Source organism: Macrotis lagotis, chromosome 6 (assembly GCF_037893015.1).
Source record: "Macrotis lagotis isolate mMagLag1 chromosome 6, bilby.v1.9.chrom.fasta, whole genome shotgun sequence".
In the NCBI taxonomy this organism is placed as follows: Eukaryota; Metazoa; Chordata; class Mammalia; order Peramelemorphia; family Peramelidae; genus Macrotis; species Macrotis lagotis.
The window spans coordinates 197,213,509-197,338,950 of NC_133663.1; the positions used below are offsets into that span (position 1 = coordinate 197,213,509).

The 125,442-nt window shown below is 35.6% G+C and overlaps 1 protein-coding gene across 11 annotated transcripts; it reads right to left on the reverse strand.

The window, feature by feature from the left end:
• Positions 1-20,618: 20,618 nt before the first annotated feature.
• On the reverse strand, positions 20,619-89,263 carry LOC141491357 (interleukin-1 receptor type 1-like). Of its 11 annotated transcripts, XM_074192220.1 has the most exons (16): positions 57,555-57,795; positions 56,988-57,060; positions 56,708-56,843; positions 54,863-54,922; positions 53,166-53,203; positions 45,469-45,545; positions 43,965-44,031; positions 41,397-41,640; positions 39,462-39,651; positions 38,304-38,469; positions 36,876-36,941; positions 36,613-36,727; positions 34,565-34,722; positions 33,010-33,153; positions 31,785-31,952; positions 20,619-24,929 (listed from the first exon to the last, which is right to left on the reverse strand). In XM_074192220.1, the coding sequence occupies exons 7-16, from the start codon at positions 44,023-44,025 to the stop codon at positions 24,490-24,492; spliced, it is 1,752 nt and encodes a 583-aa protein (XP_074048321.1). In that variant the 5' UTR covers positions 44,026-44,031; positions 45,469-45,545; positions 53,166-53,203; positions 54,863-54,922; positions 56,708-56,843; positions 56,988-57,060; positions 57,555-57,795; the 3' UTR covers positions 20,619-24,489. The 11 variants fall into 11 exon arrangements, with proteins under 11 accessions (XP_074048321.1, XP_074048327.1, XP_074048323.1 ...); XM_074192226.1 differs by lacking the exons at positions 54,863-54,922; positions 56,708-56,843; positions 56,988-57,060; positions 57,555-57,795 and adding exons at positions 58,745-58,895; positions 80,544-80,629; positions 88,949-89,263; XM_074192222.1 differs by lacking the exon at positions 56,708-56,843.
• Positions 89,264-125,442: the final 36,179 nt, after the last annotated feature.

Below are 125,442 nucleotides of genomic sequence, written 5' to 3' on the forward strand. Positions count from 1 at the left end.
AAAGGAAAATCTGGAATGTGGGATAGATGACAAAGGACTTGTCTCTCTGGAGATATGGCTCCTTGAGCTGCCATTATGATGCCATCTGGATACTAATAGGTGTCCAGCAAGGAGGTGTATCAGATATTGGGGTTTAGAGCACCACATTTTGCCCTCTTACTAGATTTCAAAAGACTACAAGTCCTTTATTGAACTGTTCTAACATGCCTTAATTTGAATCTGATCTTTTTGCCTAATGTTTTGGCTCACCTGGTTTCATTTGAATTAGCAGTAAGAAGGAATATAAAGAAGATCTTGAACAGTGAGAGCAAAATGGAATCTTAAAGATGATATAGGTGTGTGTCCTTCATAGTGTTCCTTGGAACCATAGAGTTCCAGGGAAGATATCTGAGATGCTCTACAAATAAAACAGTGACAAAGACAGTAATAAGAGGCAACTGTGAAGTATTAGTTTGTTGGGTTGTGTTCTGTAATTTTTATGGAGGGAGGGTATGTACATGGGAGAGTATGCATGGGAGAATCTGGAAGACCTGGCTTCACGTCCTGACTCTGAGACATAATAAGTGTGTGACCATGGCCAAGTCACTTAACTTCTCAATATCCTAGGCAGATTTCAAGGACTAAGTTGCCAATATGACTCAATAGGGGGAAGAGGAGAAAGGAGCAGAAGGAGAAGGGGATCTAAACTGGGAGTTCCCTACCCCAATCAACTCACAGTTTTATACTTTCCCCATCCTCTCTACCTCTTTCAAGACAGATAAATACACATAGGGAAGACACCCACTTTTTCATGGTGAATGAACTCAGGTAAGATGGAGACCCATCAAATGCTGGTCAAAATTTTAGATTCTTGGGCAGCTAAGTGATGCAGTGGGTAGAGCACCAGTCCTGGAATCAAGAGAACCTGAGTCCGGCCTCAGACACTTAATAATTACTTTGCTGTGTGATCTTGGGCAAGTCACATAACTCCATTGCCTTGCAAAACAACAACAACAACAACAAAAAAGTTAGATTCTTTTTTGTTAAGAATTTTTTTTTTAAAACCACCTAATGATGAATAACATAGTAAGGCCACTGAGGATGTCTCAGAAGAATGAAAGTAAAATAAAATGTCCACTTTTTTTATTTCTTTTTTTATAATAATTCTTTTCATTGATAACAAGATAACATTAGAAAATCTGGCAATGGAACAGATGTCCCTGAATCTAGTTCAAATAATAGAATTCTAAACAGAGAAGAAAAGCAAAGAATAGGAAAATGGCTATTTCAGATTTAAGTTTACTTCTGGCACTCCTGTAAATACACATGTATTTAGCTGTTAAATTTTCAAAAGTTACTGATTCTGGAAGTTTCAAAGACATAAATCTCAATGAATTTAAAAACAAAACTCTTCACTTTTTCATGTAAAAATGTGAGAAACTGAAACTTCCTCTATGTTTTTTGAAAATAAAAATCTTGGCTAATGTAAAAAAAGGGGGGGGGGATTGTTTTGATATGATATCCAGTGCTGTTTCTGATTTTAAAATAGTTATTGAACACAAACAGTTCTTTCCTATCTAAATCAAGAGTTTGCAAAGTCAGAGTTTGTTGGATTGCAAATAAAAGTGCTTTTTTGATTCCCTACTTTCCAAGATACTACATCCTTCCAGATCACAAATCTTTTGTAGAAAAGAAAAATAGTGATGCAAAAACAACTTACACAGTGACCTCAGCTATCAATGTATACAGCATTCTGTCTGCCTTCTAAGAGTCCTCTGCTTGCCTGGAGAAGGCAGTTTGTTCTCTGATCCAAATATTTATTATAATCAATTAAAGTTCAGCTTCCTATTAGTATTCTTTTCACTTATATTATAGTAGTTATTTTCTATTTTCTTCTTCTGGCTGTTTATTTTACTCTTTATCAGTTCATACAAATCTTCCAAGAGGTTCATTAAGTTCTTTGTACTTGTAATTATATTTCATTATAGGCATTATTCCACAATTTGCTTAGCAATATTCCCTGAAATATCAATGTCTATCACTCTCATTTTTCAATGAGTATAACAGTGATGGGAAAAAAGTCAAAATTACAGTTTATTGTTCTCTCCCATCTTTCCCCTAGTTCTGGCTTGAGTGTTTGCCAAAGTATACTTCTTAGGGTTTTTGAATTAATCCTATAACCTTCTGGTTGTTCCCATGTATTATTCTAAGGTTACCTGGATGGAGTTATTCAGTTTATACAGGGCTGCTTCCCCTGACATTGGAATATCAAAAGAGTGGAAGGGACTTTAAGGGTCATTAAAGCTTAATTTTTCAAATAATAGGTAAAAACATTGAGCTCCATTGAACTGCCCAGTTACAAAGTTAATAAATTTTTAAATTGGAATTCAAATTTAAGTCTTCTTAAATTTAGGGTCAATACTTGATTCAGTAAGGCTCCACTCTCTCCCATGGTAGAGCAAGAATACTAACAAAAAGCATGATGGATATTGTAGGACACTGAGAAGAGGAAAATTTTGTCTCTGCTATATTTTCCTCTCAGTCAAAAAGTTTACTTCTATAGCAACATGGTCATAGCACAATTTTAAAAAATAGAGGATGACATATAACTGTCCACTGTGTCTCATCAGTACTCTTCATTAGTAGCTCTAGACAGTGTCTTATGTACCCAGCTAGGCTGGGTGTGCTAATGGTTAATATAACCTGTACTTTTACTTCCCTATCCATCCAGGATAATATGTAAGTCTGTGGTACTATGATGAATTGGCCCTATGACATTCCATTTCTAGACCAGATCACACTTTTAAAGAAGTAGAAAAAGCCAACCTTAATTTAATTCAATGAACATTAAGCTCCTATTCTGTCTTAGTCTTTATGCTAAATCCTGTGTAAATTAAAAAGAAAAAAAAGTACTTATTCTCAATGAATTAACATTCTAGGGAGGAAAAAGGATACAAGGATAAGCAGTTATGATATATATATATATATATATATATATATGAAATGTTGTATTCAGAGAAGAGTAAATAAGCTAGCTGAGAATGAAGAATGTGTAAGAGGAAATAATATGAAATCAATCTGAAAGAATAGTTAGGAGAAATATAATTAAGGGCTTTTAAGTTACCCTTAACTTTCCCCAGAAGCTCTAGGCAGTACAGGCAGTGCTGGACCTGAAGTCAGGAAGACCCACATTTGAATCCAGTCTCAGGAATTTACTCATAGTATGACCATAATAAAGACACTTAACTTCTATCTTCCTCAGTTCTTCAATTCTGCAATGGGAATCATAACTGTACCTAACTCCTGGGGTTTTTATGGGCCTCAAATAAGATATTTATAAAGTACTTAGCTACCTGACTGTGTTTCTTTCCTCCTTCTCTCCCTCCTCCCTTTGTTCCTGCTCCTCTGACCAAGGGACACCTGCCCTCTCCCTCTAGGGATTCCCATTGCTCTAGATCCACACAGATGGATTGGGAGTTTGACCCTAAAAGAGAGAGAAGCTTTGGCTCTTTTCTCTATCAAAGTGGTCCTTTGAAAATCTCTATCCAGATAGATCAGGTGCAAAAGTCAGCAGTAATCTGCTATTTGATAAACCCAGAATCCAGTTTCTTTGATAAAAATTGTTGGGAAAATTGGAAGTTAGTATGGCAGAAACTTAGATTAGACCAACATCTCACACCCTATACCATGATAAGATGAAAATGGGTACAGGATTTAGACATAAAAGACACTATTATAAGCAAACTAGGAGATCAAGGAATAGTTCACCTATCAGATCTATGAAAAAGGAAGCAGTTTATGACCAAGGACGAGATAGAGAATATCATTAAAAACAAATTAGATAATTTTGATTATGTTAAGTTAAAAAGCTTTTGCACAAATAAAACCACTGTAACCAAGATCAAAAGAAATGTAAGTTAGGAAACAATTTTTACAACTAGTATTTCTGAAAAATGACTCATTTCTAAAATATAGAGAACTGAGTCAAATTTATAAAAAAAAAGTCATTCCTCAATTAGCAAATGGTCAAAGACTATGTGGAGGCAATTTACAGATGAGGAAATCAAAGCTATCCAGTCATTTGAAAATTTGCTCTAAATCATTACTGATTAGAGAAATGCAAATTAAAGCAACTCTGAGATATTATCTCACATCTATCACATTGATAAATATATCAGATTGAACAATATGACCAGAAAGGAAGGGATACGGGAAATCTGGGACACTAATACATTGTTGGTGGAACTATGAACTCATCCAGCCTTTCTGGAGAGCAATCTAGAATTATGTCCAAAAAGCAATAAAAATGAGCATACCCTTTGATCCAGGAGGACCATTACTGGGGCTATACCTGAAGAGATCATGCAAAAGGGTAACTACATCACTTGTACAAAAATATTCATAGCAGCCCTACTTATGATAACAAAGAATTGGAAATTGAGTGAATGTCTATCAATTGGAGAATGGCTGAACAAACTGTGGTTTATGTATGTTATGGAACACTATTGTTCTATTCGAAACCAAGAGGGATTAAATTTCAGAGAAACCTAGAAGGATTTGCATGAACTGATGTTGAACAAAATGAGCAGAACCAGAACATTGTACATACTAAGAGCAACGTAGGGGTGATCCACCTTAATGGACTTGGTCATTCCATCAATGCAATAATCAGGGACAATTTTAGAGTACCTGTGATGGAGAATACCATGTGTATCCAGAGAAAACTGGAGTTTAAACAAAATCCAAAGTCTATTACCTTAAATTTTTTTTAAAAGATATCTTATGTACTACATAATTTATATATCTCTAATATTTTATTTTCTCCTCAAGGATATGATTTCTCTTTTTTTCTTTTTTCTTTTTTTTTTTTTGGTTTTTGCAAGGCAATGGGGTTAAGTGACTTGCCCAAGGCCACACTGCTAGGTAATGATTAGGTGGCTGGGACTGGGTTTGAATTCAGGTCTTCCTGACTCCAGGGCCAGTGCTCTATCCACTGCACACCTAGCCACTCCTGATTTCTCTCTCAACCATATAATTTTGATCAATGTATAGCATGAAAATAATGTAAAGATTATCAGATTGCCTTCTGTGGAGGGATGGGGGAGGGATGGGAGAGTGGGAGAAAAACTGTAAAATTCAAAACCTTACCAAAAAAACTACCATTGTATATAATTGGAAAACAAATAAAATATTAATTTAAAAAATCCCTATCCAGGGGTAGGCTAGTAAATATTTGGTTTTCTTAAACAAAAAAATATATGCAACATACATTGTAAAATTTAATCTACATTAATGGTGTATTCTCCATCACTTTCTTAAGGCTAGAAATAAAACCAATTTCTGATTTGTAGACTGATGATTTGGGAGGTGTAAATGTTTACATTGAATATGATTAACAATTTGCTCTTTCTAATTGGTTCAAGCCAGCTACAGCCTACACTGCTCCATCAAAGCCCAGAGAAAGTTAGGTAAAGTTTAGATTTGTCCCATATCTAGGGTCTTCACAAAAGATTTGAATAGAAATACATTCAGTGTGCAAAGTAATTCAGTAATGGAACAGCTATTATTTTCTATACACAAGGGAAATGTTTAAATCACAGAAGTTTGCATTGATTAAAAACAAAAAACATAAACAAAAAGGTAACTACTATTATACTCTTCAAGAAGAATGATATTTAAAATATCAAATCATAAACTATTTTAGGAGTTGAGGAGGCAGGCTGGAATGTTGCCATTTTAATTACAGTTCTACATTGTGCAACACCTTGCTTAAGATCCATATCTTCAGATATTCCAGGAAATGACTTAGGCTCTTCTTCCTGTAGGTGGTCACTTTCTATTTCAAGAAAATAACTGTAGGGACCACCTCCTGTAGTGTAGTTGCCACAAACTGAAAAAAAACCCCAGTAACTCTTGAACTATCAAACTTACTGAGGTTGCCTCCAAGGCTGAAAAATTCCATTCCAGGATCAATGGTCACCTATATATTGGTCAAACAAAAAATCCAGGCTTATATAAATTTATAGTGTAACACCCATTTGCTAATAGTTTGCCATTTTTGCCTAGGTGGGAAAAGGGCTTCAGTCCTCCCAGCAACCCTTTTCCCAATCCCACAAGAAATTCAAAGGTAGAGACAATTACTACAAATTTCAGAGATGGAAAATAAGAGGGTGAGTCACTCCCTTTTTTAAAAGTCTACTGAGTGACTTTTCCCAGTTTTGTGATCTATCCTCTTTGATACAGCTTTTATGCATTTTCCAACTCTATACCAAGAGTTTCATTTATGAGCCACATGAATCCCTGAAAGTTAATAAGTAGATTAGAATAATTCTATACAGAAAAAATACAAAATAAATAAAATAGTTAAGTATAATGTAGTTAGGGAGGGAAGGCATTGGCAATTGGGGAAAATGGAAGAAAGAAAATCTATAGAGCAAAGAAAGGTAAGGAGGAAATTCATTCCAGGCATAGGAGATAGACAATGCGAAGACATAGAGACAGTTCTGTGGGTAAGGAACAAACAGGTAACTGGTTCGACAACATTGTAGCGTGGGAAGAGAAGTAATGTATATTGAAAATGTAAAGATAAGCTGGGGCAGGTTATGCAGAGCTTAAATAGCTAAGCAGAAAAGTTTTTTATTTTATCCTAGAGAGGCACTGAAATTTATTGAGCAGGGAGGCAATGTAATCAGATTTGTAGTTAAGAAAAATCACTTTGACCCATATATGTGTAAGACTGGACACAGGAGAGACTTAAGAAAGGGAGATCTATTAAGAGGTCACTTTAAAAGCCTAGATGAAAATTAGTTGATGCACAGAAGCTGTATAAATAGAGTAGTTGGATGCAAGAGATGTTTTGGAGGGGAAAAATGGCAAGCTTTGAAAACTTATTACATATCACTGAAGAATCAAGGCTCATGTTAAGGATATAGATCTGGAAGCCTAGAAAAATGGTAGTGCTTTCAGTAAAGATAGGGAAGTTTAGAAAAGGGTAGGATTTAGGAGGAAAGACATGGAGTTCTGATTTAAACATGGAGTTTGAGATATCACTAAATCTACTGAGTGTCATTAAAGTGAGTGAATGGCTTTTCCAGGATTAGGGACCTCTCACATGCAACTTTTCCCCACTTATTACAAAACAAAACATCTAGTTTGTAATATTCAATAGGCCATTGGTGATAGAAGATTAAAGCTCAAGGGAGAGATTGGAATTGGATAAAACTCTGGAAGTTAATTATATAGAGCTAATAATTAAACTCTTGCTGGAGTTAATGTCATATTATGTCATATTGATAATGGAAAAAGAAGATTCCAAAGAATCCTAGGAAGTGTGAATTGATACAGAGGAAAGTGGACAGAACCAGGAAAACAGTTTTTACCATGATTCTTAAACCCAAGCAGTTATCCACAATAGCTCTGTGAAGTAGGCCATGGTTGGATTAGAGGAAGTGGAGGAAAAGAAAGGAAAGAAAGATATAGAGGTTATATCAAACTTCTTCTGTCACTAGAAGAGAGAACTGCAGGAATTACATGGCAGAAATGTATCCCACTATTTCCCATGCCCTTCTTATGAATATAGTCATTAACTAGACTGCATTTTTAGAGGGTGTTGTCATATGTAATATTTTCTGTTTGACTTACATAAACATATATTACGATATCAATATTAATAATAATATGCAATCATTCATTTGTTGTTGTTTTTCACTTGCATGTACTCTTTAGTGCCTGAGAATCTTGAAGGACACAATATTCCAAATTTATTGGTATTGGAATCTTCCTGTCACTTTTTTCCATCATCTTTCTCTTCACAATTCCATTTAAGAATAATTATTATTTATTATTGTCTACTTAGATTACATCAATGTTTAAATATTTTTATTGATTTTTTTAACTGCCTACATTTTCTAATTTTCCCCTCTCTGAGAGTCATTCCTTACAACAAAGAATTTTAAAAAGAGAAGAAAACAAAGTCAGGCAAAACTAATCAAAATATTGAAATAGTCTGTAGTTATAGGCAGTCTTCCCCACTCATAGTCCTCAATTTATGCAAAAGAGTGGAGTTGGAGAAAAGAAGAGAATTGGTCAATTAACTTTCCTGAGCTTTGATGTCCTCAATTGTAATTGGAAATATCTGAATGAAGCGTGGTAGATTAATGCAATGGAATATTTTATCACCTTACAAATGTCAAAGCAAGTAAGCATGGGAAAACTTTAGGAAGTCATGTAAAGAAAAATTAACAGAATCAAAACAGATATTCATTGATTACAATAGTATCAATGTTTCAAAAAAGTACATAGTCCTCAGGCACCCTTGAAAGAGGACACAGCAATCTCTGAATAGTTTTTAGAAATGCTCATTACACCACTAAGACAAGGGAAAGAAATTTAAGGTCTTAAGGTCAGGCAAAGAAGAGATTTAAAAATTAACCTTATTTTCTGATGTCAGATTTGCTTAGAGAACTCCAGGAATCAGGAAAACTGGTAATTAATATAATTAACAGCTTCAGTAAAGCTACTTTCTATAAAACAAATCCCCAAACATCAAAAGATTTTAAAATAAAAACAATTAAATAAATTAACCAAAAGTCTCGCCCCCCCAATGACAAATTAAAAAAAAACTGAACCCCATGCTACAGCACATATAGAAAAACTCTCCAAAAGTTTTGAAACATAGACAATAATTTTTTTTTTTAATTTTGCAAGGCAATGGTGTTAAATGACCTGCCCCAGGTCCCATAGGTAAGTATGTATTACATGTCTGAGGGTGTATTTGAACTCAGGGCTTCCTAACACCAAGACTGGTACTGCCTCCAGAAAATGAATTTTAATCCACATATTGTCCCCATTTTTAAGGTGCTTAATACTCCTAGGTATGTAGTGATCGAATTTCTTTTTTTTAGTTTTATTTATTTAAGACATTGGGGGTTAAGTGATTTGCCCAAGGTCACACAGCTAGGCAACCATTAAGTGTCTGAGGTCAGACTTGAACTCAGGTCCTCGTGATTCCAAGGCCAGTACTCTTTCCAATGTGCCACCTAGTTGCCCCAAATGGTTGAATTTCAATAACAAGAAATTTGATAAGTCAGAAGAAAAACCAATTATATGATAGAATATCAATTTGAATAACCCAAGTTTACTCTTGATTCATCAGAAATTGGAAGAAGAAATTAAGTAGGATATATCAAAAAGCAATGAAATATAATTTGCAACCACAAATCCTATAAAACTAATGATAATTATCAATGAAAAAGAATAGACCTTCAACAGTAATCTAATTGGAGAAGATTCTAATTCATCCATAATTTATTTTGCCATGAAATTCTTGTTTATATCCTTTGCTAAATCTCCCTAGGAGATCTGATAATTATTGACATTGTTAAGATAACACTGAAGAATACCAACACTATTCATAAGCTATCTCTTGCTCTTTATGTGACCAGCCAACCTCTTTTTATAGTCATATATCTCTCTAATCATGTTTTTATGCTCTTGCTGTAATTCTGTATTAGTAATAAAGAATAACACAATAAAGGACAAAACTAAATAGAAAACAGGTAATGGTTAAACAATAATATATAGAGAATTATTCATTGGTGAGGTTGCATTCAGGTGGAATTAGTTATGGACATCATAGATCAACCAATATTTAAGTGATGTTTTGAATCATTTGGCAATTCGTGACAATCTTAAGATTCCCACTTTATGTACTATAGAATGATGAAAAAAGTAACAGGGTGGAGCCAAGATGGCGACATGAAGGGATCGAGTCTTAGAAGCTCTCTGATAAAAACTCATAAACTAAGGACTCTAACTAAACTTTCGAGAGACAGAACCCACAGAGGGACCTAGTGAAGCAGTTCTCCTACTCAAGGTAACCTGGAAAAGAGCAGAAAGGCTCTGCTCCCCGGGGTCGGAGGGGCGGCCCGCCAGAGGGGTGGCCCACCAGAGCCAAAGAACTTCAGCCTCCCAGAGGCAGCCCCAGGGTGCTGGGAGCTAAGGCTCACAGCAGTAAGGGAGTCTCCTGAGCTGCACCCCGGGGAGCACCAGCACAAAGTGGGGGAACAGCAGGGGACCTCTGCCAGAGAGAGCAAGTGGAGCCCAGCCCTCAGGGCACACAGCCAGCAGCTTGGTCTTTCAGCAGCCTGAATCCAGGAAACAGAAGCAGGCAGAGCTGGTAAGCAGGAGCCGCCAGGGCATGAGCCCATTTAGCTGAGGGAGGGGAGTGAAGAGAGAGAGAGACTGCTGAGCTCTGTCCTCTGCCCCTGGAACAGGACTCTGGGGCTCTGACCACATTCAGATCCTGATCCCAGTCTAGGCCCCCCCATAGAACAACAGGGCCCCCCCACCTCGGCCCCGTGGCAGAGCAGGGTGCTTATGTTCATTCACAGACCAGGAGGGAGGACAGAACCTCACACACTGAGACCCTTGTGGGAGTGTCCCAAAAGCTCAGGAAGCACCCCAAAAAACAGGCTTAGGCTGGGAAAATAAACAAGCAAAGAAACAAGAGGAAGACCATTGAGAAATATTTTGCAAATGAGCCCAAGAAGGATCAAAATACTCAGTCTGAAGATGAGGAAGCATAAGCTCCTGCATCTAAAGACTCCAAGAAAAACAGAAATTGGGCTCAGGCTATGATAGAGCTCAAAAAAGACTTTGAAAATCAAATGAGGGAGTTGGAAGAAAAACTGGGAAAAGAAAGGAGAGAGACGCAGGAAAAACATGAAAATGAAGTCAGCAGCTTAGTTAAGGAAATCCAAAAATATGATGAAGAAAATAGCATGCTAAAAAACAGCTTAGGTCAAATGGATAAAACAGTTCAAAAAGTTATTGAGGAGAAGAATGCTTTAAAAAGCAAAATTGGCCAGATGGAAAAAGAGATAAGAAAACTCTCTGAGGAGAATAAATCCTTCAGACAAAGAACAGAATTCAGGGAGATTCATGAATTTACCAGAAATCAGGAATCAATACTTCAAAACCAAAAAAAATGAAAAAGCAGAAGAAAATGTGAAATATCTCATTGAAAAAACAACTGATATGGAAAACAGACTTAGGAAAGATAATTTAAAAATTATTGGAATACCTAAAAGTCATGATCAGGAAAAGAGCCTTGACATCATTTTCAAATATTTTCTCTTTGACTTGGGAGTTCTGGAACTTGGCTATAATATTCCTGGGGGTTGGTGTTTTGGGATCTCTTTCTCGAGGGGATCAGTGGATTCTCTCCATTTCTATTTTGCCCTCTGCTTCTAGAATATCAGGGCAATTTTCCTGTAGTAATTCTTTGAAAATGATGTCAAGGCTCTTTTCCTGATCGTGACTTTCAGTCAGTTTTCATGAAATAAATAAATCAACAAGCTGACTACTTAAATATCAACTGACTTCTATAATGCTACATGAGTTTAGCAGATTTAATAACTAGCTTAACAATTGCTCATTTTAGCACTATTTGTGTTGAGTTATTAGATGTTCAGACACAAGTAGAAAAAGTCTGACTTGTTTAATTTAATGGGACTTTTCCATTGTCAGTGGAAACAGTCTATATATTATAAAGAAAATAAATTTGTTAAAAAAATTCTCATTTAAACTGACATTCTAGGACTGAAGAATTTTATCTCATAAGGAATAAAATCTTAGAGAAAGAAGGTACCTTGAAAGGATTCCTCCCTCTAGATGGTAGAGGGGAAGGAAGACTAGCTGGATTTAATATTCAAATATTAAATATTCAATTATTCATTCATTGATCAAATAGTCAAAGAAAAACTGATTCTATTATTACTTAAATTCTTTGAAAAAATTAGGAAAAGGAGTGATCAAGTTTTTTCCAGTCATGAAGAAAAAAAAAAAAATGAAGGATTCACTCATTCAAATTGTTCCATATGACTGTAACCTTTAATTGCCTGAGACTTACAATGCCAATATATCTTAGGTTTTTTATTTATTTATTTATTTAGAAAGATTTTATTTATTTTGAGTTTTACAATTTTTCCCCTAATCTTGCTTCCCTTGCCCCACCCCCACAGAATGCAATTTGCCAGTCTTTACATTGTTTCTATGGTACCATTGATCTAATTTGAATGTGATGAGAGAGAAATCGTATCCTTTAGGAAGAAACATGAAGTATAAGAGATAGCAAGATCAGACAATAAGGTCAGTTTTTTCCCTAAATTAAAGTTAATAGTCCTTGGTCTTTGTTCAAACTCCACAGTTCTTTCTCTGGAAACAGATGGTATTCTCCATTGCAGACAGCCCCATATTGCTCCTCATTGTTGCACTGATGGAATGAATGAGTCCATCAAGGTTGATCATCACTCCCATGTTGCTGTTAGGATGTACAGTGTTTTTCTGGTTCTGCTTATCTCACTCAGCATCAGTTCATGCAAATCCCTCCAGGCTTCCCTGAATTCCCGTCCCTCCTGGTTTCTAACAGAACAATAGTGGTCCATGACATACATATACCACAGTTTGCTAAGCCATTCCCCAGTTGAAGGACATTTACTTGATTTCAAATTCTTTGCCACCACAAATAGGGCTGCTATGAATATTTTTGTACAAGTGATGTTTTTACCCTTTTTCATTATCTCTTCAGAGTATAGAACCAGTAGTGGTATTGCTGGATCAAAAGGCATGCACATTTTTGTTGCCCTTTCAACATAGTTCAAAACTGCTTTCCAGAAATGTTGGACAAGTTCACAGCTTCACCAACAATATATTAGTGTCCCAGATTTCCCACAATCCTTCCAACATTGATCATTGTCCTTTCTGGTCATATTGGCCAGTCTGAGAGGTGAGAGGTGGTACCTCAGAGATGCTTTAATTTGCATTTCTCTAGTAAGTATTGATTTAGAGCAATTTTTCATATGACTATGGATCACTTTGATTCTTCATCTGTAAATTACCTTTGCATATCCTTTGATCATTTGTCAACTGAGGAGTGGTTGGTTTTTTTTTTTTTGAAAATTTGACTCAGTTCTCTGTATGTTTTAGAAAGAGTCCTTTGTCAGAAATACTAGCTGTAAAAATTATTTTCCAATTTACTACATTTCTTTTGATCTTGGTTACAGTGATTTTTTCTGTGCAAAAACTTTAAATTTAATGTAATCAGAATTATGTCATTTGTTTTTAATATATATCTCAACTTTAAGGGATAATTCTTCCCTCAAGATTTTTAATTATGTTCTCAAAATATCATTGTTATTGTTGCTTTTGATGTTGTGATATGAGCATGGTTTTTCCTGATAATTTTCTTGAAATACATCTAGGTACTTTTTGTTTTTTTTTAAAGAGGCATCCAGTGCTAGCACAGAGGTCCCCTTTAATCGACCAGTGGCCAGGTCCCCTTACCATCTCTAGCTTGAGAGTTCCCAAAGATGTTGTTGTTTCAGTAGGTTTTCAGGTAGTCCAGTAATTCTTAAATTATCTCTCCTCCATGTTTTATCCAGATCAGTCTTTTTTCCAAAGAGATAGTTCACATTTCTTCTACTTTTTTCTTTCTTTTTTTAAACTTTGATTATTTCTTGATGTCTTATGGAGTCATTAGTTTTTGCTTACCCAATTTTAATTTTTAAGAAATTATTTTCTTTAGTGAGCTTCTTTTTTGAACTTGCAAGGATTTCATTCTTTTCTTTTTAAAAAGAAAATTATTCATTAAATTTTTTCCAACTACATATAAAGATAGTTTTCAACAATCTTTTTGGGTAAGGTTTTGAGTTTCACATTTTTCTCCCTCCCTTCTTCTTCTCTTTCCTAGTCAGAGAATAATTTAATAAAGTTTATATATTTATAACTATGTTAAACATATTTCCATATTAATCATATTGTAAAAAATAATCAAAACAAAAAGAATAAACTGTGAAAGAAAAAGCCATAAAATATAAATCAAATCTTAAAAATGGAAAATAGTATGCTTTGGTCTACATTCAGACTCCATAGTCCCTTCTCTGAATGATAGTATTTTTCATCACAAATCCTTAAGAATTGTCTTTGATTATTATACAGTCCATCATAGGTGATCACCATACAATGTTGCTATTAATGTGTACAATGTTCTACTCACTTCACTCAGCATCAATTCATGCAAGTTTTTACAGACTTTTCTGAAGTACAGCTGCCCATGGTTTCTTACAGAACAATAGTACTTCATCACACTCATATGCTAAAATTTGTTCAGTCATTTCCCCAATTCTTTGATACTACCAAAAAGGTAGTGTGAATATTTTGAATATTTGAATATTTTTATTTTTTATTTTTATTTTTATTTCTATGAATATCTTTGTACCTGTGGGCTTTTTATTACTAGATCTAATAATGGTATTGCAGGATCAAAGCATATGCATAGTTTTATTGTCCTTTGGACATAGCTCCAAATTGTTGTACAGAAAGTTATTTAAGTTCGCACACCATCAACAATGCATTAGTAACCCAGTTTTCCCATATACCTTACAACATTGATTATTTTCATTTTTGTCATGTTGTCCAATCTGATAGATGTGAGAAGGTTCCATAGAGTTGTTTTAATTTGTATTTCTTTAATCAATAATGATTTAGAGCATTTTTCATATGATGATAGTCTTAATTTCTTTATCTGAGAACAGTCAGTTCATATCCTTTGACATTTATCAACTGGGGAATGACATATACTATACATTTGTCTCAGTTATCTATATATTTTAGAAATATATTTTAGTTCTCTATATATTTTATCAGACATACTAGATATAAAAATTGGTTCCTAATGCACTGCATTGATTTTTATTGATCTTTTTAAATTTAATGTAATCAAAATTATCCATTTTGTATTTTATAAAGTTTTTTGTCACTTGTTTGGTTATAAACTCCTCCCATTTTCAAAGATCAGACAGATAACCTATTCCTAGCTTTTAATTCCTCTAACTGGAAAATACCTTTTATTCTGCCCCCATTTCTACCTTTTCTTGGAGTAGAGTCTGAGATGTTGGACTATGCCTAGATTTTGCCATACTATTTTTCAATTTTCCCAGTAGTTTTTGTTAAAGAATGAGTTTTTATCCCAGAAACTGGAGTCTTTGGGTTTATCAAACAGTAGATTACTATAGCTATTTACTATTGTTTCTTATGTACCTGATCTATTTCTTAGTCAATAACAAATTGTTTTATTATATAATTTTAGATTTGGGACACTTAGGACACCTTCCTTTGCATTTTTTTTTCATTAATTCCCTTGATATTCTTGACTTTTTGTTTCTCCAAATGAATTTAGTTACTATTTTTCCTAGTTCAATATAATGGTTTTTTGGTAGTTTCATTGGTTTGGCACCAAATAAGTGATTTAATTTAGTAGAATTATCATTTTCATTATATTAGCTCAGTCTAACCATGAGCAATTGACAATTGTCCAAATATGTAGGTCTGATTTTATTTGTGTGAAAAGTGTTTTGTAATTATTTTCATATAGTTCCTGAGTTTTTCTTGACAAGTTTCTCTTGCCTGAGATAAGATTTGCTAACCCATGCTTTTTTAAACTTCAGCTGAAGCATAATATAGTCTTTAACTTTTACCTTTATTTTGTATGTATCACTGTGTTTCTTGTAAACAACATATTGTAGGATTATGGTTTTAAATTCAGTCTGTTATCTGCTTCCATTTTATGGGAGAACTCATTCCATTCACATTCAAAATTATAATCACTACCTCCCTACCATTTGTACTGTTCTTTCTCCTTTCATCCTATCCCTCCACACTGGTGTTTAATTTCTGAACACTGCCTTTCTCCATCTTTCCTCTCCCTTTCATTTTCTCTTTTCCCTTTTATTTTTCCCCTTCTTTCTTCCCTCCCTCCTATTAGTCCTTCCTTTCCCCCCCCCCTTTCTCCTCCTCATTCTCTGTAGGGTAAGATAAATTTCTAAATCCAACTGAGTCTATATGTTATTCTCTCATTGAATTAAATCTGATGAAAGTAGGATTCAAGTAATTCTCTCCTAACTTCTCTCCCTCTACTGTAATAGTTGCCTTGCATCTCTTTATGTGTTGTAATTTACCCCATTCTGTCTTCTCCTTATTCCTGTCCCAGTTCAATTCCTTATTTTTTAAATCATCCCATCAAAATCGACTTATTCCTATAACTTCTGTCTAAATATACTTCCTCCAATAGAGATACAATTCTCAAAAGTTATAAGAATCATCCTCCCATGTAAGGATGTAACCAATTTAATCTTTCTCTTTCTTTTCCCTTATTTACCTTTTTTGTGTATCTCTTGAGACTTATGGTTGAAGATCATATTTTCTGTTCAGCTCTAGTTTTTTCATCAGGAATATATGAACATTATTTATTTCATTAAATCTCCATCCTTTCCCCTGAAAGAGTATGCTCACTTTTGCTGGGTAGTTGATTCTCAGTTGTAATTCAAGTTCTTTTGCCCTTTGAAATATCATATTCCAGGTCCTTTGATCCTTTAATGTTATTGCTATAAAGTCCTGCATAATCTTGATTGTGGTGCCTTGGTTTGGAATTACTTTTTTCTGACTGTTTGTAGGATTTTCTCCTTGCTCTGATAATTCTGGAATTTGGCTACAATATTCCTTAACATTTTTTTGACTTTGTTTGACTGATTCTTGATGACACATAGAGTCATTAGCCTCCACTTGTCTAAGTTCATTCTTCAAGGAATTGTTTTCTTCAGTTAGCTTTTTCATCTCCTTTTCCATTTGGCCAATAAAGGAGCTTTTATCTTTTTTCCATTTGCCCAATTCTATTTTTGAAGGAATTATTTAAAGCATTTGCCCACTTTTATTTTTAAATGATTTACTTTCTTCAGTCAATTTTTGTGCTTCCTTTTTCAAGATGTTGAATTTCTCTTGCATTTCTTTTCCCAATTTTACTACTTGATTTTTTAACATCCTTTTTGACTTCTTCTAAAAAGCCTTTTGACTTGGAGATCAATTTATATTCTCCTCTGTGGCTTCACATGTAGTACTTTTTCTACCATCCTCTTCTGAGATGGTCTTGTACTATTCCTTATCTTCAAGGTAACTTTCTATAGTCTTAGCTTTTAGATGTGCTGGCTGAACAGGGGGTCCGAGTACCAGTGTTGGAGCCCTCCCAGTTGGTCAGTTGAGCTCTGTTGATCCCTGACCCCAGGGCCTCCAATATGACTGAAAACTTCAGACTGACCCCCTCTGTACCCATCCTGGGCTGGGTTCAGTCCCCTGCCCTGAGCTCCTCCCTGCTCCTGCTCAGCTCACCCTCCACCTGAGGTAGTCTTTGCTGTAAAATGTTCCACTTTGCTCTTTTGTAGGTTCTGTTGCTTCAGGAATCATTTTAGAGGTTTGATAACTTTGTTTTTGAGGGAAGCTTGGAAGATCTTTAGTAAGTTCCTGACTTCTTTCAGGCATCTTCCAATGAACTTTTTATGCCTCCTTTTCCATTTGGCCAATTCTGTTTTTTAATAAATTATTTAATAAATTATTTTCTTCAGCTGACAGTTGTCATTTCATAATTTTATTAGTTTGCTCTGATTTCTTTACCCAGTTTTTCTTCTATCACCCTTCTTGATTTTGAAAGTAATTGTTTAGTTCTTCCAAAATTTTTGTTGGATTTCTAACCAATTCACTTTTTTTTTCCCTTTCAGACTTTCCTTGTAGCTGTTTTGACTTCATTGTTTTCTTCTCAGCTTGTCTCAATCTTACCTGTCACAATAGTAGTTTTTAATTGATCAGGTTCTTTATTTGTTGCTAGCTCATCTTTCCACTCAATTTCCTGATTTTGAACGTTTTGTTAATGATGGGTTCTGTTCCCATCATGGAGAAGTGGGGGGAAAGCACATTTTCAAACTCTGGGTTTTTTTGTGCTGCTGTTTTCAGAGCTAGTTCTAGTTGCTAGTTTTTGGTGCCCCCAAGGTGGTGTCATTTGGGCAAAAGTTTTCCTGGCCTGCATTCTGACCTTTGATTCCTCAGGATTGCATTCAATACTGCTCCTCAGGGTCTCTGCTTCCTTTTATTAAAAGCAATCCTCTCTACCCTTGAACTATGACCCAAAAGTCAATATAGGAAATAGAACTGATAAATAGCACCTGGTCCTGCATCCAGAGCTAGCAAAGAGGTTCCCTATAATCTCTTTCTGACCAGTTGCCAGGTTCCCTTATCATCTCTAATTGAGTTCCCCAAAGAAGCTACTGCTTCATCCCTGGGAACAGAAGGTCTCCTTCACCCTCCATATCACAGAGCTTTTTTCCTGACTTCCTAAGTCCATTTGGGCTGGAAGAATCTCTCACTCTGAACTTTGATTGACTCTGGCGCTCCAGAATCGAATTTGAAGCAATATTTTAAAGTTGTTAGGTGGGGAATGTTGGGAGAGTTAAGTGAGTGCTTTGCCCCTGGAAGTTACCTTGTGGCTTAATTCTTTTTTTTTCTTTTTTTTTTTTGTGGAGGCAATCAAGATTTGCCACATATTAAGTATCAAAGGTCAGATTTGAATTCAGGTGCTCCTGACTCTTGGATTGAGTGACCTATCCATTGTACCACCTAGTTACTCCATTGTCCCTTAAGTCTTTTTAATAATATATTATTTTTCCCCAGTTACATTTTATGAAATGTTTTGCATTCATTTTTACAAGATTCTGAGTTCCAAATTTTTCTCCCTCTTTCCCTCCCCTCTTTTTCTCTTCTGAAAATATAGGCAATTTGATATAGTTCATTCCTGTGCTATCATCTATATAATATATTAGTCTCAGTTGTGGAAGAAGAAATGGATCAAAAGGAAAAAATAACCATGAGAAAGAATAAAGTAATTGGAGAAAATATGCATTGATCTCCATTCAGAGTCCTTCAGTTCTTTATCTGAAAATGGACAATATTTTCCTTTGTGAGTCCTTTGGACTTTTCTTGGATCATTGTGCTGCTGAGAAGAGTTGGATCATTTAAAATAGATCATCACACAGTGTCACTGATGCTGTGTACATTGTTTTGTGGGTTCTGCTCATTTCACTTTGCATCAGTTTATATAAGTCTTTCAAAGTTTTTTCTGAAATCTGCCTATTTATCATTTCTTATTGCACAATTCCATTATGTTCATATACCACAACTTTTTCAGTCATTCCTCAACTGATGGTCTATCTATCAATTTCCAATATTTTGTTCCCACAAAAAGAGTTGCTATAAATATTTTTGCATATGTGGTCCTATTTTCTTTTTTTTTATTATTGATTTCTTTAGGATACAAAACTAGATATACATAGTTTGGTTGACCTTGGGCATAGTTCCAAATTGTTTTACAGAATAAATGGATCAGCTCACAACTCCACCAACATTGCATCTGTGTCCCAATTTTCCCACATCCTCTCCAACATTTATGATTTTCCATTTTTGTCATATTGGTCAACCTGATGGGTATGAGGTGGTATCTCAGAGTAGTTTTAATTTGCATTTCTCTAATCAAAAGTGATTTGGAGCATTCTTCATATGACTATAAAAAGTTTTGATTTCTTCATCTAAAAACTGCTGTCCCTTAATTCTTTTTTTTTTTTTTTTTTTTTTTTTAGTTTTTGCAAGGGTTAAGTGACTTACCTGGGGTTACACAGTTAGGTAATTATTAAGTGTCTGAGGCTGAATTTGAACTCAGGGTCTCCTGACTCTAGGGCTGGTGCTCTATCTACTATGCCACCTAACTGCCCCACTTAATTCTTAAAGAATATATTACACATGGAATGGAAAGGGGGAAGGTGAGGAATGACTGAACCTTCATTCTCATTGGAAATGACTCAGAGATTAAATAACATATAGGCTCAACAGGGTATAGAAATCCACCTAGAGGAAAAAGGAGAGGAAAGGGATGGGAGAAAGGGGACAGGAGGGGATGTATAGGTGATAGAAGAGAGGGAAGATCACATGAGAGGGTAGTCAGAAACAACACATTTTTAAGGACAGTGAAAGAAGAGAACTGGTTCTGTTATCTTGTTTTGTTGTTTTTCAGTCTCCCTATTGTTTGGATGTCACAGATGTCAATATGCCTTCCTTTAATAGCTCTTTGTCTTTCTGTTTCCCATTTGCTATTTGTCATCTTTTCAGGTTTTGAATGTGTGATCAAAGTTTGGGATTTTTTATTGTGTTGTGTTTATACATATATAGATAGATAGACAGACAGACAGACAGATAGATATGTAATTGCCAATCATAACAGCCAGGTTATATAAGGCATATTACTATAGAAAGTGTATTTTATTTTGAGTCAGATTTTGGGGGGGGGGTCAAACCCCAAATCATCAACTTTCAAGTTGTGTGAATTAGAATAAGATCCCTAAGTGTCTCTGGCTTCAGTTTTTCTCATCTTTATAATAGGGAAACTTTGATCACTTAGAAAAAGCTAGGTGACCTGTGGGGTCATCATTTAGAGCTTCCAGCTCTAAATCTATGGTCTTGTGTTTACTTTGACTCCAGAAAGAGTTAAAGTTTTTTGTTTTGTTAAGTTGGTGAGTGAATTTGAGTTCATGTGATTACAGATTTATAATTAAAAGATACTTTCAAGCTTATCAAGTCCAACCTATTTGACAGATGAGAAAACTGAGCCAGAGTCACTCAGTCAATAAACACTGAAGTGCCTACTATGTGCCAGTCACTGTTCTAAATGCTGGGGATACAAAAAAAAAGTAAAAAAAAGTCAATGTTTTCAAAGAGTTCATTCTAATAGAGGATTCAGCAATGATGTACAAACAAGTCAAGAGGCATCTAAGCAGGCTTCCTGCAGAAAATGGGATTTTAGCAGGGCTATGAAGGATGCCAGGGGAAACAATGGTGAGATTCAGCTGGTTCATACCCATTTGACAGAACTGATACCTAATTTTAAATTGAATCCGGGAAACTGGTTGTTAAAATATTTGTAATCAGGGTTCCCTCTAATCTGGGTGCCTGGGTAGGCACCCAAAGTAGAAATCACAAATTTACATTCCTTACTCTTTTTTAAAGATTACTTTATTATCGTCACATTTTATTTTATTTTGTTATTTTATTTTATTTTTTGTTTTTGCAAGGCAATGAGATTGTGACTTGCCCAAGGTCATTCAGCTAGGTAATTATTAAGTGTCTAAGGCTGGATTTTGAACTCAAGTCCTCTCGACTCCTGGGTCGGTGCTGTATCCAATGTGATACTTAGCCCTGCCTCCCCTACTCTTTTTTAATGTTCATCTGCACATTGGCATTTTCTAATTCTATTCATTCCATTCCTAGGTAAACAAAATTTGACAGAACTATGCTTGTAATATTTATTTATTCATTTCTTAAAATTCATTGTATCTTTAATAAAATACTACATTTTAGTTCCTTCATTTTTGTTACTTCATTAAACAAATGTATAATGCAAAGAGAAAAAGTGACAAACAACTGGGGGTGATAAGCTGTCATTTGTTTCCACTTTGTGTTATACCCAAAATTCCCCCGAGATATTATGAGTGCCCTAGTGTTCCCTGAACAATGAAATCAATAGGAAGCCATAGAAATAAAAGAAAAAAAGAGTTAAAATAGGTAGAATGAGTTTTGGTTCCACATATGTTCTAAAATTGACCCCTGTGGCCATGTGGCTGCTTTCATTCCATTAAGGATACCTTTGCTTACTGTGAGTAATATAACATAATCTAGTTTTATGTACCTCTTTTATTGTTCTTATGTGAGTATTAAATGCATGAAAGATTAAGCTACCTTTCTATACATCTTTTTGTATTCTTAAACTGATCATTAAGGCAGAGGACCAATTGTTAACTTATTTGAATCCCACCACTGCAGGGAAGCCAGGAGGTGGACATGAGGAGGGAGAGACTGGCAGGTCTGAGAGATAGCCAGGGAAAACTTCCAGGCAGGATTTGGAGTCTTATTAATTATAAGATCCTGGACATGTTGCTTAACCTCTGTCTGCCTCAGTTTCCCCAACTGTAAAGATTGTATTTGCACTTATCTCCTAAGGTAGGTGGGGATCAAATGAGATAAAAATTGTAAAGCCATTAGCACAAATCCTGGAACATAGTGAGATTGTATGAATGTCATTTGTTTTTTGTTTGTTTAAGAAATAGCAAAGAAGGCTAGTGTCATTAAATTTCAAAAAGGGGGTTGGAAGGAGTTCTAAGACAGAAGAGGAAGGATTGAAAAGGTAAGGAGATACTAAGTGAGGAAGGGCTTACTTTGCCAAAGAATTTTATTTTTGATCCAGAAGTTGTCCTGGATTCTGGGGTCTTTGGAGTCTATTGAACAGGGTAGTAACATAGTCATATCTTTTCTTTACAAATATCATTTTGACATCTGAGTGGAGTATGGACAGAGAGGAAAGACTTGTGGCATGCAGACCAACCAGCAGGCTATACAATAGTTCAGACACAAGGTAATGAGGGGTTGCATCAAGGAGGCTGTCCTATAGGAGAGAAGGGGGTGTATGCAAGAGAGGAAAATATAGAGAGGAAAAATCAACAAGCTTCATTTGTCCATAGACACAAAGGGGCTAGGTGATTGAAATAGAATACAAAAGTAGAGTAATTTGTCTCCAAAGTCAGCCATCTTTCTATGGGTCCAGTCTGAGTTGGTTGGGATATCACTGTATTAAAGTTCGCATTTGACTTTATTTCATAGCAAAGATAAAAAGAGGCTAGAAATATCCTTCACAAAAACCAAAAACACTTCATAGTTGCACAGTAAATTGAACAACCTAACATTAAAGGGCAATTTATTCATAATCCATAGATTTGCACACAATTCTTCTGACTCCCATTTTCATCATTTTTCTAGTATCTTCTTCATTAGGCTAAACTTTTTGTATTTGGATTTTATAGTTCAGGTCTGCATGCATGAACTTAAAGCAAAGATATGGGTCCTCATCCATGAAAAAGACTTTTAGACAGTAGGAATCATCAGATTTCAGATTTCTTAATAAAGCTACAAGTTTAGGACAACTTTATTGGACAACAATACACTGAGTGAGAACCAGTCAAAAAAATTGCTGCAATGAACTTGGTGTTTTAATATATAAAAATATTTAGCATTTGTGGAAGTTAAACAAACAAGTGAACAAACATACCTTTATCATGAAACATAAACAACATGGTTTAAAGAAAAGAGACATCAAAAAAAAAAATATGGCTCAATGCTATTCCTTCTGTAAAATGAAAGAGAAGACATATATTATCCTAAAACAAATTTCTGACATCTCTTAAAGATGTTATCTTGTTTCATGTCAACATAACTAAAAGTTCAATAAAAACAATTTCATTCATTTGAAATGAAATGGAGGAGAGAATGCCTTCTGAGGCAACCATAAAAAAAGTTAATGTGTTTATTAAAAAGTAATAAGGCAAAAAAGAGCTCAACCAGAATGAAAAACAATTTTTTTCCTCCCTGAGAAGACCATGTAATTAAATCTTCCTATGTTAGGTCCTTCTCCACTTGCAGTATTCATTTCTTCTGGAAATCTTAGTGTTCATTTTTTCCTAATTATTTTCTTTCCTTTTCTTTTACAGACTATACTACTATTTTTAAGTTTCAATCAGAATATTTTAGAATTAACTTTCCTTATACTCTCAAGAGTCCTCCCAACTTATTTAGCAGAACATTATAAGTAAAATTTATTATAAGTCATTAAATAGGAAGAGCTTTCCATGTCTGGCACTATCATAGTATTGTACCACTCTACTGTAATAAATTCTTGTCAGACTGAGATTATCTGAGACTTCCTTCTAAAATTGCTATGTATATAATTTTATAAGAAGAAATAGCTTTCTCTAAAATGTGTTTGTATTTTTATTTCTTTTGAGACTAGCCGTTAAAAAACTATTATGTGCTCCACTGAAATCCTGACCCAGTTATAAAAGACAATTTTAGAGAATTGTTTCAATCACTAATGTAATTAAAAGCATCAATTCCCACCAATTCTTTGGAAACTGATAGCTGACAGTAAATGTGGATGGATATAGCAAGTGTAAAGTGGTTAGAAAGAGATCTATTAAATTCTTCCTTGATGAAATGTTATTTTTTCAAGGATAAAAACTAAAGCACACCCAAGTTTTGGGAGGAATTTTCTAGCTGTATTGATCTCTTGAGGCAAAAATAAGAATCAAATCTACCAGCTACCTTTTCTGGACAGTTACTAATTTTTAAAACCATATTCACTTACTGCATAACCCCTTTCTTAGTCTTGTTTTATATGTTGATGTGTTTCAAAGTACTGACTTTAAAAGAAGAATAAAAAGGTTTTCTGACCTTTTCTCCTCTCCCCCTTTTAATATTCCTTTACCCCATTGTGCCCCTCATCCATCCTTGACTTAAGGTTCTTCACTGTACTGATTTGATCATCTATGAACTACTCTTAACACTGAAACAAAATTCCAGGTGAACACAGTGGCAAGTGACCATGTATGAACACACACACACACACACACACACACACACACACACACACACACACACACACAAACATCATGCCTGGAAAAGTTACCACACCAATCCATCCAATCTGGAAATCCTTTAAGGAAAACAGACAGCTTCTACTTATGGAGGAGACTGAATTTATGTGCAATCTTTCAGAGAGTTTCCCTGAATGTTCAAATTGCCACATACTATTTTTTCCTTAGAGCTCATCACAGAGTCTAGGACCAGGGGTTTTCTTGTGGAAGAAGACCAATGCTGCTGTGCTGGCATATGGTACCTGATGCATCTCCAAAACTTTGTCTTAGCAGATGGGGCTTCTTCCATGAAGTCCCCTTTCCATCGTATGACACCATATTTCTGTTTGAGGTATTTAATAGATTCTGGCATATTTCCATAACTCTTAATTTTTTTTAGTTCAACCAGGATGATTTTAATTCCATCTTGGACAAGCGCATTATACATAGCTATTTGCTGTTCTGATGTGTTTCCCAGCCAATTGTAATTTGATTGCTCTCCAGATAAGACAATAATCAGTCTTCTACTTTTCATAATGTTATCGTTGGTAACCATGATAGCATCTGAAAAATACAAAGTATAATATTGATACAGGGAATCATGGGCATAGGGAACATTTTAATTAGAAACAAATTGTGTAATCTTTTGCATTGTTAAAATCTTGTAAATCATACTGATCCTCATAACCCTCTGGATTGTTAAAATACTTCACTTTGACTTCCAGTCTGAACTCGGCCATGTCTCACTGGTAAAGTTAAGCTAAATGTCAATCATCTTTTTTAAATTTTTTGCAAGGCAGTGGGGTTAAGTGACTTGTCTAAGGTCACACAAGCTAGGTAATTATTAAGTCTCTGAGGTCAAATTTGAACTCAAATCCTTCTGACTCCAGGACAGGTGCTCTATCCACTGAGCCACTTAGCTGCTCCTAGATGACAATCTTAAGACCAACCTGACCAGAAACAAACTCTCCAATAACAAGACCTTCAACCACTCCTCAAAGGCAAACTCTCCAAAGTAGGACTAGAACAACTACTCAAACACTGCCTTTTCACATGGATCCTGAGGCGGTGGAATTTAAGGAGACTCTGGCAGGTACTAAGCCTCTTCTATCCTTCTGATAGCTGGCCTGCCTGATTAATCTGCATTATTAAAATTAAAAAAAAACCCAAGTTGGCCTTTAACTTCTCTGTTGTGAAACTTGTACCTCAATTTTAGTGTCCCCAGAATTCACTGTGGAATCAATCATTAAACTCTGCTTTAGCTCTTGGGGTCAATCAATTCCTTTATGACCCCTTTCCCTAGTCAGGTATATCACTTCGGGAAACAGCTAAAAGAGACATGGTCTTTAACTTCTCTTAACTTTCTCTATCATTTTCTTTGTGTTGTAATAGTTTCCTTTCGTTTTGTTTTGTTCTGTTCTGTTTTGTTTTGTTTTGTTTTGTTTTGTTCTGTTCTGTTCTGTTTTGTTTTGTTTTGTTTTGTTTTTAGGTTTTTGCAAGGCAAATGGGGTTAAGTGGCTTGCCCAAGGCCACACAGCTAGGTAATTAAGTGTGTGAGGTCTGATTTGAACTCAGGTACTCCTGACTCCAGAGCAGATGCTCCATCCACTGTGCCACCTAGCTGCCCCATTGTAATAGTTTCTTAATAAATCTCTTTTTTTTCTTGGGTTGATTCAGTGATTCCTCACAGGGAAAAAATCCAAAATCCTGCAACAATATGTTAATCAAAGCTTCAAGTCATCATTTTTAACCTCTTTTCCTACTTATGTGATCTCTCCCCTTTGCAATTCCCAGACATTCCCCTATTCAAAAAGCTTTAGTGGCTAAAAGACAACTAATCAATCACTAAATAATTATTAAGTGCTTAGTAGGAGCCAGGCACTTTGCTAAGTATAGGGGATACAAGAGACAAAAGACAGTCCCTGCCCTCAAGTTATTTATAATCTAAGGAGACATCCAACTGCTTAAAGGATGAAATACAAATTCAATGTTCCCTTATTATCTATTCCCCTAGAATGCAAACTCCTTGAGAACAAGGATTTTTTTTTCATTTCTATCTTTGTATATTTGTAACACAGTCCCTAAAAAAACTGCTTGTTGACTAACCAATGATCTGGCTCTATCCTATAGAAGTAGAGGAAATGTTGATCAGAAAAAAGTTTTATAATTTTCTCTCTCTGCACTGATCAAGTTTTATTTTTAGCATTACTTAGAGTAATATAAACTCTGCCCCCCCATCCCATCATTCAGCTTACAGATAAGATTAACAAATTTTTAGTAAAGCACTTTGTTCCCCACCCCAACTCCTAGCAAATCCCTGTACCCTAGGCATAAAATAAACCCCTATCGACAAAACAATTTTCTCTACCTTAACCTGAAAGGATTAAGTCTTTGTGCTACCACCCCTCATCTGCATATCCCTAATTACCTAATTTTTGCTGAGTTATTGCTCCAATAGCAAATTGCTTCATTTTCCTACCCCCTTTTAAAACATTTAAGGCAATGAAGTTTGAGTGACTTGCCCAAGGTCCACAGCTAGGTAATTATTAAAGGTCTGAGGCTGAATTTGAACTCAGGTCCTCCTGACTCCAGGGTTCACCTAGCTATCCCATCTTCCTGTCCCTTTAAAAGCTCATTCATTCCTCAGTTGAGTTGCTTGTCTTCTGGATGAAGCTAATCTTGGGAAATGTGATTCCTGGGGGATCTCCCAGGTTTCTCATACTACTATACCTTTCCTTACTGCTCATCCTCACATGGTGGCTTATGTCACTCTTGTTACTGATGCAACTGTTGCTGCTGCTAGTCCCTTTAGAGTATCAGTTTCCTACCTTTGCTCTTTCTTTCCCTTGGCTTTTGCTGATCACAGGGGTACTTAAACCTTTTAGGCTCTGAGATTTCTTTTGAGTCAGAGTTGCTCTTTTACATGAATTCTTTCATATACTACCCAGACTTTAGACAGTTACATTTTCCCCCAGCATCATTACCTTTCCTATCTTATTGAACATTACAGTCTCAGTCAAAATTGAGTTTAAATAGTCATATCATCCATCCATTCCAGGAATATACTCTCACCAGAAAAAATTCTTCTCATCTGTCAGGACTCAGTTTAGGTGCCATTTCTTTCACAAAACCTTCTTCCTCTCAGCCTAAAGAAATAATCTCTCCTTCTCAAAGTTTCCTATAGCACTATTTCTGAATACCTTAAAAAAAAATCATAGTTCCAAGAATCCTCCTATGAGGTCATCTTGTCGAACCCATAGTGGAAAAGAGAGCATGGAGTACATATCCACTAAGACAGACCACCGATCCACTTAGGCTAGTTTCAATTATTGGTTTGTTTTTTTCACTTTTTTCCTTCCAGCCTAAATCTGCCTTTTGGTAACATTCACCTATTGCTCTTAATTCTTTCCTCAGAGACCAAACAGAATTCTTCTTTCTCTTTGTATTCCTGGCATGGTTCCTAGCACATAGAGCACACTTAAAATGCTTTTTAAATTTAATTGAATAGCATCCCTCAGACTACTTGAAGAGCAATTACATCTTCCCCAGTCTAAACAATTTGAGAGAAATAATAATTTCCTCTCGTATTAATATCTATTTAAAAAATTGGAAAGAACTTAGGTTTTTTCCTATTTTCTTGTTTCCTTGTCCAATCTCTGATGAAAGATGGGATTAGCATTCTGATTATTGATTCTCCAGCCAATTAGCTCAGATTTGCATGGAAGATATAGTTTCTATGTCTAAATTGCTCAAGGATGGGAATATTCTGGGTACAGGCATAGTTTGTCCAAAAGTGACATGTCACTCTCAACCCCTCATTAGAATGAACTCAAGTCTCTTTGTAAAGTTCACCTCTCATTCTAATTGCTAACCAATTGGAATTGATTCTTACCCTCAGGAGCACTCCTCTTCCAAGGCTATGAGTTCACTACCATAATGGTCTTTGGCATTCCAGAGAATCCTTTTATTAATAAACATGCTTACATTATTAAAAAATGATTAAATTATGTCTCTCGAATTTTTAAATGTCACCATTGCCAGTCTAATTCTCATCTAGCATGAGATTAAGGTCTTTTGTCATCTGGGTAATGCTCTTCTGTAGGCTATACAATTTAGCTATGTCCTTCCTAGAATATGGCACTCATAATTGAGCACAATCCTCTAGCTGTGATCTGATGATGGTAGCAGAACACTGTAAGACTAGCATTTCCTGTTCAGGATACTATCTATACCTCTCTTAGTAGAACCTCAGGTAATACATTTTAGGTTACCACAAAACTTAATATGTCAAATCATTTTGAGCTTGTAGTCCTCCAAAAATTTTAGATCTTTTTTCAGTGTCTCATTTATCAATGTCTCATCTTTTACTTGTCCTATTGATCCGTATTACAAGAGAAGAAATTTAAAAGATTATTTTTAAAAATTTTTTTTAAAAAGTTCCAAATTTTAACTGTGTAGGTTATGAAAGATTGCAGAGATTCATTTCTTTCTCTAACTTACTGGTCATCCTTGAGAAAGAATGCTCCACTTCCATATCCATGTTCATGAACTCTGAAATTCCTTTATATAATCATAACCTTCTGTCATTCCATCTTTCTCTGTGCTTTATTTCACCTAATCCTGTTCTTCCTTTTCCTTGTAACTTCTAATCCCTTTGTTTTTCCAGTCTATCACACTCCTCCCTTCTCTCCCTTGACCTCTTGGTGAACCAGTTCAACTCTATACTATTCTCTGCACTAAAGCCCCTTCCCCTTGTTCCTATATTTAATTGAGTCTTGCCAAAACCCAAATTTGAATTATTCTTATCATTCACAGCCTTCACTACTATTCACATACTGCTGCAAAAGGTTAGGAAAAAGTCACAGAATCCATGCTGGCTGAACCCACTACAAATTTGTTGCCTAAATTCAACTGGACCCTCATTGCAGCAAGTTACTTCCTTAATTGATTTGCTTTCCCATAAAATAAAGAGGCTATTGCAAACCTTCTAATTTCTTCTCAAGGCTATCATCCCACCACTTCACCCCTTTCTCCCAGCTGCATTGAACCCAGACCATTCACTTTACCTTTCTCCCCTCTGCATTGAACATCAGTCAGACAACTTTCCCCACTATCTCCTTAATTTCAGAAGAAGTGGCCCTCTTCATTGCCAAGGTCAGTCTTTTTTACATGTTTTCTTGATCCTATTCCTTCCTGTCTTCTCCAGCAGATTTTCACCTGTCATCTCCATTTCTTACTAATCTTCAGTCTTGCCCCATCTACTGGCTGATTCCTTGCTGCTTCCAAACATAACCATGTTTCTTTTATTCAAAAAGAAAAAAAAGAAAAATTTTTTACTTAACCCTACCATCCCTATTAGGTATTATTCAATATCTCTTCATTTCTTGGCTAAAGTCTTTGAGAAAACTATCTACATTGACTCACTTGTTTTCTCTATCTATTCTATTAATCTTCTGAAATCTGATTTCTGATCTCAATATTTGATTGAACCAACTTTTCCAAAGTCACCAGTTATCTTTTAGTTGATAAATTTAAAGTCTTTTTCTTAATCCTCTCCACAGCTTTTTTTTAACTCAAGCACCAACTTCTCTGGGATATTCATCCTCTTTAGATTTTCATGCCATATCTCCCTCCTATTTCTCTTCTTAATTCTCCTTGACTGGTCCTTTTTAGTTTTCTTTGTTGTCACTGTTTTTGTTCAGTCATTTTTAGTCAAATTTGGCTCTGTATAATCCAATTTATGATTTTCTTGGCAAAGATACTACAGTGGTTTGCCGTTTCTTTCTCAGATCATTTTTAAAGATAAGAATCTAAGGCAATCAGGATTGAGTGACCTGTCCAGCATTCACACAGTTACTAAGTATCTGAGGCCAGATTTGAATTTAGGAAGATGAGTCTTCCTGACTCCAGGTCAGCATGCTATCTACTGAGTCACCAATTAATTCTTTTTCTTTTTTAGTGGGGTTTTTTTTTTGCAAGGCAACAGAGTTAAGTGGCTTGCCCAAGGCCACACAGCTAGGTAATTATTAAGTGTCTGTGGTCACATTTGACTCCAGGGCCAGTGCTCTATCCATTGTACCACCTGGCCACCCTTACCAATTAATTCTTAATCTGGGTCATGCCAACTGAGAATTCCCTAGGACCCCTTCAACTTTTCCCTGCACATTATCTCCATTGGTTATTTCATCAGCTCCCATAAGTTAAATTATCTTCTCCATGCAGATAATTCCCAAATCTGTATATTGAGCTCTATCTTCTCTCCATAAAGTGTCTTAGCTATATAAAACTTAAGGCCTTGTATACATGTCAAACACAACATGTCCAAACTAGAACTCATTATTTTTTCCCCCAAATCTTCTACTCTTCCTTTGTTATTATTGAGATAACCAATCTCATCTCAGTCACTCAGGTTCACAATCTCTTTGTCAATCTTGACTCCTCTCTCACACTCACTCCACAAATCCCACCTTTTGCCAATTATTTCATTCCTTCCTTTAAAACAAGGGCAGAAACTTTTGGCAATAAAACCGGGAAAGCATTTGGTCTGGAGGGACAACTGCAGGTGGGACTCAAAATTCAATAAATTTAGGGGATTTTTAATTAATTAAATCTTTGACCAAAAAAATAGCAGGCTAATTTTTAAGTTGATAATTTTGTATGACCTGTGAGTGATATAAATATCAAAGGCCCTTGATGGAAAAAAGGTTCTCCATCCCTGCTATACAACATCTTACCTCTTTTCCTTCTCTCTCTACTCATACAGCCCCCACCCTTGTAAAGACTCTCATCATCTGCTGCAGGGATAATTGTTGTAATAACCTATTCCAATCATTCTCTATTCAGTTATCAAAGTGACTTTCTTAAAGTGCATGTGTGGCTATGTCACATCCTATGGTTCCCTATTACATTGAAGATCAAATATAAAATATTCAGTTTGGAGTTTTCAACAACTAGGTCTTTTACAACTAGGTGATTTCTTATCTTGTTACACTTTACTACCTTCCACCCTTCCACATATTTTATGATCCAATAATAACTGCCTTTTTATTGATGCAACGCGTAGATTTGGAGTCAGCAAGTCTTAAATTTAAATCCTCTCTCAGATATTTACTAGCTATGTGATTCTTGGCAAGTCACTTAACCTCTCTAATCCTCAGTTTTCTCATCTACAAAATAGGGAAAATAATAGCACCTACCTTGATAGGATTATTATGAGGATCAAATGAGATAGCATATGTAAAATGTTTTGCAAATTTTAAAGTACTTTATAAATTCTAGCTAGCTAGGCACTGGTGGTGGTGCTGGAGCTGATAGTAGTGGTGACAGTAGCAGAAGAAATAGTAATAGTAGTAGTAATGGTATGACCCTATGAAATTTAAAATATTATATAAGTTCTTCATTCCCCAGTTTTAAACATACCTTCTCCAACAAGGTCATCCCTTCCATAGATAAATAGATTATATCCACATTGATTTTCTAAGACTTCAGGCAAAATTTTAAACACAAAGATGTCTGAGATGTAGGTGGATCCTTCTCCAAAATTTTTTGGATATAATACATATGCATCATATTCTTTTCCATCTGAAGCTAAAGGAAAAAATATATTTAGAATTCAAAAAGCTGACCCTAACAAATAGAGATAATAAAAAACTTCCACTTCCAAATTAGTATTGATTGTTTTTGGAATATGAATAAAATAATAGCCACTACAAAAAGTCTCTTTATTCAAATGTCATTAAGTTTTCTTAAGTATTCTTATTTCTTTCGAAATGATTGAGTCATCAATTTGGAAGCATCATTTTACCCCTTCTTTCTAAAAAATATCAAAAGGGAAAAAATCAAAAAACTTTATATTTTAAGTGACATCATTATTTTTGTCCCACTACATTTAACATTATGCATATAAATGTTATGATTATCTCAGCCAAAATTAGTGACCTAGAGTTTTAAAAATAAGTAAATAAGATAATTCAGAAGATTTCATGAATAAATTATAACATACATTTTTATTTTAAAAGTGTCAATGGCAGAAAATATACAGGCATCAACTCTTTTCTACTTCAAGTGTAAAGGCTGTGATGCAAATAATTGAGATCTAAAAGAAATTCAGTTTTGGGACCCCTTAGCAGAATTTCTATAAGAAGTTTGTGACTTTCCAATCACTCTCTGTCCCAAATGTCTCACCCATAAATTTCACCTTCTTGTCCTTTAAGTAGACTGATGAGTGATTATTTCATGGTTTTTTTGTTTTTTTTCCCCTATGAAGATTAATAACTAGAATTCATCTGGGATGCTCCCAAATAAGTTAATTTCTTTCTCTGGCAGTTAGATAGCGGTATCAATCCTTGACTGCTACACTCCTATCCCAACAAAGAAGTTTTAAAATGAAGAAAATTTCAGTTACTGGGCTAAAGAGATTTTTACCAGTATGATTTACATTCTATGGATAAAATTCTATAACTTCAAAGTGATATAATATAATCTTTATTAAAATATTCTTATCTGTAAATCTATTAAATATGATCCATGATAAACTTTACCAACTTAAAAAACAAAACAAGCAACAACAAAAATCTGGCAGTCACTTCCTTGTCTAATTTACTAGTATTCAAAGATATTGAACAGGAAAAAATGTAAAATTTACCTTTCTTCAGGAAATATGGATGGCAAGAATACCTATACAAAAGCACAATTTCAACCTTGAAAAATTTGTAGAGAAATATGGAGAATGTAATTATTAACACCAAAGAGATGAATCCTCCAATCAGATGCATTCTGGAATCTGGGACTACCTCAGAAAAGAAAGAAAATGCAAGTATTAAACCTGAAGTCATGGGACTTTAAGCACAGAATCACCAACAATATCTGAATGAAACGATAATTAGGTTTAATTTCTCTGGATTCTTATCACGTCAAGTCTGTTGTTTCCATTATATAATCAAAGCTTCTATCCACAATTTTCCACCAAAAATCATGTTATTCATAGACAGGTTGTAGTCTGCATCAATAATGGAGTTTGCATAGCAAAGAAATAATATTTTAAAGTATTGAACTAAAACACAAATTCATCTTGCTAGTAGGAAATGATCTTCATGAATTACTGTTCAAAAAAAATCTCACCAAGTAGTCAACCTTCTGGTGGTGAGTCTATATACACTTAGCCAATCTAGTCCTCAGATTCTGGGTTCAAACTGGTACCTTCCAGAGCTTGTACTCTGATGACAGTCTTTGAGAACCCAGGGTCACTTTCAGGCCATGACAAAAGACTTTTTATGTAATAACATAAATTTATAAAAAAAATGTAAATTTATAAATTTACATTTTAAAAATATATAAGTTGGGGGACAGCCAGGTGGCCCAATGGATAAAGCACCAGCCCTGGAGTCAGGAGGATCTGAGTTCAAATCTGACATCAGACACTTAATAATTGCCTAACTGTGTGACTTTGGGCAACTCAAGGTTTTAAGTCCATTGCCTTAAATAAATATAAATTTAAAAAAAAAGAAAATATAAGTTGGAAGGCGGACTGACAAGTTGAAACCTAGCTTAACTGAGATACCAGCTTGACCAGCTGTTATTAATGTCGATAACAAGACTTCTTATTCTAGTAGTCAAATATGGTCTTTAACATGATTCTTTTGACTAAATCACTTCCCTCTTTCACCTAGGAAGAAGGGTAGGTTAGAAATGTGAGGAGTTGTTCTTATAAAAGCCTTCTTTCTCTTGATATTTTCATTGTATATGTCAGGGTTGTCCAACTTTACTTTTAAAAGTTTTTATTGAAACAATAGACAATATATTTTGATTTGCCATTTTAGTGAGAGCACTGTGGTAGCTTGGCTTCATTTACTAAAGCATTTGGTAAACCTACAACGGCTGCATAAAATTGCACTGCAGGCTGCATGGCTCTACCAGCATAACCCTAATATGTTATAAAAACAATTTTTTTCCTGCTCTTTCAGTTCCTACAACTACTACGCCTAACCTCCTAAGAAAATTAATGAAACATTTATTTTCATAAGATCATTTGGAGTTCAATTTCATAAACACAAATGCTTCACTAAAATCACAAATAAATCATAATCACTACAGGGACATTGAAAGGACCAACCAAAAGCTCTTTTTGTTGAGTTATTTCAAAGTCTCCAATAGCCTGTCAGTTGACACATATGACCTTAATTATTAACCAAATTGCTTACCTGGTGGTATCAAGGCAATATATGTTGTAGCTATACCATCCTCGTTGATGACCCAGCATGAAAATGGGTATAAATAATGCCTACTTTCCACTTTTAAAATGACAAGCCTGGAAACCCTTAAAACAATGTCAGTGTTCATATCATTTAAATTTGGAAGTCTATTGAAGAAAGAGAAAAAAATAAGTCTAGTTAAGAAAACTTCAATGCAAATAATCTTAATTTATTTGGTTTCTCTTTTTTCACTAAAATAAATTTCTGCATAAGTAATAACATTACACTCACAAAGTCTTCAGACTGTTACCTATGTTATGAAATAGTGATTTCTCATCCCTAGCATTGTTGAACAGAAGCATGGTAATTATTTTCAGAGAAGTGATAGAGGGTATTTCTGTATGGAGTAGGAAGATGAGACTAAGTTCTAAGGTCCTTTCCAGCTTTGAAATATTATGACAAATATTATGACTAACTAGATCAACTATATGGTAATGTATCCTGAATGGTGAGACCATTGAAAAGGAATTATTATAGAAGGAACTATAGAAAGCTAGTAGATATTAGGAGATAGAAAATATGAGGAAGCTAAAGAAGCTATGAAAAAAACAGAAAAAACTAGGAATGCTATAAAAGATTTGAAATTTAGAGAGCAGATGAGGATCAGGGATCAAGGAAGGGATGATATGAAAGTATCTTTTGAAAATCTGTTTGGGTGGGATGCCAAGAAAAAGAAAAGATGAATTTAAAGAGAGTTCTATGAGAAACAGACTCCAAGGAAGCTACAAAGTTCAGATAACTATAAGCAGTGAGTTAAGTCTGCTATAAATTGATGAGACCACCAAATGCCTTGTTTACTCTGTGAGGAAGAGAATGAAATTTAATAATCCTGACTCAAAAGAGAGGAGAAAAAGTCCAATGAAATGACCAGGGAGTTAAATTAGAAATGAACAGTTAAATTCCAATTTATGGTGTCAATAATATATCAAGATTGCAATTAGAATTTTCTACACACAAATACATTCAAGCACTTGGATCTCCACATAATCAGTTAGCAATATATACTCTGTGGGCACTAAAGCAAACTTATTCCACAAGGATAAGCAAGGGAACAGGAAAAGCTGTGGATTTTTTAAAAAGTAAGAATAATATCTCTCAATTACTGATTACTGTTTAGATAGAATTTTATATAACCCTATATATATATATAAACCATATATAACCTAATTTTATAATACCTATATAACCCTATGTAATCCTATATAAGAAATATGTCATTGCTCAGTTGTATCTAACATTTCATGACTCTGTTTCAGATTTCTTGGCAAAGAAGATAGAATGCATCATTTCCTTTTCCAGCTCATTTTAGAGATGAGGAAAGAAAGGCAAACAGGATTGGCGTGCCCACTGTCTGAGACCAGTGTCTGAGACCAGATTTGAACTCAGGTTGATGAGTCTTCCTGACAACAGGTCCAACATTTGATCTACTATGCCAAGTTGCCTGCTTCCAGGATACCCCTGCATAAAAATCCTCTAAATTTTTAACCACAATGGTATCTTGAAGACCATCAGAAATTCAGAAATCCCAACTTTGGTGTTACAGAATATTCTCAAGTCTGATGAGGATGATCTTACCTGGTGAGACCACTTTGTACCAAAGTCAGTTTTTAGTCTTAGAGATTCCCCTATACCCCACCAAGAATTAGAGCACATTAAAAAGCAACATAATATGGCAGAAAGAGCACTCATGTTAGAATAAGGAGATGGGAGCTCCACTTCCCAACTTTATGACTGTGAGTAAGTAGCTTTATTTCTCAGTTCTCAGTTTTTTAATCTATAAAATGAGAAGATTGAACTAGAATATAAATAAAAACCTTTTTTTGAATTTTATAAATTCTATAGATTATATATACATATATATATATATATATAAATTCTATAAATTAAGATGCCTGGTGAAAATGATATTACTGAAAATTATGTGAACAAAATAGCATCCAGGTTTACACAAAATGAAAATTGTGTCTTCTATATTTGTGTAATGATCATGCACTTACGAAAATTCAAACCATGTAATATTGGGTTCATTGTTAGCAAGTGATTCATTCCAAGTCCAATACTGAAGGTCAGTCCTTTGAGTTGTGAAGTTGCAATCCAAAACCAATTGGGATCCTGTAAAAACAGCATTCAAAAACTTAATTAAGCCTTTCCATAAATTTTCTGTAATACATTGATGAGAGAGGAAAACAAGTGCACTTTATAAACTGAGAGTTTTTAACTCATTACAAAGGGCAGAAAACCAAATATTAATGACACTCACCAAGTTCCACTTCCATTGTCTTGTTTTCTGGAGTCAGAATCACTGGAATATTTTTCTTTGCTGTCCCTAAAAAAAAAATAAAATAAAGGATAGTTTTACAGTGATTTCTAAATCTACAATGTATAATAAAAGGAACTCCAAAGGATTATGATCATCCAAATCTCCAGGCTATATAAGGTAGCTGACATGGGGTTAGGTATATGGAGGAGGTAGTAAATGTGCCTGTTCATGTCTAAACCCAAGATCACACCCTAAACCCTTATGCTATTACTCAGCCAAAACCACAGGTATTATTAGGGCTTGGCCTTCCTTATGCTACTGAATTCATGGACAAGACAACTCTAATAAATACAGTTAATGTGTCAGGTAGTTACAGACTAAGACCTTGTGTTTAAGACCCCCTAGCTCTACAGTTTCTCTTAAGGTGATTGTAATTGCATGCAAAGTCAAGGGTGAAGACCAGAGGGAAAAGATAAGTAAAGTATGCCCTTGGATAGATAAGACAAATAAAGGTTTCTTAGGGAAAAGTTGAGTTTAGAACCTGTGAAAGATTTTTACTTGAATCCCAAGCAGGGGAGGGGAGTGAGATAAACCAACTGGAAACTGGGAAAATAGAGGATCAATATCTGACATAAGACACAAAGACAACAGGATACTTCAAACTAGTCACTTCTTTCAAAATTTGACCCCACCTGGAATATCATTGTTGTTCTGATTATACTATCCAAAGGAAAATAAAAATTGACATTGAAGATGATAAGAGAAAGGCAAATAAAATTACCAAGTTAATTTTGAGAGGTAACTAAATAAAGACAAGTGAAAATAATTAAGAATTATCAACATAGAAAGGTGAAGGCCATGACAGGGAAGATATAATCAAATTTTTTAAAATCTGAAAAAAAGCTTGATTAGGGTAGCAATTCTACCAAATTCCATGGCCATCAATATTCTTTTCATACCTATTGTCCTCCCATATGATGAAATGGAACCACTGGATACCGAAGCTGGTGATCTTGTGGTTGATAGCTCCCTTTATATAGGACCTTGTCTAAGACCTTTAGAAAATTTACAAGTCTTTGCTGCTGGAATGACATCTAAACTGAAAGACTTTGTTTCTCTAAGACATGAGATTAGCCTTTATTTTCCTTGAACCTCAGGATAGCAGAACCTTTCAGTGCTTTGGGGGATGTTGTCCTCTTGAAAAGAGGACCCAGACATCAAAGTTTCTCTCTTTCCTTGGAGCACAGTTAGCAATAGATCTTTGGGTGTTTAAACATCATGCAATGGAAATAAAGAATGGCTGTTGTGTATCTGCTGACAGGCCATATCACCCTTCTTAAATATATCTAAGATCATCTGAGGCATGGAACAACAGACTTGTTTATATCTAAATTACTTTTCAAAGCTCTAAGATTCTTTGACACTTACCTACAACATTAAGATGTATTGCCCGAGTAACGTTATAATGTTTCCCCATATAACTATAGGATATAAGGCAAGTGTAGTGCCCCTCATCTTCTTTTTGTACATCACTCAGGTAGAGATTTTCATTTTGCACAATAAATTTTTCATTGCCAGCAAGTGGTTTGCAATCCTAGATACAGAAAATAAGTCCCTTTACATATTGAGTAAAATATATACAAAACACATACATATATGTACACATATACATGTATACACACTGCAATGCCTGATATCCCCTCCCCCACACTGTCTCCTTTTAGTATTTATTGATTTTTCAGGCCATTACATTTGCATGCCTTTGGAACTTATTGGTAGAGTAGGAAAGACTTTCTTTAAAATTTTTTTTATTTAATTCTTAACCAGCTTAGTGCCTTAACTATGTTAATAGCTCCTTTCTTAAAGCTACTTCCTCCTTTTGTTGTTTTCCTTAAATTGAATTTTTTAATCTTCTAGTAGATGATTTCTTCTAATAATCTTGTCAATAATTTTCAAAGGAACTCTTGTATCTAGTCTTTTGTTGTCTTAGTCTCTGCTATTAAACTACATGTAGAGAGAAGCAAGTAAAAACAAGGACACTATTTCATGCAAAGTTATATTGTGTATTTCATATCTCCTTATATCAATTTCTAATCTCTTTTCCCCCATAATTTTTCTTTTTTCCAATTTAAAAAAATATAAGCACCCCCCCACACACAAAAAAAACACCAAAAAAACAAAACTAGGGGCCAATGAACAAAAGTTAAAACATTTTTGTAGAGTCCCCAAGCTGGGTTTATGGAGTTTTAAGCCCCCATTTAATTTTGAGATTTCCTCAGAATTTTCATCTCACAGCATAATAATATGATAAATATCTTACAAAGTTACTACTTTGTCTATCTTCAATGAATCACCTTTCTTTTACCAAATTGCTCTACTCATTTCTAGGGGAGTGGGGAGGGTAAGGGAGTTAATAATATTGCTTTAAGGAAACTTAGGTGGTATGGTGGATAGAACACTGGCCCTCGAGTCAGGAGGAGCTGAGTTCAAATTCGACCTCAGATACTTAACAATTGCCTAGCTGTGTGACCTTGGACAAGTCACTTAACCCATTGCCATAATTTTTTTTAAAAAAAGAAAATTTACCTTATACCAATGAACATTAGGTAGATTGTGCTTTTCATCTTTAAAAGTATCTAAAAGGGGACACACAAGGAAGCCACCAGGTCCTGGAAGCAATCTTTGTTTATATTCAGATAGCGCATCATAGCACTTTCCAGGATGTTTCTTCAAAATTTCTATGTTGACTTTCTCTTTGCGGCAGTGGGTAGAATTTCTATAACAAAAATAAAATGATTGGATTGAAATCTTTTTCCAGGGTTCTTTTTTCCTCAATTTACTATGGGTATATGTACCATCAGGTCTAATTTGGGTTAACAGAGTCCTTGACCCAAGTGTGAAAATGAGGGAATCCTGGGCTTTAGAGAATCCTTCTCACCAGACTTGAGGACAAAATACTTGTGAGGCATCATGTTTTCCTAAATATCTGAAAAATAGTCTTGTGAAGATCTAGTGGGGGTTGGGGTTCAATCTTTAATGACTGGTGAATTAGAATAATCACAAAACTGTGATGCTAGAAATCCCATGGGTTATCATAATCCATACATATTTGAGCAGGCATCAATGCATAGCTGGCATATACTGGCTGATTTTTTTGTGTGTGTATAAAGGAAGGATTTCCAGTAAAGGTACCATGAAGCTTATAAACTTTCTTGACAGCAATAACATAAAGAAATTTGGGTACAAGAGTTTTTGTTTAGACCACTTTAAGGGATTTTTTAATCAACATGCATAATTGACAAAAATAATTTGGTATCAAAGCTATGTTCACTGCTCATTATCATTCTACATTGGACAATTAATTAAAATGTGATTCTGAGTTTTGCACCTTGTTATTTTAAGATCACCAAAACTATCAACATCATTATCAGCAAAAGCCAAAGCCCTAGATTTATTCAAAATAAAGGGATGGGGGTAAATGCCTTCAAGAGGACATTTTCATGAAAATTCATAGGAAAATACTATCAAAACCCTAATCATTATTTCCATAGACCTTATAAAATTGCCTTGTGATTTTTTCTTGTCCATCCTTTTGGCACAATTTTAATTTTAATAAGACAATAAAATACCAAGTATGAATACATATATGATGTGTTTTAGATGTGCTTCTGGTCTAGATGGTATTTGCTTGGTTTGTTGCTGGAGATAATCAAAAGTATTGATATTAACCAATTATGTGTGTGTATATATATATATACACACACACACATATACACATACACACACACACATACACACACACACACACACACACACACACATATACAGGTTTTCAAAATGATCCTGGACCTCTTTTAGTGAGATGTTTCAAAGAAGTGAGTGAGAATTCAAAATAACTTTGAAGAAAGTATCCTTTTAATTATAACAACATATAATGTACATTATACATGTTATATTATAATACAAAATAATTATTATAATATAATTTAACTTGACTTAATTTAAATTTACTTCTAAAAAACATACTTTTAACTAATTTTAAGTTACACCAGAGCACAATGTTATACAGCAAGAAGATGACACAATGGAAACAGTTTTGGGCTTGGAGTCAAGAAGACTCCTAAATTCCTAAGTTCAAATATAGCCTTAGACACTCACTAAAGGTATGACCTTGGGCAAGTCATTTAACCCTGTTTATCTCTCTTCCTCATATGTAAAATGAATTGGAAAAGTAAAAAAAAAAAGACAAACCACTCATTGTCTTTTCTTAGAAAACCTCAAAGAGGGTTACAAAGAGTTATACATGATCAAAACAATTGAACAACAACATAATGATTTATCAGTGTACCTCTCAAGAATTTTATGATAGTTATTTTATCAAATTGTTTCTTTAAATATTTGTTTGGGGTTCCAAACACACTGTATGGGACCGTATAATTAATTTTATTTAGTTTTGGGGGAGAAAAATAAAAACAAAACAAAAACTGTTTCTGAAGAAAACAAAACTATAAAACTTATTACCTTTCAACATGATAATAATATCCTGAGTCCTTTGTGGCAGCTGGAACAAACCAAAGCATTTCTCTGTGCTGGTGAACCCTAGAGTTCTGATCCATAGAGATGACTGTCTTACCATCACTTTCATACCAACTTATGTTACTGTGAGGGCCAAATACTCTCAAATTACGTTGATGAACGGCGAGTTCATCTTCCAAAATCACCAGTACAAAAATATCTTCAACCTCCATACAATCTTTTAAATCATCTTTTAAAAAATAAAAAAAAAATCCAATTTTAGGTTATGCCCTTCAAAGCTTGCTACATAAAAGAAAGAGAGCATGTAATCAAGGACAAGAGAGTGGAATCAAGGATAATTGGGTTAAAATCTCAGCCAGGCCACTAGTTTTTTGACACTGGTTGAGTCACTCACCCTCTCTAGTTCTCAGTTTACTCATCTGCAAAATTAAGGAATTAGATTCTATGAATTCTAAAGTAACTTCCAGGTCTAAATATACTTTCCTATTATCCTATAAGTTTTACATTCATCTGGAATCAGGAGGAACTGAATTCAAATTCAGCCTCAGACACTGTGGTCCCAGGCAAGTCACATAACACCAATTGCCTCTCAAACAAACAAAAACAAAACAACAATAAAACAAACATTACTGTCTGAGAACTCTCTGTAATAATTAGTAAATAAGTTCCTTAGGACATGGAAGAGTACTAAGTAATCATTTAATCCAACCTCTTTATTTTATAGATGAGGAAATTGAGGTTCAGAATGGAAAAGAAGTCCTATGCATTTATATTATTCATTCTTCAGTTAAGGTCTGGATAAAGTCTTTTCCTTCACCTAAGGATGAATGATTTCCCTAATGAAGACACAGCTCATCTATATTGTAAACTCATATTTTACACAAGGGTTAGGTTTAAAGAAGAATCAAAATTACCCTTAAAAAAAAATCTTTAGGGGCAGATAGGTATAGTGGATAGAGCTGTGTCATCAGAAGATTCAAATCTGACCTCAAATACATACCATATCCAAAACAAAACACATACCAAACACATATCAGGCCACTCTGACTCTAAAACTAGCTCTCTATCCACTATATAGCACTGCTGCTCAAAATTTGGAATTGTATTTTTAAACAGCTCTAGGTAAAAATCAAGGTTATCACTGCAGTATCTTTGCCAAGAAAGCCCAAATGAGGTTCTGAAAAGTTGGACATGACTGAAATAAGTGAATGATAGCAACAAAAGTAAAAAGGGATTAGGATTTCTAAAAAAGAAAGTAGTCTGTGTTAGAGAACAGGTGGATTTATGATGGTTACTATAGGGTGGAAGGGAAAGAATGAATGTAAAAATTTTTTTTCCACTATACCCAGTTAAGCTTTTGACCAGGATATATAGACAGGAGCTAGAACATCTGCTCTCAAACAGAAAATAACAAAAAGAGGTAAAAAGACTTAGTTGTTAGAAAAAATGATGATTAGGGGAAAATACTCTTTTTAATTTTTTTTTGCAAGGCAATCAAGTTAAGTGACTTGCTCAAGGTCACACAGCTAGTATCTGACATCACATTTGAACTCAGATCCTTCTCAATCCAGGACTGGTGCTCTATCCACTGTACCATCTAGCTGCCCCAGGGAAAAAAACACTTGTAGGAAGTAAGATTTAAGCTAAAGTCTTCTTGATTCTTAAATCCCACATTATCTAATGCGTCACCTAACTGCCATGGGGGCAAGATGAATTTAAGGAAGTCAAAGAAAACTCAACAGAGTCGTTCTACTGATACAGAGTAAAGGGTAGTTAGGTGATAGAGTGGAGTGCCAGGCCTAAAGTCAGAAAGACACATATTTCTGAGTTCAAATCTGACTTCAGACATTTACTAGTTGTGACCCTGAATAAGTCACTTGCCCCTATTTTCCTCAGTTCTTCATTTGTATAATGAAGGAGGAATTGAAGAAGGAAATGGCAAACCCTCCAATATCTTTGCCAGGAAATTTCCAAATAATATCACAAATAATCAGACACAACACAATAATAACAATGGTTGAGAGATCAATTAAGATAGATTCCTTTGATTCTCTCTACCAGTTTAAATAAAATGAATTGACTATAGATATAATGAAGAGAAAAAAACCAGACTCATACTCAAGGATCACACTGTGAGAGGTATGAAAAATCCAAAAGATCTGTTAACATCTCTTCCAGTTTTTAGATCTATGGTCCTATGATCTAAATAGCAATAGACTGGGGGAAGCAAATTCATTAGCACCAACTGAGGGAAATAGAGACTATTTTCTCTCTTTTTCTTTTCTTTTTTTTTTCCTGGTAAGAGTTTATAGTAGATTGAGTTACAAGAACCATTGTATTAGTTTTTCTTAATTTTTAAAAAAATTTGTGTAACAATCATTCTTTTATCTAAAAACAATCACAATAGTTAAAATGATTTCATCAGCCAATAATTACTTACATGCTTAAATTAAGCACAAATATGTCTTTCAAAAATTAGAAAAGAATTTTTGTTTTTAAAACACACAAAACTTTTTTTGGAGAATTCACACAGAAAATTCTTATTTAACTTACCAGCTTCAAGAGAAGAAATAAAGAGAACTATGAAGCAAGCATACCAAAATAGAGTCATCATACTTTCCTATTAAAAAAATAAGAAAACATTACTGCAAAATTTCTTGAAAAAACAAGTCTCCATTCAATCATTCATTCATTCATTCATTCAATAATATTTGAGGACTTGCTTCTAAGATCCTTTGGAGTTCTCAATCTTAAAAATTCAATAGCTATTTAGGACAGAGAAAAGGAGAGATGGGGCTTTACATTTGGGCTAGAGATTATTTATATATTTATTTAACTACAAATGTTAATGCAAGTGCCTAAAAATAACTGTCTCAAAGTTTTAACCACATTGAAATATTCATTATTTTAATATTGTAATCATTTGAACAAAAGTAGAGTTGTTTAGGATTTTGTTTTCCTGCTTATGAAATTTAACAGCAAATCATTCATATTATTGTGGCATTGTAGCACTATAACTTGTCAATACTTTGTAAGTCTAGTTCAAGACTCTGATTATATTAGGAAGTAACAAATTTCACTTAATAAATCTTCAATCTATATAGTTTTACTAATCAAGATTAGCCTTCAAGTCAATTACATCAAATTAATGTTTCTACTGAACTTTCCCAGGGCACGATACTCAGATGATTAAACAGAGCAGTCATTAGCACAGAATTAACAACTGGCTTCTTATCTTTTAAAACATATTCTTGCTCTCTGATCATATATTAAAGAAAAAAGTCAAACATTTTCCATGTTTTTCCTTTCAATTACCATTTCCATTCTGATCACCTACATTACATTTTTTCCTCTAAGATATGAATAAGTTAAGTGATTTATGTCCTTTTCAAGAGCTGGCTCTTTCCAAGACCCACTTGCTCAATTACAAGTTAAGAGAGAAGGAGACACAATTCCCTCCTCAAGCTCCCAGGAGTGAAAAGGGGAAGCAAGCTGAGGTTTTATACATTTGGGTTATCTAAATTAGTCTATAAAAAGACTAAATTCTCAGACTGAGCCAAGCCCCCAAAACCATCAAATACAACAGAAAAATATTGGCCCTAGAGTTCAAGGACCTGAGTTCAAATCCTTCTAAGATATTACCTAAATGACCTTGGGCAAGTCATTTCACCTTCTAGGGCCTTAGTTTCCACATCTAAGAAATTAGGGGATTGCCTGTAAACTAGCTCTCAATTTATAATCCAATAGTAAAAATGCTAAGGGAAATGCAGAATCAGTTATCTTCTGATTCCAAGATCAATGAAGGATGGAATTTTCAAGGACAAATAATTCTTCTCCTACCTAAGATCATTGTTAGTGGGAATGGACTGGGCTGTTCTAGTATTGACCAACATGCCAAAGTAGCAATTAGAATAAGTTCCACTTCAGAATAGCAAACATTTAAAAATATAAGATCGGGTGTTGTGGAGGCTAGCTTGTCCCATTCTGTGACACCCAGAAGCAGGGATAGTCCCCTCCCCCAGATGTCAACTTTCTTTCAGAGAGAACTTCCCATTACCTAGTAGTTCACTTGCTCCTGTGCTACATGGTAAAATTTGCTAGACTCTGGTCATCATTCTTAAGGGGTCCGTTTGTCTGAAAGAGAAACATTTAAATTTATTTCATGCAATCAAGGTACAAATCAAGGAGTTGAACTGTTTTGTTGATATTGTTCATTATCCCAGAATACCTTCAATTAATTCAAAGAGTTTACTGAAAATTTTCCAATTCTCACCACAAAATTTAAAATAATGATTTTAATTGAACAGGATGATTATGGCTCCAAATAAAGAGCAATTAAAGAGGTAGTATGGAGGTTTGCTTTGAAAACTAATGAAGAGAATATCCATCAGAAAAGCAACAAAACCCAGAGATGTCAAGAAGAGCCCTTGAATCACTGATGACCTTTAAGAAAACAGTTTTAGCAGAGTAAGAGGAGGGAGGGAAATCACTTTTCTACACCACAAGGTTAAGAAGGGAATTGGTGGTAATAAGTGAAGAGATTTAGTCTAACCAACTCTTTTTCCTAGAAATCTGAAGTGTTGAGAGGTAGGGTAAGACTTGAAATGTGCATATCATATACTCATACATATACATTACTGGGACAAGAATATGGTAGGTAAATTGGGACAAAGGAAGAAACAAATATCAGGGTTTGGATGGATGTTATCAGGAAATCAGTATGAAAAAAAGAACTGGAGACTAGATTTGGTTCAGGAAGGTAAGAGGCCTAAAAAAAGTGGAATCAGGATTGAGAAGACTTTATATCAAAATTATTAGGAATAATAACACCTTACCTCCTAGAGATCATTTCTCTTTCAACTTCACCCAGACCATATGGCAATTATATGTCCAAGATTTTCCCAGGCAGGGCTAATCTCAGTAAAATAATGTATACATACTTAACAAGTCTTTGCAAAAAAAGAATAGTCCATCCTCAGATTATATGTCCTGATTTTTAGTTTAGAAAATATGGCTATCATAATTATTTGGAACAGAGTCAAAAACCCAGAATTAAATGATATTTGGAAGGCAAGGAACTATATGATATTTTACAAAAACTTTCATCCAAAGTAATGAAATGAGGGAGTTAGAAGAAAAACTGGGAAAAGAAATGAGAGAGATGCAGGAAAAACATGAAAATGAAGTCAGCAGCTTAGTCAAGGAAATCCAAAAAAATGCTGAAGAAAATTGCATGCTAAAAACCAGCTTAGGTCAAATGGATAAAACAGTTCAAAAAGTTACTGAGGAGAAGAATGCTTTAAAAAAGCAAAATTGGCCAGATGGAAAAAGAAATAAGAAAACTCTCTGAGGAAAACAAATCCTTCAGACAAAGAACAGAACTCAGGGAGATTGATGAATTTATCAGAAATTAGGACTCATTACTTCAAAACTAAAGAAAATGTGAAACATCTCATTGAAAAAAACAACTGATATGGAAAACAGATTTAGGAAAGATAATTTAAAAATTATTGGAATACCTGAAAGTCATGATCAGGAAAAGAGCCTTGACATCATTTTCAAAGAATTACTATAGGAAAATTGCCCTGATGTCCTAGAAGCAGAGGGCAAAATAGAAATGGAGAGAATATACCAATCCCCCTGAGAAAGAGATCCCAAAAAACCAGCCCCCAGGAATATTATAGCCAAGTTCCAGAACTCCCAAGTCAAAGAGAAAATATTACAAGCAGCCAGAAGGACACAATTGAAATACTGTGAAGCTGCAACCAGGATCTCACAGGATTTAGCAGCAACTATATTAAAAGCTCGTAGTACTTGCAATATAATATACCGGAAGGCAAAAGAGCTTAGAATGCAACCGAGAATCAACTACCCAGCAAAACTGAATGTCCTCTTCCAGGGAAAAAAGACAGACTTTCAATGAACCAGGGGAATTTCAAATGTTCCTGTTGGAATGGCCAGAGCTGAACAGAAGGTTTAATCTTCAAATACAGGACTCAGGTGAAGCATAGAGATTGGAGGAGAGGGGGGAAATATGAGGGACTTAATGATGATGAACTGCATGTATTCCTGCATAGAAAAATGACACTGATAATACTCATATGAACTTCTCAATTAACAGAGCAAGTAAAAGGAGATTCTATAGATGAAGCACAGGAGAAAGCTGAATTTGAAAATAAAATAATGATGTAAAAATGGAGTCAATAGAAAAAAAGGGAAATGTAATGGGAGAAAGAAAAAGGAGAGGGGGAATAGGCCAAGATATTTCATATAATAAGATTTTTCTTTATTACAATGAGCTACTGCAATGATATGGAAGGGGGAAGGCAAGGGGGAATGAGGGAATCTTCACTCTCATCAGAGGTGGCTAGGAGAGGAAACAGCACATATACTCAATGGGGTATAGGCATCTGGAGTAAGAAGGAAAGGGGGGGTACAGGGGGAAGGGGTGGGTACATGAATGAAGGAGGAGAGGATGGACCATGAGGGGAGAGTGGTCAGATATAACACATTTTCTTTTTTACTTCTTGCAAGGGGCTGGGATTGGGCCAGGGACCATAGGGCCAGGTGGATTCTGGGCCTAAGGGGTGGTATGGGGGCTCAGGGCCTCTTGGCCCCAGGACCAGGGATCTGTCTGCTGCGCCACTCAGCTACCCTGCAGCAGAGTCAGAGTGAAAGGAGAGAGAAAATATAGTACGTGGTCATGGGGAAGTACGAATGGAGGGAGTTGCAATCAGCAATGGCTATTGTGGAAAAATATGGAGGCAACAATTGTCTTGGACTTATCCTAAAGAATGCGATCCACCCGTGACAGAGTTGGTGGTGTTAGAACACAGACTGAACCATATTTTATTATTATTATTATTATTATTATTATTATTATTATTATTATTATTATTATTATTATTTGGGGGGGTGCAGGGCAAATGGGGCTGAGTGGCCTGCCTGGGGCCGAATAGCAGGGTGATCATTGGTTGTCTGAGGCTAGATTTGGACCCCGGTGCTCCTGGCTCAAGGGCCAGTGCCCTGTCCACCACCCAGTCTTTTTTCTTTTTCTGTTTTTTTGCAGGGCAGTGGGGCTGGGGTGGCTTGCATGTCACACACCTGGCTGATTGTTGGGTGTATGGGGCCAGATATGGGCTTGGGTGCTCCTGGCTCCAGGGCTGGTGCTCCAGCCACTGCTCCACCTGGCCATACCTACAATTATTACTATTTTTTTAAATTTTAATGTTAATTTTTTTCTCTCCCCTTTATCGCTCAAGGGAGTCTATATTTTTTGGGGGGAGGGGGTACTTTGTTTACTCTTAAACAAGAATATTTTGTTAATGTACAAAAATATTATTTGCACAAAATGAGAATAAATAAATATTAAATAAAAAACAAAAAAACAAAAAAATAATCAAAAAATCAAAAAAATCAAAAAAAGAACAACAAAAAATTAAAAAAACCCAAAGTAATGAAAATAAATTAAATGCCTTGCCCTTAAATGCAACAGTTATCAGAAACAAAATCAAACACCCTAAACATTGACAAATAGATTTAAGCATTGCTATATTGAGGTCAGAAAACAAGTAGAATCATATAGGACTGCCAGCAGGGTTTGAGGTGAGGAAAACACCTTCTGAACAATGTACCATTACTAGAAAGTGAAAAGGCCAAGTGAAAATTTGAGAAGGGCAGCTACACTTTGGCTTAACCTCATGAAGTAATAGACCTTGAGCTCATAGACCTGGCCATCTCTGAGGGTCACTCTAAAATGCCTCCCTCCCATTTTGCATATGATGAAAGTGAGTCTTGAGGATGTTAAGGGGCTTCCCCAAGATAAAAATGGGGTTGAACTACATGACTTGTAACGTCTCTTCTAGCCCTTGATATGTGTCCTATCATATGAAAATAGTAAAAGTAAAAAGGGTTCAAGGACTACTTGGCTATCTCACAAGGTGACCTCTAAAAGTCAATCTAATGTAGCAGTATAATTGGGTGGGAGGGGAAGCACTATGTTTTATGAGAGAGGTGCCAGGGGAAATCATTGGTTGCTTATGGGGAAGTATATATAAGATAGCCAGGAATAACAAAGCCAAGTATCATCTCAATCTCTTTTTATGGCTCCTTCTAACACCTCTCATAAAGCATAGTACTTCCTCTCACCTCCATCCTAATGCTATATGAAATGTACATCAAATATTTCTGTTCTATTCCTCACCTGCCTAATTACCTATTCATTCTGGCTCCTAAAAGATGAAGGAAACTAGAAGGGGAAAATAATAGCTATTCCTGAAGGAGAAGCTACTTCAGAATTTACAGGTTCTCAATAGGTAAAATCCAAATCTACACAGCTATCAATAGTTGTGTGTCAACAGACATACAAATTTTCTGTGAGGTGAACAGTATATTTCAAAAATAATAGTGCCTTATAGCTCTGACCTTCATAATGAACAAACTTGTGAGTTTGGAGTAATTTATTAGGTAGTGCTGTCATATAATCTCAGCTGGTATATTGGAAAGGTTTGGAGTAAAATTCCAAGATCACATTTTTAAAAGTACTATAGGGGCAGCTACATGGCATAGTTGATAGAACACTGGTCCTGGAGTCAGGAGGACTTAAGTTCAAATCTAGCCTCAGATACTTAGCTTTGTGACCTTGGGCAAGTCGCTTAACCCCCTTGCTTTGCAAAAACCAAGGGGGAAAAAAGTATTACAGAAAATAGGTAATGGAGTTACCCTATGCTTCAAACACCAGAGATCCATGATTTCATCATCCACATGTACTTCCTTCACAGATAATGTCTTGTTCCCACATCTTAGTATGTCTTTAATTGCCTTGTGGCTAACCATCTAGTGATGAATCTCTCTTAATTTAACTTGTCTTCGGATAACAGATATATAATTCTCTTCATGATCATACTCAAAGCTTCTTCTGTTTAGCAGAAGTTGCCAGGGACTGCTTTCTTTGAGTATAACCTTTGAGAACCCAGCATCACTGTCACATCATAAGGTATCAAAGTTACAAATCTCATAGTAACATATCATTCTTTACATATTTTTATAGATAAAACCCTTTTTAGGAATGGTATTGTTTCACTTGATGGATTCTGTAGGTTTATTATATTATTTTCTGTCTCATATAGTAAACCAAGTTGGGTTTTTCTGGGTAAGTCATATAACCCCTACCTGACTCAGTTTCCTCATCTGTGAAATGAGGATAATAACAACACCAACTTGTGAAGGTTGTTAAATGAGTTAAAATTTGTAAAGTTGAAATCAAATAGTGCAATATTCACAAATATGAAGGCATAAATAAATGCTATTAATGATTATTGTTACTATTAAATATAAAATGACAAGCTATCCTGAACCATGCCTATTTTAATATAACAGAGAAGGTTCTAAACTTGGAGTCCAAAGATCTATGTTCAGTCCTGTTCCTGCCACTGACAAGATTTTTAAGTCTCAGTTTCCTCATCTTTGAAATGGAGATCATGGGATCATATATATATATATATAAATTGGAAAAGAATCATAGAAGTAATCTAGTCTATCTTTCTCACTTTACAGATAAGGAAACTGAGAATCAGATAGGTAAAGTGATTTGCTCATGGTCTCACAATCACAAATAACAAAGAGAAATTTAAGCCCAATCTTCAGATTCCAAATCCTTTTCTACTCCACCATATCTATCTAAAAGGGTAATTATAAAGAAAGTGCTTTGTTAACTTTAAAATACTCCATACAATAACTCTTATGATTTTTAGTCCAAAATCTAATTTTTATATATCATTGATACAATCTTCTAGCCTTACTATTATTTAGTACTATTTTATTTTTATTATTACCCCATCCCCCAAAAAAAGTCAGTAACTAAGAACCTAAAAAAACCTTTAAAACTTTTTAAAATATTTTTAATTTATTTAAGGCAATGAGATTAAGTGACTTGACCAAATCACAGCTTGGCAATTATTAAGTGTCTGAGGTTGGATTTGAACTCAATCCTCCTGATTCCAGAGCTGGTGCTCTATCCACTGCACCACCTAGCTGCCCCCAAAAGAACACTTTTAATAAAATAATTAATTTAATATAATAATTTCATCAAAATTTTGAGATCTTATTAAATAATGACCTGACATCAATAGTATATGAGGATGATATGTAAAAATTAGATGTTGAAATACAATTACTTTTTTTGAAATACAATTACTTTTAAAACTTTTTAGTTTTTTCTTGTCATATAAATAAAATTTTTAATAGGTTTTTAAAATTTTGAGTTTCAATTCTCCCCTTCCCTCCCCTTTAAAAAATATCAAGCAGTTTAACCACAATAGATAGCATTATTGACTCATTTCAGTTATATTCAGTTTTCTATAATCTCAATTGAGGTTGTCATGGCAAAGATACTGGAGTAGTTTGTCATTTCCTTCTTGAATTCATTTTACAGATAAGAACCTGTGGTTAAATGACTTATCCAGGGTCACGTAGCCAGTAAGTGTCTGAGATCATATTTGAAGTCAGGTTCTCTTGATGCCTGGGCCAGTGAGCTAACCACCATACCACCTATCTGCCTCAATTATGCATTTGCATTCATGCCAGTCGTTTTGCAATGGAAAACACAGACAAAAAAAAACAACAACAAAAAAAGCATAGTAAAATCTGGATTCAGATTACACTAGTTTTTTTCTCTAGAAGTGGACAGCATTTTCATCATTAGTCCTTCAGAGTTGTCTTGCATCATTGTATTGTTGAAAATTCACAGTTGTCATTCACAGTCAATATAATTACTTTTAATGAGAATTTTTTAAGGGTCAATGTACATTAGGAAATAAATCTCTCAACATGAATTCAGTTGAATGAACAGAAAATCTGAATAATTGGAAAAAACATATCATTTTCTCATCTACTATAAAAAAAGTGCTTATTAACTATCATCAGAGCCCAGCACTTTTCATTTGCTTTGCTAACTCAGAACCATGTTTCTCCAAATCACCATAACAGAGATATGAACTGGCGAAGACCTGAATTTGAAGTCAGGAAGGCTTCTAGCTATGTAATCCCAGGCAAGTCACTTAACCTCTATGAGAATCAGAATAATTCCTACTCCACAGATTTGTAATAAAGTTGAAATGAGACATTATATACACAACTCAGGACATACCTTTAAAGCATTATGGAAATATCAGTTATTATTTTGATTCTCACTATATGTGTTAGTTAACACTCAAGCAACTTAATCCCAATATGATCCACTCCAGGAGGGAAAACCAATGAACTCAGTAAACCTGGAGAGAGCTGTCCAATCCTTTTCCCCTGGCTTCTCAAAACTATGCCAGCAGAGTAATGTTTGTCCTTCATTTCAAAGAAGACCATAACATTAGAGAAGTGATGCCATGACAAGTAAGTGAATCAGATTAGAGTGAAGGGGGGGTGCTGTGCTAAGTCACCAGCTTCACTTTCTCCTTCAGAGCCATCTGGGTCCAGTGACCAGTTACGAATCAGGATGACTGGAGATGGTCTTGAATATGAGGCAATCAGGGTGAAGGGATATGCCCCAGATCACATGGCTAGTAAGAGTCAGGTATCTGAAGCTGGATTCAAACTCCCATCCTCCTGATTCCAAGGTCAGTGAACTACCTAACTGCTCTGTAGCAAACCTGAAACTTAAGATGCATACCATTCAAATTAAAAGCACAACTTTTAATTACTGGCATATTACGTACTCTCCCAAAACCCTGCTTTGATTTACTTTCAAAAATATATTCATACCTTCAGAGTAGCTCTTCATTTCAAGCATCATAGAAACACTGAATGAAAAAAGGAAAAATGTTACATTTAGATTTCTATTAACTTTACTACTTGCTGCCATGTAACTTTGTGTAAATTATTCAGTGGGAGTGGGAATCCAAAATTGCATAAGATCATGAATCAACGATGGTTTGAGGGTACCTGGAAGGTAGCAGCAACAAGCACCAAAAACATAAAAATTTTATTACCTTCCCATCTTATTGATATTGTGACAATTCAGTGGGAAGAAAGGAGAATTGTACTATTGAATATATAAATATGATAATCCTACATGATCTATTTGTTCTTCATAAAAGTCTGACTGCAACACCTCTTCATGAAACAGAGATTATGCTGGGTTAGCATAGGGGAGGCCAGTGAAATAGGCACAAGTTTTGACAAATTAAAAGGCTTTCAGTCTGACTTTACTTTAGACTGTACAATAGACTGTAGCAAAGATTAATGAAGAGAAATCACAAATCAATCAATTCATTAACAACTATTTATTAAGTGGGTGCCAAGATGTCAGCTACTAACAGATCTTCTGGCCATGATAACCTATGAAACATAGCAAAAAGATAAAATAGATATTAACCATATTCAGTCTCTTCCCATTTCATTAGTGAAGTGACATGAAATGAAGCGGAGAGTGCCAAGGATTACATAGTCCTTGAGATAATCAACATACTTCTTAATACTTCTTAAAGCAATCTCAAATATTTTCTTCAAGAAAAGATAAAATTTTAAAGATAAGGTGAAAAGATTCTCACATTTAGGCATCCAAATATTTCCCACAGTGGACTCTTGAATGCTCCCTCCATGTCTTAAGTTTGATAACACTGTGGACACTTGGAACCCATATTTTCACTGTCACCCATTTTATGTCAAAAACAACAGATGATGAATGGCTATTTCAGGAAATTATGAATTTCCAGGTTTTCATAAATGCATAATCATAAACAAGACAAACAAATGAATGAATGGAAATCTAACTTAATAACTACCTGAGATCCCCTTCAGTAGATTCTATACTATACTCAAGAACTGTAAAATATTCTTGATGGTGACTGAAAATGAAATCACTCCACTTTCTAAATTATAAATATGTATTATTTCGATTCTATAGCACAGAGAGATCGTATAAACACCCACCAAAATCCTCAAAGCCTACATTTCTTTGCTTAACAAACAAAAACTTTGTGATCAGAATACTAGATTTTTCTCAAAGGGAATGCATTTTAAGTAGATAAGAGTAAATGAGAAAAGGTTGTCAAAGGAGCAAATGTTATCACTTCACTCAAGAAACCCCAAGAAAAAGATAAAACAAAATAAAGCCAATACTTGAGAACCAAAATAGGTTTATTCAAAACACTCATTTAAACAAATCAGACAATGATAGACTTGCATCAAAAAAGATAACAGAAATGATTTTGAAAAATAGGAATTATTATACAAATATAGTTATCATGAAGGTATAAATAATACAGCTAAAGTCAGATCAGGTGACAGATAGCTTGATATAGTGAATAGTAAGTCACTCCAAGAGTTGGAAAAATGGAATTGAGTACTGTCCCTAATACATCTCAGCCCAAAGACCCTTAGCAAGTGGCATAACCTTTCAATGCTATAGTCAATAAATTTTATATAAGCAAGTGATGGTAAAAAAAGGGATTACTTACTGACTGATCTCTATATGTAGGACTTCAGGATTGGGGCCTGGAGGAGATTTCAGAGCTCAACTAACATAATATAATAATAAGTGATAATAAAGAATATATTATTAATAATATATGATATAATATAATAATAATCTTGTATTGCCTACAAGAAAATTAAGGCCCAGGAAGGTTTCATGATTTAGGCAACTATGTGGTGTAGTGGATAGAATGTAGGACCTAGAGTCAAGAAAACCTGAGTTCAAATCCAGCCTTAGACAATACCCTGTGTGACCAGGAGCATGACTTAACCCTGGTTGCTTCAGTTTCCTCATCTGGAAAATGAACTGGAGAACGTTGTGGCAAACCACTCTAGTACCTTTGCCAAGAAATCTCCAAATGGGTCATAAAGAATTGAAAATGATGGAAAAACAACTAAACAAATAGTAGTCTATATGAGGTGATATAGGCCTTTACTGAGGTGAATAGAGAGAAAGGGATGCAACTCAGACAGTCTGAGCTGTCTTAACTACCACTATGACTTCCTTATCTCATTTATATTGAATGCTGCACTAAAAGCAAGTAATGGACCTCAAACTTTGCCAGTCTGATGGAGTTTCTTCCTGGAACTCTATACTGTGCCATGCAGCTAGAAATTACTATTATGTCTCCTCCAGTAAAGTCCTACTGAAATTATAAATGTTGATGACCCTGAGACCTGAGACCACTTCCCTTATCTCATTTGATGCCTAATTTATTCAGATGAATATTTTGGGTGAACCTATTTTGACCCTCAAGTCTTGGTTTCATTTTGCTATATCTTTTTTTTTAGTTTTTTTTTGCAAGGCAAATGGGGTTAAGTGGCTTGCCCAAGGCCACACAGCTAGGTAATTATTAAGTGTCTGAGACCAGATTTGAACCCAGGTACTCCGGACTCCAAGGCCAGTGCTTTATCCACTACTCCACCTAGCCGCCACCTAGCTGTCCCCCTTAGGGTTTCTTGAATGAAGAAATGGCATTTGTTCCTTTGACAGAAGGAACTGTCATGTTCCAGCAAATAGGAGAGGACCAGAGGATTGGACTGAAGATTAACCTTCTGTCTTTCATCTGAGGACCAGCTCAGCTGGGCAGCAGAAGGGTGAGGAACTTTTGGTCATAGTAACTCATGAAAACTGTCCACTAAGTTGCACCTGGGTTGCAACTGGAGTTGGTAGGAGGAAGGGGAATGAGCATTTATTAAACACTGCACAAAGCAGGAGACTAATGGATTGTTATTTGATTTAGAATATAGTCATATATATATATATATATATAATTATATTTAAATTACTTAAAGTACTGAAGATGTGTCCTTTCCCTATATCCTCATTCATTCTGATTGTCCAAGTTTGAGCAATCAGGTAGGAATTAAATGGACATCTTGATTTTTCCAGGTGTTGCACAGTACTTATGATGAACATTTCTTCCTCCCTCATATTCTGACAATATCCCAAGACTTCGATGGTAATAATGATACCTTAATATATAATGTTAAAGTAACATAACTAATAATGATGATGCTTTAAAATATCAGAGAAGCAACAAGGTCTGCAAGGTCATGAGAGAAAGGTTTGTGTAACAATTACTCTATAGACCTATAACTTGACGGTAATATAGAAAATCATTACAAAGAAATTTAAAATCCTTTTCCCATTCACCTACTTTTTGCCTGAATCTGTGATTTCTTCAGTGTAATAAAACATTTTGTTTTAAAGTGTGTTAACACTTCACTTTTATTCAGAATTCCCAGAAAATATCCCATAAGGGAACTTTCCACTGTCCTTCACAAAGATAAACAGGTTAAATGTCGAAGCTCAAATAAAAGCAAACCTTTGGAGGCCCAAACCACAAAGTTGGTCAATAATATTTACTGAGCATCTTGTCCCAGACACTGAGGAACAGCACGGAAAGAGGGCTGCCTGCCCGGAAACACAGGTCATTGGACTTTCCCTTTAGAGTTTATAATCTAAAGATTACAAAGGAAATCAATTATATTGAAGTTCAGTTGTAAAAAAGACCTTGAAATAAGACAAAATCATGAACCCCAGGTGACTGGCTTAGCTCCCTCCCTTTCCCTCTTTCTGTTCTATCCCTCTGTTGCACCTCTCACCTCCACGTCTCTGCCTTTCTCTGCGTCTGTCCCTCTTCACATATCTGTGTCTGTCTCTCTCACGAACCCAGACCTGCAGGCACACACCCCACATACCTGATTATCTAGCTCAATTACGACAGCATCTCACCCCCCAAATCCGGAATAACTCCTTGAGGTACCAGGCACCAGCCCAAACACAGGCCAGCTCCGGCGGACTAGGCAGGGGGGAATGAGTCCGTCCCCCTTTGCTCGGAAAGAATTAGTGGGATTAAGCGTCAAGGCCAAATCCTCTGAAAACATAGTTTTGGACCAACTCTTTACTTAGCTGTCTTTCCTTTAGCCCCGGCATGGCCCAAAGAGTCCCACCCACTCCCTGGCCCGGGTCCTCCGAGGCAGCCTAGAGAAGGCGGGGGGCGGCTGGAGGGGTGGCCGCGGGGGCCGGCGCCCCCTCCTCTTGGCGTTCCCCTGCTGGGCTGCCCGGACTCCTCCCTTCCTAGGCCCCGGCTTCTCCGGGGCGGCGCAGTCCTGGGCCGGTACCTGGGCGCCTCTCAGCTCTCCGAGTCCAGGACTGCGGACTGCACTTACTCAGGATACCCGCCCTGGAGAAGCGGGCTCTGGGGGCCTGGCGCTGCCCTCCGTGCGCGCCTTCACCCGGTGCCTCTAAGGGGTCCGAAGCCAGTCCTGGGCAGCAGAGTTCTGCCCCCGGGGCTCTTCCATCTCGCTCTCTGCGCCCTCTTGGAGAGGCGCAGCCCCGGAGCTGGACGGACAGGAGAATCGGAGCCAGCTTCTCCCCAAGTCCCTGCCCGGATCCCCACAGGGTTCCCTCCCACCCGGGCTGGCTAGGAGCCAGTTCTCCTCCCCTGGCTGGCCGAAGGGGGAGGAGGCAGCGATACTTCCCGAATGTCCACCTCCTCCGCCCCAACAGCTGGGAGGGCTGTCCAAACCGGGGGTAAACTCCGGGGCTGCCTGCCTGAAAGCTCCCTCCTGGGGAGCTCGCTTGAAGCCGAACCCAGGGTCACATCCTGGAATAGTGGGAAAAGTTCAGAAGAGGATTCGGAGACAAGCTGTTCTCGAGTTCCCTAATAACAGGAGAGTTTAATCAGAAAATGTCTGTTGGGCAAATAAGAAAGACCGGGGAAGCTAGTATCCCGGCCATCCTTACAGGGTCTAACATCAGGGTCTCTTCGTCTTCGAATCGTGGATTTAAAAGGACATTAGGAAGCCCTGGATTCCACATCCACTTTACAAATGAAAACGTGGCACAGGAAGGCTCACCTAACACAGTCACACTGCTAACAAGAGTCTCAAGCAGGGTTTGAACTTTAGTTTGTCTCTCATTGTCCAGTGTCCTATCCACTACTCTAACTAGTTCTCTCCTCTAGCTGGTTCTGAGATAAAGAAATATTGTTTCCGGACTCGAAAGGCCCACATCTTTCAAGATTCACACCCAGAGTAATCAGACTGCCAAGGATGCCTACAATCTCCAGAGGTTTGATCCATGGCTTCCCAACCTCTCCCCTCCCTCTCCAGCCCCAGAATCACAGAGTCTGCTGGACTCTGTCCAATATTTTTTAGGGGTTTCTTTAATATTCCAAATCTTCAAAAATATACTTCCAAATTTAATATTACCCTACAGATCGTTTTGAAGGAGAGGAAAAGGAATCATAAGTTCACTGACGAAGAGCTAGAAAAGACTTTAGAGGACATCTAGTCCAACCCTTTCATTTTGCAGACAAAGAAACTGGGTAACAGAGACATTGAGCAGAGTGACTCACCTAAGGTTTCAGCAGATAATAGATTTGAATCCAGAGGCTCCAAACTCAGAATGAGGCTCACTGTGACACAATGCTGTCTTTCTCAAGGAGTTTTAATAAGACTTGTGACCTCCCATGTAAGAACTCTCAGAACTTCAAAAAGAGAGTCCCCCTGTAGGCGGAACAGATTAAGAAATCTAAGAAAAAAACCTGATATTTTACAGATTTTTGCAAATGGAAAAAAATTGAGAAAAACCAGGGTTAAATAATCTAACCAGAACCCTACAACTAAACGTTTCTGAGACTGTATTTGAACTTGATTACAACTTACACTCTCTATCCACTAGCTACCCATAACACAAGATACATAGAGATTCATTACAGAACATTGATTTACCCACTTAAGCAAGGTGGAAAGGCATAGATGCCTTTCTAAGAGAGAGGACTATGACTTCCCTATCTAACTTTTTATCTCCTTTGCAAGATCACATCTGGACTCTCTTCAGTCAGCCCCATACCTAGACACAGCAACCTATGGAGAAACTGGTATGGCACCTTATGATGATAAGTTTTGTTAAACAGAAGGTTTTTTCCACAGAATTCATTCATTGAAATGTCATCCTAATAAAGTCATTTAGCACATGACAAATTCATGGAATAATTTTATTATTTCTTACTTTGTTAAATAATTTAACATGAATAATATAAATAAATTTATAAATATAAATGTCATTCCATAATTTTAAAAAACCTGATAAAAGTTTGGGTATTTTTTGTTTGGTTTTTTTGATCATAAATGGCCCAATACCATATGACTTAGTGACCTGAAAAGTTTCAAAAAAAATTGTATTGCCTATTTTTTTTATGGAACATACTACTTGTCTTCTGTAGAACCACAATGTTCCTTGGAACAAATTTTAAAACCACTGCCCTAGATGGACTTCCTCAAACAGTCTAACTCCTCTTATATATTTTCCATTCTCCTAACCAGCACTGAACTACTTTTTTACTTTTACTATTAAACCATCTTTATTTTCAAAAGAATTTATTCATGATCTCCCATCCCCAAACAGTTGTCTGATTTTTAAAAATTCATTCTGCTTAATATATACCATCTAGGAAGACCTAAATTAGTATTCTTGACCAGTCAGAAAATCCCTAGCTATACTTAACACATGGCATATTGTGAATGATTGATGTTTTCACAGGTAAAACAGATGCACTAGGAAGGGCTTTTCAGATTCTGTGCTGTGTTTGTGAGCAATCAGTCAAAGCTTTAAGTATTTATTTTATAAAGGGCAATGTACTGGACTCCGGGTGGTACAAAGACAAAAAAAAAACAGTCTCTATGGAGGAAGCGTGTACACATAGAAGCAATTATGACCTATATACAAAATTGTTGTTTAGTCATGTCCTACTCTTTGTGACTCCATTTGAGGTTTTCTTAGCAAAGACAGCGTGTCCCATTTTTCTTCTTCAGCCTATTTTCAGATGAGAAAACTGAGGCAAACAAGGTTCAATGACTTGCCCAGGGTCACATAGCTAGTAAGTTTCTGAGGCCAGATTTAAATTCTGAAAGATGGGTCTTCCTGACTCCAGATGAGATGCTCTTATCCATTATACACTAGCTGCCCTTTGCACAATTAAATATAATGTAAATTTTGTGGGGGACTCTAGCAGTTGAGATGATCAGGCAAAGTAATATAAAACAAGTAGAAATTATGAATAAACCAGTTCAATGATTTTGAATAATTAACTGAACAATTGTACATTTCAGTTTTTCCATAATTAAAATGAAATGCATTATTAATTTGAAAACAATTTGACAATTGTCAAATACTGCTAGAAATATAGAAATCAAAGAGGTCCTACTTGCTTTTATACTGTGTCCTCTCTAACTGGTGTCATCTGCCTCAAGATAAATTATCCTTCAACTTTTGAAATTGGGTAGAAAGTTTTAAATGGTTCCACTTGGGGGGGGGATCACAGTGTATCTGCAAATATTGGAAAGATTGTCATCTGAAAGAAAAATTAGATTTTTTAAATAGCTTCAAAGGGGAGAATTAAGAATTATTGGAAAGAGTTAAACAGAGGCAAATTTATGCTTCACAGAAGGAACTTCCTGTCCAATAGTGAAATAGATTACTTCATGAAGTAAAGTGTACAGTAAAATAAGTTCAGAGCTGGGATGGACATTTGTCAAAAATATAAAGGTTAAACATAAATGCTTGGACTCTAGAGAAACATGAAATGAGTTACAGAATCTGATGCTGAGCGAAGGGAGCAGAACCAAGAGAACAGTGTTCACATTAATAACAACATTGTGAGATGATCAACCTTGATGGAAGTAGCTCCTCTCAGCAGTTCAGAGAGTTAGGACAACCATATTAGACTGACTATGGACAATGTTATCCCCATCCAGAGGAAGAAAAACAAAATAAAAAAAGAAAACCCTTCAGAATCTGATGAACACTTTATAAAAATTATCTCTTATATTTCTCTTTCCCTTAATCCTAATTTCTCATACCGAAAATGACTATGCTGTAAACATATTTACCAAAAATATATATGTACAATGTTAACTTCACTGTTCACCACTGAGGGGAGCAGGGTGGGGAGGGTGAAAGGAAATTTTATAACTTAAAAATATATGTATGCATAGGGATGAATGTTGAAAAATAAAATAAAATTTTAAAAAAGAATATAAAAGTTAAATGCTAATGACAACAAAAAAGACTTTAGAAAAATATCTTGGGCTCTCCTGCACCCAAATACACAGTGACTCCCTATTGTCTGAGCAAATTTCAACCTCTTTTTTTTTTTTATATTGAAGGCTGGCCACAATTTGATGGCATTCTATCTTTCCAGGTTTTCTTCATACTACTTCCTGTCCAATATGATTGCTACTAGGGGGTCTGTGGATATCTTCCTAAATGGTAATGCAATAGCCTCCAGGGTTCTCTTCCTCAACAATGGTCAGTAGATGCTGTTCCTTGTTAAGAGCATTTATTTAAGTGGTTCAGCAATTAAGCATTTTCCTCAATACCACCAACACATTTTCCTACAAATAGACTTAGAAACCAAGAGGAGGACAAAGTGAGTATAAACTTAAAGAAAAGTATCCTCCTAGTGAGGTACACATATAGGGGATAACACATGCCCAAGATAACTCATGGACTAGATCAGTAGCACATGTTTGGACCAAATAAGCCAGTTTGTGCTGGCTGAGGTCTGGCAGTTCACTTCTAGTGGCTATTCTGAGTGGAGCCTCACCTGGTTGGTGATACTGGGTTGGATTTCACTAAAACTTGGGTCAACTTTTGTTCTCTTGGCCTTGATATACAAAAGACAGCTGTAGTGTTTCTACACCTTAAACTGAAAGAGTACTTCTCAGGGAATAAGATCTATAAAGACAGGAAAGGGAGGAGGAGAATAGGTTATGAAGGGCTTTGAATCCAAATAGAGAATTTTGTATTTAATAGTGGTTGTGTTAGGAAGCCACTGGAGTTTATTGAGTGTCTGAGGGTTATTTGGGGTGGTTGTGGTAGAGACATGATCAGAACTGCGTTTTAGGAAAATCACTTTGGTAAATGAATGATAAAGGGTTTGAAGTAAAGGAAAACTTGAGTCAGGCAGACACATCCAGCAGGCTAGTCCAGGATTGAGTTGATAAAAGCCCACACTAGAATAGTATCAGTGTCAGAGGAGAGATAGGAGCATAAAATAAAAATGCTGCAAAGATGAAATCAACAGTCCTCTCTATTGAGAGGGAGTCAATTTGTAGGCTTTGAGTCTGAGGAACTGAGAGAATAGTGTTGCCATCTATAATAGAGAAGGTAGAAGAGGGTATGTCTCAGGAGGAGAAATAATGTGTTCTATTTTGGACATGCTTAGTATAAGATGTATACTGGAATCCCGGTTTGAGATGTCTGAAAGACAATTGAATATGCAAGACTGGAGATTAGCAGAGAGACTGAGACAGAATATGGAGATTGAGAATTATAAAGATGGAAATTGTTATAAATCAATGGAAACTGATAAGATCACTGAATGAAGTAGAAGCTGAAAACAAATAGCAAAGAAACGTGTGATTTCATGTAAAATTAGCTTATTTGTCTATTTATGAACATGAAATAAAAAGTATTTTTAAAGTTCATAACAAAAACATTTTTAAAAAAAGAAGGAAGAGGGTATTTGCTACTAGACAAGAGAATGGCAAATGTTATGATTTTCTAAAAAAAAGGAAGAGGAAGGATGGCATTTGTAGACTATAAACTGATGATCTTGAGTTGATCTCTGGAAGGATGCATTACTACTTTTTTAGAGGCAAGAGTTAAATGACTTGCTCAGAGACACAAAGTTAGTTTGGACTCAGATCTTCCTGATCCCAGAGCAGATGTTCTGTCCACTGTACCACCTAACTGTCCCTAACATGCCTTAATAAAGAGATAATTAGTGAACTTTGGGAAAGGGAAGTGTTGATCACTAAAAGGCATCATGAATGGCTTCATTAAAAAAAAATCATGGCAGACCAATCTCATTTCTTTTTTTTTTTGACAGGACTAAATGAATCAGGACAATGAAGTAAATAGGGCATCACTAAATTTCAACAAAGCATTTGATAGTTTTGTATCTTATTCTTTTGGATAAAATGAAAATAGTCAGATTAGATGATAGTATTTTTAATGAATGCAAAGCTTGTTGAATAGCAACATAAAAGAATAGACATGAATGAGTCAACTTGGAGGGAAGTTTAGTGGAAGGCTTCAGGGATCTGACCTTGGTTCTGCTGTGTTTTTTTTAAACATGTTTAATCAAAGACTAGGCTAAAGGCAAAGATGGCATCCTTACAACTCTGTAGATGATATGAAGCTGAGAGAGGAAAACCTAAAGATTATTTAGCCAAAGCACAATCCAAAAATATTTTGCCTGTCTAGAATAAGTTGGAACATCATGATGAAATAGAGAATTCCAAATTTGGCTTTTTAAAAAATCCTAAAATCATGAGTATAAGATGTAGGAGGTATGGCTAGTTTGTCTAAAAAAAGGCCTAAGGATTTTAGTAGACTGCAAGCTCAATCCAAGTATGTAGGGTGACAGCCAGAAAAGCTAATGTAGTCTTAGATGCACTAAAGGAAGCATGATACTAAGTAATAGTATCAGCATACCATATCCTGGTTAGACCATTGGAGAAATGCTGTATTTAATCCTAAAAGTCAAAATTTTGGGAATTGCAGAGAATCCATAACAGGACTGTGTCATAAGGGGAGTAGCTGAAGGGACTGGGGGTTGGGTTTAGTCTGAAGAAAAGATTTAGGGCACATGTAGTGACTATCTTCAACTATTTGAAAAGTTGAGATATGGGAGAGGGATTAGATTGGTGCATCTTATCTCAAGAAGGTCAAACCAGAGTTTATATCGCAAAGATGCACATTTAATCTTGACATCCCCAAAACATCCCACCTGTCCAAAACTCAAATTCTCTAGGGAGCTTGCCTCACTAGAAAGGCCAGATGACTGCTTGCTGGCTTTGTTGTTCAGAAGATTCATAATGTTATGAAAACCCCAGGAAAAACTCTGGAAAGGGCAACCAGAGGTGCTCTGGGAAACCCCACCCCCACCCCAAGTGTCTCAGGTTACCCTGGATCAATATAGTTTTTGTGAGACAAAAAATCCTGTTTATATGAGACAAAGAATCCTGTTCTAGTCAGGCTTTTATTGTCTCAGAACCCAAAGTGAAGTCAATTACTGGATCAAACTAATTGACTGACTTTTGAGTCTAAAGGGAGATCTTATATAAGAGAATTCTGGTCATGTAGCCAGCTGGCTGAGGGGCTTCTGATAGTTACATTCCCATAGGAAAGAGCGTAGGTTCAGGCATGGGGAATTTCTGTTTCTCAGATTGAGGGAGGGAATATGCAGGTATTGCAAACAGGTAGTAAGGATTTGCCTAGGTTTTCTCAGTTTATATCCATGCTTATGTTAGCAATTTGCCCCCTGAAAGCCCTCTTTCCTCTCAAGATCTTATAATATCAAAGTTAATCTTGTTTATCCACCTCCTTGTCCAGTTGACAGGACACAAGGTGTTTTCTGTTTCAGAGAGGCAGTTTCTCAGGGGTGATAGAAAAGTTCTTCTCAGGGGAATAATGCGCTTTTTCTATAGTCTATTCTTCATAAGATCAGCATGGTTAGGGCATCAGGTTTAGCAGTTCACTTCAAAAAGGCATAGATTTTAACTATTTGCTATTACACAAAGTCCCAGATAAACACTTGTGATATTGCAGTTAACTCCATTAATAATATAATCATTAACATTAATGTAATTTATGCAGTGCTTTTAAGCTTGCAAAGTATTTTTTATATTTGATATATTTAATTTGATTCACACAATAACCCTATAGGGTGCTACTAATAGCTTTGTTTTACAAATGAGGAAACAATTTAGAGAAGTTAGGTGACTTAACAAGTTTCAATTAGCTAGTACAACTCTGTGTCAGGATATGAATTCAAGTCTTGCTGACTCCAAATCCTGCCCTCTATTCACTATGCAGTCTATCGACCTAGTCTTGCTTAGGCATATTCTATAACAGATGACTTTTAAGATCCCTCCCTTCCAATAGGAAAGTCTATGACTAGTCCTCTGAAAACTATTCTATGTTATTCCTACCTTATACCTCCAATTTACTTTACTCCCAAACACTTTTGAATCTATTGACACTGGTCTCCTTGCTATTGCTTGAACAAATAAAACACTCCATCTGATTCCAGGTACTTTTGCTGCTCTGTACACCATGCCTAGAATGTTCTCTTTCCTTATTTCTCTTTGCATCCTTGGCTTCCTAAAATCCCATCTTCTACAGAAAGTTTTTTGAGTTGTCATTTAGACATTTCAGTCATGTCCTACTTTTCATGACACCATTTGGGGTTTTCTTGGCAAAAAAAAAAAGATACTGGAATTGTTTTTCATTTCCTTCTCCACCTCATTTTCCAGTAAAGGAAACTGAGGCAAAAAGGCTAGATGACTTGCCCACACAGCTAGAGTCTTCAAACTTCTTTGAACTCAGATCTTCCTGATTCTAGGCCCAGCACTCTATTCATGGCATCATCTAGCTGCCCTAGGTCTTCATTCCTTCATTCATGTCTTTCCTCTAGTGATTCATTTCTAATTTATTCTAATCTCTATAACTTGTTTTCCCCATTAGACTGTTTAGCTACTTGAGGGCAAGGTCTGTCCTTTCCCTTTCTCTTTGTCCCCAGTGCTTATCACAGTGTTTGATCAATCTTGATGACCTGTCAACTTTTCAGCCCAAATTCTTGCTAATGTTCTCTAACATTCATATTCAGACTCATATCTGTGTCATGTTTTAAGTGTTATATTAAAATAAATGTCCTAATTTCATTAAAAGGAAAGCCAACCCACACATTTTGCTTAACTCCATGCCAGAATTATGGTCAAATATGAGTGAGAAGAAAGAACTTCGGAAAAATCACAGTCATACTCATTTTTGTTATAAATTAAAATAGTTAATAGTTCAAGAAAAGTTTCATTTAAGCTATTTGTAAATACATTTCTCTTATTTTTAGTAATTGGGATTATTTCTTTTTATTTGTCTCCTCTTAGCCTAGTAGAGTCCCTGGTCCATAATAGGAGCTTAATAAATCTCTACCATTATCCAATTGTGCATGATAATGTAACCTCTTAAAGCCTTGGGGTTCTTTATTTGTAAAAAAGAGTGCAATAATTACAGAATTCCTGTTGATTTTTCCAGTAAAATGTATGATTCTATTGAGTAGGAAATATTGTCAAGTTTTTGTTTGGTGGTTGTTCTTGTTTGGGGGTGGTATTGATGGTTGTTGATGTTGATAAGTCTTTTTATTTCCAAAACCTAGATATATAGATATAGATATAGATATAGCTATAGCTATAGATATAGATATAGATATAGATATAGATATAGATATAGATATAGATATAGATATAGATATAGATATCTGTTCATATTATGTACTTAATAAATGCATTTTTAATATGGTGGAAGACTATTTCAGCCCACAAACTCATAGACACACATACACACATACATCCACACCACATGCTCCAGGCTTTACCAACAGACAAACTTTTTCACCCTTAGATATATACTGACGCCACAGCTCTTGACATGACATAGATACTACAAAAGGCAGACCAGTAATATATCGGGCACACTTTCAGATAATTTCATGTACTTCTGTAGGGCAAGAAAGATAGTGGTGAGAGATGTTACAAAAAGATTAACCAGGGATAAGGTAAAAATGAGAGTCAAAATGATTCTATGATTTTAAACCTAGGAGACTGGCAGACATCAAAGTCAGGTGAGTTTAGAAATTGTTAAATCTAAGGATAAGGTCTGCTGCAAACTTTAGATCTATATAGGTCTCCCAAGAGTATATTCTAGTATTTGTCTGATAGCCTGGGGAGAAATAGGTACCTTTTTTTTTCACTCAAGGTCGGTCAGATTAATAATGAAAATAGTAATGGTAGGTCAACCTACCCTTCTTATTATATCACAAAAGATAATCAGTCATTTGAAGCCTCACCCACAAGCAGTTCAAACCAGTAGGCTGTCATCACGACAATTCACTGGATCTTTTAAGTAGAGGCACAATTACTCAATAGTTATGCAAATGATTGAAATGTATTACAAAGATTCCTGGAGTAAACTACTTCTGCTCCTAAGGACATGTGCTAGTTATTTCTGTGGGCCATACCAAGTGGAATTTTATGTAATTAATGACTATAGATAAATGTTGAATTTTTTTTAGCCTTTCTCCTTTATTTGTTATTATTGAGTGGACAATGGTGTCCTAAACTAAAAAAACAGACAATCTAGAATTCAATTCTTTTCTCTATTTGGATATGTGTGTGTGCTCACTTAACTTCAAATAGTCTCTTTGTAGAATGAATACAACAATTTGTTTTTCCTGAGGCAATTGGGGTTAAATGACTTACCCAGGGTCTCATAACTATTAACTGTCTGAGGCTGGATTTGAACTCAGGTCCTTCTGACACCAGGGCTAGTGCTCTATCCATTGTACCACTTAACTGTCCCAATTAATACAATAATTACAGAATTCTTACCTGCCTCTCAAGTCTATTGACTGAATCAAATGGAATACTGATATGACAAGCATACTGTATAGCACAACAAAAATGGAAGATATGATCTTCATCAGGAGTATCTCACTAAATGAATGCTCCATGGGTGAGCTCACAGTGTTGCAGTTTTCTGGTAAATAAAAAGTAATACTTCAGATCCTGGTTGTTCTTCTGCATTGGTTGCATACACCATAGCACTGCTATCCCCACTGTTGGCCTTAAAACACCAATATAAAGTGCACTTAGAAACAGTGACTATGTGGTTTAGAAGCATTCCAGTTGAATTCTGAATCTCTCAGTTTCTGAATTTTGAAATGAAGAACTATCAGCAATCCAAACAGCATTTAAAGATAACCAAGGAAAAAAGAAAAGAAGGAAGGAAATAAGTATTTATTAAGTGCCTATTATGTGACAGGCACATTCTCACAACAACATTGTGAGATAGGTGTGAGGGATTATGATTATTTCCATTTTACAGTTGAGAAAACCGAGGCAAGCAGAGGTTATGTGACTTGACCAAGGTCACATAGCTAATATCTGAGACTGATTTTGAATTTGAATCTTGCTGATTCTAAGCCTAGCCTGCTATTTACTGTTTCTCCTAGCTGTCCCCAAGGATTGAAAGGAAGCAAAAGGCCAGAGTGCAATAAAAATAGTTTCACAACATTACTTACGTCAAGTCAGAAATTTAATTGTCCTTTTGCCAGAATGTCTATTCTTTCTCATTTCCACAGTTAATTTTTTTTATTCTAACCTGAATCATTTCCTGTGTTGGTTATGATAACCCCTCCTTCCTAGCTACTTTGCTACTGATTCAGTCAAGAAAAATTTAGTCAAAGCAAATGTTGCCTCCTCTTGTTAGAAATAGCAATGTTTCTTTTTCTTACCTCCATTTCCTTATTGCCCTTGAACTATATGATATTCTGTATCCTATTTAAACTGTTCTTTCTTGCCTTCAAAATTGCTTACTATGTGGTTTTTTTTTCCCCCTTCCAACAGTCTATTAGTCCAGGAAGGGAACTTAAAGATTATCAACTAAAATCCTTACAATTTTTTCCTTTAAAAAATAACGTTTATTTAATATTTTATGTTTTCCCTGTTACATGTACATATCCTTTTCCTTTATAGTTTTTTTATAACTTTGAAATATAGACCTAGTAGCAGTATTGCTGAGTCAAATAGTATCCCCAGTTTTATAACCCTTTATTTATAGTTTCAAATTGCTCTACAAAATTTTTGAATCAATTCACAACTCCACCAACAATACATTAGTGTCCCAACTTTCCCACACACTTTCCCACATTTGTTTTCCTTTTCTGCCCAATCTGATAGCTGTGGGGGAATACCTTCCAAGTTGTCTTGATTTACATTTCTCCAATCAATAGTGATTGAAAGAATTTCTTCATATGTATATATATATAACTATGATTACTGTATCTGAAAACTGCCTCCTCATCTCCAAATTTGACTCAATTCTTTATACATTTGAGAAATGAGGGCTTTATCAGAAAAACCTGCTGTAAAATTTTTTTAGTTATGATTGTATATTTCTCTCCATTCTATGCCTTCCCATTTATCTCTCTCTGTGTCTGTCTCTATCTCTGTCTTCATTTCTCTGCCTCTCTCTTTTTTTCACTCTGTTCTCAAAAATATTTTGCTTCTGACTACCAGCTCCTTCAGTCCTTCCTCCCTTCTATCAGTCCTTCTCATACTTTCCAAAATTCGGGAGATTTGTGTCTTGTCCCATCAGACCATAGGCTCCTTAACCATGGTATTACATGAAGGTGATCACCCCAAGGTATCTTGTAGTCCTGAGTCTTACTGAGTCTGTTTAAGGCTAGAGTCAGTGAATCAATCAATATTTATTTATTTAGAACTGATTGTATAGCAAGCACTGTTCTATATACTGGAGTTAAAAAGAAAGTCAAAAACAAATAAACAATAGTCCCTGCTCTCAGGGAGCTCACAGTAGATTGAAGGATCTACCTCTCTTCTCTCATTGAATGTGCAATGGGGAATAGTCCAGTATGTGGATGAAAAAATAGAAGTCAAATTAGATTAAAGATTTTATCTAATTGGGTCAAAGATATGGTATACATAGATGGCACAATAAGAAAGCTAGAGTCATGAAAATTTGAATTCAGATCCTGCTTCAAACATTTACTAGCTGTGCAATACTGGGTTAAAGTCACTTAATCTCACTAATAGACTTATTTTGAAAAATGGGGATGATTACCTAGTAGTCTATGTTCAGTTCTCTGCAAAACTTAACGCACTATATAAATGCTAACTATTATAGATTTAGAGTTTTAAATACTTTAAAAGTAATTTAATATGTTTTACGTGGTCACTCATAAATAACCTACATGAAATTGTCCACTGTCTTAGGGAGAAGGAGGGGAGGAAGGAAGGAAGGATAGAGGAAATTTGGAACTCAAAATTTTTTTTAATGAATGTTTAAAATTGACTTTATATATAAATGGAACAAAATTAAATCTTATTTAAAAAATAAAAGTCATTTAGTCCAATTCTATCCAAACCATAAATGTCATCTGTAACAATCACAACAATGAAATTGTCTAATCACTAGCTAAGAATTTCTAGTTGTAGGGAGCTCACTCTTCTTTGAGACAGTCTATCATTTTGAGGTAGCTCTAATTGTTAGGAAATTTTGTTTTTGCTAAATTTAACATTAAATTTAACATTAGGTAATGTTTATATATAGTGGGTAGAAAGACCAAATTTCAAGGCCTCCCACCCAAAATATGTCACCTGTGTGACAATGGAGGGAGGGAAAGGGAAGGAAATATTGTTTATTATATATTAAGTACTAGGCACTATGACAAATGCTTTACAAATATTATCTCATTTGAACTTAATAACAATCCTAAACAAAAATAAATAATTTGAAATCCCATTAGCCTTAAATATTAGCAGCAGGCCTAAGCATTGCATGTGGACATCATCAGGAAGGATATTTAACAAACATTAAGCATTTAATAAATATTTTCTCATGTGATCTTCACAAACACCCTGAGAGTTAGGTTCTATTACTATTGGAGATGTTTTAAAAGTGTTTTTAAACTTAAAAATTAAAAAAAATTATTGAAAATCTTGTATAAAGGGAGTTATTTAGTGGGAAAAGTGCCATTTATACTATCTAGTTGATATCTTTTAGTTGCTCTTTTAGATAAAATTACATTGTTATGGATGTTAATTGGGGAGAAATATCTCAATTCAAAGGAGTATTCTAATGATAGGATTTTTGGCCTTAGCTTGCCTAGACCCAGATCCTCCATGCCATTTCTTATCCATCTCCACCATGTTTCCAGACACACAATACTGCCTCTATCTTTTTATGAGTTAATAGTCTTATGACAACAGACTGTGAGAGTGTGGATTGTCTTACTTGCCTATGTTGGTATGCCAGGACTTAGCATGGTGATGTAAAGCAAGTACTTAAATTTCATATTATATGTTGTTTATTCTTGAGTCCTTTCAGTCATGTCTGATTCTTTGTCACACCATTTGGAATTTTCTTGGCATTCATTTTACAGATGAAGAAACTAAGGCAAACGCCCAGGGTCACACAGTTACTCTGTGTGTGTTTATACTATAGCATAAGCATGCATATAATGTGTAAATATACATATATACTTATTTAGGGACAGTTAGATGATGCAGTGGATAGAGTACTGATCCTGGAGTCAGGAGGCTGGTAGTTCAAATCTAGGCTGACACATTTGACACTGTTAGCTGTGTGAACTTGTGCACTTGGGCAAGTCATTTAACCCTGATTGCCTCACATTCAAAGCCATCTCCAGTCGTTGGTTTAGCATAATGCCTCTCACTCAAATCCAATTCATGTGCTTTGTCATGGCATCGCCTCCCTGATGTCATGGTCTTCTTAGAGAACAAAGGACAAACATCATCATCATATTTATTTCACAAAAAAGTATACTATCATATCATTTTATACTAAGGGACATAAGCATGGGGAAATATCATAAAATATAAAAATATATGTATCTATGCACATATATATATATATATACACACACACACACAATTGCAGTGTAGTTTTTAAGAGTTTTCAAACTACATTCCTTGCAATGAAGTTCCATTGTATTATTATTATTATTATTATTATTGTTTTAAAAATGAGCAAATTAAGGCACAGAAACACAGAAAGCACAACAACAGGAAGTTATGCTGCCAGAAGTGGATGTCAGACCTTTGGATTCTATATCTAAGACTTTTTATCCTCTCATTGTACTACTAAATGAATGAAACAAAAGAACAGGAAAAATAGAGAGGAAAAGGAGGGAAGATGAGAAAAAGAAAAAAGAAATGAAAGAAAACAATGGGATGTAATCAGAAGAATCATTCAATTCCCTATATCCATGATCTAACTCAAGTCAATGACTTTGTTTTTTGCCAGAAAATGGGATTAAATGATATGCCCAGGGTCACATAGCTAGTAAGTATCAAGTGTCTGAGGTCAGATTTGAACTCAGGTCTTCCTGACTTCAGAGTCAGTGCTCTTTCCACTATACCACTTAACTGCCCCAAGTCAATGACTTTCATTGCAAAGATAAAATTAATATTTTAAAATAGAAACATGAATATAGAGCTGGTACTGTAGATGCTACTGGGCCTATTACATATGCTATCAAATATGACAGGGGTTAGAGAGTACTTAAAAGTCACTCCTGTCGCTCTTTCACCATCTATGAAAATCCTACCGTTAGAACACTCCTTTGAACTGAGATATTTCTCCCAAGTTAACATCCATCAATGTAATTTTATCTAAAAGAACAACTAAAAGATATAAACTAAAGGGCATAAATGGTACTTTTCCTACTAAATAACTCCCTTTATACAAGATTTTTAATTAATTTTTAATAAAAAAAGCACTTTTAAAACATCTCCAATAATAATAGAACCTAACTCTCAGGGTGTTTGTGAAGATCAAGTAAGAAAATAGTTGTAAAATGCTTAATAAATGACTATATCCTTCCTGATGAGGTCCATATCCAATGCTTAGGCCTGCTGCTAATATTTAAGGCCAATGGTATTTCAGATTACTTATTTTTGTCTTTTCCTTTTGAGTTATCTTCATTTTCCTCTCTAACCAGACTCCAGTTATTCTTGACCTGAGAGGCATATTGGCAGAGTGATATAATAGAAAGAATGAAAGATTTGTAGTTAGGAGGACCTAAATTTTAATCCCTAGCTCTACAATTGATTATCTATGTGATCTTGGATAATTCAGTGTACATCCATCTATAAAATATGGATAAGCATATTTTCCCTACTTACCTAAGTGAATTATATTGAGAGTCAAATAGAATGTGTTGGAAAAGTAAACCAGAATATATATTTCAATTGTGATGAAGGTAACATTACTGTTTTCCCTTTTCTAATTTCAATATTTTGTCTCCATCCTTTCTCATTTACTTTAAAGATACATATGCAAATGTGACCATTGTTTTTAAATGTTTTTAAGTTCTAAGTAATTTTCTCCCTATTTGATCACATAAATGTAGTAATAAGTAAACCATCGTGCCATAGATTATGAATTTAAAAGTCAAAAATAAAATCAGATGTGCATAAATGTAAAACATATATTAAATGAAGAAAATAAAGAAGATAAAGCATATTCTATTCATTAATATACTTCCAAATATTCTAATGATACTATGGAAAAGAAGACCAGAAGCTTCTTAGGACAGAAACCCTGCTTCTTTTGTATATTACTTAGTGCCTAGCTTAATACTAGACACATAGGATCATAGATTTGGAGTTGAAAGCCATGTTAGCACTTATTAAGTCCAATTCTCTTCATTTTTATAGAAAAGAAATTGAGGTCTGTAGATGCTAAATGACTTCACTATGGTCACACAGATAGCAAGTTCTTGAAGCAAGATTAGACTCTATATCTTCCTTTTTCTAAATTCAGAGCTCTAAAAACTAGCTGACCCTCATAGTGGACATTCAACAAATAATTGTTGATCAATTCATTCTGCAGTGACACTGTAGATAATCCGGAAGCATCAAGAAATGCAAAAGAAAAACTAGGAGGCAGCATATGGCAAGCAAATCAAATCATCTTCACCACCTTGCATACCACTATTGGACCTAGATGGAGAAAGTCTTGGGAATGATTATGCCTGTACTATTACTGGTCTTCTTTCTTACTGGAGCCTAAAGCCATCACTAAGGAGAATAAGTACTATGGGAAATGGTCCACCTTCCTAACCATAACCAAGATCCACTACTGACTAACTGCCACCACAGGCAGGTAAAGTTCAAGAGTCCTAGAAATAGTAACATCACTGAGATCACTAGTCCTGTTTCCACGCTGCCCTATTAACAAATCTGGGAAAGTAACTCTCATGAACATGTGGGCTGGCATCTGTTTCTGGAAGTGTTATAGTCACCCAAGATTCTTCAAAAAGAAAAATTTGGGGGTGGCTAGGGCACAGTGGATAGAGCACCGGCCCTGGAGTCAGGAGTACCTGAGTTCAAATCCAGCCTAAGACACTTTTTAATTACCTAGCTGTGTGGCCTTGGGCAAGCCACTTAACCCCATTGCCTTGCAAAAAAAAAAAAAAAGCCTAAAATAAAATTTTACTACAAAAATCCTTGACACTGTCAAATGATTTAGCCTCAGCACTTGTTAAGATCAGTGGAAATATAAAGATGCTATATTATGATCTCCTTTGTCATCTTTAAGGATCAAGAGACTATTCCATCTGACTTGCATTTGAATCTCCCATGTGTTTTTTTCCTCCTTCCTTCTCCCCTCTCCCCCTTAGAATAAGTTTCTAATTTTTTATATTTGTATTTCCAGCAATTGGCACAATGCTATGCACATAGCAAGCCCTTAATAAGTGCATTTTCATTCATTTAATCTAAAGCAAAGAATGCATTTCTACTCTTCCACCTTTACTCACTCACTAAGATTTCTGAATGACAGAACTGAGATGATTGACCAGCTGAAGCAACTCCATTAGCACCTCACACACAAAAAAAAGAAATTTAAAGGATATTGTTTAAGATCTAAAGGCAACAGAATATTATCAGAAACTTCTTAGAACACAATTAGGTTATTTCTGCTTTTAGACTGCATTTCTTCCCTCAGTCTCCTTTTTTGAACCAAGTGTTCTCACAATTGACCTAGGTACAAAGAGGAGGGAAAAAAAACCTAAATAAATACAAAAAGCTAGGGTTACTACTTATGTCAAGGAGACTGAGGAAGGAAGAAATTTCAAGAAGAGAGTTCAGAGCCCACCAGGATAATTAAATTTTGTTTTCAACAAGAATAAAAGAAATTATCCTGCCAATCCCTTTGCCCCAATCTTTCATTACCCTTTAAAAATCAAATAAATAAAACTTCAGAAGAGCAAATAATTACCTTTCAAACATACCATTGGATCTATTCCAATAACATAAGGAGTGCTAGTAGGAAAAGCTCTCCACACAACTTTTGGGAAAGTGGTTACCATGTGTATTTATGTAAGTCCCACAAGGAGACTTCTAACTTGGGATTTTCAAAAGTACCAGGAACCAGTTTCATAACAAACATGGATAAATATATTGTAATTTTTGGGGGGGGTTGCAAGGCAATGGAGGGATTAAGTGCACTTGCCCAATGTCTCACAGCTGGATAATTATTAATTGTCTGAGTCTGAATTTGAACTCAGGTCCTTCTGACTTCAGGGCTGGTGCTCTAGCTACTGTGCCACCTGGCTGCCCCATCCTTATCTTTCTTGACTTTTTACCATCGTCTTTTCTGGATATTTTCTTCTCTCATGACTTTTTTTTAAACACTGTTCTTTCCTGGTTCTCCTATCTATCTGTCTGCTCCTTCTCAATCTCCTTTCTTGGCTTATAAACCTAAATCATACTATTCCACAAATGTACACGGTGACCATAAGGAAACTTAAAGTCACAAGGCAGTAAGGCACATGTGTAGTAAATACATTATAATTAAATTATAAGAATTGCATTGTAAAAAAAATCAACTATGATTAAATCAGATAAATTGAGAAGAGTTTAATAAACTGATGCAAAGTGAGCAGAGCCAAGAGAAAATATACACAATGCACAGAAAGACTTCAGAATTTAGATCAATATAATGACCAGAGACAGAGAACATGGATCTGTCAGTATATCCTAGAAAAGTATTTCCATTGGAAGGGCCAAGTTCAATATTTCTCTAAGGTATCTTCCTATGTCTGGCCCAAGTTCTAAGTTCACCTATTACAATGACCAGTCTTGACTCCCAAGAACTCATTGTAAACACAAGAAAAAGATAAACTACAGATGTTGGAAAAGTAATACATTGTTGGGCAAAGTCAATTAATTTGTTTTGTCTAATTTTAATTCTTTTGTTATTAGGGCTTGTTCAATTGGAGGGAAATCTATTGGGAGGTAACATCAGTTTTTTTAAAAAGCATCAATATAACATTTAAAAACAAAGCCAGAAATTCCAAACCTGTAGTTGCCCCACTCCCCACTTCTCTCCTTCCATTTCCTTGAGAGTGAATTAAGGGTCAAAGAATTCAAAGGTATCCCAGAACTTGCATATATAATAAGTATGGTATTTTGATGTGTTCTTATTTGAATAATTTACTGAAAGAATTCTAAAAGAACAAGGGATATCTCAGAGCAAATGCATCTAATCTGCAGCTCTCAAAACCCATACTTTATTATATTATTACAATTTATTATTATACTCATTGGTAATGCAATTTATACTTTTCATAAATAAATATTAAATTTTATATGTTGCCCTTGACAAGATTTGTTGGACAATGTGGCCCACAAGAGCTAAAAGGTTGAACATTCATTCCATAGAAGATGTTTTCACTTAGAAAATCTCCTGAGGGGCAGCCAGGTGGCGCAGTGGATAGAGCACCAGTCCTGGAGTCAGGAGTACCTGAGTTCAAATCTGGCCTCAGACACTTAATAATTACCTAGCTGTGTGGCCTTAGGCAAGCCACTTAAACCCACTGCCTTGCAAAGAAAAAAACACTAAAAAAAAAGAAAAAAAAAGAAAATCTCCTGTACCACTGGTATAGCCAGAGGTGTTCAGAATTTACCCAGGGAATTACTGAAAATAATGAAGTGCTAAGCTAAAAAAGCAAGGCAGGAACTTCTTCAATTAAATTGAGTTTTCCTAAAGAAGCCATTTCTACTTCCAGTACTTTCTATTAATAGGTGAGTTTGGTTTCTTCCTGGAACTAGGTAATTTTTCAAAAAATTTTGAAAAAACTTTAGCATGTGGATTCAACCAATGCTTTTCAGTCTATACATTTGGCATTTCAAAAAAAAAAAAACACCTCTACTATTACTATACTAATTATATAGTTTCTATTAATTAAACCATGCTGCTTTGTATTCACTTTTATACATTACTACTCTTTTTCTGTCTCAATTTCTATGTCAGGGATTTAGGGGATGAATATATAGCCATCCATCCTTAGCTATTCCAAAACTGACTAATTTGAGGTTGATGTTAAGTAACAAATCATAAAGCCTGATGTAGGTTGTAATTTCCCACATTATTGCTATGGGGAGCAAATTAATCTGCTTATGCTCTCCAATGAGTCATCTCACCAATTCCCTTTATGTATAAATCTAGAAAAATGAGCATATTTAAATTTTGAATCAAATGACTCAAAAATTTGAATTAAATTAAATTTTGAATCAAATAAAATTTGAATCAAATTAGTGAGCCTTTTGGCTCAGTAATGGAGGAGCTCTTATAATAATAAAAAAATCAAATACTAAATCATTCATAGCTTTTATCATGACTAAAAATGTAGCTATAATAATTTCTCTATTATATGCGTAAGTATCTGGAGACAGTGCTTTGGAGCAGATGGGTGACACTGATCTGCTTCATCAGGTTTGTTCTGACCGTAGGTAGCAATAATTTTCTTTGAACCTCTCCAATGAAAATTTATCAATCTTTTGTACTATAATTGAGTTTATAAGAGATTGTTATTGCTAGTCAGTATGAAATCTATTGTGCTTCTTTTTTTTTAGTAAAAAATAGTTCAGATGATAAAAACACAGAAATACTTTTGGGGTTGACCTGTGGTTTATTAGATATTCCTCTCCATCAATTGACAGAATCAAGGAATTTTGAGGTTCATATAAGACATCCCATACCTAAAATGAATTTCCACTACAAGACATTTGATATATTGTCACCCAGCCTCTCCTTGAAGAGCTATGATGAAGGGAAACATCCCGAGGCAATCTATTCCATTTTTGGACAGCATCATTAGAAAGTTATTCATTACATTAAAGCTAAGCATTTCTCTCTGAAACTTTGGTACAATGGATAGAACAGACTTGGAGTCAGGAAGGTATCCTCCTGTGTTCAAATCTGGTCTCAGATACATATTAGCTATGTAACCCTGGGAAATTCACTTAACCTTTTTTTTTGTCTAAATTCACTGGAGAAGGAAGTGGCAAACCACCACATTATTTTGGCCAATAAAACCCCATGGGCACAATTTGTATTCAATGGTACATGGAGTTATGAAGAGTCAGATATGACTGAACTACAATAACAAAATGCAAAGAAGACAACTAATTGTGCAGATGGGACCTCTTGCCCTTAAAACCCAATCCCTCTGAAGTGTATGTATCCTTATCAGTTTTTTTAATTCCTCGTATTTATGGACAGTGAAGTGAATACAGTCTTTCACTTATATTCTGCTTTACTGTATTCCTATAAATAGATTTCTGCTGCTAATTATTCTTTAGAATTCTGACTGGTGACTTTCATGCTAGAGTAGGCTCAGATTGCCAGACATGGAAGAGAATCCTTAGGAGGAATGGAGTTGGAAACAGCAACAGCAATAGTCACCTTCTACTGAAGACTTGTACATCTCATGACCTCATCACAACAGTCTTCTGTTTACTTAAATGCAATTAAACTTTTGGATGAACCCTTATAGCAAATATTGGCATCTATTGGACCATGTGATTGTAAGGAGAAGAGGTGGACAGGATATAAGAATGACAAAAGCAATGTGTGATGCAAAGTGCTGGACTGATCACAGACTCATCCTCTCTAAGATAATGTTAGAGTGGCTCTCTGAGCAGCAACAGTTTATTGTTAACTTTGAGGGAAAACTGAACCAACACACAGTTGGCAACAGTGGAGCAGAAAAGGAGTGGGCAGCTTTCAGAGATCTGATGTACAGCACTGTATTTGATCATCTGGGCCAGAACACTCACAATACCAAGACTGATTCAATGAAAATGATGAGGAAATATAGAAGCTGCTAGATGAAAAAACAAGAACTCCACAGGGTTTACCAGCAGGATAGTTCAACCATTTCTAAGAAGGCAGCATTTAATTTCATTAAAAGTAAAGTCCAAGTGAAGCTTAGAGAGATGCAGGACTCTTGGCTCAGTAAGAAGGCAGATGAAATTCAATTTTATGTAACCATAACCAACCAAAATGCTTTTATGATGCCTTGAAGGCTATTTATGGCCAAAGACATATGATACATCTCAACCACTCAGTGTTGATGAATCCACATTGATTAATGATCGGGACATGATCCTAGAGAGATGGGCTGAACACTTCCATAGTGTTCTTAACAGACCATCATCAATCAATGCAGAAGCCATTAACCATTTAGCACAAGTTGAAGTCAATCTATCCCAAGCTGAAGTTCCAACTAAAGAAGAGGTTATGAATGCCATTAGGCTCCTTTCAAGTAGCAAAGCACCTGGAGCTAATTCTATTCCAGTTAAGATCTACAAGGTGGATGATTCATTGCTCATCCAAAACTTACTGAAATTTTCCAGGTAATATGACATGAACAAGTTATCATTCAAGGATGTCTCCATTGTCCATTTCTATAAAGGTAAAGGGAATAGATTGTCCTGTGACAATCACAGGGGTATTTCTCCGGTAAGATTCTTACCATAGTCCTTCTCAATCGACTGATCCAACTGATCCTTTACCTGGAAGATGTCACCTCTCTGAGAGCCAGTGTGATTTGAGAAAGGGTTGAGGTACAGTCTTTATGCTATTTGTTCCAGAAAAAATGCCAGGAACAGAACAGAGTTCTGTATATAACATTTGTAGATCTGACTAAGGCCTTTGATGCCATCATTTATGGGGGTTTATGAAAAATTATGTCAAAATTTGGTTTCCTAGAGAAGTTCATCAGCATTGTACATCAATTTCATGAGGGCATAGATGCCTGGGTCCTGGATAGTGGACAATGCTCTCAAGATTTCCCAGTCACCAATGGAGTACAACAAAAATGTGTCCTTGCTCCCATGCTTGCTCCCATGATATTTTCAGTTATGTTATCAAATGCCTTCACTGAGGAAGAGTATGGCCTCAAGATCAGCTACCACACTGATGGCAGATTCTTCAAGGCTACAAACCAAGACCAAAGTGGAGGGAGTATTGGTGTATAATCTGTTTGCAGATGATTGTACACTCAGTGCAGCCTCTGAAGTTGAGATGCACCAAAGTATGGATCGATTCTCTGCTGCTTGTGCTAATTTTGGTCTAACAATTAATACCAAGAAAACACAAGTGCCCCATTAGCCAGCACCACACATCCATATGGGGAACCATTGATTACAGCAAATGGAGAAGTTTTGAGTACTGTGGACAAATTCACTTACCTTGGCAGTGTCCTTTCTAAGAAGGTACACATTGACAATGAGATTGACACTTGCATTGCCAGAGCTAGCTCAGTTATCAGGAAGCTCTGAAAGAAAGTATGGGAGAGAAGAAATATTAGACTGACTACCAAATTGAAATTTACATGGCTATTGTGTTGACCTCATTCCTATATGCCTGTGAAACCTGAATAGCCTTCCAGAGGAAACTGAATCACTTACAAGGTGTTTGCTTGCCATAAAAATCTATTTTATGGAGAACTCACACAGGGCAAGTGCTCACAAAGGGGGGTCAGAAGAAGCCATACCGAAACACCCTGAAGGCCTCATTGAAAAATTTTAGAATTGACTATACAACTTGGGAGACACTGACACAGGACCATCCAGCATGGTATGCCCTCATCAGTACGGTGCTCCACTTTTTGAGAAAGTCAGAATTGAAGCAGCTCAAAGGAAATGTGACATTTGTAAGTTTAGAGTGCCTACCCCAGGTATTCACACTATTTGTGCCCAACTTGTGGTAGAGCATTCTGAGCTCGTATTGTTCTAATCAGCCACAGTCAGACACACTGTAATTTGTCTCAAACATAGTGATGCCATTTTGATCTTTGATAATAAAGGACAAGATGCAACCAACCAGTTATTCTTTGTATTTGTGAACAAAGTTCCCAAATCCCTGCCTGTGATTCTGCACAGAATTTCTAGAAAATGATGAATGCTATCCAAATTTGACAATAGAAGGGTCTCATGAAATAATTAATCATGGAAATTCCAACTACTCTAAGTCCCCAGAGAAATAGCTAAGAAAAATGTTAAGAGGGGTGGCTAGGTGGTACAGTGGATAGAGTACTGGCCCTGGAGTCAGGGCCTTAGAAACTTAATAATTACCTAGCTGTGTGGCCTTGGGCAGGCCACCTAACCCCATTGCCTAGCAAAAACTTAAAAAGAAAAAAAAAAGAATACTTTCCTTTTTCTCTCCCTTCCTTCTCATCTCCTCTTTTACTTCCTACTCATTAATTCCATTACTATTGAACTCCTTTGCTTAAAGTCTTGTGTGTTTAAGCATTGTTTAAAGAACCCCACAGAATGTGTGCTGTGTGGGCATAACTTAGATCCCCTAATGGTTCAGTGTAGCCCCTTTCTATAGAGAAAGAAATGGCAAACCACTCTAGGTGTCTTTGCCAAGAAAACCTCAACTGGGGTCATGAAGAGCTGGACATGATTGAAAGGACTGAAGAACAAAAGAAGTTTTCTAAACTTGTGATGAAATTTAGAGCATTGAAAATTCCATAAGTTAAATAATCAAATAATATTCTTAGTATTACATTTTTTAGGTTTGTTTGGTTGGTTGTTTTTGCAAGGCAAATGGGGTTAAGTGGCTTGCCCAAGGCCACACAACTTGGTAATTATTAAGTGTCTGAGGTCGGATTTGAACTCAGGTACTCCTTACTCCAGGGCCGGTGCTCTATCCACAGCGCCACCTAGACGCCCTTTAGTATTACATTTGATACTTTCAAGTATCAAAACTGTTTGCTGGTGGCTTATATGCTATTTACTATGATTAACAATAAGTATATTTGGGGTTGCTGGAGTATAATGACCCTTAGGTTCTCTTCTAAGTGTTAAACTCCTAAAGACATGTCTGTGTTTTTAACATCTCCCATGATGTTTCTCTGCCATTCCTTTCCTTCCTTGAATTTCAGGATTTATGTGACCTGCTTCTTTAGTTCATTGCCATTATCTTTTCTTCCCTTCAAGTTCTTTTTTTTTTTCAGGTCTCTTGTGAAAAGGAGTACAGATTTCTACCTCTCCTCCTTTCTTGAAATTATTAAAAAGGCAACTTTTTTTTAGTACAAAGAGATTTTTATTGGTATAGCTCCAATGCAATAGAAATGTGTTTGAAGTAGGCAACAAAAATGATCATAAGATCCAGAGTTGAAAAAAATCTTATAGATCAACTTATAAAAACTCTTTATTTTATAGATGAAGAGACTGAATGTTGGAGAAATGAAGTAATATGAGGTTATAAACATAAATAAATGACACAGCTGCTAATACTACACAGAGTAGAAGGACTACATAGTGACAACATACTTTTCTTCTATTGAACCTTTGGCTTCCACAGTTCATTATGGGCTCCTTCTGTCCCATCTCCATCTATTAACTTTCTTTCTTTCTTTCTTTCTTTCTTTCTTTCTTTCTTTCTTTCTTTCTTTCTTTCTTTCTTTCTTTCTGCAAGGCAAATAGGGTTAAATGGCTTGCCCAAGGTGTCTGAGGTGAGACTGGAACTCCAGGACCAATACTCTATCCACTAAGCCACCTAGCTGCCCCATCTATTAAATTTTTTTTTTTTAGGTTTTTGCAAGGCAAATGGGGTTAAGTGGCTTGCCCAAGACCACACAGCTAGGTAATTATAAAGTATGTGAGACCAGATTTGAACCCAGATACTCCTGACTCCAAGGCTGGTGCTTTATCCACTACGCCACCTAGCCACCCCTCATCTATTAACTTTCAAAGAAAATGGAGCACTCAGAAGGCAAGGACTTTCATCTTTGTCATTGTATTCCCAACAGATACAACAATATTTTGCACATATATTTGCTTCTTAAAAAATGTAATGTTGAAATGAATTGATATTCTACTCCTCCTTCAAGACTCAGCTTAAATGCCAACTCTTCTATGAATGGACTTTACCATTTGGAAATAATCTCTCTCTTACCCACTTCTTAAACACTTCTCATAACTTAAGAAGAATGTAAGGGAGAGATTACTTCCAACTGTGCATATTATATTGTAAGCTATTTCAGAGAAGGAAACATTTTAAAGTTTTTCTTTGTATTTCTCCCATTACTTAAGCTGAATACCACACATACAAGGGACCAAGAAGTGTTGAATGAATGAATGAATGAAACAAAATTCCAAATATAAATTAGCAGGGTTATCTAATGTACATATTATTGTCCTTTCTTCCAAACTGTTTCAAATTAAGGCTAAGCCAAGAGAAAGTCATTGCCAGGCACAGTGAGAATAAATAAATGAGTATGTATACATGAGCTTGTGTTACATAACTATTCTTTATTTCCATATAAAGTAGGGGGTAAGATTAGATAGGTTTCATTATATAATTGAATTCATGCCTCCAAGAGATATAGGAAGCCAAAATCAAATTATTTTGGGGATATTATTTGATTATTACTTGTACCATTTTTCCCCAAACTTCTTTGTCTACTTTTCACTGACATCATTGACAGCAAATTAAATTGCACTGCTTAAAAGCAGCTTATTTAGAATTGTAGAGTCTTAGAATTAGAAGAAATTATAATAGTCTTATAGTACAACCTGGTAGAGCAGTGATCAACATATCCAGCACATCTAATGAGTTCCACTTGAATTCAACCATTTTAGGGTGGTTGGTTTTTCCCCAAAATTACCTTATTTTTGCTTATTGGTTCTTTTATGCATCTTTTTGCATATATAAAATGACCTACACGGACTTCTTCTTTTTTTTCTTTTGCTGAATCACTACCCACGTCATAGAACTTAATTTTGGGTATCCCCCAAGGCTCCACTCTGGTCCCTCTTCTTTCTTTAGACTCTCTAACTTGGTGACTTCATCAACTTCCACTGTTTTGACTATCTTCTCTATGCAGATAGTTCTCAGATCTATATTTCAGTTCTATTCTTTCTCCTGAACTCCAGTCCTTTATCATGTCTCCCAGACATCTCAAACTCAACATTTGTAAAATAGCAAATATTTATATAGCACCTTAGAGTCTGCAAAGCACTTTGCAACATATTATAACATTTTATCCTCAAAACAGTGCTGTGTGTAGGTATTTTATTCCTTCTGTTTTACCGGGAAGAAAACAGAATCTGACAAGTTCGAAGGACTTGTCTAGGGTTACAAACTTAGTAAGAATCTGAGGCAGAATTTGAAGTTGGGTCTTCCTGACTTTAAAAAAACTATCATTAGATATAGCTCAAAACTAGCTGCCTTAAAATAAAACTCACTCTCTCCTTAGTACTCAGTCCGCCAAATGCTTGATTGAAGATACCACCATCCTTCCAGTCTCCTAGATGCACAACCTCATCAACAATCTTGATTTATCACTTTCCCATACCCCTCAAATATTACCCATCTTGTCATTTCTACCTTCACAACATCTCTACATTTTCTCTCTATTCACAAAGCTACCATCCTAATTCAGGATCTATTCACATTTTGCCTAGACTTGCAATAGCATCCTGATTGAGGTCTTCATGTCTTAAGTCCTTTCTGCTATCCTCTACATAGAAACCAGAATGACTTTCTACAGCATATGTTTAACCATGTCATTCACTTACTTTCTATATCATTTATGTTTATAAACTCTTCTTTTTGCCATTTTAAAGTCCTTTACAGTCTGACTCTATATTTCCAGTCATTTTTTTTTTTTGCTGTTTTCTCCTCTCAAGCAATACAGTTTAGCTAAACTGACCTCATTCACAATACTCTTCCTTCCATACCTGGAATATTCAACTTTCTCACCTTTACCTCTTCAAATCTCTGTTTTATTCAATGGAATGGAAAAGTTTTTTTATTATACTGTACTATGTGCAAAGTACTATACTAAACACTGAGACAAAAAAGTAAAACAATCCAAGAATTCAAAGAGCTAATAATTTAACTGAGAAAGTCAACACTTAAAGGAAAGTTCTGTTCAGGGCAGATGGAAAGGCCAGGTGATCCCTGGATTCTAACTGAGAAATAGTATGCCCCCAAGGAACTTGGGAAACAATGAAAAGGCAGGAGGACAAATCCATGGAATCTAAGAAATCACCATGAAATTCCTGTGGAATTATTAGGATTTATTTTCATGCAATTCTAAGTATAACTCATAACTAACAATAATATTATGAGAAAATAAAGTCATTTTCACCATGTCTCTTCTCTACTCAAAAATTTTCAATGGCATCACAATGCCTACTGAAATATTGCAAAGCCTTTCATCCTAGTATTTAAGTCCTTCCACAATATCATCCCATTCTCTATACATCCTAACACATGTGCAGGACTTTTCCTGAATATATATCCTCCTTCCCAGTCTGTTGAGTTTTTTTATACCCCTGCCTCCACCACTTATGACATATTATAATCTGTACCTTTCCTTCTACATTTTCTTCACCTAAAATTTTTTTCTTCCTCCATTTGGACTATCCAAATTCATCTAGTCCTTCAAGGGGAGTCTCATTCCTCCCCTCTTCCATGATACCATGTCAAATAACTCCAGGAAGTCATGATTTATAGTATTTGGGGTACAGGGAGAGATAGTGACTCTCTAAGGGTTAACATTATTGTTATAGACCATTTCCTTTTGTCCATTAATTATTTCGTAGGTGAATGTCTTTTGTCCAGGAAAATTATGAGTTTCTTGGGAACCAGAATCATTTCTTATATATTTCTTCAAAGCACATCCTATCATACTGAGAGTAAGGACTTGTATATTGACTTGAACTGAGAATTCCCCACCCTTTAGCATCTCCCCTTTTCAGTTCTTTTTTATCTGTGCTTTAATTTATGGTATTACTTCCTCATTTTTCTTCCTATGCTTAGAAACAGTGATAAGAACAGATTAAGGATTTTTCAAAAGAACACTAGACCTGAGAAGTGAAGAATATTATTTGCAAATGGGAATTACTTTAGTGGAAAGAGAATCATAAGATATGGGTTCTAGTACTAATTCAAATTCTCTACCTAACCTTGGGAAAGTGACATAACCTTTTTGGATCTCAGTTTCTTTCTCTGGAACATAAGTTAGCAGAATTTCTGGAAAACCCTCCTAAGTTTAACATTATCAGAAACTCTATAATAATAAATAATAAATTCTAATTCATCACTAATAAAAATTAGAAAATATGCTCACATTTTTAAGAAATTATCTTTAAGGTTCCTGTGGAACATTTGAGATATATATATATATATATATATATATATTTAGGTTTTTGTAAGGCAAATGGGGTTAAGTGGCTTGCCCAAGGCCACACAGCTAGGTAATTATTAAGTGTCTGAGGCCAGATTTGAACTCAGGTACTCCTGACTCCAGGGCTGGTGCTCTACTCACTATGCCACCTAGCTGTCCCAGAACATTTTATATTGAAAAAAAAATTGTTTGCAATCATAGTAAAATCCAGTTATTGTTGCTGTTTCTTTCATTCTTGAAGGGGATCATGACATCATGACATCAGGTGGATGATGCCATACAATATGGTTCAAGAAGTGTTTGTTGATCATGGTTAGTTGGGCTAATATAATAAAAATGACAATTCTACTCAAATTAAATTACATATTCAGTGCCACACAAATCAAACTACCAAATTATTTTACTGAGCTAGAAAAAATAGTACAAAATTCATCTGGAGCAACAAAAGGTCAAGAAGAGCAAAGGAACTGATAAAAAAAATATAAAGGAAGATGGCCTAACTCTACCAGATCTAAAATTATTCTATAAAGTGGCAGTCATCAAAACTGCCTGATACTGGTCAAGAAATGGAGTAATGGATCACTGGATTAGGAGAGGTTCAAAAGAAAACTCAGGAAATGACTACAGCAATCTACTGTTTGACAAACCCAAAGACATTATCATCCAGGATAAGAACTCACTATTTAACAAGAATTATTGGGAAAACTGGAAAATAGTGAGGCAAAAACTAGGCATAGACCCACATCTCACACCCTATAATAAAATAAGGTCAAAATGGGTATAGGATTTGGACATGAAGGGGGACACCATAGATAAATTAATAGATCAAGAAACTATCTATCTGATCTATGGAAAGGGGACACATTTATGACTAAACAAGAAATAGAGTAAGTTTTAAACAACAAAATGAATGATTTTGACTGTTAAATTTAAAAAGTTTCATTAATATAATCAATGCTGCCAAAATTAGAAGTGGGAAACAATCTTCACAACTAGGAGTTCTGATAAAGGTTTCATTTCTAAAATACATAGAGAACTGCATCAAATTTATAAGACTGCAAGTCATTCCCCATTTGGTAAATGGTCAAAGGATATGAATAAACAGTTTTCAAATGAAGAAATTAAGGCCATTATATGATCATAAGAAAAAATGCTCCAAATCATTATTGATTAGAGAAATGCAAATTAAACAACTCTGAGGTATCACTTCACACCTGTCAGATTGACTAAGATGACACACAGGGAAAATGATCAATGCTGGAGAGGTTGTAGGAGGATTGGGACATTAAATACATTGCTGATAGAGTTGCAAACTGACCCAACCATTCTAGAGAATAATATGCAACTATTCCCAAAGAGCAATAAAACTATTCATTCCCTTTGACCCAGTAATTCCAATTCTAGGCCTATATCCAGAAGAAATTATAAAAAAAATGGGAAAAGTGTCACATGTTCCAAAATACTCATGCAGCTCTCTTTTAATAGCAAAGAATTGGAAATTGAAGAGATGCCAATCAATTGGGGAATGGCTAAACAAGTTATGGTACATGAATATTATGGAATATTATTGTTCTATAAGAAACCAGAAATGGTTGGATTCTAAAGAAGCATGGAATGACTTCCAGGATCTGATGCTGAGCAAAGGGTGCAGAACCAAGAGAACAATGTACACAATAATAACAACATTGTGAGATGATCAACCCTGATGGAAACAGCTCCTCTCAGCAGTTCAGAGAGCTAGGACAATCATATTAGACTAGCTATGAACCATGCTATCCCAATCCAGAGGAAGAAAAAACAAAACAAAAAATCCTTCAGAATTTGATGAACACTACATTCACTTTTTTTTTAATCTCATGTATTTTTTTCCTTTAATTCTAATTCTTCTTACTGAAAATAACTAATCTGTAAGCATGCTTTTTCACCGCTGAGGAAAAGGGGATGGGAAGGGAAGGTGGAAAGAAATTTTGTAACTTAAAAAAATACATAGACATATAAGATTTGAATTCAAATTCCACCTATGACTCTTAGTCCCATTATGACCCTTGGGAAATCATATAGCTTCCCTTCTCGGTTTCCTTGTCTCTATAAAGAAAAAGGGTCAGAGAGACCTCAAAGGTCTTTTCCACACAGAAATCTATAATCCTTTGATCCTTATATATCTTTCTCTGAATATATGCATATTCTCTGAATATAATACAAATATATTCCTCTGGATTTGTATTTTCCATTTATATACTCATTCAAAAAGATAAACTACTTCAAACTAACCCTACAAGTCTGTTTTCATGGAATGAGTCGCAGTGTTCTCTTTTTGATAGGCATCTTTTAAAGTGCCTTGCGAACATCTGTCAAAGTAGAACTTATTTTTTTAAAATAGGTAAAACAAAGTCATGAGAAAGAGAGAAAAAATTCCATCCAAAACTCTGAGAGTACAAGTTATCTTACCCTAGATTTTCTTGATCACAGCTGAAGCAAGAACTCTTCAGTCTCATCCCAGTTTTTCACTCTGGAAGACAGCCCTCTTGTATTTCCTTAGAATGAAAACTGTTGACTTTAAACCGACTTTGAAAGAAAAGGCATATAGCAAAGACTGAAAGAGGGGAACTAGTACAGCCTTGGTTGCTATTTCACGTTATCTTTTTCCTAAAGCTCCTTCTATTTGGTTCTCTAGCCTAAAAGTATAATATTTTATTAAACACCTTTTTCTTTTCAAATGATTCAGAGTTGAAATTAAGGAGAAAGTGTTCTTTTGCTGATATCCTTATAATTACTCAGAGCCTGTTCAGACTTGAATCCATCAGGAATGACTTATTTTGGGAAATATGAACAGGAAATTCAGAGCTGGGCATAAAGCCAAAACCACGAAGAAATGTGCCAAAGACTTGCAAAACTTAAACACATCTTAGCTCACATTAAACTCTGGAAGATTTACTTCTTTCTAAATTAAAAAAATGGTCTTTAGGCTCATCTTGGAAAGCCCTTGCTAATTTTTAATAATTAATCTTTCTACTCAAGAAATCAGAAGAAACATTAGTTTTTAACTTGCTAAGGACAGTACTGAAGGTGATTTCTTTTTCCTTTGCATCATATCCAATTACCTTAGTATAAAGCACTCTATACAAGTTTCTTTGAGCTAAGTTGCCTGAATCCAGTGGTATCAAATTCAAATAGAAACTGGGGCCATTAAACCATATATAAGGATCCCATTGGGCCACATTTTAACTTAGAAAAGAGCATATTAATATTACCTATGTTCTATCATATTATTTATTTTATTAAATATTTCATAATTATATTTAAATCTGGTTTGGATTACACTCTTCATGTGACCCCAGCCCCATATTTAACACCTCTGACCTAAATGATATACATGCAGCATAGATATTAAACAGAGGGTCTACTCCCAAATTTAGTCTGAACCAGATTAAATTGTAATTGGGGGGGCGACTAGGTGGCACAGTGGATAAAGCACTGGCCCTGGAGTCAGGAGTACCTTGGTTCAAATGCTGTCTCAAACATTTAATGATTACCTAGCTGTGTGGCCTTGGGCAAGCCACTTAACCCCATTTGCCTTGCAAAAACCAAAAAAAAAAATGTGATTGGGAAATATTTTCAAAAGGTTAAAAAGTATAATAAAAAAGATAATATTAACATAGTTTTGTAAAGTCAAGATGTAGCCTAATAGGTCCCTTATGTACACTTAGTGGCTTTATTTCTCATGAGTATGACACTATTGATATATAGAACTTTTTCTTATTCATTTCTTATTGCCTCTTATTCCTTTAAAAATTGTTTCATTAAGGGGCAGCTAGGTGGCGCACTGGATAGAGCACCAACCTTGGAGTCAAGAGTACCTGGGTTCAAATCCGGCCTCAGACACTTAATAATTACCTAGCCATGTGGCCTTGAGCAAGCCACTTAACCCCATTGCCTTGAAAAATGTAAAAAAAAAATTGTTTCATTAGAAGACTAATGTCAAAGCAATTAGCTAAACCTGCTTCATGTAGACTTATACTTAAATTAATTTTCAAGTATAAAATACCCTAATAATTTAAGTTATTCCCTTTAACTCTTCATCAGAACTCTTTTGTCCATTCATTTGTATTCCCTTTTCCTTATTGATAGTCATAGGTAATGTAGGTAGCATTCCTCTTGATTCTTTCCCCTCCCATATTACATAGAGATTATAAATTCACATAATTACATATACACCTTCTGGAATTACTTTGTATGACTTCTATTAAACTTAATTGCTTTATATCAATGGATTGCCATTTATTTTCCCATTGTTAAAAGTTTAGAGGTTTTCAATATTTTGTTAAATTTCTATTTATTGAAAGTGATTTCTATTAAGCACTTCTATTAAATCTTTGTAAGATAACTTTAAAATGAATATGTGGGAGGAAGTTAGGTTGCACAGTGAATAGAGCATTGGCCTTGGAGTCAGGAGGACCTGAGTTCCAATCTGGCCTCAGACACTTACTAATTACCTAGCTGTGTGGCCTTGGACAAGTCACTTGACCCCATTGCCTTGAAAAAAAATGCACATGTGTATGTATATATTAATTCTTTTCTTTCTTTCTTTTTTTTTTGGTTTTTGCAAGACAATGGGGTTAAGTGACTTGCCCAAGGTCACAGAACTAGGTAATTATTAAGTATCTGAGACTGGATTTGAACTCAGGTCTGTCTAAACTCCACAGTTGGAGCTCTATCCACTGTGTCATCCAGCTGCCCTGCCCTATGTATTATTTCTTACTGCACTAGTATACTATTGGTAGAGTTAGACATTTGTCCAGTCATCCTGGAAAGAAATTTGAAACTATGCCCTTCAAATTTACTATGTCCTTTAACTCAGATATACCAGTACTAAGCCAATACCTCCAGAAGATCAAAGAAAAATATTAGGAGCAGTTTTAATCTTACTAGCCCTAAACCTGAAATTAAAAGGGACTATCTAAACAAATTGTGGTATACAAATGTAATATATCATTAATTCACCAAATGATGAAACAGTTTCAAAGAAAACTGGGAAGAATTTTATAAAATGATAAAGAATGAAATAACCAAAATTAAGAGAACAATTTTTGCAATGATAACATTATAGAGGAAAATAACTTTAAAAGACTTTAGAATTCTGATCAACACAATCCAGAGTCCAGAAAACTGAAAAAAAAAAAAACACCTCAGCTGCCCTCCTGCCAAAGAGGTGATGGATTTACAGAAAGAGACATGAGCAAAGGAGGAACATGTATTATCTCATTTGATCTTCTCAACCATGCTGTGAGATAGGAATTAGATTCTTAGTTTTCTCATTTTATAGTTAATACCCTAACATTTATTTGGCAGTAAACAATTACCACGTTAGGGTACAATTTCTGAGATACATTTTTTTCTGCTGATAAAGAAGGGGCATTCTGACACCATAGCAGTATCTAAATATAGCTTCATCTACTCTTGTTTATGGGATCCTAAGTATCTGTAAAATATAGGATATGAATGGTTGAACACAGCAGCTAGGTGATCAAGATATAAAGTTAGGTAATCAAGACTAGAAGAAGACAAGAGAGAGGAAAGTCAGGGGAGAGGAAAATAGAGCTGACACATGGAATCTCTAGTTGGGATGAGAGGGTGTTGGGGGAACTTTGAGATATTTCCTCCTCTCTTGCTAAGGTCAGATGCTGAGTACTGATGCATCAATATTGATAACACCCAAAGAAATTTATTCAAACTTAGTGATGACTAGTTTGCAGATGCAATGCAATCCATACACTCCCTGGGTTTGCACTTATAAAAGTGTGCCAGCCAAATTCCTGTGTTACATAGCAGCAGTTTCTCAGTTTTGCAAGTAGTCTTGCAATAGCTTATATCTACCCGGAAATTTCTGTAATTCAGGTTCAACTGTGTTTATTGGTAAAACCTAACCTTATCTTGGCATGCTCAATTTGGGTAGCATGGAAGCACCCTAGAGCATTTCTAAATTGCCTACCATGGAGGTCTCTGCAACCCTACTAGAAGGATAGAGTTAGCCTCTTTTATAGGCTGCCTGCTTTTTAAAAGTTGTAATAATGAGCCAGTCACTTCTCTTTTCCTGTGATTCTGTTTTTCAGTCACTCACCTGCTTTTTCCAGAGGGTGAAAGTCACAATTTATCCATAGTAAGGGTGCATTGAACTCAACCAGTAAGAGATAAGACTTTCCTTCCTTTGCTCCTTTTTTATCCTAGCTCCAAGAAGTAGAACGAGGGGACAGTTGTTTCTTTCCTTTTTTATTTGTCCTCAGTTTCAGATGCTAGAGATGATCCCATGGGACCTAAATAGTATCTTGCTGTGATAAGGTTAGTACAGTACAGTCAACCAGAATGCATAAAAGCTCTGAGAAACCAGGGTGTTTGAGACTCTAGTCTGAAGTGAGTTTAGAACTTGGATATTCCCAGGACTGTATTCTACAAGATCTGAGCTAAGCCATGAATCTATCCAAGATGGGGAGGAAGATATATCTCCCAAGTGTTGGCAGAGCAAATTTGTATTTTTATAATTATACTATCTGAAGTAAATATTTCTGTGTAAAAAATAATCTCACTGTCAATGGCTAAATGAAATTGGGATGCAATTCACCACAATTGAGAGAACACCATTGGTGGAAGCTAAAGCCATGTGCAGAGAGCCTAGATACCCCCTGATCCTCTTAAAGGATTGGAGAACCTGGGAGAGAAGAATGAAAATTTAACTTATTTGGCTTTTAGGAGACAGGGATCAGGGTAGTATAATATTAAGTGACAATATCAATTTATTTGTCCGAGTTCATCATTCTTTCAATGTGGACAAAATTCCCAGGCACAATAGAATTGTTAAAAAGTCCCAAAATACTGTGTGTATGAATGGGCATGTATGAGTATGCATGCACACACACATACATATATTAAAAATGTTTCACATTTTTCTATAAAATCTTGATATTTTGATAAAGATGTCCAGATCTTACAGGTTCACAAAGATGTCTTCTGACAATAGTTTTGTTATAGTTTTGATTGAAAAAAGTGAATTTTATCAGGAAAATTACCTTTTCAGTACTCAAATTCTTTGCATATTCTTGTGCATGGCAAATAGTTTGGTTTTTCTTTATAGTAACAGTTAGCAGTTAATTTTGTTTGACTTTTTAATTGATTTTACCTTTTTTTTTTTAATTTAAAGAGGCCTTTCCCCCAATCCCTATCAATGTACTAAAAGGAAAGATTTGTATACTTGTTTTTTGTAATTTACAAATTTTTTTTGCAAAAATTCTATTTTGCAAAAGCAAATGCACTGAATAACAATAGATAGTAAGTGGGGAACTAATAACTGACCTAGACAAATAAGGAGAATATAGCTAATGAGGGCTCAAGAACCTAGTACAAGAAAAATAGATACCCTTAGCTCCCCAGAACCACCCCTTGGAACTCTGAAATAGCAGTTTGGATGCTGAAGAAGGAACAGGAAGAATGTGGCAAATCTTGCAATGAACCTTACATAGAAATATGCAGCCTTTCCAGCTGAGGGAGTGTGATTGTCTACAGGAGTTTAAGAGCTATCTTTGAGATCCAACAGGATCAAGAATTGATAATTAAATTTTGTTAGCACTTTGCAGAGCATTCAAAATTACAATTATTAATTGCAAGATACTATTTAGAAACTATTGTGATATATAATTTTTGTCACTCAACTTATATAAATTTATATTGCTTAAAAATATAAAAGGGCAGCTAGGTGATGCAGTGGATAGAGCACCAGCCCTGGAGTCAGGAGTACCTGAGTTCAAATCCGGCTTCAGACACTTAATAATTGCCTAGCTGTGTGGCCTTGGGCAAGCCACTTAACCCCATTGCCTTGCAAAAAACAAAAAAAAAAACCTAAAAAGATGTCTTAATAAAAATATATATCTATAGAAGCCTTTGCCACTTTGTAGATGAAATTATTTAATTCTAGCTTCTAGGTCCAGCTGAAGGACTTTGTTCATTTTCTTGCTTTCATTCAACTTATCCTATTTTCCTATAGAATTTACTAATCCTTGAAATACTTGTATCCCCTGATACCAACAACTACTACATTATCTTTGAAGAATGCTCTTTAACAACTATAATTTTTGCACATTTCCAGGGGGAGAAAGGAGAGGTAATATCTATCTTTAAAATACAGAATTAAAAACACAAGAGAGCAGTGAAGTACAGAAATTCATTGCTCAACTGACAGAAAACTAAAGGTGGAGAAAACAGATCAATTGGGTTTCATCTGATCAAGATTAGCCATTATTGGACAACCTAGAATGCTTGTTTTAGAAGCTTAGTCAATTGCTATCACAAAATGAAACTATAAAATTTATTGCTGTCTCAAATAATTAATTCATACAACAGTAAATTCTCCCCTCCCCCTAATGTTTTTGTGAGGATCAAATGGGATAAAAAGCATGAAAAGTTCTTTGCAAACTTTTAAGCACTATATAAGTGTCAACTATTAAGCATAGTGAAGGATGGGGCAGACACAAAATATGGGAGAAAAAGCAGATTCACCTGAGCTCTCCTAAATTCTCCTCCAAACAACTATAATATTTTTTTTGCACTCAATAACTTTTTATTTCTTTTCCAATCACAGCTTGGAATCACAAATTTAAATTTACACAAAATCACAATTTTCAACATTCATTTTTGTAAGTTTTGAGTTCCCCTTCCCCTCTTTCCAAGACAGCAAGCAATTTGATTTATGTTAAACATGTACAATAGTATTAAACATATTTCCTTATTAGTCACATTGTAAAAGAAGAATCAGAGCAAAAGCAAAAAAAAAAACCAAAAAAAGAAAAAAAGTAAAAATAAAATGCTGTGATCTACATTAAGACTCTACAGAGAGTAGATATGTGGCACAGTGAGTATAGCACCAGCCCTGGAGTCAGGAAGGTCTAAGTTCAAATCCAGGCTCAGACACTTAATAAAAACCTAGCTGTGCGACCTTGGGCAAGTCACTTAACCCCACTGCCTTGTTAAAACAAACAAAAAAAAAGATTCCATGAATCTTCACCTCTGGATAGTTAGCATTTTTCATCATGAGTCTTTAGGAATTATCTTACAGCATTGTATTGCTGAGAAGAGCTAAAACTAATATAGTTGACCTCCAAACCACATTAAATAATACCTCAAAACAAATTCTGGAAAAGCAGCACCTACAAAAGGACATAGGGAAATAATTTTCTAGTCCAGGACAACTTAGAAGGTTGATAAGAAAAGGGTTAAAGTGGAGTACTTGCTATGCCCGTATAGGCCAAGAGCAAGCAAACCAGAAGTGGGTTTTGGGGATGATTAAATCAGTGGTGCTATGGTTTCTGGAGATCTCAGTTCACAGATGGTAAGGAGGTTGGACAACTGGTCAGAAAAAGATTAGAGAATTTCTTTGCAGGCACTGGGTGCAGAAGTTTGTTGTGTTGCCCAAATACAAATCCAGGTCATAGGCCTGGGTCATTGTCCCAGAATGAGAAAGAAGACTAGAACACCAGAACTTTAAGCCACAAGAGAATGGATCTGATCACAGTTTCATGATGAGGAAGAGTGCTTGTGGTTACTTATGACCAGAGCATTGGCTAGGAGAACGGTAAACATATATTACTTTGAAAGAACTGAAAACCTACAGACCTCCAGAACTAGCTCTGAAAATAACTAGCAGGACAAAAAAATAGTGCCTCCTCCTCCTCCTCCTTCCAGAAGGAGAGCCAAACTTTATATTAAAGTAAAAGCCAAAAAATAGGCTGTAAAAATGAGTAGACAACCAAAGAAATTTACTGTGGTGTACATGCTTCAGCATCACATATACCAAAATTGGAATGATACAAAGAAATTTACTCTAGTGATAGGGAAGATCAAAACCCAAACTCAGAAGACAAAAAAGTCAAAACTTTTACATCCAAAGCCTCAAAGAAAAATGTGAATTGGTCACAGGATTAAAAAGATTATCTGGAAGTGTTCCAAAAAGATTTTTAAAATACATTAGTAGAAATAGAGGGGGGGAAAAATTGGAAAAAGAAATGAGAGGGATGCAAGAAACTCATTAAAAAGAGAGTCAACAGCTTGAAAAATGAGGCATAAAGAAAGAATACTGAAGGAAATGACACCTGAAAAAACAGAATACGCCAAATGGTGAAAGAGGCACAAAAATCTACTGACACAAAGAGCTTCTTAAAAAGCAGAACTGCCCAAGTGGAAAAGTTTATACAAAAATTCACTGAAGAAAAGAACTATTTAAAAAGTAAAATGGGCTAAACTGGAGGTGGGTGGAAGGTACTCACTGAAGAAAATAATTCCTTAAAAATTAGAATTGGGCAAGTAGAAGCTTGGGATGCCATAATCATCAAAAAGCAATTAAACAAGATCAAAAGAATTAAAAAAAATATGGACTATCTTATTGAAAAAACAGCTAGCCCAGAAAATAGATTGAGATTATTTAAAAAAGGAATTTAGACATATTATTTCAAGAAATTGTCAAGGATACCTGCCCTGATATTCTAAAACTTGAGGATAAAAGAGAAATTGAAAGAATTCACCAATCATCAATTATTTCCAAACTGAAAACCCCCAGAAAATTATAGTCAATTTTATTTCAAATTATAGAACATCCAAATCAAGGAGAAAAAAATTATAAACAACCAGAAAGAAATCATGGAGAGGGGTGGCTAGGTGGTGCAGTGGATAGAGCACCGGTCCTGGAGTCAGGAGGACCTGAGTTCAGATCCAACCTCAGACACTTAATAATCACCTAGCTGTGTGGCCTTGGGCAAGCCACTTAACCCCATTTGCCTCGCAAAAAAAAAAAAAACCTAAAAAAAAAAGAAATCATGGAGACAGAATCAGGATTACATAGAATTATTGAGTGATCAAAGAACTTGGAATATGATATTTGAAGAGCAAAGGAGTTATAACCAAGGATCACTCACCCACCAAAACTGAGTATAATCCTTTGGGGGGGGGGGACAGAAATTCAATGAAATAGAGTACCTTCATGCATTCCTTATGAAAAGATCAGAGCTAAATAGAACATTTGACTTTCAAAAACAATACTCAAGATAAGCATAAAAAAGATAAACAGGAAAAAGAAAGCAGAATTCAATAAGACTAAACTGTTTATATTCCTACTTAGAAAATGATACCTGAAACGCTTAAGAACTTTCTCACTTTTAGGGAACTTAGGATAAAACACAGACAGGGAGTGGCAGAATGGAATAAATTATCTCACATAAAAGAGGAACAAAAGATCTTTTATAGTGAGAGAAGATGGAAGAAGTGAAGGGGAGAGCTTGAATCTTACTCTCATTGGAAATAATTCAAAGAGGAAATATTATACCACCTTAGTTGGGTCAAGAAATCTATTTTACCCTTTAGGAAAGTAAGATGGGAAGGAGACAAAAGAAGGGGTAGAGGACTGACAGAAGGGCAGAAGTGTTGTGGGAGGTGATGGTCAGAAGCAATACACTTGAGGATGAACAGGTGAAAGAAATGAAAGGAAAAAGAAAAGAGGGAATAGGACATAGAAAAATATGCTGTTTATAAATATAACTGAAAAAAATTTATATTGTTTCTCTAACAAAAGCCTCATTTCTCATATATATATGTATACATATATATACATACATACATATATATATATATATATATAGAGAGAGAGAGAGAGAGAGAGAGAGAGAGAGAGAGAGAGAACTGAGTCAAATTTATGAAAATAAGTATCATCTCCTATTTGGTAAATGGTTAAAGGATATTAAAAGGTAGTTTTCAATTGATGCAATCAAAGATATTTCTAGTCATTTGAATAATGTTTTAAATCACTCTTGATTAGAGAAATGCAAATTAAAAAAATTGAGTTACCACTCCACATCTATTAGATTGGCAAATACAATTTTTTTTAAAAAAGGAAAATTACAAGTATTGGAAAGAATGTGGGAAAATTGAGACACTAACATATTGTTGGTATTGTGTAGTGATTTAACCATTCAGGAGAGTGATTTGGAACTTTATCTAAAGGGTTATAAAAGTCTGTATATCGTTTGACCCAGTAATAATACTACTGGGTCAATGTCCTGAAAGATTAAAAGAAAAGGAAAAGAACCTAAATATACAAAAGTATTTTTATAGCTACTTTTCTGTAATGACTGAAAATTGAAAATTATGGAGAGGGCCTTCAATTAGGGAATCACTGAACAAATTGTGATGGAATATTATCGAGCCATAAGAAATGATGAGCAGAATGTTATCAGAAAAACCTGAAAAGACTTACATGAATTGATGCAAAGTGAAATGAGTAGAACCATGAGAACATTGTACATAATAATAACAATATTGGACAATAATTAACTGTGAATGACTTAGCTATGTTTAGCAATACAATATAAGACAATTCTGAAGGATTTGTGTAAAGGAATACTACCCATCAACAAAGAAATGATGGTATCTGAATGCACAATGAATTAAACCATTTTTGTGACTTTTTTTGTTTTTGTTCTGTTTTCTTCCACAACATGACTAATATAGAAATATCATATTGAGCTATATCAATTTGATGATGTTTGCACCTACATCAAATTGATAATGCTTGTCCATTAAGTACTAGAAGATCATGACATCAGGAAAGTTAATGTCATGACAAGCACATAAACTGGATTTGAGTGAGGAAGGTGCTGTGCCAAGTCACCAACCTCGATTTCTCCTCCAGAGTCATTTGGGTTCAATGACCAGATATGAATCAGGACAACTGGAGATGGCCCTGGATGTAAGGTAATCAGAGTTAAATAACTTGCCCCAGGTCACATGGCTAATAAGTGTCAAGTGTCTGAAGCTGGATTCAAAGTCCTTTTCTCCTGACTCCAAGACTAGTGTTCAATCTACTGTACCATACAGCTGCTCCTGTATATCAAATTACTTGCCTTCTTAATGAGGGAGGATTGAAAAGAGGGAGAAAGATGTTGGGAGCCAGGGTCTCTAAGCTGTTTGACACAGTCACGGCAAAGAAGACTCAAGGCAGCCACACTGCCTGATGGAACAACATTTCCTTCTTCAATATATATGGGGATTCCATGTATACCCATATTTACAGGTCTATTATTGATTGCAAAACTTACTCATCCTAATAGTGGAATAACTATAAAGGAAGGATTTCAGAGAAATTCCTTGAATAAAACAGATTGTGAACTGTCCAAATTTAACAGGACTGCCTCTCCCTGAGACATACAAAAAGCTTCAACATTATGAAATCTTTGGAAAATACAGCACTAGGAATTCCAGGGAGACATCAGAATTATATACAGGGAAAACAGATACAAGATGGGTCAGATAGAATTCCAGGGAAATTAACAGTTTTTCCCTCCTTATCATACACAGGAATATATGATAAAGATGGTGAGAGAATAGTTAGTGTAGGTGACCTATATGTGAACTCTAACAACCTTAGTTTATTGGGAAAGAATAAAAAGTCATAGAAACCATAGCATCTACCAACAAGGACTGAAAGGAAAATTGGTTATTGAAGGAGTCAACGGACGGGTGGACAAACATAACTACCCTCACTATAGGTTGTCAAGGGAGCATATCGAAAAACATTACATATGAGGCACAAAAACATAAAAGTATTCCATTAAACAAATTATATCAAAGATTATTATCAGGAAAGTTCTGCTTAATTAATAACTTTACTATGCAGCAACAAACTAGGCAACAGGCAGGTTGAGGTCATCAAGGTCTACTCAGGGACAAGAAAATTTACTACATGATTGATAATCACACTTGTACCCACAACATGATCAGACTCATAACCATATGAACTATATGATTAATGATGAAAATTGTACACTCTTGTAACCAAGTTAATTATTTTAGTTTGCTTGTTTGATATGATTCTGAGACTATAAAAATAAATCTAAGCAGCTGACAGTCAGTCAACCTGCTCCTGCCTTTACCCCCTCATTGACTCAACTGATTTCGCCGACTCTATCCCTCCTATCAGGTTCTAAGGACCCTGCAGAGGCTGGACCTCCGCAGAGAGAGAATTTAGAAATCAAAATTTTGCAGAATGAATATTGAAAATTGTTTTTGCATGTCTTTAAAAAAAAGAAAACAATGGGGGCAGCTAGGTGGCATAGTGGATAAAGCACTGGCCTTGGAGTCAGGAGTACATGGGTTCAAATCCAGTCTCAGACACTTAATAATTACCTAGCTGTGTGGCCTTGAGCAAGCCACTTAACCCCATTTGCCTTGCAAAAACCTAAAAAAAGAAAAAAGAAAAAAATGAGTTTCACAAATCAGAATTTGATTTATTATATTGATTAAACTTAAGATAATGATGGAGAAAATATTAACAATGCAGTTAAATTAAAAATGTATATACCTCTTCTTCTGATAATATTTACCTACACAACCTGAACATGAGGAAAAGAAGGGGAAAGTGGTTCTCTATATTATTATTTTGTTGTGTGAGACACAGGAAAAGCAAATGCAATAAATTTTCACTTATAAAGAAAGAAAGAATAGTGAGAATAGATATCTGCCTAGACAAAAGGAATTCATTATATCTCTCCTTCCTCCTCCTCAAGAGTGGCAGTTTAGCAAAGGAACTATGACACTTTTCTTGGATCCAGAAAGGGGAATTCAAATCCTACCTCTTCCATTTACTATCTGTAAGAAATAACTTCTGTATGCCTCACCTTTTTTCCATCTATAAAATAAGAAGGTGGTTGGACTAAACGGTCTCTATGCTCCCTTCTAGCTTTAAATTTGTGATTCTATAATGATCTGTCTTTCTCACTGAAGCACTGAACAGAAGATGATGAAATAAACTGAATAAGGCCAAATTAGAGGAAAATAAAATAGCCTGTGCTAAGGACAGTAGGAAAAGATTTTCAGGTTTTCCAATATGTCCGGACATATCATTCAAACAAAGATAAGGATGAGTTTCAGTGTAGGCAGCAGAACCCAAACAAATCTGTAAACTTCCTTCCTAACTCCTCAGCAGCCTTCCCCTTCCCCCTATTGTATACATCTACTCCTCTTGAAGAGGTCCCACCTCATTTTTCTCATTGTTAAGTAACTTTTCAGTTATGTCCAACTCTTCATGACCCAATTTGGGGTTTTTCCTGGCAATGATACTGAAGTGGTTTGCCATTTCCTTCTCTAGCTCATTTTACACATGAGGAACAGGATCCAACAGGGTTAAATAACTTTCCCACAGTCTCACAGTTTGAAGTTGAATTTGAACTTAAGAAGACAAATTTTTCTGACTTCTTGCCCAACTCTAGTCCACAGCATTACCTGACTAAGGGAATTATGGATCAGATTAAAATTATTAACACTGAGGTATGAATGAGGGGCAGCTGGGTGATGCAATGAGAGACTACTGGGTTTGGAATCAAAAATTTATGAGAACCAGTTTTTTGGCTGCTGCTTGCCTAGACACCAGGAAGTAAAGTACAATAATAAGAATAGTAATCAGCATTGTATAGTACTACTTTGAAGTCAAAGAATATACCAAATTACTTTGCAACAATACCTGGTTAAAAGCAAAAAAACAAAAAACAAAAAACCTCTCCTGGCGGTGAGGATTATTTGAAAGAGAGGGGGTTATAAGGAAGGGGAAGCTGTAGGAGAGGGAGTATACCACCTACCTACCTTATTTTTGTTTATCTCTGTTTTTTAAAGTGAACCTGTTACTTTATCTGAAAAGGAAGCTTTCTATGAGGAACTTCCTTATCAAAGCAGAAGAGCATTTTCTCTCAAATTTATACTCTTTCTAGAGAGTTGTCTAAAGCACTAGGAATTTAAGGGACTTGTCCAAGGTCACATAAGAACTATGTGTCATTTGGAACTACACCCAAAGGGCAACAAAAATGAGCATACCCTTTGACCCAGCAATACCACTACTGGCTCTATACCCTGAAGAGATGATGAAAAACGGTAAAAACATCATTTGTACAAAAATATTCATAGCAGCCCTGTTTGTGGTGGCAAAGAATTGGAAATCAAGTAAATGTGCTTCAATTGGGGAATGGCTTAGCAAACTGTGGTATATGTATGTCATGGAACACTATTGTTATATTAGAAACCAGGAGGGATGGGAATTCAGGGAAGCCTGGAGGGATTTACATGAACTGATGATGAGTGAGATGAGCAGAACCAGAAAAACATTGTATACCCTAACAGCAACATGGGGGTGTTGTTCAACCTTGAAGGACTCACTCATTCCATCACTGCAACAATCGGGGACAATTTTGGGCTGTCTGCAATGGAGAGTGCCATTTGTATCCAGATTAAGAGCCGTGGAGTTTGAACAAAGTTCAAGGACTATTCCCTTTAATTTAGAAAAAAACAGATATCTTATTGTCTGATCTTGTTATCTATTAGACTTTTTGTTTCTTCCTTAAGGATATGATTTCTCTCTCATCACACTCAATTTGGATCAATGTACAACATGGAAACAAAGTGAAGACTGACAGATTGCTTTCTGTGGGGGGGGGAAGTAAGATTGGAGGAAAAATTGTAAAACTCAAATAATATCTTTAAAAAAAATAAAAGACAAAATAGAAAAAAAACTATGTGTCAGAGGTAGAAGTTAACCCAAGGTCTTTCTGATTCTAAAATCAGCTCTTTATAAAATATACCCACTACCTCTCAAGTAGAGTTTACTGGATGTGCCTGGTTTGAGTTTATTATTCATTTTGTGATCAGATACTACTGTTATAATGGGTGTAAAAGGAAGGTATTGGACTAGATGATTTTTAAGGAACTTCCTAGCTCTAAATTTATGATTCCACCATTCTATGAACGTAAAAGAGAGGGAAATGATTTAAGAGGAAAAAATATCAGGTTTCCCCCAATGTATTTCTGGTTGTAACTTAGCTATGAAATCAGGTTAAACATTTTTAAACTGGCTTGGTGGTTAAACAAAAATGAAAAAGGGGTTTACGAAATAGAGAGCTTATCAGGACCTTAGTCATTTCTCAAATAAGGAATTAGTTGCAACATGTTTATCTTATAAAACTGATCTTTTGCATTCCCTCCAGATGTTTTTCCAATTTTTTTGTATGTTTTCTGCAGAGTACTTATTTCATGTTGGTTCAAATATAATAAACTATTTCAAAATGAAGATAAAGATAACAATCTAGCTCTCATGAAACATATTAGGGCCATTGAGTTGATCACTATAAATTTCTTTGCTTGAAATTTAAATATGAAAAATGAACTAAATAAACTGTCAAAAATTATTCTCTTAGACAAATTAGAGCAAACTCCCTTCTCCCGTGGTTTCTATAGCATTACGTCATTCTTCTCCTAGGTCTTTGTTAGGTCCCTTCCTATGTCTTTTTTCTCCACCTACCTGCTTTGCCTCTAGATTTATAAAAAGGTTAAGACCTCTAATTTTTCTATAAATCTTCTGACTCCAAGTGCAGTGCTACTTCCCAAGTCCCATGCAACTGAAACCTACAAGACAGAGAGTAAAGTACTGAAGAAGTTAACTTGGTTTGTGTTGTTTTTGAATAGTTTCAGTCATGTCAGACTCTTTATGATGGATTTGAAGTTCTCTTGGCAAAGATACTGGAATGGCTTACCATTTCTTTCTCCAACCCATTTTAGAGATAAGGAATTGAGTCCAATAAGAAATAACTTGTCCAAGTCATACAGCTAGTAAAAGGCTGAGGCCAGATTTGAAACTGAAGATATGTCTTCCTAATTCCAAGTCCATTATTCTACCCAATTCACTACCTAGCTGTGCTATTAAATGCTTTCTGCCTCAGAAAATGTATAGAGAAAAGAATTGTTATCTCCACTCAAATTTATAGCATTTATATCAATATGTAATAAAAAAAAGTGCTGTGGGAGAAATTGGTGTCACTGTCATAAAGACTGAGAGCTCTTGAAGTGGAAAACTCAAGGTAGCCTTGGAGTTGGAAAAAAGATCAGGATTTTTATTTCACAAGTCAAAATGTTCACAGATAAAAACTTTTCCTGGAAAAAAACTACAAAGGTCTAGGCAAGGCGCATGAGGGGAAGAGTGAAAGGAAAACAGCCAGGAGACCTGGATGGACTTAAGACTCAAGGGAGTTGCCACATGGAGAGAGAGATCAGAGTTCTCCAGCTGCCTAGACTGGGAGCCCATGGCTCTAACTTAGAGAAAGTGCCCATCCTTCAAAGAAGAGAAGAAAGAAAGAAAAAGGGCCTTCTCTTCTGGGAGGTCTTACTTAAATACATTTCCATAGTAGATTAGACAAGGGTGGAGCTTGAGGAGTGGTTTAGCACCTGGTTCCAGGTATTCTCCAATATGTATGCCAGAGGGGCAGTACTCCAAGGAGTGGCCTAAAACAGCACTCACTGAGCATGGGTGGCTTTAGCCTGCCCTAGTCTTTCCTGCTCCAAAAAGTGTGACCTTAAATCCAACATAAATCATTTCTCATATCCTGTATCATAGACCCCTTCAAAATTTTGGACCCAGATTCTACTGGGAATTGGGATGAAGATCAATCAGTCATCTGTAATTTCTTCAGAGCTGAAAGGGGGCATTAAGCTTGCCTTACCCATCCTTTCAGGGCCCATTTGGAGGGGAATGAATTGCAGTGCAAATTCAGTTGAGACAATGTCCACAGGATGGTGGTTGTCAGGTCTAGGTACTGGTTAGCTGGTATGTATCAGAGGTCACTACTGGGGATGCACAACTGGTAGCCTGGAAAAACAAACCTCAGAAAAAAAAAGATTAAACAAACAAAACAGGTAGGGTCATTTAACAGAGCCTCAGTGAGGAGAAAAACCAGGTTTATAAGGAAGAAGAATTATACTCTATGATCCTAAACCAGTATCAGAATGCTTCCATAAGAACATGGATTCTAATACAACATAGTTTTCATTAGTGGTTACCACATTTAATTGAGTTGTAATCAAAAACCGATAATGGCATAAACAAATACATTGGATAATCATTTTAGAACAGTACGTGTCCAATAAGTGACTTGAAATAAAATTTTCTATTTTAATTTTAACCATCTTTAGAATGAAAACCTCTAACTCAAGAATAGATCTCTTTTTAAAGCTATTTTAAAATAGACCAAGGGTCATTATCCTGAAAAAAGCTAGTCATCCTGATATTTCTTTTCCTTAAAGAAACTTGCTGTGATAAAGAATCACATCCTAATATTTCAACTATTAAAAAAGTCAACTAAATACTTGCCTATTATTAAGGATTTAGAGGATATGTCTTCACTCTTATACTTAATTAATGAGCACCTGGTATGATTATAGTAATTTACTATAAAGAGCATCCAGGGACATAAGGACATGTTCCCTTATATATTTAGATATCTGTTACAGGGAAAGGTCATATAGACAATCTTTTCAATGAGCCAGACTCCAGGTCTGCCAGGTGGGGCATTTCTTTTTTTTTTTTAGGTTTTTGCAAGGCAAATGGGGTTAAGTGCCTTGCTCAAGGTCATTATTATTAAGTATCTGAGGCCAGATTTGAACCCAGGTACTCCTGACTCCGGGGCCCTTGCTTTATCCACTCCACCACCTAGCTGCCCACAGGTGGGGGCATTTCTTTAAGAATCCTATTCAAGTTGAAACTGAGGTCATTCTCTCAAAGGCCCCTCCACCTGCAGTATTAAATATCAAACCCCATAGGGCTTCATTGGCATATTATTGTCTTCCTGTTTTAACATACCTAATATACATAACTATGTATATGTGTACATATATTTCCTATAATCAGAGCTTCAAGTGGCTTGAGCACTAAAGTAATCAAAGTGTATGATGCTGTAATTATGATCCATATCAGCAAAGAGATTCAGAAAAAAATTATAACTAAGTCATTTGCTGCACATACACCTAAGGCCTGGGCTATAAATGAAATATAATAAGCAAAATTTGGGATGTAAAAATAAAGTAATCCTAAATCACATTTAGAACTGGATTTTTATAAAAACAGCTCTTCACAATAAACCAGTTTAGTTATTAAACATGTTTCAAATAGATAAATACAAATCATTGATTTCAGAATTCTTTCAATGCATTAGAAATTAGATGTCTTGAAATTTTCAACATGTGTTATTAATTTCAAATGTAATAAAACAGTAGTAAGATTAACACATGAATTATTACATCTTACAAAACAATCTTTTCATTATTATATTATGCATTAATACACAGATCTTGTTTGGAAATTTCAGATTTGCCAGAGAGGGGACAAGGCCTTTGATATTTCCCTTCATTATCTCTATAAAGTAACCAATTATTCATTTCATACTTCAACATTATCACAGTAACACCAAACAGAACATGACTGATAAAAACTTATAGCAATAGCAACCAACTGACTTATGTGCCAGGCAGTTGCAATTACATAAAGATGAAACCATGTCACTCAGTACAGTTAACAAAATTTCAAATAGATATTTTTTCTTATTTGCAAATAACAAATGTTAAGTAAATTACTTTAGCTATATATATATATATATATATATATATATGCATATGTGTATGTATATACATATATTCCCTTTCATAAACACCTGGTGGAAGACAAAAGTTTCACAAATTTTCTGGACCAAAAGAGAAACCTTGAGAAATTGTTGACAATGTACTCTCTAGTCTTCTACAATTCACATAGCAAAACTTTATAATTTTGATGGTAAAGGATTAAAACATTCGATGAAACTCAATTCATTCATTCTGTTTGCTCTCAACAACAAAATTTTAAATTCCCAAAAGTTTAGTTTTAATCTGTTATTATACAAAAGTTTTAGATTACCTTGTATAGACAATGCAAGCATTTTAACATACCCATTCACATTCAAAAACTTTACCCAAGAGAAAACTCAAAGTCTCAGCGTCTCAATAATTAAAATAGGTTGAACACAATTGTTTTCAATATTAGGTTAACATTACAACAAATTGGCTTACAGATGAGAATATTTCACAGAGGTATTTATCACAAAGATTCCAAATTATACACAATCACCCATATTTCCAAATGTAAACCACAAGAGAGGACTCAGTTTTTCTAAGCCAGAGAAACAAGAGTGGCTCATCTAATGATTGAGCTGAGCCTTTAAGGACTATTCTTGTTGTTTTGCTGCTAACAAGGGGTGACTAGCTTTAAAAAGCTTCCTAAAGATAGTCATCTCTAACCCTTAGCAAGGAACTAGACCTTGAGATCTTAAAATGATGATATCTAAACTCAGATGATAATCCATTATTGATTACTTATTCATTTTAAATATGCCTTTTAAAAACAAATCCAAAATCCAAATAAAAAGGAGTAATAAACATTTCAGAACTTTTCTTTCATTTAGACTGAAATATAAATTCAAGCTACCTCAAACAGGAACACAGCATTAACCATTTCAGATCTGTATTGTACATTACCAGAAATATTTCATTACTATTTTTCTAGTTATATGCATGTAAACACACACATAAATACAATTCTCATTAGAATTGGTTCACTTGTAGAGCAAGATTTTAGGGTCTCTGCACTAAACTCCAAGAAAATTCAGTAACCTTTTCTTAGCTCTTCCGACCAATGGAGAGAAGGAGAGGGCCACTGAGGCTCTACAAAGACTTCTGATTTTAAAAATGTACTTCAATATATAATTTTTAGTATCAATAATAATAATAATAATGATAATGATAATAATAATGTTTGTCCTTCATTTTTGAAGAACACAATATGAAGGAGGTGATGCCATGACAAGCATATGAATTGGATTTAAGTGAGGGAGGCTCTGCTAAGTCACCAGTCTCACTTTCTCCTCCAGCGTCATCTGGGTCCAGTGACCAGCTAAGAATCAGGATGACTAGAGATGGCCCTGGATGTGAGGCAATCAGGTTTAAGTGATTTGTCCAAGGTCACACAGCTAGTAAGAGTCAAATGTCTGAGGCTGGATTAGAATTTTCATCCTCCTGATTCCAAGGCCACACTGCTGTATCCACTGCCTGCCCTAGGATCAATTATAATTTCTTGAGTATCTCTCACATTGTAGGCCCAGGAAAGGCTGCACCTCCCAACCCAGGGAGAAGGTATGATAACCATAGGGTTAGAGAAGGTTTGAAGAACTTACTCTACCTAATGTAGGAATTCACTGCACCTGAGATAAGGGTCAGTGACTCCTGGTCCCTGGAGCATGAACTCCTTCCCTTCCCCATCTGCCAAGGTGCAGAGAGACACCAAGGAGAGGAGAAAGGTTTGTAAAAAGAGAAGCTCCATTTCTCCTCTCTCAGAAAAAGAGAATAAAAAGGAGATAGAAGAAAACATAGACTGAGACTGACAAGAGCATGGCAGAGACTCTCTCCTCAAAGTCATTGGATTAATACAATTCATGATGCCCTGTCAGTGGCATTCCAAGAGAGAACCTTCTCTGACAGGTGAAAAAGAGTAAGCAGAACAGATTGGACAAGTTGAGACTGGGAATGCCATAGATAAACGATGGTCACTCCAGAAATAAAGGGAGAGAGACAAGGAACCAAGGCAACTCCTTTTAAAAAAAAAATTATTTATGGCAATGAGGTGAAGTTGATGCAGAGAAACAGGAGTGTAGGGTTCAGTTGGAGACAAACCTTGTAAATCTTTTGTTTGCGTTGTTAAGGAAATCTTCTTCCTTCCTTTATCATATTATCTAGGTCATACCTGAAGACCTGGACTTCAATCTGATTTGAATTGCATTGTCTTCTGATGGGGCAGCCAGGTAGCACAGGCCCTGGAAGCCGTCCAAGACCACCCAAAAGAGACTCCTCTCCAAAAGGCAAAATCTAAATTTGGGGGACTTGGGTCACTCCCAGGTCACCACCCCTCCCATGGACTCTGAAGGAGAATTTAAGGAGATCGAGAAAAGGACTACAAATCTTTTAACTTCCAGACTCCTGTTGAAACCCTGGTCAGCTGGCCTGACCAGTTCAATAAGCAATCCACATGGTCTTTTTAAACTATTCTTAACTTTTCTATCACTTCTCGATGTGTTGTAACTTCTTTTAATAAATCTATCTTCTTTCCAAAACCATGGCTCTGAAATGTGATTTCTCCCAGGCAGTAATCCAGCCCAAGCAACCAGCAGCAACAAAGTGACTTTCCCAGGATCACACAGCTAGGCAATTATAAAATGTCTAAGGCAGGATTTGAATTCAGCTCCTCCTGACTACAGAGTCAGTTCTCTATCCACTGCGCCATCTGGTTGTCCCATTCTCTTTTTTTTTTCAGGCCAACTGCTAAAAAAATAAATCCAGATTTCTTAAGAGATAAGAAGCCTTTTTATAACCATTCTCCAGTCAAAGGGGAAAAGGGAGGGAAAGATTCCTGCTAGCCTCCCTAGGGAACACAGCCTCTCTGGGTTACTGCACATGGATAGGAGGGTATGTTCCCTAGGGAGGCTAGCAGGAATCCTGAGATCTAGTTATTGAAATCTTCACACGAATTAGAATTTTAGCCTAGAAAACCTTGTTCCTGAATCACAGTCAGTCAAGAGCCACAATGGACACCTCAGGAGCCACACCCAAAGCTTCACTGCACCCCCTCACAAAAGTAGGGGTGCCTACTCACAGCAGGCTCCTCAAGAACCACACAAACTTCCTAGCAAGCTCAAACTCAAGGGGTGCTGCAATATGCTCTCCTGATATTGTATCTAGCCACCCCCCCACCAAACTCACACAACTACACACTACATCTCTCACAATTCTTGGGAATGAGAGATGAGCAAAGTAAGGTTTCAGCTAAAGATCTACTGATCTGGGAAAGATGACCTGCTTCAGGGGTCTCTCACCTCCTAAAAGTCTGAACAAGTCCAGGGCCAGATTCACGTGCCTTCATGGCTCACCAAAACATTGAGGGAGAAATTGGAGTAGCTGTCATAAAGATTGAGTTCTTTTTGAAAGTGGAAAAGCTTGGGGTGGCTAGGTGGTGCAGTGGATAGAATACCAGCCCTGTAGTCAGGAGGACCTGAGTTCAAATCCGACCTCAGACACTTAATAATTACCTAGCTGTGTGGCCTTGGGCAAGCCACTTAACCCCATTGCCTAGCAAAAACCTAAAAAAAAAAAAAAAAAGTGGAAAAACTCACACTGGCCCGAAGGTATAAAAACTCAGGATTTTATTTCACAAACCTGCAAAATTCACAAATTAATTTTTTTTCCTAGTGAGACAACAAGCTTGAAAACAGGATGAATTCAAAGATCTAGTGAGGTGCCTGAAGGAAAGAGTGAAAGGAAAGCAGCTCAAAGATCTGGCTGGGCTGAGACTCTGTGAGTCCTCCTCCAAGAGAAGGAGATAAAGGAAAAGCCCTAAGAGCTGGATGGACACAGAGTCTGGGCCAGGTGATTCTAGCTTAGAGAGAGAAAGTGTTCCTCCTTCAAAGAAGAGAGGAAAGGAAGGAAAAATGGCCTTCTCTTCCCAGAGACCTTACTTAAATACATTTCCATAGTGGGTTGGACAGGTGGAGCCTGGGGAGTGGTTTAGCTCCAGGTGTTCTCCAATACATTTGCCATAGGGGCAGCCCTCCGAGGAATGGCCTAAAACAGTATTCATTGCCCATGGTTAGTGTTCTTCGAACTAGTCTTTCCTGTCCTTTTAAGTCTTACATAAGTCATTTCCTGTGCCTGGCATCAAAAGGACCAGAAATGATGGGCAAAGTAGGAGGAAGCAATACAAAATAACTCTTCCCACTATTCCAATAATAATCTAAGAAAAGTGCCATAAGGAGTAGTTGGAAAAAAAAATGTACTGGGAAAAGACAAGTGGGCCATTTTTTTTTTTAGCAAAACATCATGAATTTGACCTATAGGCAAGTGATCAGAGCAGAAACCAGGGAACAGTGGTAGACTAGTATTATGATATCCCTGACCAAAGAACAGCATCACAGACATAGTAAACCAGGTTCATATCAAGGGTAGTTCTTAAGCTCTTATACTCTATATTTGCATCATTTGTACTCTTTATTTGCATCATCTTTTAAAAACAGTGAATGGGTCCAATAACTATCAGAGCTCCACCTAGTGACAAGTCTTTAATTGTGTTGCCTAAACGCCAACTGGGATCTGTAAATGCCAGCAAAATCTAGGAGGATATTAATACAATCCTGCTTTAGATCAGTCTATTTAGAGTCCTGATCTTGGTTCTGCCCTGTGATCCTTAAACAGCATAAATTCAATATCTGAAAAGAGTAGTACAGGATCACAAAACATACAAATCAAGCTCAAAGAAGGTTCTGGCATTTCCTTTAGAAGATATCATGAACAGAGGAAACATTAAATACCAAAATATTTATATTAGTATATTTAAGTAAAAAAAAAGAATGGAATCAAATAACAAGTAAATGGGAGGCAAAGTGAGTACTTATTGATTGGATATGATTGAAAAAAATTCATGACATATTAATATAATAGACATTAAAAAAACTGATGGATGTGAGGAATTTGGTTAACTTAGGAAGACTTGAGTGAACTAATGTAGACTGAAATAAGAAGAATCAAGAAGAGAAAAAAAAATATATATATATATAATGACCATAATCCCTTAAAGGATCAGAAACAGATTGCAACTCTGATTGATACCATCAGAAGAATGATGATTTATGGGCAGCTAGGTGGTACAGTGGATAGATCACCATCCCTGGAGCACAGGAGGACCTGAGTTCAAGTTTGCTTCAGACTCTTAATGATCACCCATCTGTGTGACCTTGGCAAGTCACTTAAGCCCATTATCTTACCAAAAAAAAAAAGAATGAGGATGAACAAACTTTTCAACTTGCAACAGAGTATGGTGTACTAAAAGTGCAGAATAAAACTTAGGCTGACAGAAATATTCAAAGTGCTGGTTTATTTTGCTTAACTAACTTCTTTATGACAAAAAAACAGCTGGCATAGGTATTTAAAGCCCTTCATAACCTGATTTCTAGACTCCTTTCCAGTCTTATCATACAAAATTCTCCTTCATACACACTATCACACAGTGTTCCTGACCTTCTTGTAGTTTCTCACACACATTTTCCATCTCTCATCCCTGGACCTTTGCAGAGGCTGGTCCCCATGCCTGGACTATATCCCTTCCTCACCTCTGCATATTAGAAGTCTTGGTCCTGTGTTCATCTTCCCCGACTACCCATTCATCTTTGTACCTCCTCTCTTAAAACTGTTTTAATCTAGTGTCTTGTTGAAATCACCGTGTTTTCATGTACTGTGCTTTGGGAATTCTGATCCTTCCTAAACCCATATTAAGTTACCACTAAATGTTGTTGTTATTTTTGTTGTTCAGTAATTTTAATCATTTGAGACTCTTTGTGACCTCATTTTGGGTTTCTTGGTAAAGATACTGGTGTGGTTTGTCATTTCCTTCTCCATCAACCTACTAATAACTTGTCTTTGTTTTGCCTATGTACATTTTCTTCCCTGATAGAAGGAAAATTCTATGAAACCAGGAAGTTTTATTTTTGCCTTTATATCCTTAGTGCCTAGCACATTATTTGACAAATAGCACATGTTCAATTAACTATTGCTATTTGTTTAAAGATTGTTACTAGGAAGTGACAAGATATTTTTTTAAGCATCAAACGTGTATTTTTAAAATGTGTTTTGTAGGGGTGGCTAGGTGGTGAAGTGGATAGAGCACTGGCCCTGGAGTCAGGAGTATCTGAGTTCAAATCCAATATCAGACACTTAATAATTACCCAGCTGTGTGGTCTTGGGCAAGCCACTTAACCCCATTTGTCTTGCCAAATACTAAAAAATAAAATAAAATGTGTTTTGTAACTGGTAAAGTACTGTGGTGAAGTTGTTATTATCCAAGATCTACTGCAAACAAGTTGGGCATTCAACCTCCCTAGACTTCAGTTTTGTATCTACAAAATGAAAGGGTTGGACTAGAAGATGTCCAAGGTTCCTTGGCGCTCTAAAATTCTAAATTTTTCACATTGACTATTCTAACAATACAATGACAGATTTTAGACTCAAATCCCTTACTCTGCAAATAACAAATATGAGGGTCTTTGACTTGCTCATGGTCAACTGGGTACTTGTCTACCACATGAGGTCATTAGAAAAGTTTCTCCATTTTGAGCCACAGTGTACTTTATATTGTTGCTCATCATTTGTTCTTAAAGAGTACCAATGACATCATTGACTTGTAGGTGAATTGGATTTAAGTGAGGCAGAGTTATGCAAAGTCATCAGCCTCACTCTCTCCTCCAGAGATGATTAGCAAGATATAAATCAAGAAGACATAGCCCTGGATGCAGTGGGAGATCCTGGCCCTTTTTGAGTTATTGGATTATGGTCTGGGAAGTCTATGATGATAGGTGATGCTGACAATGACTTTTCTCACCACTAATACATTGTGGAAATATTTAAATATGGTTTGTTTGCTATTTTGCTTATTACACTGTTAATAAAACATACAAGTGGTGTAACATTGATGTAATTTGAATATATGAAATCAAAAGGTTTAAGAATGAAAGAGAAATAAATTTAAGTAGAAAAAGTTTTCTCCAGAGTATATTATAAAGTTCAAAGTTTAAGCTGTCAGGAAATGATCTCTATTCTGTTCTTCCCTTGGACTGGAATTTTTGTTCACTAATGATAGCTATCATCTGCTAGGTAAGAAGAGCATTCCTCTCAATTCAGATTATTTTCCTACTTCAAGCTTTTCCAAGTACTTCTTTGAAAATCACACTAAGATGAACATGACTCAGAGTTTTCACTGGAGAGATTCATGAATTCTCAATTTGAGCAGTAGCAATAACACATATTCACATATTCACATCCTGAATTTCATGCTGTGTAACAGGATATTTTCCTGTTAGCCAAGGATGCAATGTGGCATGTTTTCCAGTGGATCAGAGACAGACAAATCACTTCTGCTGAGTGGCTAAAAGAAACAACTGGAACAACTAATGAGTAAATCAGTTATACTGGCTAAGAAGTATGCCTCACTCAAAAGAAATATATCTATCAAAGAACAGCTGACAATTTTTCCAATCAAATCTTTGTGGTTTTTCTTTATGTCATTAGGATTTCTCTCTTGTTTTACTCCTACTTGTTCCTTTCCTTGCCACCTCTCATCATTGCTAAATCCTGACATCAGATATGTAGGAATCATTCTTTTCCTTCCAAAGTTGCCTGATAGAGATTGATGGAAAGGTTAATTCAATCATATAAAATTTTCAATTTTGGGGAACTGTTTCTGAGATTAAAAAGTAACTGTGCATAACAGACATAGCACTGTAGTGAAAACCTCAGGTTCTAGTCCCTTATTGGCCACCATCTTGAAGCATCTAGTACATATTCTCTTTACTGTAACATTGAGTCCAGTTCTCTAATTCTCATCCAGAACAATATCTTCCTTGTCCAAAAATGAAAAAGATCTTACTTTTGACCCTACTTCTTTCCTGAAATTCTATCTCACTTTAAATCTTTAACTTCATCCTTCTCCAGAAGTAGATATTTTGAGATTTAAAATAGTAACTTTTCCAGCTGCACAGGAAACCAAAGGACTCTTCTGAGTCCTGATTGCTAAGTACACATCTCACACTTTATTCTTCAGAACAACACACAGCGACATACTTTTAAATTTATTCATCAATTTTAACATTTTCTTCTTCATAACCATCAAACAATATTCAAGTCCTAATTTGTAGTATTTACTCATTTCTGAATTGTGAATGCTCACACTGAACTTAACAATAAGGAGTGTATATGTGAACCAAACAAGCCAACCAATAAGGGAGAGTGTTCTATTAATAAGTTGTATGTTAAATGGTAACAAATCAGCACAAATATTTTATTCTGTCAGAAGAGAATTATTTTCATATTAATTGATATGATATGTATAAGGAATTTACAAAGAATTTAGTTCCTAGAGATGCATTTTTACAGGTAGACTCTGACTTGGGGGGGGGGGGGGGGGGGTCAGAGAAAACAAAGCGTCCTGGAGTAATTTGTTAGCCCTGACAAACCTAGTTCTTTTCCTTACTTGTGCCTGCCTATGTTAAGTGAAATGAATCAGAAAACTATAGAACATGTTCTGTTATATAGCAAGCAAAACAATAAAGTCCCCCCAAGACTAAATCAACTTAATGGTTCCCACAGGATTTGAGAACCCCTGTATTATCCTATACTGGTGGACTTATCCTGAAAAAATCACTTAAGCCCCACAAATGATTGTTTTGTGATCCAACTTCTCTATCCTTTCTCATTTATAATGTATACATGAAATCTCTGCTTCCTCTACAGTAATATGGAGTTAAATCCCAATTTCCAAATTTGGTCTTAGCAATGAAAGTAATTAATTAAAGTAATATTTGATTATTGGAACTTTGTCTCTGGTCTGCTCTGTTTTGCCTAATTTAGAGACTGGATCAATAAAATTCTGATGACAGTTCTAACTTGTCCTATTCTGATCCCTCATTGTGACATAAAGGTAGCCTTCACTGCTTGCTCAAAGGTTCTCCCAGTGATACACAGATGCTGCTGTACCAAGATCAGGAGCATGCTCAGATCAGTCCTTCTCAATGGGTTCCAAGGAACATATGCAGATATCCTCTGTCTCTTTCTGATCCAAGACATATAGATAAAGTTTAACAACACATAGGGACATTTTTAAATTTGTTTTTTGTTGCCCTTTGGGCATAGTTCCAAATTTCTCTCCAGAAAGGCTGGATGAGTTCACAGCTCCACCAACAATGTAATAGTGTCCCAGATTTCCCACAACCCTTCCAACAATGATCATTATTGTTTCTGGTCATATTGGCCAGTCTGGGAGGTGTGAGATGGTACCTTAGAGAAGCTTTAATTTGCATTTCTCTAACAAGTAATGATTTAGAGCAATTTTTCATATGACTATGGATTGCTTTGATCTCCTCATCTGTAGATTGCCTTTACATATACTTGGACCATTTGTCAATTGGGGAATGGCTTTTTTTAAAAAAAAATTTAGGGGTGGCTAGGTGGTGTAGTGGATAAAGCACAGGCCTTGGAGTCAGGAGTACCTGGGTTCAAATCTGGTCTCAGACACTTAATAATTACCTAGCTGTGTGGCCTTGGGCAAGCCACTTAACCCCATTTGCCTTGCAAAAACTTAAAAAACAAAACAAAAATTTGACTGAGTTCTCTGTATATTTTAGAAATGAGTTCTTTGTCAGAAACATCAGTTGTAAAGATTATTTCCCAGTTTAAAACATTTCTTTTGATCTTGGTTACAGTGGTTTTGTCTGTGTAAAAGCTTTTTAATTAAATGTAATCGAAATCATCTAGTTTGTTTTTAGTGATGTTCTCCATCTCTTCCTTAGTCATAAACTGCTTCCCTTTCCATAGATCTGACAGGTAAACTACTCCTTGATCTTCTGGTTTGCTTATAGTATCGTTTTTTGTGTCTAAATCCTGTATCCACTTGGATCTTATCTTGGTATAGGGTGTGAAGTCTTGGTCTAATCTAAATTTCTTCCATACTAACTTCTAATGTTCCCAGCAGTTTTTATTGAAGAGAGAGTTTTTATCCCAATAGCTGGACGGATTACTATAATTGTTTCCTGCTATTGCATCTAGTATATTCCACTGGCCCACCACTCTATTTCATAGCCAATACCAGACAGTTTGATGACTGATGTTTTATGATATTATTTTATCTTATTTATTTTATTTTTATTTATATTTCAGGTTTATTTTTTTTTTTGCAAGGCAAATGGGGTTAAGTGGCTTGCCCAAGGCCACACAGCTGAGGCTGGATTTGAACTCAGGTACTCCTGACTGCAGGGTTGGTGCTCTGTCTACTGCGCCACCTAGCCACCCCTATAATATAATTTTAGATCAGGTAAGGCTAAGCCACCTTCTTTAGCACTTTTTTCATTAAATCCATGGAAATTCTTGACTTTTTATTTCTCCATATGAATTTACTTTCAAATTTTTCTAACTCATTGAAGTAATTTTTTTGGAATTTTGATTGGTAGGGCACTAAACAGGTAGTTTACTTTTGGTAGAATTGTCATTTTTATTATATTAACTCTACCTATCCATGAGCAGTTGATGTTTGTCCAGTTATTTAAATGTGATTTAATTTGTGTGAAAAGTGTTTTATAATGTTTTCAAAAAGTTTCTGAGTCTGCCTTGGCAAATAGACTCCCAGGTATTTTATATTGTCTGAGTTTACTTTGAATGGGATTTCACTTTCTAGCTCTTCCTGCTGTATCTTGCTAGTCATATGTAGAAAAGTTGAGGATTTATGAGGGTTTATATAAAATAAATCCTGCAACTTTGCTAAAATTGCTAATTATTTCCAGTAGTTTTTTGGATGCTTTCTTGGGATTCTCTAGGTATACCATCATGTCATCTGCAAAGAGTAAGAGTTTTTGTCTCTTCTCTCCAAATTATAATTCTTTCAATTTCTTTTTCTTCTCTAATCGCTAAAGCTAACATTTCTAATATGATATTGAATAGTAGTAGTGATAATGGGCATCCTTATTTCACCCCCAATCTTATTGGGAATGCCCCTAGACTTTCCCCATTGAATCTAATGCTTGTGGATGGTTTCAGATAGATACTGCTTATTATTCTAAGGAACAATCCATTTAATTCCCACACTCTCTAGTGTTTTTAGTAGGAATGGGTGCTGTATTTTTTCAAAAGCTTTTTCAGCATCTATTGATATGATCATATAATTTCTGATAGGTTTGTTGTTGATACAATTAAGTATACTAACAGTTTTCCTAATATTGACCCAACCCTACATTCCTGGGATGAATCCTACTTGGTCATAATGTATTATCCTAGTGATAACTTGTGGTAATCGTTTTGCTAAGAGTTTATTTAATATTTTTGCATCTATATTCATCAGGGAGAAAGGCCTATAATTTTCTTTCTCTAGTTTAACTCTTCCTGGTTTAGGTAACAGCACCATATTGATGTCATAGAAAGAGTTAAGCAGAGTTCCATCTTCCCCTGTTTTCTGAAGAGTTCATATAGAATTGGAATCATTCATTCCTTAAATGTTTGGTAGAATTCACTTGTGAATCCATCAGGCCCTGGAGATTTTTTCCTTAGGGAGTTCAATGATGGTTTGTTTGATTTCTTTTTCTGAGATAGGGTTGTTTAGGTATTAATCTCCTCTTCATTTAACCTGGGAAACTTATATTTTTGTAAGTTTCACTTAGATTGTCAAATTTATTGGCATAGAGTTGGGCAAAATAATTCCAAATTATTACTTTAATTTTCTCCTCATTGGTGGTGAGTTCACTTTTTTCATTTATGATACTAGCAATTTGTTTTTCTTCTTTCTTTTTTGTAATCAAATTGACCAGAGGTTTATTGAGTTTATTGGGTTTTTTTCATAAAACCAAGTCTTGGTTTTATTGATTAATTCAAATTTTTTTTTTACTTTTGATTTTATTAATTTCTCCTTTAATTTTTAGAATTTTTAATTTGGTCTTTAATTGGGGGGGTTAATTTGTTCTTTCTCTAATTTTTTTAGTTGCATGTTTAGTTCATTGATTTCCTCTTTCTCCAATTTATTCATGTAAGCATTTAAAGCTCTACTATATCCCCTGAAAGCCACTTTGAATGAATCCCATAGGTTTTAGTATGTTGTTTCATTATTGTCATTATCTAAGATAAAATGGTTAATTCTTTCTATAATTTGTTTTTTGATCCAATCATTCTTTAAAATGAAGTTATTCAGTTTCCAATTAGTTCTGGGTCTATCTCTCCCTGGCCAATATTGCATATGATTTTTATTACATTGTGATCTGAGAAAGATGTATTCACTATTTCTGCCTTTCTGCAGTTGATCATTAGGTTTTTAATGCCCTAGTACATAGTTAATTTTTGTATAAGTGCCATGTCCTACAGAGAAAAAGGTATTTTCCTTTCTATCCCCATTCAATTTCCTCCATAAGTCTATTATATCTAGATTTTCTAACAATCTATTTACCTCTGGGAGGTTGAGGTCTTCCACCAGTAGAGTTTTGCTGTCTACGTCTTCCTGTAGTTCTTTCAGCTTCTCCTCTAAGAATTTAGATGTTATAACATTGGGTGCATACATTTCCAGTGCTGAAATCACTTTATAATCTTTGGTACCTTTTAGGAGGATATAGTTTCCTTCCTTCCTTTTCTCTTTTAACACTATCTATTTTTGCAGCTGCTTTGTCTGAGATAAGGATTACTACCCCTGCTTTTTTCACTTCAGGTGGAGCAAAATATATTTTGCTCCTACCTTTTACCTTTACTCTATCTCTGCTTCAAATGAGTTTCTTGTAAGCAGCATATTGTAGGATTCTGGTTTTTAATCCACTCTGCTATTCACTTATGTTCTAAGGAGGAGTTCATCCCATTCACATTTGAAGTTATAATTACTAACTCTTTATTGCCTTCCATGCTATCTTCCCTCTGTTTGTATTTTTCCCCTTTTTCCCCTTTATCCATATACACCAGTATTTTGTTTCTGAATACCACCCCCTTCAGTGTGTTTGTCCTGCTATATCCATCCCCTCCCCTTTCTTTCCCCTTCCCCTTTTTTCCCCTTTGCCCTTCTCTTCCTTCTGTTAGTTCCTTTTTTCTCGTTGTCCCTGTCTCCATCACCCCTCCCCTTTTTCCCTTTTAATACTTGAAAGGAAAGATGTTTTTCAAGTTACCTGAGTATGTGTGTAAGTTAACATTAAGCCAAGTCTGATGAGAGGAAGATTCAGATGTTTCTCATGTACTCTCTTCTTCCCCTCTATTACCCTATGTCTTTTGTACCTCTTAATGTAATGAGATTTACCACACTCAATCCCCTCCCTCCTCCCATCTCCTTCCTGTCCCCCTTTTTAAGGAGGAGGTGTTTTTAAAACATTCTGAGTCATAGAAAATTCTGAGTATCCATCACTTCTAGCTAAGTATATTCTATCTAATAGAGTTACAATGCTTGAGAGTTATTAAAGTCTTTCTCCCAAGTAGGGTTATAGCCAGTTTCATCCCATTGAATAGCAATCACATGAATAAGTCATGAGTGTCCATCTCTTCTGGCTAGGTATATTCTCTCTGTTAGAGTTACAATTCGCAAGAGTTATGAGAATCTTTTTCCCATGTTGGGATATAGCCAGTGTCATCTTATTGGATAGTAGTTTTTTTTCTTTACACCTTTTTTTTTTACCTTTTCATGTGTCTCTTGAACCTCCTTTTTGATGTCCAAATTTTCTATTTAGCTCTGGTCTTTTCATCAGGAATTTTTGGAATTCTTCCATTTCATTAAATGTCCATCTTTTCCCCTGAAAAAAAGAAAGCTCAGCTTTGCCAGATAGTGGATTCTTGGATGCATTCCAAGCTCCCTTGCTCTTCAGAATATCTCATTCCAGGCCCTTCGATCCCTTAATGTTGATGCATCCAGGTCCTGCATAATCCTTGCTGTGGCTCCTTGGTATTTAAATTGTTTCTTTCTGGCTGCTTGCAGGATTTTCTCATTTATCTGATAGTTCTGGAATTTGGCCACAACATTCCTTGGTGTTTTCATTTTAGGATCTCTTTCTGGAGGGGATCTATTTATTCTTTCAATAACTATTTCACCCTCTGGTTCCATGATATCAGGGCAATTTTCCATCACTAAATCCTGTAATAGTAAGTCCAGGCTTTTTTTCCCTCTTCAACATCTTCAGGAAGGCCAATAATTCTCAGGTTGTCCCTTCTCAATCTATTCTCAAGGTCAGTGGTTTTGCTGATGAGGTATTTTATATTTTCTTCTATTTTTTCTATTTTTGGTTTTGTTTAACAGGCTCTTGCTGTCTCATGAAGTCATTAGTTTCCTCAGACTCCATTCTTTTCTTTAGAGAGGAGTTTTCTTCATTTACCTTTTGCAACTCCTTTTTCAATTGGTTAATTCTGTTTTTGAAAGACCAATTGAAGTTTTGAGAGAATTATTTACTTTTTTTCATTTGCCCAATTGAGGTTCTGAGAGAGTTATTCTCATTTTGTATTTGTCCAGCTGAGGATCTGAATTATTCTCATTTTGTATTTGTCCAATTGAGAATCTAAGAGAATTATTCTCATTTTGTATTTCCAATTGCATTTTCCAATGATTTGTTTTCTTGTTACAAGGTGTTAATTGACTCTCCCAAATTTTCCAATTGATTTTTAAATTCCTTCCTTATTTCTTCAAGGAAGTCTTTCTGTGCTGGAGACCAAATCATACTCTCCTCAGAGGTTCTAGGTCTTTCTGAGTTAAGGTCTTTTCCTTCCAAGAATTTTTCTATGGACCCACCTTTCCACTGAACTTCCTTCATTTTGCCAAGACTTTGAGTTTGGAGGGACTGGTTCACAGAGGTTTGGTGTTGGGATCCCTAGAAGCTTTACTCACTGAGTGTAATGTCTCCAGCTGGTCAGTAGGAGGTGCTGGTTGCTTTCTCTGGAGTGTCTGTGACCTTGATTGAGGCTTACTCCCTTAGCCTGAAGGGAGCAATTGAAGCTATTGAATACTTTTACCTTCAATCAATGGTGGGCTCTAGCCTGGGGTGAGGTCATCCCTGTTCCTATTGTCAGCTGGGCTGGTTCTTCTGCTCACACACCTGTGCCTGGGGCAGAAGGTCTGTAATTATGTTTGTTTTGGGAAGAGACCTCAGCTGCAATGGAGGCATGGACTCAGAGTTCCTCAGACCAGAAGAGCCCAGGGATGGTGTCTGCAGCTCTTCTGCACCAGAACTCCCCACCCCCCAGCCATGCTGACAAGCTCCAGATGGTCAACGCCAACACCGATGCCTCTGCTCCCTAGTTTACCCAGTCCCCTGCGGTCGACCAGCTCTAGCCCCTCTGATAGAACAGGTCTGGTTCTCAGGCCCTCAGGCTCCCGAGTCTCCAATCAGTCTGATCCGTGGCTTATCCACTCTCTGTACCCAGACTCCCCAGGACAAATCCTGAGGTAGAAGTTCTTTTTTCCTGGGTTTTGTTGATTGGATTTCTGTCAAGCAGTTTGTTTCATAACATAGATGGGGAAAGATGAGGAGATTTTAGAACTGTGCCTGTCTTCTCTCTGCCATCTTGGTGAGAAGTCTCTTCATCACTCTTTAAAGTCTAAGGATAATCAATAAACAATAAATCAAGCTCTACTTTGTAGTATTTGCTCTTTTCTGAAATGTGAATGCTCACACTGAATTTAGCAATAAACTTTCCCTAACAGGTACTGACTCTAGCCTACTTCTGGTCCACCAGAGCTTGGAGAGAGCCCACTTGCAGCCATTTATAGGAGCTTCCACTGTGTGTTGAGAGTTTCTTAATTGTCTGCTGAGCTGGCACTTATCGGAACTGACTCAATCCTATGCTTTTCTTTCTTCCTATTGGTTTCAGATGAAGATTGCTTTGAACTAATGGCCAAGATTCATTTAGGAACCAAGTGCTACATAAACCATCCATGGGCCACTCTTGGCAGGGGATTCAAAGTAAACTTGGTGATTTAAAGTCAAAAGCAAGAAAAGGAGATAGGGAGGAGGCAATTGAACACTTTTATCTACCCACTGAGCCATTAAGGGGAATCTTCCTTGTTTCACAGTGTAAATCTTTGCACATTGTTGCAAGTAGGCTTCTAAAGCTTCCCCGTGACAGACTAGAGACAGGCAGAGAATATCTTTACATAGTCTGTATAATTTTCCAAGAAAACTAAATCTGAACATGTTACATAGAAATGTTTCAAGTTGGGAAGAAGAGATTTGATGTTGATCTGTATGTCCATCTAAAGAGTTGAGTATCTGAGGCTGGATTAGAATGCCCATCATCCTGACTTCAAGGCTAGTGTACTATCACTGAGCCACCTAGGTGATCTTATAAAATAAAATACATAAGATTGCCAAGAAATCCAATTATTGAATTGAAATAGTTATTAAAAATATTATTAAAAATGTTTTCAGACCTCAAGGTAAGAATTCTCATATTATAGTATGAATAAGGTATGGTCCACATCTGTGGAAGGAGTGCCCATATTAATGAAACTTTGGTTCTTTTGAAGTCTAAAATACCACAATTACTGAAAATGTCCTGTAACTATTAACTTAAGTACAGTGATAAAATATATCAAAAGTTTTCAATCTTGCTCTGTAACAAATACAGATTTTAAACTGGAAGTTTATAAAATTCTATCTCTGCAAGTGCCAAGGTATCAGGGGATAGTGAGAGTCTCACTTAGATCCCCTGAACTAAAGAGATAGACCTGGTGAAAAGCTCAGCCAAGGTCTCACTAGAAAGCGTAGGAATAAATGGAATATTCCTTAAAATGATAAGCAGTATCTATCTAAAATCATCAACAAGCATTATATTCAATGGGGATGAGATAGAAGCATTCCCAATAAAATCAGGGATGAAACAAGGATGCCCCTTATCACTATTATTTAAATTTGTACTAGAAATGTTAGCTTTAAAGCATGGCCAGGTGGCAGAGTGGAGAGGTAGCTAGGAGATGCATTGGATAGAGCAACAGCCCTGGAATCAGAAGTACCTGAGTTCAAATCCAGCCTCAGACACTTAATAATTACCTAGCTGTGTGGCCTTGGGAAAGCCACTTAACCCTATTGCCTTAAAAAAAAATAAGGAAAAAAAAGCAATGTTAGCTTTAGCAATAAGAGAAGAAAAAGAAATTGGAGGAATCAGAATTGGTAATGAAGAACCAAAACTCTTTGCAGGATGATATGATGGTATGCCTAGAAAATCATCTTAAAAAAACTACTGTAAACAATTAGCAAGTTTAGCAAAGTCACAGTATATAAAATAAACACACAAATCCTCAGCATTTCTATATATTGCTAACAAGATACAACAGTAAGAGATAGAAAGAGAAACCCTATTTAAAATAACATCAGGCAACATAAAATACTAAGTAGTATACCTGCAAGGCAGACTTAGAAACTTTATAAAAACAACCATAAAGTACTTTTCACATGAATAAAATCAGATCGAAATAACTGCTCCTGGGTGAATTGAACTAATATAATAAAAATGACAATTCTACCTAAATTAAATTACTTATTTAGTGCTATACCAATCAAAAAGTTACTTTAGTGAGCTAGAAAAAATAGTAACTTCAATTCATATGCTGGAACAAAAGATCAAGAATATCAAGGAAATTTTTGGAAAAAAATGCAAAGGAAGGTAGCCTAGTAGTGCCAGATAAAAAAATTATATTATAACGCATCAGTTATCTAAACTGTATAAGAAAAAGAGTGGTGGATCAGTGGAATAGATTAGGTACAAAAAGGACAGCAGTAAATGACTAGTAATCTACTGTTTGATAAACCCAAAGATTCTAGCTTCTGGGATAAAAACTCATTCTTGGATAAAAAAAAAAAACTGCTAGGCAAACTGGAAGAAACTAGGCATAGACCAACATCTCACACCCTATACTAAGATAGGTTCAAAATGGGTGCAGGATATAGACATAAAAGGTAATACTATAAGACAATTAGGAGAACAAAGAAGAGTAAATTTGTCAGATGTATGGAAAGGGGAGCAGTTTAAGAGATAGAGAACATTATAAAAAACAAACTGGATAATTTGGATTACATTAAAGTTTTCATACAAACAAAACCACTGCAATCAAGATTAAACTTATCCACTAAGTAGGTTAGTTGGGAAACACTTTTTACAATTAGTGTTTCTGACAAAGAATTCTCTAAAATATATAGAGAACTGAGTCGAATTTATAAAAAAAAAAAAAAAAAACAAGTCATTTCCCAGTAGATAGTCAAAAAGATATGACAGGCAATTCTCAGATGACAAAATCAAAACTATCTTTAGTCATATGAAAAATTACTCTAAATTATTATTGATTAGAGAAATGTCAACTAAAACACCTCATACCTGTCATATTGACCAATATGACTAGAAAGAAAAATGATCATTGTTGGAGGGAATGTGAGAAAACTAGGACAGTAATGCATTGTTGGTAGAGTTTTGAACTGATCCAGCCTTTGTGGAGAGTAATT

Coding starts and splice junctions, on each gene's coding strand:
- LOC141491357 (XM_074192229.1), bottom strand. CDS start 44,025: ATGATGACTCTATTTTGGTATGCTTGCTTCATAGTTCTCTTTATTTCT. Junction 38,470..39,461: donor CTAATGTTCATTGGTATAAG/GTAAATTTTCTT, acceptor TTCTGTATCTAG/GATTGCAAACCACTTGCTGG. Junction 24,930..31,784: donor GGATGACCTTGTTGGAGAAG/GTATGTTTAAAA, acceptor TGTATTTTTCAG/ATGCTATCATGGTTACCAAC.